At 47.3% G+C, this 139,740-nt stretch overlaps 7 protein-coding genes across 16 annotated transcripts; 3 read left to right on the forward strand and 4 right to left on the reverse strand.

Annotated features, from left to right (window-relative positions):
- Positions 1–9,768: 9,768 nt before the first annotated feature.
- GJC1 (gap junction protein gamma 1) lies at positions 9,769–39,894 on the reverse strand. Of its 5 annotated transcripts, none has more exons than XM_070393534.1 (3): positions 39,873–39,894; positions 16,729–16,804; positions 9,769–15,484 (listed from the first exon to the last, which is right to left on the reverse strand). In XM_070393534.1, exon 3 carries the CDS (start codon positions 15,462–15,464, stop codon positions 14,274–14,276), a length of 1,191 nt encoding a protein of 396 aa, XP_070249635.1. In that variant the 5' UTR covers positions 15,465–15,484; positions 16,729–16,804; positions 39,873–39,894; the 3' UTR covers positions 9,769–14,273. The 5 variants fall into 5 exon arrangements, with proteins under 5 accessions (XP_070249635.1, XP_070249631.1, XP_070249629.1 ...); XM_070393530.1 differs by lacking the exon at positions 39,873–39,894 and adding an exon at positions 37,346–37,382; XM_070393528.1 differs by lacking the exon at positions 39,873–39,894 and adding an exon at positions 36,867–37,021.
- A 7,975-nt stretch (positions 39,895–47,869) lies between these two features.
- On the forward strand, positions 47,870–50,343 carry HIGD1B (HIG1 hypoxia inducible domain family member 1B). Of its 2 annotated transcripts, none has more exons than XM_070395487.1 (4): positions 47,870–47,956; positions 48,786–48,935; positions 49,455–49,589; positions 50,202–50,343. In XM_070395487.1, the coding sequence occupies exons 2-4, from the start codon at positions 48,836–48,838 to the stop codon at positions 50,264–50,266; spliced, it is 300 nt and encodes a 99-aa protein (XP_070251588.1). In that variant the 5' UTR covers positions 47,870–47,956; positions 48,786–48,835; the 3' UTR covers positions 50,267–50,343. The 2 variants fall into 2 exon arrangements, with proteins under 2 accessions (XP_070251588.1, XP_070251587.1); XM_070395486.1 differs by lacking the exon at positions 47,870–47,956 and adding an exon at positions 48,536–48,699.
- A 686-nt stretch (positions 50,344–51,029) lies between these two features.
- Positions 51,030–89,972, reverse strand: EFTUD2 (elongation factor Tu GTP binding domain containing 2). Its single transcript, XM_070395485.1, has 28 exons — positions 89,907–89,972; positions 85,613–85,721; positions 80,786–80,951; positions 79,845–79,923; positions 78,232–78,307; positions 77,682–77,747; positions 76,472–76,507; positions 75,255–75,345; positions 74,387–74,469; positions 72,242–72,408; positions 67,274–67,398; positions 63,208–63,271; positions 62,762–62,852; positions 61,094–61,229; positions 59,680–59,807; positions 58,762–58,955; positions 57,719–57,830; positions 57,205–57,345; positions 56,216–56,317; positions 55,163–55,245; positions 54,435–54,521; positions 54,115–54,241; positions 53,827–53,914; positions 53,115–53,233; positions 52,936–53,030; positions 52,112–52,265; positions 51,832–51,939; positions 51,030–51,487 (listed from the first exon to the last, which is right to left on the reverse strand). The coding sequence occupies exons 2-28, from the start codon at positions 85,715–85,717 to the stop codon at positions 51,392–51,394; spliced, it is 2,919 nt and encodes a 972-aa protein (XP_070251586.1). The 5' UTR covers positions 85,718–85,721; positions 89,907–89,972; the 3' UTR covers positions 51,030–51,391.
- Positions 89,973–90,272: 300 nt separating this feature from the next.
- Positions 90,273–93,043, forward strand: DNAAF19 (dynein axonemal assembly factor 19). Of its 2 annotated transcripts, none has more exons than XM_070393143.1 (4): positions 90,273–90,605; positions 91,255–91,406; positions 91,814–91,946; positions 92,582–93,043. In XM_070393143.1, the coding sequence occupies exons 2-4, from the start codon at positions 91,264–91,266 to the stop codon at positions 93,032–93,034; spliced, it is 729 nt and encodes a 242-aa protein (XP_070249244.1). In that variant the 5' UTR covers positions 90,273–90,605; positions 91,255–91,263; the 3' UTR covers positions 93,035–93,043. The 2 variants fall into 2 exon arrangements, with proteins under 2 accessions (XP_070249244.1, XP_070249245.1); XM_070393144.1 differs by having other exon boundaries at positions 90,273–90,371.
- A 950-nt stretch (positions 93,044–93,993) lies between these two features.
- Positions 93,994–95,568, forward strand: FAM187A (family with sequence similarity 187 member A). Its single transcript, XM_070393142.1, has one exon. It carries the CDS (start codon positions 94,012–94,014, stop codon positions 95,254–95,256), a length of 1,245 nt encoding a protein of 414 aa, XP_070249243.1. The 5' UTR covers positions 93,994–94,011; the 3' UTR covers positions 95,257–95,568.
- Positions 95,569–96,068: 500 nt separating this feature from the next.
- Positions 96,069–105,343, reverse strand: GFAP (glial fibrillary acidic protein). Of its 3 annotated transcripts, XM_070394086.1 has the most exons (10): positions 104,873–105,343; positions 103,914–103,974; positions 103,602–103,697; positions 102,747–102,908; positions 101,460–101,585; positions 101,028–101,248; positions 100,559–100,602; positions 100,068–100,187; positions 98,745–98,830; positions 96,069–97,855 (listed from the first exon to the last, which is right to left on the reverse strand). In XM_070394086.1, the coding sequence occupies exons 1-10, from the start codon at positions 105,331–105,333 to the stop codon at positions 97,814–97,816; spliced, it is 1,419 nt and encodes a 472-aa protein (XP_070250187.1). In that variant the 5' UTR covers positions 105,334–105,343; the 3' UTR covers positions 96,069–97,813. The 3 variants fall into 3 exon arrangements, with proteins under 3 accessions (XP_070250187.1, XP_070250188.1, XP_070250189.1); XM_070394087.1 differs by lacking the exon at positions 100,068–100,187; XM_070394088.1 differs by lacking the exons at positions 96,069–97,855; positions 98,745–98,830 and having other exon boundaries at positions 100,063–100,187.
- A 7,978-nt stretch (positions 105,344–113,321) lies between these two features.
- On the reverse strand, positions 113,322–132,578 carry KIF18B (kinesin family member 18B). 2 transcript variants are annotated; one of them, XM_070393106.1, is made up of 15 exons: positions 132,483–132,578; positions 124,112–124,438; positions 123,317–123,474; positions 122,914–123,018; positions 122,617–122,727; positions 122,340–122,537; positions 122,008–122,184; positions 121,301–121,375; positions 121,026–121,126; positions 120,435–120,621; positions 119,958–120,085; positions 116,747–116,952; positions 116,014–116,536; positions 114,962–115,051; positions 113,322–114,492 (listed from the first exon to the last, which is right to left on the reverse strand). In XM_070393106.1, exons 2-15 carry the CDS (start codon positions 124,428–124,430, stop codon positions 114,402–114,404), a joined length of 2,469 nt encoding a protein of 822 aa, XP_070249207.1. In that variant the 5' UTR covers positions 124,431–124,438; positions 132,483–132,578; the 3' UTR covers positions 113,322–114,401. The 2 variants fall into 2 exon arrangements, with proteins under 2 accessions (XP_070249207.1, XP_070249208.1); XM_070393107.1 differs by lacking the exon at positions 122,914–123,018.
- Positions 132,579–139,740: the final 7,162 nt, after the last annotated feature.

Raw genomic sequence — 139,740 nt, forward strand, 5'->3', positions numbered from 1 at the left:
GCTGCACCCGGGGCAGGAAGGAACTGGGCAAGGCGGGCGCTCCTCCCCGCTGGGGACCCAGTTTGAGCCAGGAGGGTATTATTCTCCTCTTTCCCTCCAGACCACGTTGGGCCTGGGGGACTGTGGCTCTGGGAGTCCCGCTGGTTCAGGGGAAAGATAAGTGAGAGAGGTGGGGATAGGGAATGGGACCGGGAGGACAGAGGAGATACTGGGAGCAAGAAAAAGTAGCAGCCGGCAAGGGCCTGGGGAGAATGAGCAGCTGGGAGCTCCCGATCATAGCCCCACGCCCCAGGGCCAGGACCCCATGTCAAGTGCTCGATAGCCACATGCAGCCGGTGGCTACCATGTTGGATAGCGACAGGTTCTAAGTCTAGAGTCTAGACAATAACGGATGCTATTCAGTAGCAATAGCTAAGCCCAGGAAACTGAAGAGAGGACACAAACTGTAGCGAGAAAGACTTGGATCAGCTGCCACGGACAAGACCTCATTAAAGGCAGAGGGGATCTGTGTGTGCTTTCTAGAAGGCAAGCGGGGAGCCAGGGTGACTTGGGCAGGATGGGGAGATTGTAACTTGACTTAGTAAGAGACTTAGATGTGCCCGACCCTGAATGAGGCTCTGCCCCCCTCCCGCCGCTCCCCTCCCCCAGGAACTTGCTGTAGATGAAAGATTTCCATTAACCTTTTCGAAAGGAAAACGAGAGAGGAAGCCCTGGCCCCACAGCTCGGTGCTGAGCAAGCCTCTTCCCGCCTAAAGGACTTGGTGGGTGAGTCAGTGACGGCTTCAACGTTCGGTCTTTGAAGGTGGAGCTTCAGTCTCATTTCTTGAGAAACCACAGGTACATTTAAGAGAGTGAGACCTGCACACCGCCTCCCACAGGCCCCGGAGGACCGCCCACCACACCCAGAACCCCTCACGGGGGCCCGATAGGCCGTCTGAGCTGAAGGCGAAGGCAGGACAGCAAGTTGGTTAGCGTCATGACTCAAGCTGTTGCTATCGTGTCCTTTAAGAGTCCTAAGATATGACGACCTGGAGATCATCCTCGGTGACGCTCCAGAAACGTCCTGGCAGCCCTAGCACAGGGCAAAGCGCTCAGGAGGGCCTGGCTCTGGACCTTGGGGGAGACAGGTCTCCCTGCCTCAGGGGGTGGCGGGCCCAGGAGGCCGTGGAGAATCTCCTCCACGCAGAGCGCTGGCGAGAGCCTTCCACCCTGTCACACGCCGCATTCCAGCACGGCTATTTATAAGGGGACAAGGTGCCACTCAGCCCCCCTCAGCATGCTGACCTGACACCCCTCACGCTTGACTGCCCTTTGCTCTTCCACAAAGCTCTTCACAGGGTCCATCTGACCATGAATGGAGACCGAGCCGGGGTGGAGGGATAAGGACGGCAGCGTCCAGCACACTCTGGCCCTGTGCTGTCTCGGGCAGCCCTGGCCGCTGGGCTCCGCCGGGGGCCCCCACTGCCTTCTTAGGCAACGCTTCGGTTGGGCTCTGAAGTCCTAACTGCCCCACCCCCCACTCCGACCCCTCGTGCACAGCCCTGGCCTTCTGCCACCTGAACCCCTGCCCACTTGGCAGCCTACAGGCTTCCTGACAAGTGTCTGACCAGCTGCCAATCTCTATTCTCCTCAAGAACCGTCTGCTTCTCCCTGGCAGCTGTAGTGCCCACTTGGGTTTAAAAATAAACTCCCTGTCTGCCCCTCTCCAGCCTGACCCCAGGAACTTCCTCCAGGTTGAGCCTGAGCCTGGCTGCCTCCGAAAGAAGGAGCCACCTTCACCCCAGAGGCCACGGCAAGGCCTCTGTCCCAGGTCTCCCCTGAGGACTGTAGGAAGCTCATCCCAGGAAACTGCATCTGGTCATGAGGCACCTGTCCCTCTGTCATCTGGGGTCATTTCTGGTTGAGGATCTCAGCACAGGAGTGGGGTGGTGGGAGGCAGGGCTGCCATTAGAGGAGAGACTCTCAGGGTTGCCCAGGCTGGCGTCATTACCAAGCTGTGGTCTCCAACCTTTACTGGGCGCTCACAGCAAGGATGCAGGGGCGCCTGCCTCTCCGGCCATTGAAGTGCGCCCTCCTCACTCCACCCCACCTCTCCTCTCCCAAGTAACCTCTCCCTCCCACTTCACTCTCAGTCTGAAAACCCACCCTTAAGGCCATGCGGAGCCCCACTTGCATTCTGACCAGTGCTCTTGGGTCCTCCCCCCAAAGGTCAACCCCTCCCCTTTACATTGAACCCCAGTGCCTCCTACCTCCTGAGGACATCACCCTGCCACCTACCAACCCTCTCCCCTGCTATCTCCTTCTTCCCATGGCCCAGACCTTTCCGGCCTTAAAAATAAAAACAAAACCCACCCTCTGGCCACCAGCCCCACATCTTTACAGCCACATTTCTTTTCTTTTTCTTCTTTCTTTTTAAAATCCTCACCCCAGGATATTTCCCCATTAATTTTTAGAGAGAGTGGAAGAGAGGGGGAAAGACAGAGAGAAACATAAGTGTGAAAGAAACACATCGATTGGTTGCCTCCTGCAGGTGCCCCGACCAGGGCTGAGGAGGAACCTGCAACTGAGGCATGTGCCCTTGACCGGAACTGAACCCAGGACCCTTCAGTCCGCAGGCTGACACTCTATCCACTGAGCCAAACCGGCTAGGGCACAGCCACATTTCTTGATAGATATGCCTGCGGCCATCACATTTCCTCATCACTCATCTGTGCTGAGCCAGCACAGCCAGGTTCGGTGAGCCTGAGGGGGCGGTGAAGGATTAAGAAAGACCAGAGAAGAGAGCTGGGTCTGGGCGGCACGCTGCCTGCTGTGATGGAGAGAGAGCGCCACGGCCTGCAAGCTGAGTCTTTATTTTATTATTTTATAGCCAGTTTCCAAGGGCGTGGTCAAGATGTTTACAAGGTTCTCGTGGGTTTCAAATCTACTCAATTACATGCACCTGGTCAAGCTTTGTTTACTTGCTGCACCTCCCGCAGCCCGTATCACTCAGCCACGTGGGACCACAGGTTCGGACCATAAGGTCAAGCTTACTAGGGTACAACCATAGCCTTTGGCTATAAGTGCGCTGGGACTTGCACGTGGCTTTGTCACGAGAGGATCGTGCCCTCTCACTAGTCCCAGGCCTGAACCTGTCCAAACGCTGCAGCCGCTCTCCACTCTCATCCAGTCCTTGGGGCAAACTCTCAAGGTTGCCACCTCCAAACGCATCTCCTTGTCCATCCCATCATCTGGATCCTAGCAACGGTCACTCCACTCCTCCGGCTGTCCTTCTCCAGTCCCTCCTCACCCCTGGAGCTTTGGCTCAACCGTCTGTCCCCTACTTGCTTCTCCAGCGCATTTTGGGCCCATCTTCCCCTATCGGTTCCAACCTTAGGGATGTCTTTCGGTTCCTTGATGGTTCTCGCCCTTGGACCTTGTCCTCATTTATAACTTCACCCCCACTGTGTCTGCTAACATCCTCTAGGGCTCCAGAAAGCCAGCCTCGGCGGGGGTGGGGGGTGGGGGTGGGGGGTCCCTCACAGGGCACTCAGCACTCAGCTGGTGAGAGCCGCTCTGCCCCCCACAGGCAGCGTCAGGGCCATGAAGAGGGGCTAGGGCTGCCCTTCACAGTGTCACCTTCCCAGCGAGTAAGCTGGTGCCTACAACATTCATGGTGTTTAATGTTTGTTGAGTGAGAAATAGCAGTGCCGCCTAAGACTAAAGCAGGCTAGATGGTTGTTGTTGGGCTAGGAGGGGGAAAAAGTAAACATAGCATTGGCTGGCCCACAGCTGTTCTGTGTAACTGGCGTTGAATCTGGAATTTGACTGATTTTTGGGGTTTGGAAACCAGCTGCAGTTGAGACATGCCCCATGGCATGTGGTCCCTGTGGAAATTTCTTTCTAGCTGCACAACGGGAAGAATAATCCAAAGAAAGAATGTGGACTATATTCCCAATCCAACTAGATTCCTTCCTAGCCTTTCTAGATGTATCAGTGGAAATATCACTCTTCCAGCACCAGGCACCCCCTCTATGATGCCTTAGAACTCACACCCCTATAGTTATGGGGCTGCCTGGGGGCTGGGCACTGACACAGCATCACAGGTGACCCTCACACCCCCTATGGCTAGTCCCACTTCACAGGTGAGGAAACGCAGTCTTAGAAGGTGTGTCCCCTTGAACTATTTGCTTGGAACACTCATCTGACCACATGTAAGGGCCTTGTTTTCTGCAACTGCATCACAACACCCAGTCTTGCTTTCTATCCCTGCATCCTCCGCAGAGCCTTCACATAGAACCTGCATGCGGGACCCCTGACACATCCTCATGGATGCAGGGGGCGCTGATGCAGGCCGTTCTGCGGCCCAGGATGGGGACAGCAGCGCTGAGGGAGAACAGGCCAGCTGCTCCAACACAAGGGCCAACCACCCCTTTGCAGCACTTTTATGGGTTCTTCCTGTTCTGAGTATTTCATAAATGTCAGACTTACAGTGTTTACTTACTAAAATACTTGCCCAGACTCTCCAGAGACTTAGGAGGAAAGAATGAGATAAAGAAAAAGCCCTAATAATCAGTGTTGTTGAAAAGGGGATGGAGCCCAGAATCCTGTTCTTCCAGACAGAACTGGGGAATCTGAAGAGCAGATCCTAAGAAAGAATCAACATCTCACTTGATTCCTCCTGCAAACTGCCCCCCCCCCGACCTTTGTGTGAATTTCTACAATGATGGGAAACACACCTCAAAAAAGCAACAGATTGTTTACCAGAAAATTTAAAATTGGTCCTGGCTGGTGTGGATCAATGGTTAGAGCATGTCCCCACCCCCACCGAAGGGTCTCAGGTTCGATTCCTAGTCAAGGGCACATACCTGGGTTGCAGGTTCGATCCCCGGTCCAGGTCAGGGCACATGCAGGAAGCAACCAATGTGTCGATGCATTTCTCTCTTTCCTTCCCTCCCTCTCTCCCTTCCACTCCCTTTGCAAGAGAAACATCGAACAGCTGCCTCCTGCATGCTCCCTACCAGGGACTGAGCCCAATCCAGGCATGTGCCCCAGCCGGGGGAATCTAAATGGTGCACAGGGACGATGCTCAACCAACTGAGCCACACTGGCCAGGGCTATTTTTATTTTTATTTTTTTTAAATATATTTTACTGATTTTTTACAGAGAGGAAGGGAGAGGGATAGAGAGTTAGAAGCATCGATGAGAGAGAAACATCGATCAGCTGCCTCCTGCACACTCCCCACGAGGTACGTGCCCGCAACCAAGGTACATGCCCTCGGCCGGAATTGAACCTGGGACCCTTCAGTCCGCAGGCCAACGCTGTATCCACTGAGCCAAACCGGTCAGGGCCCAGGGCTATTTTTAAAATCCAACAAGGATTGTCTAGATGAGCATGGAAATTGTGGGCCATTTTTATTTTCTACATACTTTTGTGTTTCTAGATGAATAAATGCATATGCGCTTTTAAAAAGAGACAATGGTAATAATGGCTTTCTAGGGACTGGGCAATTACTGATGTATTTTGCTTTCTCTTTATTTTCTGAATTATCCAAGTTGTTTTCTTTTATAAGGAGCATGTAATACCTTCATAACCAGAAATAGTCATTGAAATAGAATAACCAGAAAAGCAGCAGGCAATGATAATCGTGTTTAAAAAAGACACCAAAGTCATTGAATGACACCCTGACAAAGGGCACATTGTCTGTAAATTATTCCCCGTAATCTTAAGAACTTAGAAAAAGCTGTAGAGCGCTTACATTTCATTTTACGTGGTCTGTGTTATGGTGCATAAGCTGTTTATGGACAGTTACTTCATGAATACTAGCAGTAGACGTTCCTGTCCAATTTCTGTGTTCCCACTAAAGAAAGTTAAATGTAAGTAAGTTCCCTACTTTTGGTGCCTCTAATTTTGGATCTGGGGTCTGGTAGCCTGCTATTACTAAAGGTAATTTAATTGTCGAATATATATTTGCTAAGCAAAGAACAGACACATGTATATGCTTGTATGTGCATAAATGCTTCTGGAAAGAAATGTTAAACCGTGATTACCTCTGAGGAGTGGGAATAGAAAGGAATATGAGGAGGACTTTCACGTTTTTATATCCTTTAATATTGATCAAAATTCTTTTATTATTTTATTTTACTAAGTTTATTATTTTTTAATTGTGATTAAAAAAAAAATACAGCACTGGCCAGGTAGCTCAATTGGTTGGAGCATCATCCCAACATGTCAACGTTGTGGATTCAATCCCTGGTCAGGGCACTTGCAGGAGTCAACTGATGGGTACATGAATAGGTAGAACAGGTCAATGTTTCTCTTTATCTCCCTTTAAAATCATTAAATAAAAAATTTTTAAAAAGAGAACAAAAACTTTCCCTTAAAAAGATAACATTTACCCAGAGTGGGAGAGAGAGAAACATCAATGATGAGAAAGAAACATTGGTCAGCTGCCTCCAGCACACCCCCCACCAGGGATCGAGCCCCAAACACAGGCATGTGCCCTGACCAGGAATCAAACCTGCGACCTCTTGGTGCCTGGGACGACGCTCAACCAACTGAGCCACACGGTCCAGGCCAGGGTTGCCAGTTTTAGCAAATAAAAATACAGGACACTCAGTTAAATGTGAATTTTGGATAAACAACAGTTTTTTAAAAAAATATTAGTATGTTCCACACAATATACAAAAATTATTCACTGTTGATCTGAGATTCAAATGTAACCAGGCAGCCTGTATCTTATCTGGCGACCCCAAGTCAAGGTAATGGGCTCCTGCCCAGGACACCTATTCCAGGCCAACCTTTGCTGACCTATTCACAACCTTCTCCAGCAGTGCCTCGCTGTGCTATGGCATTCCACATTCCCACTTACCGCACAGAAACACCACCCCCCCACCACCACCACCACCACCCAAACCCTCCCCCACATGCCCTTACCTTGTATCTATCCTTCCTCCTAGCAATTTCCCAGAATCTTAGCCCACTACTCCGAAGAGCTGGCTCGAATGGCCACACCCCCCACATTGTCTCTTTTAAGTCAACAAGCCCCTAGAAGCAAACCACTGGAACTAAACAGCCACATCGCAAGCAGGTCTATAATCACGACTGGTTCCAACGCTGCAGATCCTCATCCATGACCATGTCCCTCTCTGAATGTGAAGCAAGCAATCCGTCGACAATTTGCACTTACCTTGTTCCCAGGGCTTTGCCACTGAAGTTGTCTTAAGGAGGCCTGTCACTGCTCTCAAAAGCACTGGGGTACAGGGTCTACAGCGGTTCTCAACCTGTGGGTCGCGACCCCTTTGGTGGTCGAACGACCCTTTCACAGGGGTCGCCTAAGACCATCCTGCATATCAGATATTTACATGACGATTCATAACAGTAGCAACATTACAGTTATGAAGTAGCAACGGATATAATTTTATGGTTGGGTCACAACATGAGGAACTGTATTTAAAGGGCCAGAAGGTTGAGAACCACTGGCATGCCTCTGCCTGCTGGGCAGAAGCCACAGCTGCAACATGCTTTCCAAGAAAATAAGGGCCATGCCCCGGCTGGTGTTTCTGTGGTGAGAGCATCAGTCTGCACACCCAAGGTCCTCAGGTTTGATTCCTGGTCAAGGGCATCTTCCTGGGTTATAGGTTCAATCCCCGCCCTGGTCCAGGCTCATGGAGGCAACTAATTGATGTGTCTCACTCACATCAATCTCTCTCTCTCCCTTCCACTTGCTCTAAAAATCAATGGGGAAAAAAAATGTCCTTGAATGAGGGTTAAAAAAAAAAAAAAAGCCAGGCCAAGAAGCTCCCTTTCAGTCTTTCCCAGTGTTCCCAGAGTGAAGGTAAAATTTCGCTTCCACAGGACTACAGAAACTAAAAATAAAATGTAAAAAGCGATCCGGTTCTGTGCCATTTCCCCACGGTCAGGTCCCATTCAGGTCACTGGTTATGTACGCACGGAAACCGGTTATGAACAGTTGCTTGGTTCTGCTCTGCCTGGAGTGTAAGGCTGTCAGCCAGCCGTGCCCTCTGTGCTGGCCCTGGGAGCAGAGCAGACAAGGATGCTGGCGGGAGGTTCAGCCGAGGGTGAAGAGGGAACCTGGTCAGCTTTCCTCGAGGCACCAGTGGGCTTCCTTAGGTTCTCTTTCACATCCCGCCCGAGTCTAGTTTAAAGCAGGCACGGCACGTCAAGGACAGGGCACGGAAACGCACCATTTCCTCAGGATCGAGCGGGCCAGGAGAGAAAACCAACTGGTGACAAATGCTTGTTGCCATGTCATCGTCCCTTAATACCTCTCCCCTCTTTTAAAAAATACTTTTATTGATTTCAGAGAGGAAGGGAGAGGGAGAGAAAGATAGAAACATCAATGATGAGAGAGAATAATTGATTGGCTGCCTCATGCACACCCATACTGGGGATCGAGTCCACAACCCGGGCATGTGCCCTGACTAGGAATCCAACCCATGACTTCCTGGTTCTTAGGTGGACACTCAAGCACTGAGCCACGGCGGTCGGGCCCTATCCCCCTTTTATTCGCAAACCTTAATGGAAGAATTACCAAGATAATTTTTGGGTAATGCAATTACTATCTTCCAGTGATGGTTACTCAACTATACACTAAAAAGGGTTTTTAATCATCTAGAGAACTTATTAATCTTGATTATGTAAGTCTGAGATGGGTCCAAGGAACCTACATTTTAATCAGCATTCCTGTTACTTCTTACACAGGTGGTCCAACAGTCACATTCGGGAAAAAACGCTGTAGCCCAGCAAGGTCCACCCAGCAGAGAACCACCCTCCCTCCGTGAGGAAGCCCCAGACAGCTGCTCTGCACACGCACTAGGAAAAGAGCAAAGCATGCTGGACTGAGCCCCGGGCGACCACTGTGCAGACCTGGACTCTGCTCTTGGCTCCCCCTCCCTGTCCCTATTCCTCATGCCCCTGTGTAACACGCTTCCAATCTGAGATAACTAAAGGAGGCAAACCCTAAAAGTATTGTGTATTAACATAAGCCCTTGAAACTCAGAAATAGTGTTTTAAATCCTATGTAGCAAACACGTTTTACCTTTGATGCCAACACCTTTTCCAGGTATGAGTCTCTGTTCTGATGGTAAATCTGACCCAAAAATGCACTTTCAAAACTAGCAGTGACTAACTGCTCCAAGTTTCCAAGCAGCTCGGAAGTGTACGTATTACCAAATATGGCGGGCTAACCAGTTTACAGTCTGTGCTGCTGAGGGTGGGCTCCATGCGTAAACGACCAGCCGTTCTGTATCGGGGGAACAGAGGACGTTATTGCAATAAATCCGACCTCTCCCACATTCTCTCCTCAGGAGGTACGTTAGGTTTACCAAGACTGGTCTATGTCTGCGGGGAGCATCCCAACCCGAAGGCACTCCTCTCAGAGAAAAGGCCTTGAGAAACCAAAGGAGCCAGAGACAGGGCGTGTTTCTGTGCCTGGACCTCCTTGTACACAAGGCCACCTACCCTCATCATGATGCCACAAATACATAGACCCCTTTGGCCACAGCAATCCCAGCGGGGTGCTAACCAGCTGTGAAAAAGGGCATCTCTTGAGCTCAAACCTCTACTGGGAATGCTTCCTGCTCATGCATTCCCACTGAGATCGACTTACAGGTGGATGTAGGAGAACAGACTTTTGTATCATGTTTTCTGTGTAAACCATTAAGCTCTCGAGTACTATTGTATACAAAGAATGGGGCAACATCCTCAATATGGCACTTCCTGGCAGCTGAGTTTTCAGGTTTGGGAAAAGATGCACAGACCACAAGTGAATCTTCTAAACTGTATTTGGAATGGACAAAACATTTGGGACTGAAAGAAATCTTTCTAGAGACAAGGCCCTGAGCACAGAGTCTGTCCCGAACCATAAAGTTTTACATCAACTGTACAAAACAGAATTAGCAACAAGTGATCTTTGGCACTAGAATGGGTAATCCTTAGCTGTTCATACAATATCCAAACTGCATGCCACATGATATGAGATTGCTGGTTAACAGTTGTTTACATTTAAGTTATCTTAAAAAGTTGGAAGTCCTAGCTAAGTTTTTCAGTATCAATACCCTAACCATAGCTGACACTTAGTGCCTGAGGTAGAGACTTCTGTAAGAGATTTATTAAAGAAAACACAATTGAGAGTACAATAAAGAAAAAGATTTCCAATCTTGGAAGCATAGATAGCCAAATGTTTTTGCTGATTCAACAAGCCAACCCCAAAATGCACAACTCTTACTTCCTTTATTTCTGTAGAGATTTTGCTTGGGAAGAGGACTTCCAATTGTTTGAACTCCTGGATTTTGGAATACTATAGATTGCTTCTTTAGAAAGTATGGTTATTAATATGAAATGTGCAAAACGCAAACTGACTTAACATTATTCAAAACACAATTGCATTCGCGACAACATGTAAAATCTTTTAAACTCTCCATGATGTGTGGCCAGAATGAGTGAAAAGTATGCAATTCAACCTAATGATTCTAATACTTGATGGTGACTGTGAATTATCACAGATGTATGATATATAGGTGAGTTGCAATTTGTTTCCAAACTCTGTACTGTATAGGTGCGGGGCGTTATTATTTTCAGGTGGAAAGACTCTTCATGAGATTACATGATTCTATAAAGATCACCTAGTTCTGGGAACCTTCCTATTAAAATGACCAGCAACTGGATATCTTTGACTTCAGGTACTTTTCTTCAGTCAGGAAAGACCTTTCCTTTATAGAAAGGTGTTACTTAAAGTAGGTTCAAGTAAAACGTATTTGCCTTTTACTGAAAGCTGGCTGGCTAAAATTCATCATAAACTATAGGTATTATTTTTAGAAGTATACTGTCCCCTACATGAGACAGGAAGCATAAAGTCATAAGCTTAAGGGTAAAGCATAGGTATAACTAACGGGAATAACATTTACTTCCATTCTTGGTATAAACTGCCTCGAGCAAATATTTTAAGCCCTCACCGATTCCTGTGATAAAGAGCACTGAAGGACATCTTACTACCATCATAGTTCTTTTCAACTTTTTTTTTTAAGCTTTAAGTTCAGATAACTAACCAATAACAATAGTTGGTCTTCTGATACCTTTACCACAGGCTTGGTCCAACTACTTCATAACGCTTTTGAAAGGAAAGTGGTTCCTGAAACTTGGAAATGTAAAATGAACTGCCTCATTTCATACCAAGAAGAAATGACATAATTAAGGTACCTGATGATGATTTTTTTTTTCTCTTTAAAGATATAGGTGTCCTTTTAAAAGACTATTAGTAGTCCTAACCTCCAGAAACATTTTAGATGACAAAGTTCATTTTTATCAAAGTAATTCTACAGACATTACACATTAGTCAAGGAAAATCCCCAGAAAAGCTAATTTTGAATGAGAACACACTTGTGGTTTTAAATGAAATATCGAAACAGGCAAAACTAAGTCATCAAGCAAACTCGAAACCACAAAATGAACATGAACATTTCTTTAGGAGAAAATGTTACCGAATTATCCCCTCAAATTTAAACTAAGAAAAAAGCCTGTTCCTTTTACAAATCTCTCTGGATAACAGATTTTAAGGAAGCAGCAAAGGACACACCCCATCTAAATAAACCCAACAGTATGCTAAGGTATATAAACATGATCGTATCCTGATTCTCAGATGTGAAGAACTAAACACTCAACTTCTATGTAGAGAAGCAAATACCCTATGACAGAGCGTGTCTTCCACGGCAATTCAAAGGAATATGATTCTGACAAGAAAAAATGCTGACACACTCTTCATACAAAATACCTGCAAGTTCTAGGACAATAGCTGGAATGATATTTTTATAGATTCACTGTAGACCAAATCAATGGATTAACTTAGACACTGACAGGGCCATTTTCTTAATGTGGGTTCACAGATGTCATTAGGGGGAAATGGCTTTGGCAAACTCTTACGTTCAAAGGCTGAAAGAAATATACTAAGAAAGAAGGGAGAGTTGAGAAGCCCATGTCCCAATTAAAACTTTAGAGACAGAATAAATATGGGTTTTTAAATGTGTATGCAGGTGTGAATACTTCTCTACATACTTTAAGAAGGTGAAGAATTATCCAGACACAAAAGGTAACATTCTCACCAGAACAAGCCAAGAGAAACGCCAGGGGCACCAATTGTAGGAACAATGGATACTTCTGGCGCCAAATGTCGGCCTGGCATTTCCGCCTGACTCCCTCCCTCTCCTCACTTTCAAACCTTTCTGCTGGCAACGCCATGCTGTTTGTTCTTCAGGCTCTGAAGAGACAGATGTGAGTGTGTGTGCATTTTCCGTCCTTCAATTACGACATCTGCATGAAGCTCTAGTAACGTGAGAGTTCACTGATAGTTCCTTACCTTAGCTAGGCTTAGGTATTTACCATCTTGCCTGCTTTTGTAGTTATTTTAACTTCCTTATTACACATTTAGTTTGAAGGAAATTGCACGTCTATTAATTATCCAGGATACATACATGTATAATTTTCCGAACTTTCCCCTTCAGTCTCACCTGAACTTACTTTGTGCTTAAGATGTTTAGAGATCCCGAGGAACTTCTCTAGGTCAAAATCATTAATACGGGTGTGTGTGTGTGTGTGTGTGTGTGTGTGTGTGTGTATCAGCAAAATAAAGGTAAATGCATGGCTAGAAAATAAGCTTAAATTTTCTACTGAGTTTCTTTTGTTTGGGGGTAGGAGTGGGAGAAATGCAATGGAGACCAACAAAGAAAAAAGAAAAGAACAGCACCAAGATGCTGTTTTAGGATTCTCATTTCAAAATTGACATAAAAAAATACTTTTAGAATTTCAAAGTCAGAGGTGGCTTATGACAGCTTCCTGTTGGAAAGAGTGAGATATCCAAAATGAAATTTCCATAGTGAAGCAAAAGTCCCTCCCTTTAAATCTTTAACAAGCTCTTACTCAGAAGCTCAGCAACTATGACAAACGATGTGAACCTGACAGGAGAGCAAAGCTCTCCAATACAATACAAGGTTGAAAATGGCAATAAAATACTGCAAAATATGAGTGTTACATGACATTAATGTTGGTCACTGACAAATTAATATGCCTACAAATATATCTGCAGGGAATAAATACTGGAATTCTCTTTAGATCTATTTACAGATAAAATCCTCGGTCTGACTGGTCTTCCAGGCAGAAAACGACATTGGCCGAAGTATGCAAATTATAAAAGTTCCATGGTAAATTATAAAAAATAAGGAATTTGGATTTAGGCCTTCCACCATATGCAGCACAAGGAGCTTTGAGTATTCTTAGCTTACAAGGGAATTTTTGTATTTCTAATGTTAACATATAAAGAAAATATCCACCACTGGTTTCTTAAACTAGAGAGAGGCAGGTTTCTGGATAGAGATTTAAGGCAAATCAAACAGGTCCACAACTAAACATCCTGTTAGGGCTCATTTTCCAGGCGTGGGTTTGCGTTGTGGTAGAGGAATCTCAGTAACTCTTGACAGTCTCCACACTGCTCCAGAACTGGGAGTACCAGCCTTTTGGAAGAACTTAAATGATATATACATCAAAGCATATGCTGGCAATGCTTGATATTTAAAGGAATCCTGCAGTGAATCATTTATCTCCTTTGAGAATACAAATAGGTTTTCAAAGACAGATACAACTCTGGGCACATGAATGAGATTCAAAGATTTCTCAAGTTAAGATCTCAACCTCCTCCTACTGTGGACGTTCTTTCTAAGACTGAAAACTGATTCCTCCTCCTCCTCCTCATATATTTGAAATTATCCCTGCATCACGAGAGGCACTTTTATTGGGTGTAGCATCTATTAAAAAACATTAAACCCAGGGTAGAATATGCTGAACAAAGTAATAACACTAGCCTAAAAGGCATTACCTTAGGATTTTCCCCCTTTAATATAAAAGTATAACTACAGTGGTCCAATGTACAAGTACAAAAAAAAAGTTCGCATACTAAAAAAAAAGAAAAAGTTCCATAATACTGTACATACAAAAATTGTTCAACAAGAATGATTTAAATATGTCTGTTCTTTTCCAGATCTGGAAGACACAAATGTAAAGTCTACAACTGTATTACTGCTGGAACATGCGCCCAGGAACACTATGTTTCCCTTCCTTTTCCTCTGTCCCAGCCCCGCCTTCAGAGTCCCCTGAGCTTGGATCACAAGCCAACAGCATCCCTGAAGATAACCAGAGCCAAATGTTTACTCAATGGAAGTCATTATTCAGTGAGCCGCTGCTTACCATAAACTATGAAGAGCACAAGCTTTAAGCCCAGCCAAGATTAAATCCAGACGGAGGTCTTCCCATTCCCTGATTTGCTACTCGTACTGCTGTTGTTGGACCCAGCTTTAGACCCCACTTTGGCTTTTTTCTCCCGGGGAGCAGGGGGGTTGTTTTGGTGATTGTAGGCCTGGATTGCTAGATCCAAGCGCTCCTGAGCCATCCTGATCTCCCGCTGCAGCGTCTCCAGGTCAGCGGGGAGGTGCTCCTCGTGGCTGCCGTACTGCTGTTCCTGGGCGATGTTGGCCTTGTTCTGTTTGTAGGCGATCTTAGCATTAGACAGCTCGGTGTACTGAATTTGATCTGGTTTGACGGCAATGTTATAGCCAGGGGGAGCAGATGGTGTATTCCAAGTGAAAGGATAATTATAAACACCCGGGTCTTCCAGTTCTCTCCTTTTACTGTTTAGTGAGTCTCGAATTGTCCCAAAGCCTAAATGAAGCATCTCCCAAATGTTAAGCAACAGGCAGAGGCCTGTAACACCGTACATTATCAGAAGGAAGATGGTCTTTTCAGTGGGTCTAGAAATAAAGCAGTCTATCTTATGAGGGCAAGGAATTCTACTACACACATAAGATGGGTGGACTTGGAAGCCATACAGAAAATATTGCCCTATCAGAAAACCCACCTCAAACACGGTCCTTGCCAGCAACTGCAGCACATAGATTTTCATGAGACCGTCCTCCCGGATCCGCCGTCGGCCATCATGCTTGGGTTTAGGCTGGTTTTGCTCTTTATTTTCTTTTTCACTTTCTAATTCGACTTCTGGATACATCATGGGATCCTCTTCATGGTCCTCTTCTGTTTCTTCCAGAGCCCGATGCTGTTTCCAGCGCATGGCATAGGGTTTGCTCCGAGCAGCCTTCTTGTCCGCTTCGCCATGCTCCATTTTGGCAATCTTATGAATGGCGTAGCCCAGGTACATCACTGAGGGAGTTGCCACCAAAATGATCTGGAATACCCAGAAGCGCACGTGGGAGAGCGGTGCAAAGGCATCATAGCAGACATTCTCGCAGCCTGGCTGCTCTGTGTTGCACACAAACTTGCTCTGCTCGTCGTAATAGATGGACTCTCCTCCTACAGCTGTAAGGACAATCCGGAAGACGATCAAGACCGTGAGCCAGATCTTCCCCACAAACGTGGAATGGTTGTGGATCTCCTCTAGCAGGCGAGTCAGGAAGCTCCAACTCATGGTGATTGAACTGGTTTGCCCTGATAAAAACGGAAAAATACCAAAGGAAAAATCAGCAAATATTAAAATCTTAATTTAAATTTTTACTGAAATTTCTAGGAACTACTTTTCTACATACTTGAAATCTAACTTCAAGGCTCACACTAGAATGATGGTTAAAATAAATAGCATCTCATTCTACTACCCTCAGGTAGGGCAATTCACCTCAGACTATGAGCACTTGTTTGTGCCACCAAACTAAAAGTCTGGTTTGCTTTCATCTTCCCTAGTTTAAAAGGTAAAATTATAGCTATAATTTCAGATGTATTTCTCAGACAGAGGCCTTCAGAACTTTATGAAATATAGGCAAGAAATAAACTATTTGGTCCAGGTATGATAAGACCTGGTGACAAAGCATTAAAAATAATTTAAAAGGCCGAACCGGTTTGGCTCAGTGGATAGAGCGTCGGCCTGCGGACTCAAGGGTCCCAGGTTCGATTCCGGGCAAGGGCATGTACCTTGGTTGCAGGCACATCCCCACTGGGGGGCGTGCAGGAGGCAGCTGATCAATGTTCCTCTCTCATCGATGTTTCTAACTCTCTATCCCTCTCCCTTCCTCTCTGTAAAAAATCAATAAAATATATTAAAAAAAATAATTTAAAAGATGGTATGGCTGCAAATAACTGGCAATGATCAAGAACCAATATAAGACAGAAAGAAATTAGGAACACACTCCCTAGCTAGGATCCTGTATTATGTTTATGGTGAAAATGTGTGCAGAGTGAATTGTGAGGACATTACATCCAACCAATAAGCAAATCCATTTAAAACAGCATTTTGACCGAAACCGGTTTGGCTCAGTGGATAGAGCGTCGGCCTGCAGACTGAAGGGTCCCGGGTTCGATTCCAGTCAAGGGCATGTACCTGGGTTGCGGGCACATCCCCAGTGGGGGATGTGCAGGAGGCAGCTGATCGATGTTTCTCTCTCATCGATGTTACTAACTCTCTCTCCCTTCCTCTCTGTAAAAAATCAATAAAATATATTTTAAAAGTAAATAAATAAATAAAACAGCATTTTGAAGGATAGTTTTATTTTGAGATTCTTAGAACTATGTCTAGAATCTCGGTAAAAACCATCTAAAAAGGATAATGCATATAAAATTCCTAATGCTACCCCTGACACTAAGTACACCTAGCTTTTCTCCTTCTCTTCTTCCCTCTCCGTTTACTTCTGCAGATTATAGGTGATTATCAACATCATCAAAGAAGTTTAAATACACTTTACCTTTTATCCAGAACTTCTGTTATCCAAAATTTTCTTACAGAAATGATGTCTTGTTTACAACTTGTCCAGACTCCCTCTGGAACGGGAAAAGAAAAAAGAAAAAAAAAAAAAAGGTTAAAAGCTTCCTCCCACAGAAAACAATCACTAAAATGTCATTTTCAGGAAGAAATAATCACTCAGGAATCAATCAGCATGAGTTGGAAACAAGCTTGAGTTTGAATATTACTGCTTCCTCCTCCCAATAGATGTAGTAGGATGAACTTCATAGCATTGACCCCAAGAGTCTTAAGTCATTGCAGTCTAAGAAAATATGACAGGAAGATGAGTCATTCATGAAAACCTGAAGTAGAACTTGGGCACCTATAGGAAAAAACCAAGGCAGAAAAATCTCCACCAATTTAAACTGGTCGCTAAAGGCCTTGCGAAAATCCTCCCTGCATGCTCTATTCCTGCTCTAGCCTGGAGCAGTCAATACTTCTCACTGGGACTTGAGCTGCCCACTAGGAGCCAGCTGTTTAGTTAAAACACCCAACAGCTGGCTCTCAGTCACTGGGACACACTTGTCCCACAGAAGGTGATTTACAGATTCAACTGCTAGAAAACAGCTGCATCTGTATTGTGGTAAAAAACAACAAAAACCCCAAGCCCTGACCCACATGGCTCAGTGGTTAGAGCATCACACACAGAATGGTCTTGGGTTTGATTCTCAGTCAAGGGCACATACCTGGGTTGCATGTTTGATCCTTGGCCCCAATTGGGGCCACAGGCAGAAGGCAACCCATCAATGTCTCTCCCCCACATCCATGTTTTTCTCTCTGTCCCCTCCTTCCTCCCTTCCTCTCTAAAAATCAACAGAAAAAAATATCCCCTGGTAAAGATTAACAAAAAATGAAACAAACAAAAATCCAAGACAAATTTTTGCTAATTATCAAGTTCTGCCAAGTTTGAATAACTATGGCCAAGATTCATCCATTAGGTGCCAACTTTGTTCATTTATTAATTTAATAAATGAAATTTAAACAATTCCTGGGTGTCATGTTCATAGATTAAAAAATTTTTTTTTGGGGGGGGGGGGTGTTAAATACAGGAAAAAAATTCCTCAGAACAATTTTCAAGAGACCAGTGAAAAAGAGAAAAAGAAGTGTAGGCACCTAACATGTAAGTATCAAGATTTAATACAAAATCTGACCACATGGGATTGTTAGGTCTGATCAAATAATTGAATAGATACCCGCCTCCCCTGGGAACTGACCTTTAGACCACTTCACAACCAACATTCCCTTTTGCTTAGACCACATTCCACTTGCTAAAACGATGATCTTTCCCCTCTGGACTTTCCCAGGATTTGGGCCCATCCACAGAGTTCCCCGAAAAAGCCTGCCCACAGTCCTTTAAAACCTCTGACTCCCCATCCCTGGGTGCTGGTGTCATGGGGGCTCAGCCCATTTGGTTTCAAAACATGACCTAATAAATCTTTACCTCTCGGTCTTGTGCATACTTCCTTTGGCGACCCTAGCAAGGATTTCAAGTACCACTCCCATTTTCAGCCCTGATATCTGCGTTCACCACTTCTCCTCTTACTGAATACATAAACTATAAAACCACAAAGCAGAAAGTAAATAATATGCAACCATCAAATGGTGACGTAAATTAGGTTTCTCCATAATTATTCACACTCACAAGTTCAGACTCAGATTTCCCCCAAACACCACATCTAAAGCATTTCCTGAGCCTAAAAAAATCAATAATCAACAAATTCTATTTGTTCCAATATGCCAAGATCATGAAAGAGCAATTGTTACTTGCTTAGAAAACTTCTCCTCTATACTTCCATCCATACAAAGTATCTTTTAAAATAATTATTGCTATGAAAGAATTTCAAGGGTTCAGCATTGGCCTTAGCCAGTTTGCTCAGTGGATAGAGCACTGGCCTGTAGACCAAAGGGTCCCAAGTTCAATTCTGGTGAAGGGCATGTACCTTGGTTGCAGGCTCCTACCTGGCCCGGGCCCTGGCTGGGGTGCATGCAGGAGGCAACCAATTGTGTTTCTCTCACATCAATATTTCTCTCTGTCTTTACCTCTGTCTTCTACTCTCTCTAAAAATCAATGGAAACATATCCTTGGGTGAGGATTAAAAAAAAAAAAAAAGAGTTCAGCATCTCATACAATAATCTAACATTGGGGAGGGAAGGAGAAATTGGTGATAAGCTCTTCAAGGTTTATGTAAGTTATAAAGCAGCTATTTAAACACACCCCACAGTACACACTGAATACGTTATGCTGTAGGCCTAGAAAATGCTGAAACCTCAGACCCTGGTTTTCCATGGCATTCATTAGTGCCACAGCACCTATTATCCAGATCTTGAGCATAAATGATGTACTTAGTAATTTAGCTCCAGCATGAAATGGGAGTGGACAACTTTCTAAAATAACCATGCGTTTCCTAAACTCAACGGCAGCATCACCACTGTTTCTATCTACTGCGGAGTTAGTGGGTTTTTCTTTGATACTCTTCCCTTTCCTCTCCTTGCAAGCATTAAGAAAATGGTTTAAGTATCACAGAGTATATGTTCCAATAGGATGGGAGGAGATGAGAGGAGGAGGGTAGGAGAGATGGGGGGAAATGGAATGAGAACGGTGGGTTCTGGAATTAACATTTCTAAGCAGAACTGTGTGGTCTCCTTGTGTTCTTGCTCCACTAATACCAAATCTTTCCTTTTTTGCTCTGCTATCAGAGGCCTAAGATTCAGGACAGAGTCTTCTCTGGCTTCCAAACAGACTTGTTATAGAGCAGGGAGAGAAGAGCAAGCAATTACCCTGCAAATTGCTCTCATGAAAAATAAAAACCACTTCCATACTCCATCTATGAATGGAAAACGATGCGGGAACATGTGACAGGTGCTGGTGAGAGATGGGGGAATGAGTGCCAAACACTCAAATGTTTAGGAAAGCCCCAGCTGATTTGTATGTGCTTTTACACTTAGTATCTTCTTGAATGTATCCTTTAAGCTTTGGTTGGATTTATCTACAAATTCTAGGAAGTGGTATTATTAGGCCCAAGAAATGTAAACCTGCATGGTTCTTGCTTTGTACTGTTATTTGACGTCCTAGCAATTTATGATGCCTGGCAACAAACGATGACGACTTCACCTCAACCTCATCAGCAGTCTGATATGCTACTGTACTGGGTGCAAAATTACAGAAATGTGTATGTTTTCAATACAGCAGGATACACATCCTCCATATTGCCCCCTTTGAGGACTAGTTCTATCCTTTTGCCCATTTATCTGCAAAATGTAGTCTTAATATAGTAGAGACATTAACCATTTGACATTTAACATAAACACCTCATTTTATTGTCTTCCGTCAAATTTTATTATTTTTATATAGTCATATCAATTTCTTTCTTAAACATTTTTTTAATGTTTTTATTGATTTTTTAGAGAGAGGAAGGGAGAGGGAGAGAGAGAAACTTCAATGATGAGAGAGAATCATGGATTGGCTGCCTCCTGCATGCCCCCTGCTGGGGATGGAGCTTACAACCCAGGCATGTGCCCTTGACCGGAATTGAACCTGGGACCCTTCAGTCCGCAGGCCGAGGCTCTATCCACTGAGCCAGAACGGCTAGGATGAACTAGTGACTTCTTGGTTCATGAGTCAATGCTCAACTGCTGAGCTACATAGCCGGGCTTGAATAAATGAAAAGATGGAGAAGTTATTTTTTCAAAGAAGGCTTTAAATTTTTTTAAAATATATTTTATTGATTTCAGAGAGGAAGGGAAAGGGAGAGATAGAAACATCAATGATGAGAGAGAATCATTGTCAGCTATCTCCTGCACACCCCCCCTACTGGGGATCAAGCCCGCAACCCGGGCACGTGCCCTTGACCAGAATCGAACCCAAGAGACCCTAGTCTGCAAGCCAATGCGCTATCCACTGAGCAAAACCAGCTAGGGCTAAAAATTTTTTTATTGATTTTAGAGAGAGAAAGAAGGAGAAAGTGGGTAGGAGGAAGAGGGAGAGAGAAACATCTATCAGCTGTCTCCTGCACGCTCCCTACTGGGGATCAAATTTGCAACCGGGGCAGCCAATCCATGATTCTCTCTCATCAAAGGATAGGACTAGTTCTATCCTTTTGCCCACTTATCTGCAAAATGTAGTCTTAATATAGTAGAGACATTAACCATTTGACATTTAACATAAACACCTCATTTTATTGTCTTCCGTCAAATTTTATTATTTTTATATAGTCATATCAAGTTCTGACCTGGAATCGAACCGGCAACCTTTTGGTGCATGGGACAACGCTCAACCAAGACACACCGGCCAGGGCAGTAGGATGGTTTTTAAAATAAAGAACACTGCAATTCATTGTAGCCCATCATTCAAAAGGATTCACACACACACACAACACATACTGAAGAAAATCATGTTTGCTTATATAACATTAATTGGGCAGAAACCAAATGTGCTATTTTTAGTCTATTTTCCAAATAACTAAAATTACTATCTGCCTTGTCTTGCACTAGAAAATAGAATTTAAAAATTAGCCCTTGCCGAAACCGGTTTGGCTCAGTGGATAGAGCGTCGGCCTGCGGACTGGGGGGTCCCGGGTTCGATTCCGGTCAAGGGCATGTGCCTGGGTTGCGGGCACATCCCCAGTGGGGGATGTGCAGGAGGCAGCTGATCGATGTTTCTCTCTCATCGATGTTTCTAGCTCTCTATCTCTCTCCCTTCCTCTCTGTAAAAAATCAATAAAATATATTTAAAAAAAAAAAAAAATTAGCCCTAACCGGTTTGGCTCAGTGGATAGAGCATCAGCCTGCGGACTGAAGGGACCCAGGTTCGATTCCGGTCAAGGGCATGTACCTTGGTTGCGGGCACATCCCCAGTAGGGGTGTGCAGGAGGCAGCTGATCAATGTTTCTCTCTCATCGATGTTTCTAACTCTCTATCCCTCTTCCTTCCTCTCTGTAAAAAAAATCAATAAACTATATTTTAAAAAAATTAGTTGGCATCAACATGGTAATAAATTACTTAATTCCCTCCAAAATTCTTTATATTTGAAGAGTTTTTCTATCAGTTACACCTCAACAGAACCAAGTCAAAGTTACTGCATTTTTTGGTAAAACAGAACTCATCGGACTTTTGAAGATTAAATGTAAAGCACATTATTTGGATTACCTAATGAGATTGATTATGTAATTAGACCCATTTTACCTATTCTTATTTTTTGTTTTTTTTTAGAGGGAGAGAGGAAGGAAAGAAGGGGGAAGGGGGGGGAGAGAGAGAGAGAGGAAGGGAGGGAGGGAGGCAGAGGGAGAGAGAGAGATTGAGAGAGAAACCTCGATGTGTTGTTCTACTTATTTATGCATTCACTGGTTGACTCGTGTGTGTGTCCTGACTGGGGATCAAACTCGTAACACCCTGGCATATCAGGATGATGTTCTAACCAACTGAGTTACTGGGTGACAGCAAATTAGATCCCTTATAAAATTGAATAAGTGAGGTCCAGAAAGCTTATAAAATTTGCCTAAGATCATACAATTTTTCCTGCTTTTTGCTAATCCTCAATGTTTTTTCCATTGATTTTTAGAGAATGGGAGGAGGAGAGAGAGCAAGAGAAACAGTGATGTGAGAGAGACACATTGATTGGTTGTCTCCTGCATTGATCTAGATCAGGGCTGGGGATTGAGCCTGCAATAAGGTAGGTGCCCTTGACCTGAACTGAACCAGAGACCTTCCAGTCTTCCGGCCGACTTAGCATAATGTCTTCAAGATTCATCCAGGCTGTAGCAGCATGTGTCAGAATTTGCTTCCTTATAAGGCTGGATAATAATCCATTGTATGTAATCTCTCATCAAAGTTTCTATCTCTCTTCCTCTTTCTTTAAAAAAAAACTCAATAAAAAATATATATTTTAAAAAGCAATCTGGTAATTTATAGGAAGTTTATACTTTCTAAAAACAACAGTTGTGTTCAAGAGGTATTTAATGTACAATTATATATGCTATGCAACAGACGACTAGAGGAAGGTAACTGAAGTCATCTGTTGAAGTTGAAACATATTTTTATAGCATAGTAACTCTCAGGGAAATGTTTTACTTTCCAGTTTATCTGATTCATTTTTTCCAATCCCAAAATATCACTTTCATATATGTGTTTGGAAAAGTCCCTCTAATAGACTCATGTAAAAAAAAAAAACCTCTCAAGAGTTTCAGATCAGCTAAAAAGACTCCCGTAACTTGTCCCATGTCATTTTTTAAGGCTCACTAACCTATAATCAGGAAATTAAAATTTTCAAAATTAGCGTTATTCTAAATATTTTGCAAATACAACAACCAAGTCCAAATGGGTCAGAGCCAAATTTTAATTTTCTTCTAATTAAAAAAACACACAACACAAAACAAACCTAAAACCTACAATAGGTAGACCATATTTTAAAATCTTAATTTCTTTTCTAAATAACAAAATCAAGGATGAACTAAAATTAATATTTTAAAAAGGGATTCTTAACCTTGAATTTTGTGTAACAAACAGAGCAAGCACTGAACTAGGAGTCAAAAGATTCTAAACATGTGCTTCAGGAATAAATATTTCCATTTTTTCATTTGTGAAATAAGTGGGGAATATCAGATTAGATGATTTCTAAGGTCCCTTCTATTAACGTTTAATGAAAATCACTCCAGAAGAATAAAATTCATAAAACAACCAACAGATTATGTATATGGAAATAAGCGAAGTAATGGCAGTGAAATCAAACAACAGTAAAATGTCAAATTTTCAAGAAGGCATTTCCTAAATGTCATCCTAGAAAATCTATGGTTGGACTAAAGAGTCTCAATATTGACTCACCATGATTTTAAAGTATTATCTGGGCCTCCCAGATCATGAGCTGAGCAATCCTCTAAGAATGGTGCTAGTGACTCACACTCCTGAATGAGGCTGCTTTGTATGCAGAGACAAGGAATCAATTAAAGGGTTTACAATGAAGTTTTGTTTCAGTGGAACATTTTAAGTGGAAATTAATTCTGCATGAGTGATAATAGATGTTTAATAACTAGCTAGTGACAATTTCTAAGCAAAAGCATTATGGCAGCTAACTAGCAAACAGTAATTTATGTATTACAAACATGAAAACGACTTGTTTTTCAAAAGAGCTCTTAGCTATGGACAGTATTTGAGAAACATAAAATATACTTTATTGTGAATCAAATTATAAAACCTAATGGGAAAAAGTAGTTTAAAATCTTGGCTCTATGAACCAATAAGGAAACAGAATACACTATTGTGGGTTGAAGTGTCAATTTGTGCTGGCAAAAGGTTACTCTATTTGAACTTAAGTACCATCAGGAACCAGTTGGAGAAGTATGGAGAATCTGGGATAATGCATTCATTCACAATACATCGTAAGTGGTACTGTCTTCATGTAAAAAAACACACACACACAAAAACAGTATTGGCACACTTGTCCCAAACTAAGCTTAGGTCAAACCAACTGTCTGAACAATGATCTAGGTCTAGGAAAACAAATATATCTAAGACAAAATAAAAATAAATGTATAATAATTCCAATATGACTAGGCTCACAACAACAAATTTGCAACAAAAATAAAGCAGTGTCATACAATGATGGCAAGGGTGGTCTGGTAGAATCTTTCTAGAAGATTGTGGTGATAGTTATCAGGAACTTTAGAATGTTCATGTCCTTTGATTAGTAATTCCATGTCTAGTAACTTATCTTAAATAAATGCCCAATAAAAGAATTTTACGTAATTTATGATATAACCTGTATGGTGAAATATTACACAACCATTAGAATCTTGTTTTAGAAGAAAGATCACAAAATTCAAATATCTGTAACTATATAGAGATCAAAGGTATATCAGTGGTTACTAGGGATGGGGAGTAGTAGGGAATGGCTGCTAATAGGTATTAAGTCTCTTTTGGGGGGAACAAAAATATAAAATTAGATTGTGGTGAGGGCTACACAACTTGTGGAATACTGCATTATAAATTTTAAATAGGCGAAATGTATGGTATGAATTAAATCTCAATAAAGCTGTTGAAGACATTTTTTAAATGTCTCGATACCAGTGAGGTGATACAATGTAACTGAACAGGAAAATGGAGCCTGGAGAACACAAGCACCAACTAAAGGGGGTTATTGGCTAGAGCTGTGGGAGTTAACAAACTGTCATATCTTCCCCAAGAGGTCTTCAACCTGGATTTTTATGTGAAGTCTGATTTTTTGGTAAATTTTTAATCAAAGTCTAAAATACCTACGGAAATGCCCACAAATATAAGTGTACAGCTCAATGAATTTTCTCAATCAGAACACGCCCATGTAACCAGCACTGAAATCAACAACAAAATATTACTAACCTCTCAGAACCACAATCATGCCCCTTCATACCCAAGAGAAACCACCATCCTCACCTCTGACAGCATAGTTTATCCCAGGGCCAACTCTGGCACTGTTGGCATTTTGTACAATTCTTCCTGTGGGAGACTGTCCTATATACTGTAGGATGTTTCGCAGCATCCCTAGCCTTTTCCAGTTGTAACCACCAAAGGTGTTTGTAAACATTGCCCTATGTCCCTTGGGGAACAGTATCACACCACACTAAGACCCACTGGTGTAACCTGCTCTTGAACGTTATATAAATGGAATCATACAGAATAGACTCTTATACTGGAATCATAAAAAATACACTCTTTTATCCTAGCCGGTTTGGCTCAGTGGACAGAGCGTCGTTGGCCTGCGGACCGAAGAGTCCCAAGTTCAATTCCGGTCAAGGGCACATACCTTGGTTGCTGGCTCCTCCCCGGCCTGGGCCCTGGTTTCTAGTCTATTCATTTGCTTTACTGTATTACCATTCTGTGAAAACATAACAATTTATCTATTCACTGCTGGTTGATAGTATTTGAGCAGTTTCCAGTTTGGGGCAAGTATGAATAATGCTACTATGAACATTCCACATATGTCTTCTGGTGAACTTACGTATGCATTTCTGTAGCATACCTAGAAGCAGAATAGCTAGCCATAGGATATGTATATGTCAGCTTTAGTAAATTAGTCCTTTTCCAAAGAGGGTTATATCAACTTACACTCCTACCTGTAGTCTTCTTTATTTTTTAAGTTGACAACTAATAATAATAATAAAAAAAAACCACATTTAAATAATATTGAGAATGCCCGGCTGGAGTGGCTAAGTGGTTGAGCATCGACCTTTGAACCAGGAAGTCATGGTTCGATTCCCAGTGAGGGCACATGCCCAGGTTACAGGCTCAATCCCCAGTGTGGGGCATGCAGGAGGCAGCTGACCAATGATTCTCTCTCATCATTGGTGTTTCTCTCTCTCCCTCCCTTTCCTTTCCTCTCTGAAATCAATAAAAATATATTTTAAAATAATCTATATATATGAGGCTAATATGCTAATTGTCTGACCGTCCGACCGGATGCTATGACACATACTGACCACTAGGGGGCAGATGCTCAACACAGGAACTGCTGTGACACACACTGGCCATTTATAGAGAAAATAGCACCACAGACCTGGCGACGACAAAGCAACACTCAGTTTCCCCCAAGTGGGACACAGGCCTGAGCGACAGCCCACCAAATTGCAGCCGATGCTGCCGAGACCCCATGGCACAAAATGCGGCCCACAGCTCAGCCCAGAAACAGTGGCTGTGGGCTCCAGGTAATGATGTCACATAGCAACACCCGGCTTCCTCTCCTTACCAACTAGCCTTGGAGTTTCTTCATCCCAGGAACATGACTTGCTTTATAGCCAGGTGGAAACATTTACACTTTAACCAAATGTCTGTGAAGCATTTTCCCATGCCTCATCTCATTTGATCCTCACAGAAGTCCTGGAGTAGATAGACAGGAAAAGCGGTGGAATTCTATTTTATTTTCATTAGCTGGAAATGGAGATTTAGAAAGCTTAGAAACTTGACCCAACTGAAAAAAAGAAATGGTGGGCCTTGAAAAATGACTCCAGGTTTTCTCACTGTGCAGAACATAGTCAAACACTGCTGCAGTGAAATATTTTACCCTTTGTTCTCCCTGTGTGATCTACAATAATCTGCTTCGTGTTGATATTTACTGCTGTGTTGCTGACAATGACTTGAAAGAGAAGTTGGGGTGCTTCACTGGGCTGGAAAAAGTTTAGCTAAATCAGAAAGCAGTCTAATTAAGCAAGTTTATTCTGTATCTATAAAAGGCTAAATTGACGCACACATGCACAATACATATAAAGCTCTCACTGGCGCCAATAGCATGCGTGTGTTTTTATCTGTCATTGTCGATCGTGAATTTGGTTCACGATCTATTATAAAGGGCGAATAGCGATATTAAAATATTTCTTCTAATTAATTGCCTTTCAATGTGCATGAATTCATGCACTGGGCCACTAGTAATAATAATAATATTGAGCTAGAGATCTTACCAGCTGAATAAAGCCTGCCAATTTGTGACTTATTTTAAAAACAATAGTTCATTATTGTGGGAAAATGCTTTTATATAGTAAAAAGACAAAAACAAACAAAAAAACCAATAAAATAATATGCCTGAGTAGAAATACTCAACATTAACAATGGCTTATGGATAATTTTTCTTTTATTTGCTTTTTAGTATATTCTACAAAAAACATGTAATAATGGAGTTGGCAAAGCTTTACTATGCAGGAAAAGCCCCGAGAGAAATTTAAAAGTAGGCCAGGGAAAAATTTCATAATATTTGCATATATTCATAAAGACCAAGTAAGTAATGGATACAACACAGAAAAGTGTTAACTATCTCACAGAACCTTTGGTACAATTACACCGACTTGCATAAGGGGATCCAAGACAGAACTTAAAATTCTACTCCAGATTAAAATGTAAAGGGTGAGCCTAGAGGGTAATTCTTAATCTGTAAGGATATATCAAAAGATAGTAGTACCCTGATATGATGTCTTATATAGCAACTTACTATCATAATGCTGCTCTTCTAATTTCTTTAGAGACTCACTCTCGAATGGTCCACAAGCAACATAGAAAATTAGTATATCAATATTTATTTGAAATATATCATTGTTGCCACTGCTACCTGCTGGTTATTGAGTGTCTGATATTCAATATTTTGGAAGGAGTTACCTTTATTTGATAAATAGATTATTAAAACAGCCACCAAAAACCTACCATTCTCCATTACAAGTGAGTTCTATTAAATGTTTACTTGCACCCGGCCGGTGTGGCTTTATTGGTTGAGCGTCAACCCATGAATCAGGAGGTCATGGTTCAATTCCCAGTTAGGGCACATGCCAGGGTTGCAGGCTCAATCCCCAATAAGAGGCATGCAGGAGGCATCTGATCCATGCTTCTCTCTCATCATTGATGTTTCTGTCTGTCTATCTTTCTCCCTTCCTCTCTCTGTAAAAAAATCAATAACCCGGGGGTTATTGAGATATATATATATATATATATATATCTCAATAACCAAGATATATGCCCTTGACTGGAATTGAACCTGGGACCCTTCAGTCCTCGGCCTGATGCTGTATCCACTGAACCCAAACGGTTAGGGCAATAAACGTATTTTTAAAAAATAGTAAAATAAATGTTTACTTGACATATGAGAATGTTACAAAACTCATACTTCCTGTCCTAATCATTCCCCTTCATTTTCTCTTGTTCATATCAAGGGTTCTTCTGTTGGGATAAGAATATGCGTCTGCTTAAAATTTCTCATTGAACTAGTAACTATAATTAACTGGTAATCAAAATAAATCTATTCAGTAGAATGCTTTGTAACTATGTATATAAATTTTCCTCCCATGTTCAAATCATAAACATATTTTTCTATCTTCTTTTCTTTCCCAAGTTCAAGTATAATACAGTGCACAATTCAATAAGAGAACTGAGACAGTCCAGGAGTTTTGGCTCAGTTGGTTGAACTGCAGAAACATTAGCGATTGCCTAGGCTAGTAATCCCCAACTTCTAGAGTCTGAGGACCTTTAGGTAAATTGTAAGATTTCTCTAGAGCCCTATATAATGGTAGTTTTATGTTTATTATCTGTATTTGGAGAAAACACAGAAAGATAAAACTCTATCATAATAAATCTGCAGCCCTAACTGGTTTGGCTCAGTGGATAGAGCGCTGGCCTGGGGACTGAAGGGTCCCAGGTTCGATTCCGGTCAAGGGCATGTACCTTGGTTGTGGGCACATCCCCAGTAGGGGTTGTGCAGGAGGCAGCTGATCGATGTTCCTCTCTCATCGATGTTTCTAACTCTCTATCCCTCTCCCTTCCTCTCTGTAAAAAATCAATAAAATACATTTTAAAAAATAAATAAATAAAATAAAATAAATCTGCAGTTTATTTTTTTTTAAATTTTTCTTTGTTAATCCTCACCTGAGGATATATTTCCATTGATTTTTTTTTTTTTTTTTTTTTTTTGAGAGAGAGTGGAAGGGAGGGGGAGACACACACAGAGAGAGAGAAGCATCGATGTGAAAGAGACACACCAATTGGTTGCCTCCTGCACACGCCCCGACCAGGGCAGCAATTGAGCCTGCAAGTACATGCCCTTGGTCAGAATCGAACCTGGGACACGTCAGTCCTCAGGCAGATGCTCAATTCACTGAGCCAAACCGGCTAGGGCTGAGTTTATTTACTATAAATAAACTGCATATACATTTGGAAAGGTCACACATGCCATTAGTATTAGTTACAGTTCACAGATAAAACTAGGTTATCTTTCAACTACTCTGCCTGCAGTGGCTCATTGTTTGACACCACAATATGAGACTAACATCCTTATTTTACTGAAGAGGATATCACAGATCAAGATGACTTGCATACAAATTAGCTGTAAAGTCTAGAATACAACTCAGGGGACCTAATGATCTTTTTGCTATACTATGTGGGTTCAGTGTTTTATTTTAAGACTACATAGGCCCTGTCAGGGTAGTTCAGTTGGTTAGAGTGTTGTCCCAATATGCAAAGGTTTCGGGTTCGGTCTCTGAGAATTTCAGCTCTCAATATTTATCTAACAGATATATAAATAACACACAGGAATATTCTCTCCAGCACTGTTTATAATGAGCTGGAAACAATATAATGACTATCAGTAAGGAACTGGGTAACAAATTACAGCCCATCTGTTGTCAGAAAGAACGAGACAGCTCGCCCCGGCTGGTTTGGCTCAGCGGATAGAGCATCAGCCTGCAGACTGAAGGGTCCCGGGTTCGATTCTGGTCAAGGACACATGCCCGGGTTGCAGGCTCAATCCCCAGTAGAGGGCTTGCAGGAGGCAGCCGATCAATGATTCTCTTCTCATCATTGATGTTTCTATCTCTCTCTTCCTCTCCCTTATTCTCTGAAATCAGTAAAAATATATTTTTTAAAAAAATACATTTTATTGATTTTTTTTACAGAGAGGAAGGGAGAGGAGGGATAGAGAGTTAGACGCATCAATGAGAGAGAAACCGACCAGCTGCCTCCTGCACATCCCCTACTGGGAATGTGCCTGCAACCAAGGTACATGCCCTTGACCAGAATCGAACCTGGGACCCTTCAGTCCGCAGGCTGGCACTCTATCCACTGAGCCAAACCGGTTAGGGCCAATACAAATAAATTATAAAAAAAAAAAAAAAAAAGAATGAGATAGCTCTATCTGTAATGATATGAAACTAAGGTGTATTAGTGAAAAATGCAGGCTATAGAACAGTAGGTATAGTGTGCTAACAGTTATATGTGCGGGGGAATAGTAAATATATGGTTGGTTATCTCTAGAATTCACAAATAAGGTAAACAGTAATTGCTTCAGCGGAAAAATAATGTATGACTGAACGAAAAGAGAAAATTGGAAGGCTTACTTTTCACTGTATATCCATTTATACCTTTAGGATTGTGTACTACATAATACATTACCTACTCCAAAACACAATTTTTTTTTCAAGTCAATTAAATGGTCAAGTACAAAACTGTCAATGTCAGCTTTAATGTATAACTAGAATATGTCTGGTTTCTTGGGACATATTATACTAACCGTTGGCCCAGCAAATGGGAAGAAATTAAAATTAGAACTAGGTGCAGTCTGTCAAGAAAAAAAAAACACACCTAATCTTCAATTTCTTTATGTCATCTGATAGCCTACTTAAGCCTAGCTGTGATTATGATTATCTTCCTGTGAGGCAAGAGTCCCATTGTATACACCATACCACAGGTGATCACTGTATTTTCTGGTCTGTTAAAACTGCTAAAAACTGCCCTGACAGGTATGACTCAGTTGTTAGAGCGTCGGCCTGCGGACTGAAGGGTCCCAGGTTCGATTCCAGTCAAGGGCATATGCCTGGGGTGTGGGCTCGATCCCCAATGAGGGGCATGCAGGAGGCAGCCAATCAATGATTCTCTCTCATCATTGATGTTTCTATCTCTCTCTCCCTCTTCCTTCCTCTCTGAAATCAATAAAAATATTTTTAAAAATAAAATAAAAATTTTAATAAGCACTCATATAATTGTTGAATATATAATGAACTATGAGTTAGGTGTTGGGGATACTGGCCTACCCAAGATAAACATTAATACTGACTTTTCAGAATATACAGTACAGTCTAATGGTGAAATAAGCATTATACAAATAAAGATTGTGATAAAGCCTACAAAACAGAAGTGCTCGGTGCTATGAGAGTGTATTTATAGGGCCCCCTAACCTAACTGAGGAGATGCAGAGGTTTCTCTGCAGGTGTGCTTACGTAAGCACATTCTGAAGAATAGAGCTGCCTTCCAGACAGGAATTAGCTACAGCATGTACAAAGGCCCTTGGGTGAGCTCTGAACCTTCAAGGAAGAGGAAAAAAATCAGTATGGCTAGACCAGCCGTGGGCAAACTACGGCCCGTGGGCCGGATCTGGCCCATTTGAAATGAATAAAACTAAAAAAAAAAAAAAAAAAAAAAAAAAGACCGTACCCTTTTATGTAATGATGTTTACTTTGAATTTATATTAGTTCACACAAACACTCCATCCATGCTTTTGTTCCGGCCCTCCGGTCCAGTTTAAGAACCCATTGTGGCCCTCGAGTCAAAAAGTTTGCCCACCCCTGGGCTAGACCATACATAACAAGAAAGTACAAAGAAACGATGCTGGAGCCCGGCCAGGGTGGCTCAGTGGTTGAGCGTAGGCCCATGAACAAGGAGGTCACAGTTCAATTCCTGGTCAGGGCACATGCCAGGGTTTCTGACTCAATCCCCATTAGGGGGCATGCAAGAGGCAGCCGATGCATTGATGTTTCTATCTCTCTATCCCTCTCCCTCTCTCTAAAATCAATTTAAAAGAATTTTTTTAAAGAAAGAAATGATGCTGGAGAAGTAGGCAAGGCCAGCTCACACCTTGTTAAATGAAGGTAAAAGAAACAACAGAAGTTTTCAGATAAGTGACTTGATTAAATCTGTTTTATAAAGACAATTCTCTCGGCTGTGAAGAGTAGATGAGGGTATAGCAGGTCCTTAAATAACATGGTTTTGTCAGGGGCCACTGTCTGTGGCATTTGCAGCTCCTCCCCATGTCTGCCTGGATTTTACTCCAGGTACTCTGGTTTCTTCTCACATCCTAAAGATGTGCACATAAGGCAAATAGTGTGTCTAAACTGTCCCAGTCTGAGTGTGGGGTGTGTGGGGGTGTGTGGGGGTGCACCCTGTGATGGAAGGTCATCCTGGTCCAGGGTGATGCGTGCCCTGAGCTTAGGGTATAGGATCAGGCACCCTTGACACTGAACTGGAATAAGCAGGCTGAAAGATGAAAAGAATTTGTTGTTATTAATCTTTCTTAAATGTATGTATAGCTCACAGTTTAATGTTTAATATTAGAAGTGTTTTGAGTATTTAAAAATTTGGTGATGTTTCTGTGACCAGAAATATGTAGGAACTGAACTCTTGTTTATATCAATTCGCCTATGGTAACATTGGTTTCATTACACATTGTTTTGCTTAAAGTTGCAGTTTCCAAGAACCTATTGCGGTTAAGTGAGGACTTGTTGTATATGGCTTGAGGTATATACATGATAGTAAAAGATAAAGAAATGCAAGAGAATAATAAATTCAAGTTGGCAATGACCTCTGATTTTAAAAAGCCTACAATGGAGGTGGCGGGGAGCATGCTATCAGGTGGAAAACACAGAAGACTTCCACTGTACTGGTAATGTTTTCTTTCTTAAGCTGCAAGGTCGGTACGCAAGTATTTATTGTAGTATTATTACTTTTTCTGTCTTAAATATTTCATATTACTTTTTCTCTTTTTACAAATGTGAACAAGGAAAACATTTAGAATGGACTATAATAGACTTAGGAAAAGGTGGCCTACACTAAGATGGAGAGACAGCGGTGGAGAGAAATGGCAAGAGTCTGGGCTCAGTAAGTTGTTGACAGAGCCACTTAATAAAACAGGGTACAGTGAAGGTCTAGGTTTGCAGCCAAGATCAAGAGCTCAGTCTGGGGCAACTCAATTCAAAGTACTGAATATCTAAGTGGACATGTTGAACAGACAGCTGGGATCAAAAAAAGGATCTGAACTACAGATAAAAATTGAGGCATATTCAAAATATATGCAGTAACTGAAGCCACATAGATAAGACCAGAGTGGGAAGAGAGGAAGACCAAGAACCAAGACTTGAGAAAGAACAATTAAACATCTGATAAAAGAATGTCCCCCGCCCCCCAGCCTGAAGGAACACCCAGAGAGCAAGGAGGGAAAATTAGAACCCAAGAGGACAAAGTTATTTCAGGAGGGAAATTTTTGAATCTAAATAAACACCCATTCTGGATGGGCAAGTAGGAAACTAACGTCCAAGAATGAGTCAAACAGAATTCCCTAAAAACAGAGTCCAGATCTACTTTACTCTGAACATTCCCAAAGGAAATGTTAACTCAAAGTAACAACAAATTCAGTTAAAACTGATAACTCCTACAAAGATGTAGATAAAAATAACCTTTTTTAACTATCTGAGACTTGAATACAGTCTTAGAGATTGGAGGGTCAAAACAGAGGTATGAGAACTTGATTCTATTTTATAGATATAAAGCATCAAAACTTACTCTTTTATACATTTCTTTTATTTCAAAGATTTTAGATAATTTCTCAACTGCTAACCCTTTTTAGCATGTTAAGCTATAAGCATTTTCAGAACAAAAATCACATAGTATTTATCTTTGAATCTTCAGCATCTAATTTAGTGCCTAACATAAGTACTTGATGGAAAAAGAAAAAGAAAGGTTCACTGAATGAATGTGTGGGCACCAGAACACTTTTGTCGAAATTGTGCTGGTGCTACAGCAATATAGTCTCAAAAAACAAGCTTTACTTGAGGGCTCTACTCATTCCACAGAACACTTCATTTCTTTAGAAATAGAGTGTTATGTGCAAAGAGATCTCATCCTTGTCTTGGGGACACACACACACACACACACCTTTGGGCAACACATTCCACAGGTCTGACTGATAAACCCAAGTGCTGTCAGTCAGTGCAATCTCTGCAACTCAAGGATGTATGCCAGTGCCGTCTGGTCATTCATTCCTGAGAGCTGTAGAAAATAGCAATGCTCTGACCTAAGAGAATATTCCACACAGACTAAACTCTGAAAAACAATTGTTGGCATTTAGCTGATATTAACAATTCCAAACTGTTTCTATTGTCTAAGTTTCAGGTTAATGATATCAGCTAAAATCTATCTTTTCATATGCATTCTCAAAAGAATGGTCTACAAAAGCACCAAAAAAAAAGTAATCCCATCCTTTCTCTGACTTTTTACGGGATATTCTGGATAGGAGCCATGTAATGTTTCTATGCTACAAGAAAAGCATGAGTTGCCTTGGCTGGTGCACCAGGAGTTGTGGGTCCATTCCTGGTCAGAGGCAGTGCCTGGACTGCAGGTCTGATCCCAGATCCAGGTGGGTCGGGGCACATGCGGGAGGCAAGTTAACTTTGTGTCTCTCCCATCGGTGTTACACTGATGTTTCTCTCTCTCCTGCTCCCTCCCTTCCACTCTGAGGATCAATGAAGAAAATATCCTCGGGTGAGGATTGAAAAGGGGGGGAGGGGGAAGAAAGCAAGAGTTCAGAAACAAGAATTAGACCCTCCCCATTGCATTTAACTATCCAGATTAATAATAATAATAAAAAGGACATATCTCATTTTAAAATGTGAACAAACTTCAAGTAAAAAAAAAACATGTTGGAACTTATCACTTTACACTTATTTAGGCATGGAACAAACTAGATATTAAGAGAATGAGGTTCTGTATTAATTATGTATTTTGTATTCTAGGATCTCAATTACTGAGTTATCCCTTCCTTTGGCTACTTTATAGAATGTGAAATAAGAAAAAATAATTATTAAGGGGTAACCGAGTTTGTAAGTAAGATTGTTATGTTCAAGAAATGTTAACTTTCTAAATCCTTTGGATTAGACTAATACTAAAGTCTACCTTCATGAACTGAATAGAAAGTTACTTTGCTTCTTTTTAAGAAAACTGGTAACTACCTAGCGTTAAGTAGAAAGCCAATTCGAAAGTCACACAACCTAAAAAGAAGTTAAAAGCACTGACTTTCAGAAAGGATACTCGAAAGGCTTTGGGAAAAGGCACGACAGTTTAAGACAAGTAGTAAATATTAAACCATTACAAATCAGGACAAATAACAGAGCTTTCATATAATTTGTATATATTCTCTTCAAAATGTCCTTCGCCTACAACACTGTTCACAAAGACCTGGCCAATACTAAGACACAGATTTGCTTACCAGACGGAGCTTTTTATCTTTTACCCAGAAAAGTGATTTCATGTTTTTTAAACTCCGCCATGACATTGCACTTAAGAAATCCAAAGCAACTCTAATATACAACTCTATGCTAAATTCCAAAAAATGAAACCAGCACACGTAACCACAATTCAAACCATTTTTAGTCAGGAGCCCTGAAAATACGTTTATCTTTCTACGTTCTTATTCTGAATATTCATACCGAAACCCCCCTCGGGGGGGGGGGGGGGGAAGGATTTGACCCCTAAATTACATTACGAACTCCCTTTTCTACAGAAGTTAATGGGCTCCAGATATGCTATCCTCCTGTATCAGGGAATTGAAATCCCTCTCATCTGTCGCTTGATTGTTGCAGCGCTTTCTCACGTACTCACTTCAATGTATACACAACGCACAATTGTAGTTAACCCGGCAGGCAGGGTCCCGCCCACAAGGACTTACTCCAACTTCTCGATTCCAAAGTGGCGATCCTGATGCTCACAAGGTCCAGCACGAGCACAAAGAAACCTGTAACCATGCCCCTTCCCCGCCAACAAAAACTCTGACGGACGACAAAGCCAAACTCACCCATTTCGCAAAGAAAAAGTAACACCAATCTCAGGAACAATCGCAAAAAAAAAAGGGGGAAAAAGAACCGAAATGCTCAACCACACAATTACGCAAAATCTTTTCAATTCAAGGCTCCACACGCTGCGGCCAACCACACAACTGCCCACAATCACAGCGCGAGCGCCTTGCCTTCCCTGAGATTTGGAATCTGGAGATGGAAGTGGGGGGAAAAAAAAACACAAAAACACACACAAAGCCAATACAGTCGCCCAAAGTTTCCACAAGTGGGGAGAAATCATCTGAAGTTTAAAAAAACGTGTTCATCAAGCGGCAAGCCTCCCCTGTCCCTGTCCCCGCCCCCGCCCCGTCCCCCCGAAACACCCGCGGGAGGACCGCGGCCAACGAACCCGAGCCGCCGGGGACACGTCGGGGCCGCGGCCGGAGACAAAGAGCAGCCGGCGCGGCCCTGCGCCCCTAACCGCCCGCCGATGGGGAGCACGGCCGAGCGCCGCCCAAGTGCGCGCCCCGGTCGCCCGGCTCCCCTCCCGCCGCCGCGGCCGGGACCCACCCCCGAGTCGTTTCCCTCCCAATTTGGAAACCGCGCGCCCGGGACAAAGCGGGAGGGCGCGCCTGCGACGGCGGGGGGGCTGCCGCCCCTCGGGCTTGGCGGGAACCCCTCGGCGGAGCCCCTCCTCTTCCCCAGCGCCCGGCCTCCCGGGACAAGTTCTCCCGTCCCCATCCCGTCCCCATCCCGCCCCTTCTCAGCCGGCCCAGCGGTCGCCCCTCACCGGGCGGCGGGGTCCCCCGGAGCCGCCTCCTCCGCCGGGCCTCGGCCCGTCCCGCCGGCCGCCGCCTCATGTGCCCCGCGTCGCCATCGCCTTCGCCGCCACCCGCGCTTCTCCTCCTCCTCCTCCTCCTCCTCCTCTTTGGCCGCCGCCGCCACCTCAGGCTCCAGCCGAGGCCAAAGCCGCTCCCGCCGCCGCCCGGACCCGCGGGGAGGCGCCTGCGCACTACGCGCCGCGAGGGGGGCGGGGGCGTCCCGCCGGCCGGGGAGAGGGGCGCGGCACGTGGCACGCGGGCGGGCGGGGGCGGCCCGGAGCGCGCGGGCGGGGCGCGAGCGCCCAACTTTGTGCGGCGGGACGGGGCGGCACGCTCCCGGGCGGGACCCACCGCGCGGAGTCTGCACCTGGGACGGAGCAGCCCTCGCAGGGTCCGCACGACCCTCCCCTGGAGCGGGCGACTAGCGGCGGTGAGGACGCGCCCTCACCTGGGTGTCCGAGGGGGTCCCGCCGTCCCGAGTGTCCCCGAGCTGGCGAGGCCGTGGTCCTTGTGCGCAGGATGCTCTGCCAACGGGAGGATCAGGCCCCTGCGGAGCTAACCATCCCAGCCCGCTGAGTACTGGCTTTCTAGATACATTGAAGTCCTGGACTCCTCGAGTTAGCGGAACCCTAATGGGCCATTTCCTCTTAACCCTTTGCATCCCAGCAGCCTAGACTTCCTAAAAGTCTAGGAATCTCCATTCTTTTTTAAATAGATAGATAGATAGATATAGATATCAGAGAGAAAGGGAGAGGGAGAGAGACAGAAACATCAATGATGAGAGAGAATCATTGATTGGCTGCCTTCTGCACGCTCCTTACTGGGGAATCCGCAACCCGGGCATGTGCCCTTGACGGGGATGGAAACCGGGACCTTTCAGTCCTCAGGCCAGCTCTCTATCCACGGAGCCAAACCAGCTTGGGCAGGAATCTCCAGCCTTAAACTGCCTGGTAGGAATCTGAAAATGTCTCAAATGCTTTAAGTAGGGTGAGTTAGTGTGAAGCAGGAGAGTAGGAAGGAGATGGGGAAGTACTCTGTATAGTGTTTGACAACTCCCAACACCCACACTCCTAAATCTTCTCCTTTGGCCATCACTATGCAAAAGGATAGGCGTTTACTTTTCCCTTTAGACCAGAGAGGAAATTAAGCTCTAACAAGTGAGGCAACCTGCTACAAGTCAGCTGCCCACCTCCACCCTGAAAGCCGTGTGGAGCCCTAACAGCTCGTCTAGAGGTTGAAAACCCGAGGGCTAGGCATCTGGCCTACTGACAAAGTTTTGTTTGGCCAGTACGATGTTTTCCCAAAATATGAATGAATCGCCAAATTTTTAAAAACCTGTATTTCTGGCTTCTCCCTAAAAATGTCAAAAAAAAGTTGCTCACTTTGAGCCTCTATTTCCAAGTGGCAGCTACTTCTGAGTAACATCTGTTTATCCAGGGCAGGCACTGTCCCCACTCAGCTGCTTGAACTCTGTAAGTTCTCTTCCCTCTTGTTCTTGCCATGCCCCAGTCTCCCCCAACCCCTCATTAACACATTACCTCTACAAACGTATTTAAAATGACAAGTGTGAACACCGTACATTTATGAAAATTTGAATAAAGAACATGTTAGCGGAAGTAACAGGTAAAACACATCACTGTATATGCTGATTGAAATATTAAACCTCTCACGTATTACTCAACCAAGTATAAATTGGTACAAATCACTCTGGAAAACTGGCAATATCTACTCAAGCTGAACCTGTGGCTACACTACGACTGCAATTCCGTGGGAATTCCACAGAAATGTGTATACGTGTTCACCAAATACTTGTACTAGAGTATTAATAGCAACACTATCTGTAAGAGCCAGAAAACTGGAAACTACCTAAAATACCCATCAATGGTAGAAGGGGTAGATAAATCGTATTATATTCACACAAGGGTACATTATGCAGCGATGAGAATGAACAATCTACAAGTGTACACGGTAAGACAGATAAATCTCACAAAACCATTTATATAAAGTTCAAAAACAGGCAAAACCAACCCGTGCCGTTAGAAGTAAGGGTAGTAGTTAAACTTGAGGGAAGAATAGTTACTGGAAGGGAACATGAGGGGGCTTCTCGGGGGCTAGTCCTATTCTGTTCTTAATCTGGATGCTTGAATACACAGATGTGCTCAGCTGCCACGTCTGAGCTGTACACTTTTGTGTGGCATATTAGGAGTTCAATAAAGACCTTTGACACAGTGTTAAAACATCTGATTATATATGTACGAGTATATGTAGCATATACAGAGGTGGCAAAAGTAGGTTTACAGTTGTTCATATGGAAAAATATACAAGAATATACTCTGCCCAATGTGACCCCGATAAAAAAAGAAAAATAATGAAACATCACATCCATGATTAAGTTATTTTTTTTTAAAGAATAAACTCTTGTGTTTCATGTACTCACAACTGTAAACCTTTTTTTGCCCATCCCTGTATATAAAGAAGATATACAAACAAATATGTACAGGGTGGAGTAAAAAGTAGGTGTACAGTTGTATGTGAAATACAGTTTATTCTTTTTTTTTTTTGTTAATTTCTTGATTTGAGAGCAAGGGAGGGAGAGAAATATCGCTCCATTGTTCCACTTATCTATGCTTTCATTGGATGATGCTTGTATGTGTCCTCCTGACCAAGGATCAAACCTACAACCTTTGGTCTATCATGAGGACACTCTAAGCAACTGAGCTACTCAGCCAGGGCCAGAATTTATTCTTGAATTATTATTTAGTAATTATTGTATTCATTTCCATATTAATGACTGTAAACCTACTCTTGCCCCACCCTGTATTATATATTATATGTATCAATAATCTATTATCAAATATTTATTAACTACTTTTCTTATCAGTTCATCGATGAATCTGCCGGGGGAGGCTTCCCATCTCATAGCTTTGCCCATTCTTCATGGAGATTAGGAATGATACACTTTCTATATCTATTACCTTGTTACAGGAAAGGGGACCTGAGCAGTCTGCCTAGGGCTGGCCGGCAGTGTGTGGGTTCTTGGCTTCCTTTGTGCAGGAAAAATTTTGCAACACGAATCCAGGTGACTCGGAGGGAACTTTTATTAAAGCTGGGGACAGAAAACAAGAAAGGACTTAGCCTAGATAGAAGAAGCAATGGAGAGCCTAGGCTGGACTGCCTTAGCTCCCTGGGGAGTCAGGGCACAGGGGACACTTCGGACAGGTTCAAGGGAGTAGCCAGGGATGAGCTGCTGCCGCCCATTTCTCCCCTGGCTGCAAGTCTCTTGGGGTCCTTAGAGCTTAGGAGCTGCATGCCCGTGGGGGAAGGAGGGACAGGGAATGGCCAGGGCTGCTCCCCACGGGGAGAGCAAGCATTGGACCTTAGTTTTAAGGGGTTTTAAAGGCTGGGCATTTAAAAAGATAAAATAAAATAATAAAGGCTAGACATTTAGGGAAGGTCTTAGGGGAGGATCTTAATAGAATATTCATCAGCTTTATGCTGAGGTACCAAAATTAGGTTTTTTTCTCTCTTTTAAAAAAAATATTTTTATTGATTTCAGAGAGGGAGAGGAAGAGAGATAGAAACATCAATGATGAGAGAGAGTCATTGATTGGCTGCCTCCTGCACGCCCCCCACTGGGGATCAAGCCGGCAACCCAGGCATGTGCCCTGACTGGGAATCGAACTGTGACCTTCTGGTTCACAGGTCGATGCTCAAAAACTGAGCCACACCAGCCGGGCCAGGTTTATTCTCTTAATTGCATCTGTCCTCAGGTGTGGTTGGCAAGTGGCATTAATTGGATTTCTGCTGTCTGTCTCCCTAAGTTGGATGATTTAAGCTATTTACCCTCTGGTTGAGGAGAAGTGCAAACCATTTACTCTTAAGTGTCCTGTTTAGGGAAGATAGATTTTCTAGATGACTGCAAACTGCTGTTTAACTGTCAGTTTTTCTCTCCCACTTGTCCTGGATTATTAGCCTATCTCACCCTTACTGCTGAAGAGATTCAGAACTAGCCTCCCCAAGATGGGCCACTTTCATATGTGAATTAGTTTGAGCTGAAGGCAGTCAAAATCCTGGGGTTCAAGAAACTTCTACCTCTCCCTTAAATTTAAATTAGGGGCATTACCCATAATAATAATAATCACCAGAAATAAATTTTTATGACCTAACCATAGGGCAGGGCAAACTTTTAATTACTGAATATCTGCTTTGCTTATTGTCCTGCAAATGACCTTCCCCCTGCGTTACTTCACCTTTAGCTCAGCATGCCATATAGACCTAACTTTCCCTTCTCTCTCTCTGAACCTCTCCTGTTTAATTATGTGTGGGATTCCCATATGTACGTACATAATTAAATTTGGCTGCTTTGTTAACCTGTCTCACGTCTATTTGATTATTAGACCGGCTGAAAGAATCTAAAAGGGTCAAGGAAAGTTTCTTCCCTCCCCACACCACCACGCTTGCAGTCCTGTCTCTCTTCTGGTAGAGCAACCCTTTAAAGATGGGAATAATGAGACGCAAGGAGCTAAGTTGTTGTACCTGCAGAGAGTTCACCAGAAGTATAACTGAAGGCTCTTGTCTCCTGCTCTGGACTCTTCTTTTGCTCCTCTGTCACCCTGCCAGCTGGTGACATCCTTAATCCAGTTACAGGTGGGACACTGCGGCCAGAAACCTAAGCCAGAGGATTTTCAGACCAGGGTCCCGAGCAAACCCAGGTGTCTGCTAGAATGAGAGCTCCTGGCAGGCAGGGCCACCACATCCAACCCCGCTTCTAGCAGGTGCTTAGAAAGTACACGCAGAGTGAAAGAGTGAAGGAAGGCTCGCCATTCCTAGCACAGAAAGGCTACTAGAGGGAAGAAAGAGAAAAGCGGGTTTCATACCGGGAAATGGGTCTAGTTCCCAGCCTCTGGCAGGGATTAGCGGAGCCCAGTGCTGTGAGAACATCGCTTTTTATTCACATGGGGCCCAGGCAGGAAAAGATCAAAACCCATTTGAGAACTTTGAGACTCACCCTGGGGCTTTGTGGTTTGGGAACTGTAGGGTCAACTTGAAGACTGCAGTGTGTCACTATTTCCATTACACGTTTTCCAGGGTCTCCACTTGGCTGGTAGACTCAGAGCAGATTCTTCTGTGCTGGGGGATGGGAGCAGAGGCCCGGGGAGGTAGGATTTGAGAAAGTTCCCTATTGGCCACCGGAAGCCCCGCCTGCCCCGCCCATAAAGAGAATTGTTAAAGAAGCGCTTGATCACTCTACTAATGGGGGGAGAGGGGGCGGAGTATTAGTAACGCAACTCCTCCCCCATAATCCCCAGCAGTTCCAGTTAACCTGTGAGACACATCACACTGCTGAAGCAGATTTTTTTTGGTCAATGTTTTAAAATATATTTTTATTGATTTCAGAGAGGAAGGAAGAGGGAGATAGAAACATCAATGATGAGAGAGAATCATTGATCAGCTGCCTCCTGCAAGCCCCCCACTGGGGATCCAGCCCACAACCCTGGCATGTGCCCTTGACCTGAATCAAACCTGGGACCTTTCAGTTCGCAGGCCCATACTCTATCCACTGAGCCAAACCGGCCAGGGCTCAATTTTCTTTTTTTAGCTTGATTTTTTTTTCTCTATTGATTAAGGTATTATATGTGTCCTTATCCCCCCATTGCCAATTTTCTTTTTTTTTCTTTAAATATATTTTATTGATTTCTTACAGAGAGGAATAGAGAGTTAGAAACATCGATGAGAGAGAAAAATCAATCAGTTGCCTCCTGCACACTCCTTACTGGGTATGTGCCTGCAACCAAGGTACATGCCCTTGACCAGAATCGAACCTGGGACCCTTGAGTCCGCAGGCCGATGCTCTGTCCATTGAGCCAAACCGGTTAGGTCCTAACCATTAGGGCAATTTTAAGTAGCATAGAAGGAACAATCAAATGAGCCCCTACCAGTGTTTCCCAGAGCCTGGTGAGCATTTTCTTGTGCATTAATGCTGACTTTTAAATTAAGATTAGTTTACTTGCAAATGAGCAGAGGAAGTCGGTGCCGGAGTTGGGGTGGGAAGAAGGGTAGGGAGGCCCTGGGTTCAGCCCCCTCTGTCCAGCTGATTGTACTCGTTTACTCATATTTCTAAGATGGTGTGAGAATGAGTTGATGAGATGTACGTGAAATTACATTATTAGTTGTTATTGTTCATTTTCTATTGTCAGGTGGTTTATAGTGGTTATCACTATTGGTTAAATAGCTCAGCCATTTACTTGTGTGACCTGGCTGAGCTACTTAACCTCTCTGAGCTTTGCTTTCCTCATTTGTAAATGGGGATAATGAGATCGACCTGTTGGGACTATTGTAAGGATGAAATGAGTATGTAAAGCAGCGATTCTCAACCTTGGCTGCACATTAGAATCACCTGGGAATCTTTTTAAAATCCTGATTTCTGGGCCTCATCCTCCGGAAATTCTGTTTCTTTGTTATGGGGTGGGGCCACAACATTAGTAACAAAGAAACAGAATTTCCGGAGGATGAGGCCCAGAAATCAGGATTTTAAAAAGATTCCCAGGTGATTCTAATGTGCAGCCAAGGTTGAGAACCACTGTTGTAGGCTGTCAAGACAGTAGTGTTAGGGTCGTGGAAAGAGGTACTCATGAGGCCAAAAGGGGTAGAGAATTATAAATTTATTAGGTCATCTGGAAAACCTAAAATGGTGCCAGCACCCAGCGACAGGGAGTCAGAGATTTTAAAGGACTCTGGGCGAGCCCTGGCCGGTTTGGCTCAGTGGATAGAGTGTCAGCTAAGGGCATGTACCTCGGTTGGAGGCTCCTTCCTGGGCCTGGGCCCTTGTCAGAGCTCCTGCAGGAAGCAATCAATCAATGTGTTTCTCTCCCATCAATGTTTCTCTCTGTCTTTCCCTCTCTCTCCCACACTCTCTAAATCAATGGAATAATATCCTCGGGTGAGGATTAAAAAGAATAATAATTAAAAAAAAATAAAGGTCTCTAGGCGGGCTTTTTAGGCGGGGAATTCTCTGGGTGGTCCAGATCCTGGGCAAGTCCCAAAGGGGAAGTTACCGGTCTTGCCCTGGCCGGTTTGGCTCAGTGGTTAAAGTGTCGACCTACAGACCGAAGGGTCATGGGTTTGATTCCCAGCCAAGGACACATACTTCAGTTGCAGGTTCCGTCTGGTCCAGGTGTGAGCAGGAGGCAACCAATCAATGTGTCTCTCTCACGTGGACTTCTCTCTCTCTTTCTCTTTCCCCTTCTCTTCTCACCCCCTCCACGCTTTCTAAAAAAATCAAGGGAAAAGATATGCTTGGGTGAGGACTAAAAAAAATAATAATAAATGATTTTTTTTAAAAAAAGAAAGTTACTGGTTTTAGCAAATGGAATGTGGTCTGAGTGAAAGGGAATGTCAGCTGCGAAATGATCTAAAGGTCAGTTCCCCAGGGGAGGGGCATCGATTCAGTTACTCGATCAGACCTAACAAGTAGATCCTTCCCATAGTGTGCTTGAGAGGAAGCTGGGTCTGTGGGTATTCAAAAGCATCCAACACAAGGACCTTCGCCAAACATTTCAAATCTCTGCACCATCCATTCGTCATCTGAGAGTGGTCTCTACTGGTGTCTTTTGCAGCTCAGAACTGTTCCTTCACAAGACATGATTCTGTAACATCAGCATCACCTCAGTCTGATTCAGCCTTCTAATCACCATTATCCACACCCTCTTAGAATTTCTTCAAATATGTGAGCGGTCTCCCCGGAGAGGTAGGATTTGAGAAAGCTCCCTGTTGGCCACCGGAAGCCCGGCCTGCCCCGAGATAGTGGGCACCAAAATATGTTCCTGGCCCCAGGCCTGTGGCTCTTGGGACTGTCCTTGGACAATTGCTGCAAGGTCCTTGGAACTCAGTGCCTGTGTTTAGAAGGAGGTGCTACCCTCCCCACCTCAGGCACTTTTAGAGGCTGCCTCAGCCTCGCCGCATATCTGGAAGCTTCCACCGCCCTGCTTGTTCCCACTCTCTGCCGTTCTAGTCCTCGAGACACTCGTATATAGCCTAATGTTTTCTCCCCTGCCATTCCCCCCTTCGGCCTGGGTTCTTTCCATTCCAACCCCAACTTGGAGCACCCTCTGTTCCTTGTCCAATTCATTCGTTGTCATCCCCCACTCACAGCGCTCTGTAGCTCAAGAGCTCAAGGCAAAAGCTGCACGTCCTCCCTTCCCCTGTCTAGTCACTCAACTCCCGTGAGCTATATATAGCACAGCTGTGCCTTAGATTGTGTGGAGCTTCAAGTCCTAGTCTCCCCTTTTCCTCCCCCAACAGAATGGGGAGCCTGAAGCTTACAGGCAGGGTGGGGAAGCCCGGCAGGAGGAGGCAGGGAGGAGTTGGAGAGGGACAGGAAAGGGTGTGCTGCATTGTGGACCATCCAGAACATGTGCCCTTCCCATCTGCTATCAGGGACTTGCCACTTCTCTCCCAGCCTGCTAGCCATTCCCTGCCAGGCAGTGTGCTGGGGAATTCTAACAATCATCTTATTTAACCCTTACGATGATCCTATGGGTACCTACTATGTCCATTTACAGATGATACAGACTCACAGAAATTGAGTGGCAGAAGACCAAGGATTTAGATCAGGGGTCCTCAAACTTTTTAAACAGGGGGCCAGTTCACTGTCCCTCAGACCGTTGGAGGGCCGGACTATAGTTTAAAAAAAACTATGAACAAATTCCTATGCACACAGCGGCGGCAAAAACACCCGGCGGGCAGGATAAATGTTTTCGGCGGGCCGCATGTGGCCCGCGGGCCGTAGTTTGAGGACCCCTGATTTAGAGGTTGGTTGGTCAAGCAGCTAACTGACCCCACATCTAACTCCGGCCTACACTCTGGATCCCCTAAGTCTGTCAGCATCATTCATTTAAAGCCTTGTAAAATAGAATTTCTGTCGGTGTAACCTGATCTGGAAGGAAGAAGTTTACTAAGCAAATTACTAATGTAGAAATGCTGAAACCAAAATAATTATTAAAGACTTGGCATATTAACAAAAATGTTATCATAATTTTATCTTATCTGTGTACTAAAGCAGGATGCTCCAGAAATTTGTTCCTTAAAGATTTCTGTGTGTTCTCAGAAACTTTTGAAAATAAATTTTTTCTTCTATTTCAGGACTTCCCCTCCACTTTACAGTCATTCTCCTGTTAGTCCAGAGTAGTGAGATTTGATTTTAGGAATGGTGAGAAGTCTGGATCTTTTTCTCACTGTGATCTTGGGCAAGACATTTAACCCAAGCCTCAGTTTGTTCATCTGTGAAATGGGGAGAATAATAGTAATAGTACTTTCTTCATAGTTATTGTAAGGATTAAGTAAAACAATCTACTTAATGCCATTAGCACACTTTTTGGTTCCTAGGTGCTCAGTAAATCATAGCAACTATTATTTTCTCAGTTCTGGGCTGGGATGCTATGGAGCATCAAATATGATCTCAACAGGGAGAAGTTGGACTTCACTCTCTAGAGCAGCGGTTTTCAACCTGTGGGTCGCGACCCCTTTGGGGGTCGAACGACCCTTTCACAGGGGTCACCTAAGACCATCGGAAAACACATATATAATTACATATTGTTTTTGTGATTAATCACTATGCTTTAATTATGTTCAATTTGTAACAATGAAATTGGGGGTCACCACATGAGGAACTGTATTAAAGGGTCGCGGCATTAGGAAGGTTGAGAACCACTGCTCTAGAGCTTAGTCCCTGTTCTCTAAAGGGGTAGGAGCTGATCTTGACTCTTGCCGTCTCATCCAGACATTTCCGCCCACCCTCCCCACCTCTGGGCAGGATCCTCCTCCTCTTGAGAATTCAGGCCATTGTTGGGATCAGGAAAGGCAGCATGGAAGAGTGTGTGAATGACTGGGAGGAGAGTTCCCATGGACGCTGGGGACACGGGAAGGCCCAGGGGAGTTGCTGTGACCCTGGGTCTCTCCCTAGAGCAGTGAGTGCTGGGGAGAGAGAGACATCAGCTGCTGGACAGATTTCCAGTGCAGAAAAGCCCCATCAGGACAGACACATTGGGGCTGAGAGTAATCTAGGGAAGGAACAAAGGGATGAAGGGGGACTCTCCAGAGTGTATCCCACATTCCCACATTTTCTCCATCTGCGTAGCCATAAGGTACTTTCCTTTTCCTAATCAAGGGTGGATGATCAATGAGCATTCCTAAGCTTCAGTATCAACTTGGTGAGGTTTTCAGCTTGGCCAGCCACTGGAAAGCAGAGTGACTGTCCAGGGAGGCCCACTGGACAACAATAGTACACATTTTGGAGCCAGCCAGACCTGGGTTCAGATCTCAGCACTGCCATTTCCTAGCTGTGTTCCTTGGACAAACCATTTAGCCTTGGGGAAGCTCAGTTCCCTGGCCTGTAAACAAACTGCTACTTACCATATAGTAGAGAGGTTTGAAACGTAAATACCTAGAACAGAGTAGGCACCAATGCTGGTAACTGTCATTTCTGTAACCCCCCAGGCAGTATAAAGAGCTCTGGAGATGTGAAGGAAATCCCAGTTGCTTCAAACTCCTGAACAAATCTCCTTGGTCCAGAGAGCATCCTTGAAGGTCTTGAAACCAAGACCCGAGAGCCTGCCTCCCACAATTGGAGCATTAAATTTACATCTCACATTGTTCCTAAGAATATTTGAGGCCGTATAACTCAAGGAAGAACCCAGGAGCTCTCCCCATCTTGCCTCTCTATTTCCATCTCTGTTCTCCATATCAAGTCCATCTCTGATCCGGCCACTTCTGTCCATGAGAACTAAAATATTTAACCTGGCTAAGGGCCCTTTTCCATTTGGTCTTTCATTACTCTCCAGTGCCTGGAGTCCATCCTGAAACTCAGCAGATGGGGGGTTAAGACCGATGCCCTGTCCTATCTCCTCCCCTCTCCATTCCTGACTTCAAAGTCTCCATAAAGCCCGCTGTTGCTTCCCTGACCCCGTAGTGGCAGCTTCATCATCGGCTCTTGGCCAGTTCAAAACAGACGCTGAGCCCTGGCCCCGGCTGCTCCCAGTCCACGTCCGGGCCACCTCCTGCGGTAAGCACCAGCATGCTGAGGACCTGTAGGGCCCAAGGTTGTTGCTCCTCGGGGAGAGGAGGGACAACTAGGTATAGAAGTTGCCTCAAGCAGGGAGTTGGTTTCATGATTAGACTTAGGAAGCAGCCCACAGGCAGAACCCCTGGTGTAAGGACCAGGACTCTGGGACTCCATCGAAGTTGTGATCAGAGCAGACATTTACAGGGGTTAGCAAGTAGAACAAGGTCACCGCCCAGGGACGGAGGCAGGGGGTTGGTATTTGCAATTGAACATGGCAAGGGATGGACCTGGAACAGGAGCAGCTCAGGGACGAGCACTTGTTCCGTTAGTATTGTCTGGAACGTATGCTCAAGTACACACAAATCCAGGTCCAATGTTTTAATCTCTGGCTCTGGTGGCTGGGTAACCATGGTGTAACTGTCTGGGATGGCTCTAGTTCCCTGGGGCTGGATCCTGCTCTGTGGATCCCTCAGGAGTAACTGTCACAAACTCAAGACCAGGGGAGGGGCGGGGGTCCCAAGGCTCAAGGCCTTTTCGTCCCACCCTCATCTGTGGATTTTTCCAGTTGCTTTTCTTGGCCCAAGGATGATACCCACAGGGACGCAGATGGGGGAAGGGGAAGCAGAGAAAACAGTGCAGTCAGAGCGAGCTAGGGAAGAGAGAAATTAAGCTGGAGAAATGGCGCTAGTGGTCCAGCCCTCTGAAACAGGACATCTTTTTAAGTAGTGGCTGTGTAGGGAATGGTGAGGAGGTCTCAGCAGGCAACTTTCTCCTTCCTACCCCAAACTGAGGAGCATTGGAGCCCTGATTGTGGGGTGCTTCCTTCTAGGACTGGGCTGAAGCCTAGGAACCCTGCTGCCAACATCTGGGGGCAGGATCATGTCCGCTAACAAAGGCTGGTGGGTGCCACCCGAAGGTGAAGACAGCGTGTCTGAGAAGTTCCTGAGGAAGACCAGGGAGTCTCCACTGGTGCCTATAGGTGAGTGGGGAAAGGAAGGGATGGGGGGGCCTTCTCTTAGAGAACATCTCTCCCAGTCCTTTCAAAGAATGAAGCAGAGAACTCCAGTGGTCCTACCCACTGAACAATCAACTGCTAGAAGGGTGAATCAGTAGCAGAGGAGCCAGAAGATAAAGGGACACCACCTTACAATGAAATGAGGGGAAGGAGCGGTTTGGGGTCCCCTAGGGCTTCCTTCCTCTAGGCGCTGGGAAAGTAGGAAAACAGCTGTAACAGATGTGGGAGCCAAGGTGGTTGGAGAAGGGCCTAATGGGGGTAGGGGAGTCCTGGTGATGGGCTATTTGTATGTGGGGGAAGGGAGTCATTGGAGGGGGGCAGCTAGTTTGGAAATGCCATCCAGAGGAAAACTCAGCCATCTAATAACCCTCCCACCCCCCACCAGAGCAGCTGCTCATCCAGATGCCCAGTCTTCCTAGTGTCTCTCATCAAGAGTGATGTGCTTGGTAGATGAGGTCCAGGGGTCATGTTCTCTGACTACAGGCTTAGGAGGCTGCCTAGTGGTGGCGGCATACAGGATTTACCGGCTGAAGGCTCGTGGTTCCACCAAGATGTCAATACACCTGATTCATACCCGAGTGGCAGCGCAGGCCTGTGCTGTGGGTGCAATCATGCTAGGTGAGTGGCCTCACAGAACGAGAGCTGGGAGTTCTGACAGTTAAGGGACCATGATCTCAGGCCCTATTCCCAATACAAGGCTCCATATCAAGTCCTTGGTGAAGCCCCCATACCGAGACGCTGTCAGGGTTCCGCTTCATCTCCTGTCCCAGGCCTGTGGGGATGATGTGGTCTGCTTCATGACAGTTTGTCCAGAGGTGAGAAAAACCATGCACCCAAACAGAGGCTGAATTTCTCTTCCTCTTTGGGTCAAAAGGCAGACAGCTACTTCCTGGCTGTATGACAGTGGACAAATCCTTCTCTGATCCTTGGTTTCCCCATGTGTAACTCGATAACCACCTCTGGCCTGAATCACAGGTTGCCGTGAGGTTTCTTAGATAGAAATGCACTTGCAATGCTTTGCAAATTGTCAAAAGGGTTGTTTCCCAGGCTGTGTGGTCAGGTGCTTGTAGCAGCTGCTGAGCCCTAGAGCAGAAAGCTGGACTCTCAAGGGATGGGCTGGAGCCAGACCCCGGGGGCTCTGCAGTTGCTACTTCTCTCTGGGACACCTGGGGATCAGAGGCTGGGTGAAGCTTTTGATGCTAAGGGGTATTTTCTTTCTCCCTCACACAGGTGCTGTGTACACAATGTACAGAGACTATATCAAGAGAGCAACGCAGGATGTGGGGGAGAAGTAGGTTTCTACAGCCAAGGGCAGTCAGACCCTCTCACAGCAATCCCTGGTGTGTTCCTAATAAAGGAATTTTGCAGAAAACTGACAGTCTCTTCTTCACCTGGGATAGAAGATGAAGGGACTGGCAGTGGCTGGTTGGGGAGCTTAGAGCAAAGGGTTGGAGATCAGAGTTGTGGCTCTGAACTTCAGGGCAACAGAAACTCTCAGTGGGGCAGAAAGAGAGGTGCAGTGGACCTCCGATCCCAGAAACCCAACAATTCCCAAGCCAGCCCAGACCCACCTGGAAAAGCATGGTGGACAGGACACCAGGAGTGGAGTGGGGGCATTAGTAGCCTCCATGCTCATGGGACACTGGGTTAAAAGGCTGCTTCCCTGCCTTGACCGGTTTGGCTCAATGGATAGAGCATTGGGCCGTGGACTGAAAGGTCCCGGGTTCGATTCCGGTGGAGGGCATGTACCTTGGTTTCAGGCTCAATCCCCAGGGGGGTGTGCAGGAGGCAGCTGATCGATGTTTCTCTCTCATCGATGTTTCTAACTCTCTATCCCTCTCCCTTCTTTTCTGTAAAAAAAAGTCAATAAAAACATATTTTAAAAAAATAAATAAAAGGCTGCTTCCCTGGAGACCCAGGCAGGAAGAAGGTTGCAGCTGGAAGCAGAGGCAGTGAAGCCTCATGGGAGACGACATAGATTTAGAACCCAAGGGCCAGGACTGGACTGTGCTGGAGGAGAGGGGGTGGAGGGTTGAATGAAAGCAACAGAGAAAGGCAGAGGTTAGAATATTCTGTTCACTTATAAACCATGTCTAAGGTCAGACTTGTAAAAAAAAATTCCATGTAAATTCTGAGGACAGGGCCTCCTGGGGTTAAACACTTTCATCCCCTCCTCCTTCCCTGAGCCAGACTCCTCTCTGTTCCCTGGGAATAGAGCCAGGCACAGGCCACAGAAGGAACCAGGAGGCAGAATGGGCCTCCCTCACTGGGCTCTGGGTTGGAGGCTCTTGGGTTGTTCAAGACGCCACAGCAGCTCCCAGACACTCTGACAACATGGAGTCCAAGTCACATGAGGTCCCAGCTTCCAGTCCAGGGTGCAGCCCACTGCAGGGAGCCGGAGCTGCTAGGAGTCCTGGCATTCACATGGGGTAATTGAGTACCACATCCTGCTTGGCGAGCTCCAGCAACATAGGGTCATCGAAGAACTTGCTGATGCTCACGTCTTCACTCAGGCCCTGCAGAGGTTGGGGGCAAATGAGAGAATGAGTCCTGTGTGGTGTCTGAATGAGGTGGGGGCCATCGGAGACCTGTGGTTGAGTAGGAAGCTGGTGGTTGTGGTGGTGGTGATGGTAGGGGACGGACTGTTGGCCAGGCTGTTTCAGGAGCCCTGCCTTTAGGGTTTTGTCATTGGGGAGCAGGTCTGGCTGCCTGAGGCCTGTACACATTGCATCTCTATGTTGTACAGTAAATCGCTTAGTGTTTGGGAGATAGGTCCAAGAGTAAGAAATGAAGAGAGATAAAACTCCTGCTGAAACCCCTGGGGGTTGCGGGGTGGTGATAGGTCTGAGGGCACACACACCTTTCTACGACGGGTTTTGATCATGAATTCCCGGGCCAGGTGAGGAGCTGGCTGTGGCTCCAAGGGGCGGATGACAATGCTCTTATCCAGAGGATCCCCAGGAACAATCTGAAAGGCAAAGGGGTTTCAGGGGGTCCAGGCAGCCCTCTATCTGGGTCTGGAAGCAGGACTCTGAGGAGGCTGGAAAATCTCAGTCAGGACTTGGAAGGGAAACGGGTCATAAGGGATTGGCCTTGTCCAGGTGGGAGGCCAAGTCGGCCAGCCTGCACCGTTTTCTCACCTGCCAATGGTGAAAGACAGACAAGGAAAAGGCCTGCCCCTGGGTGTGAGTCCGCAGATCAGTCTCAAAGCCAAAGGAGTCGATAGCCGGGATGAAAGCTTTGATGGTGTAGAGGGGGGAGCCTGGAATGGGAGCATCCTGAGTCACATGCCCCCTGAGACAGAACAACAAAGGCTGAGTCAAAAGCAGAGAAGCCATCTGCCCTCAAATACACCCCAAACCGGAACTACCACGAAAGAATGACTGCGAACGCACTGCAGGAGACAGAGGGGCTGGGGTCTCAGTCTGACACTGTGGCGGCCCAAGCGGAGCAACCTCGGGGCCAGAGTGGGAACGCTGCTGCATAAGGTTTTACAGAACTTTCCCCAGGAGCTGAGGAGGGCTGCCCAGTAAGGAATCTCAAATCTTTTTTTTTTTTTTTTATATATACATTCCATTGATTCCCCACAGAGAGGAAGGGAGAGGGACAGAGAGCCAGAAACATCGATGAGAGAGAAACATCGACCAGCTGCCTCCTGCACACCCCCCACTGGGGATGTGCCCGCAACCAAGGCACATGCCCTTGACCGGAACCGAACCCGGGACCCCCCAGTCCGAAGGCCGACGCTCTATCCACTGAGCCAAACCGGTTAGGGCAGGAATCTCAAATCTTAATCTGCAGGAAAGCTAGGGATTTCCTCATTCCTACTCCTACTTCCTTCTGAAAGAAATCAGCTCATTAGGTTTCAGGAGTGGAGAGCGTGGGAGGCTGGTCCCTCCATGGTGGCCAAGTGACTTCCTGCTCTGCCGGTCCTCTGTGTCTCCCTAACGTGCGGGGCTCTCACCTGCGCCTGGCCAGGACAGTATAAACAGCGGAGACACAATCTGCAGGGGCCTGGACCTCTACAAAGTAGTAAGGCTCCATCAGGCGAGGAGTGGCCTGCAGCAGAGCAACAAGAAGGGGTTCCTCAGCTTGGGGAAGGCTGAGGACTTAATGCCCTGGGGTAGCAGAGCCCTCACTTACCATGAGGAAGGCAGAATAGACGACTCTCCTGGCCGTGGGGATGATTTGGCCCCCGCCCCGGTGCAGGGGCTCCTGGGCAACCACTGCATCTAGGATCTTAAACTTGACATTTCGAATCACTGAAAAAGAAAAGGAGATGACAGCTGATTAAGGAGTGCTCACGGCCAGAGCAGCGAGGAGCCTCCTGTAGCTCTACAGCTATCTGCGGCCACAAAAGAAAAGGTACAAAACTGCCCTGCAGATGGGTATTCTGGTAGGATACGCAGGCCTGTAGCAAAGAGGTCAGCAGTCAAGCACACATTTATAGTGTTTGTTTCAGACATCATAAAGGTTCCCTAGAAGTTTACGTGCTTCTTCTGCAGACATTTAATTATTTTTGGATAGAGAAGAAATTCTAGGAATTGTTCCCATTAAGTCCAATCCTGGTCTATAAGCCACTCCAATCCCATCCTCCCTCTGATACACCTCCTCAAACTTATTTCTTCTCAGGAATGAGGAACGAATGTCAACTAGCAATGACTTCATTTCTAGGAGGTACTAAGTGGTAGCAAAGGAGAGGGAGGGAGAGAGACAGGAAACAGGCTCAGGACATGGGATGGCCCTGCTGCGTGTCCTGCCAGGTCCCGAGGATAAGCCCACCCCACCGCCTACGCCCAGGAGCAAGGGCCCTAGAGGACTCAGGTGGGGGAGGCGGAGAAACTGGTAGACTTACACTCATCACAGAGGGGTCCCTCCCTGGTTCCCCACTGGAAACCTTGAACAATGCTGTCCTTCACTGAGCCAAGAAGAGCTTTGTCCACCTGCACAGAACATAAGGGTTCTTTAGTGGTGACCCTGGCAATAGCCAGAGTTTAGAGGGAGGAGAAGGCAGGTAGGCTGGTAAGAGGATATTCTCCTGCACCAGAAGACACAAAATACTTCCAGGAGAAAAAGAACACTTTGTAGTTTCTTCCACTTGAGCTAACAGACCATCACAAGGCTCCCATCAGTTCTCCTGTACCTCAGAGGGCAGGGTATCATCCACCAGGATGTTGGGGCCGGTGGCATCAGGGCCAAAAGCCCAGATGGAACGGGCAGCCAGCAGATCCCAATCGTACTTGGTTTGGAAGAACTCTCCCAGCTTCTTCCTGGGGAAGGAGGAGACAACGGAGGGCTCAGCCAGCTCCTGTAAAATCCTGCCTCTCTGGAGACAGTCACCTCACCCCACCCACACTGCGCCCAGGACTTCCCAGAAGAGTGTGGGGTATTAGAGGTCCAGCAGTAAGTTATGGTGCCCTGCCCTGTCTCCCTTTAGCCCTGGAATGAGAGCTGTGTTCTCGCCTGTTCCACGTGATCTGGACCACCTCATTCTCGATGTCTTCAGCAAGGCCCTTTTCAAGAGGCTCAGCAATCATGGTGATCTTGTTCCTAGTTAGAGAGGAAATGAGTAACGAGGTGGGTGAGCAGGACTAGCAGAAGGGTCACTTCTAAGAAAAGGGTGACAAAGTAACAGCTAAGGCAATGACATCAGTGAAAACCACAGGAGCAGAGTAGAGCCAAAAGAGCTTATCTTTTTTTTTTCTCCTTAGAATCTACTCTCTCAAAATATATTTTTATTTATTTCAGAGAGGAAGGGAGAGGGAGAGATGATAATCATTGATTGGCTGCCTCCTGCATGCCCCACACTACGGGTTGAGCCCACAACCCAGGCATGTGCCCTTGACCGGAATCGAACCCAGGACCCTTCAGTCCGCAGGCCGATGCTCTATCCACTGAGCCAAACCAGCCGGGGTGAATCTACCACTCTTTATGAAAGTAGGTTTGGGGCAACATTTACATAGAAAGGAGAAGAGACAATTGCAAGTCATCCTGGCATAGAAAGTCTTATGGCAAAGGACTTCATGGGATCATGTCCAAAGGCAAATGGATCAGAGGCCTGGGCTAAACTCAAGTATTCTAAGCACCTCCATCCCCAGACTGCGGGGTCTCTATGTCCACAGAGTTGTGATTGTGGTGGGGCTGGTGGGAGGGGGGAGTGTCAGTCCAAGGACACTATGACCCCAGCTTACTTCTTATTGGGTGTTTCAGCAAAGCACTTGAGAGAGGATGTTTCTACCACAGTCTCACAAAAGGTAACAACAGGGTCAGCCACCTGTTGGGAAACAAGATAAATTATTGGGCAAGGTCTCATTTTGTTGGAAGGATGACCTCCTGCCAAAGGGAATTCCGAGGGCCCCTGACATTACCCCTGTGAGAACCCCGCCTCCTAATCAGCATCAGGGACAAATACAACAGCAGGCTAAAAGTCGCCATCACTAACAAGCCTGCGGAAACTTAGTGTAGTGCAATATCTATGTTCTGGAGTCAAAAGTACATGGGATCAAATCCAGATCTGAATTATAGTCCCCCAAGGTATCCTTCACCATCCATTTAGCCGTCCCTCCACCATTCATTGAATCACCCCTGCAGGTCTGTCAGAGCTGGTACTAGAGACCTCCTGGGGACACCCCTTCTGTTCTCAGCCTGGGACTTCTCCCTGAAGCTCCCACTGGCCCTGGCCTGTACCTGGGAAACCCAGCATCTTATAGAGCACCAGTCCTGGGCACATCAGAAGAATCTAAGAGGGGTACTTGAGGGTACTCATTCCCACCACCCGAGGGCCTTGGAGAAAATGTGTCTCTCAACTGGGACACTGAGGCCATGAAAGGGCAGTTTAACTGAGGGGCTGTGTCAGGCTTGACGATGAATCCAGGAGAGCCAGGCCCCACTCTCACCTTGAAACCATACACTCTGAGCCTTAATCACCACAGACATATTAATTGTCCAACTATTTTTTTAAAACAAATGACCAAGAATAATTTTGGCTTGGGAGCACTGACTTTAAACGCATGACACTGAGAATAACCCTGCAAAAGGGGGCAAACCAGATCTCAAATACCTTCCCATTTAGGGAGCAACAGATCACGCTTTTCTGAAACCGATCTCCTCTATTAGGGCACCCCTCTTCCCGTGGGCCTTCCAGGGGAATCTAGGGTTGAGTTGCTTGTAAAATCAGCCTGGAGCTGTGAGCTAAGCGTCCTGGCCAGGCAGGCACCCAAGAAAGAAAGGGGCTGCTGCTTTACCTTGATGTCTATCTCGGAGTACATCTTCCGCAAATCATGCATCACACAGTCCAGGTAGAGCTCCCCAGTCCCCAGAATCACGTGCTCGCCAGACTCTTCCACCTGAAACGCAACAGCCCTGCTGCTCACAGCCTGGACTCTATTGTGCCAGCAACAGCAGACAGACACAGAATCGAGGCGGGAACCCAGGAGGTGGTGCCTGAATCCACGATCACACACAGCCACTGCTCACTGTCGGTTCCAGCCTCTTCAAGAAGGATCCGTGACCTATGAGTAAGTCCTCAAGATCCCGGATCATTCAGGACAGTGCTACTGGATGTGATGAGCTCACCAATTTTACTACCATCTTATAAATTTAGAGAAAACCATGCCCTATGTCTGGACATAAGCTGACCTTTTTTTTTTCTTTAGCCCTGGCCAACTACTCAGAAAGGTATGCTGGCAGGCTCAAGAGTGTAGAAGGGCCGAAACCGGTTTGGCTCAGTGTATAGAGCGTCAGCCTGCGGACTGAAAGGTCCCAGGTTCGATTCCGGTCAAGGGCATGTACCTTGGTTGCGGGCACATCCCCAGTAGGAGATGTGCAGGAGGCAGCTGATCGATGTTTCTCTCTCATCGATGTTTCTCTCTATCCCTCTCCCTTCCTCTCTGTAAAAAAAATCAATAAAATATATTAAAAAAAAAAAGTGTAGAAGGGTCAGAGTGACTCGCTTTTTCCTCTCTATTGGCTAGACAAATTAATTCAAAGTGTCTCTACAAGAAACATCTCTTTCCTATCTATACACTTGTGAACGCTGCACACACACGTGTCACCCTTCCTCCCCGCAATATGGATCTCATCCTGCCTTTAAATGACAGCAACAGGGATTAAGTCCTGATACAGGCCGTTGGAAGCAGCAAATCAGAGGCACCCGATGGGCACGAAGCAGTAGGCAGCACAGACCACTCAGCTGGGGCAAGTAGGGCGTGGCGGCTGCAGGCCTCGGGCCTACCTTGGTGGTGAGGGACGGATAGCTCTTGTTGACCTTGCGCAGACCGTCCAGCATCTTGGGCAGCTCTGAGGGGTTGACTGGCTCCACGGCAATCTTGATAACAGATGTGGTGTTGAACTTCAAGGGCCGGAAAATCTGAGCCTGAGATCCAAAATGCAGAGGAGTGAGGACACCCGGCCTGAGTAGGCGCAGAAAGTGTGGACATAAGAGAAGCTGAGGACCTACTTAGGGACAGACTCTTCTCCAACCAAGAGCCTCGGGGCTGCTTGAAGGCAACCTGAAGGGCCATTTATTGCTGTGTATTTTGGCAGAACAGAGAAGGGAAAGAATAAAAGCCCTTCCTCCTAATCCTAGCACCTGAGCAGAGACTCCAGCGAGACTCCAGCAGGGTCAGATCTAGAAGGCTGAGCCTGGGCTGAGGCCTGGAACCAGGAAATGGCAGTGACTCTGGGTTAGTCCCTGCCCGTTCTGCTGCTTATAGCTCACGTGTGCCGTGGCCTCCTGAGAACTTTACCTCCTCATTGCCTCGGGGTTCAGTTATGGTTGCCGTCTTCACAATTGGTTGATCGACACCTTCAATCAGAACCCAGTTGCCAGCAGGAACGCGGTTCACCTCAATGTGGTACCTGGAGCAACATCCAATAAGCAGCAATGACACTTGGGCAGAATATTCATAAGAATGTACTCAGTGCCCGCTGTGTGCCAGGCCCTGAGCCAGGAGCAGTGGTCAGCCGAACAGATACATTCTAGCAGGGAGGGGAGCAATAAACAGTCACATAACCACACATATATGTCCTTACAAACTGGAAGTGCCATGAAAAGAAGTATAAGGGACTAAATGAGGAATAGACAGGAAAACCTAATCCCAGTTGGATGTTGGTGGTAAGCAAGCTGCTCTCAAAGGCATGGATGTAAGGAGACACCAAAAGCACCACAGAACATATTGCAGCTGTCCTAGCTCTTGGATTTTCTCCTGCCTTCTGGTGAACGGGGTGGATTTGGAGGAGGGAAAGGGGCCTTGGTGAGGCGCAGCAGCCACATGAGGAACAGGACTGCCCAGTTCTGCCTCCTAGCTGGGATGCTACATTTAGGAGCCGACAAGCTACCCAGAAGCCCAAGCTAAATTTTATTCTGCAGATGAGGACGCTACAAGGAATCCGGCAAAGTCTTCTCTCTGGGTTAAAGAATAATCAGTGGAGGCTGGGAAACAATTTCTCTTGGGAAGAAACATTACAGTTGTGACTTAAGGAACACAGAAGAGGAAGAGGGGATTAAGATGAGTAAAAACAGAAATGCTGCTATAAAAATTAATGTAAGCCATCCAAACACAAAGGCAAGGCTCTGGGCATTATCCCAACAATAGCTGCCTTTTGGCCTTAGCCACGTCGGGTAGTAAGAACTAGAAGTCAATAGATCTGCTGAGGGAGGGTCAACTTAGCCCCTGTTGGAGGGAGCCAGGCAGCAACTGTGTCTCCAGGGAGGACCACCCCTTGCGGCTGCCTGGGCAGTTCCAGTATGGCGGACAGGCAGGCCCCGAGAGGCTCCTGCTAGCAGTACCTGGCCACAGAGATCCAAAGGCGGCCCACGGTGCATATCTGGGAGTCCTCCTCATCCTCCAGAGTGTAGTTCTCCCCCAGCACCTTCACAGGCTGCCCAGCATGGATGGTACCACTTAGCACCCGGCCAAAGGCATGAAACTGAACTCCATCATCTGTGCTGTACATCTTGGTGGTGTGGCACATCAAGGGACCCTGGAGGAGGGGACAGAGTGCAGCCTCACCCACACATACTCTCTAGGTGAGTGCCTCCCCTCATAGCAATGACATGAGCTCTATGAGGTAGTCCAGACCTAGAAGATGTGGCGACCTCCCAGGAAAACTCCAACCACGCTTTCCCCCTGCTTATTAATAGATGTCCAAGGCACAGGAGAACAAAGCTATTGTCCTTTTCTCTGGGGAGACGAGGGAAATGGGGGGGAAAGGCAGGTTTAGGATGGCAGATGGCACTGTTAACTTGCAAGATTATAAAACGGATTTGCCCCAAATTTCCTCCAAAGATTTAACTCACAATTCTCAAGTGGCTGTATGTTTATGCTAAGAAACTAGACTGCTGAAGGAATGGCTGGGAAAGAGTTTTAGAAAAGCCAGGGCTGATCAGATTAGCAATCATTTGTTGAATCTTTAATAACTGGTAGGCACCATAACACTTGCTTAATCTTACTTACTTCTCATAATGACCACACATATTATTATCCTCCTTTCACATACCAACACCCTCAGGCTGAGAAAGACTGAATAATGTTGCCAAGATCATACCATTAGCAGCAGTAACATCAGGCTTTGAATTCAGGCCTGCCTGTGCTCAGGCGGAGGGCAAGCAAAAAAGGGGGAAGAAGGCATTACTCCTGTAACCAGAAAACACTGTCCCTGCACAGGGGGAAGAATCAGAGAGCTGCCGGGAGCCCCATTCCCTTACATCAGGGTCACAGTCGCTCATGGCCTCGCCGAGGTCGGAGTCCACGCCCCCGGTGTAAGTGTGCTCGATCTTGGGCTTGGCGCCCACCTTTGGAGAAGGGATATGCTGCACACACATGTCCACAAAGCCTGTGGAGGAGAGAAGGCCATTACTCTACACCAGTGATTCCCAAAGTGGGCACTACCGCCCCCTGGTGGGCGCTGCAGCGATCCAGGGGGGCGGTGATGGCCACAGGTGCATTTAGGGGCATATATCTTTCTGTTTAATTGCTATTAAAATTTTTAAAAAATTAATTTCCAGGGGGCGCTGAGTAATATTTTTTCTGGAAAGGGGGCGGTAGGCCAAATAAGTTTGGGAACCACTGCTCTACACCTTCACGGGGAGAGGGGGGAGGAGTGGTGACGTACTCATCCACTCAGATTTTAGGGGGAAGTGATACCCCATTTCCTGGGCGTATGATGCTAAAAGGCTGGAGTCACACTGATGCCAGGAAGCACAAGCAGCAGGTCTCAGTGATTCCTTGGAACTCGGCTGACAAAGATTTTCAAGTATCTCTATCAATCCATGACCTTTTATTGAATGTAAGCACTTACTGCACACTTACACGGAACAGTAAGCACCCCATCTCTCCCCCTTTGGCAAACATTGCATATGTTTCTGTTCAGTAAGTTATCCTGGTTTTCTAACAGTCAATAAGTCATGCACAAAAGAAGCTCCATTAGCACCTTGGGGGAGGCATGTCTGCTTTCAGTGGTGTCTCCATGTTGACGGAGGGCCAGCCCAGAGTGACTCTTAAAAGGATGCACTCTGCAGACTCAGACACCTATATCCCACTAGACTCAGACTCTGAAATGGCTGAGGGGCCTCTTTGCCATCACCTTTTCCTCTCCTTTATTTTACAGATGAGAAATCAGTCACAGAATGACTGGCCCAGGGACATCCTACGGAAGAGCAGGATCAAGACTCAGGTCTTTCATTAACCAGTCCAGGGCTCATTCTCCTATATCACCTGCCTTTTGTGTAACTAAATTACAGAAGAGATAAGCTCAGGGGAAAGAGAAATCTGCGTCTACAAACTGTCTCCCAAGTCCTCGCCTGGTGCTTTTCCCACTATTGCACATCAACCGATGAGTCCACTTTCCTGGCAAAAATACCAGAACCTCAGTATCTGCTTCCACATTTCTTTACTTGCATGTTCCTCCTGGTAGGGAAATGTAATTGCTTTTGTTTCCCAAGACAGAATTCTTGGTACCACCCACTAAGGAAAGCAGCTAGGAAAAATCCAGGTGCTCTGTATCCTGACCTTATTTAAGGGCCTCAGATCTCTGACCCACTGTGGGTTAGGGAAAAGTTCCCCCGACACATGTGGCAGGACATGACAGTGACGTTAAGGGGGCCACGAGCTCTTTATTACCTGTGAATTCGCCAAAGAACTTTTTGCAGACCAGCCTGAGCAGGGGGCGGATGTTCAGCTTTAGCTCCTCCTTGGTCAGGTGGATGCCAAGCTCGTCCAGGGTCCTCGGGAGGCTGGTGTCCACATCCCCCACAACCTGTGACAAGACCAGACACATCAGCTGTAGTGGTAGCCCCACTGTGGTGCTATGGAGGAGGAGAAGGGAAGGCCAATGGGCAACCTGAAGGGTAACTGCACTAGGTCCTTGTCTAAACGGAGAGCTTTTGGCAAGAATGATTTAGTTTCAAGAAAACCTTTGGTGCCAACCCTGGGTGAAGCAGGCTTGGTTAAATGCCCACACCAGCCAATAAACCTGGAGCTCTCAGGCGGATTATCAGTGCTGCCCCCTGGTGTCTGAAAAGCAGCACCTCATTCCACTCAGGCAGTCCCCTAACCTCCCCTATTTAGAGGCTTCTCAGATTGAGAGGATCACTGCACTGGAAGGAACCAAAAAAGGTCACCTAGCATTCCATCGGCTGTCAGGGCAGGGCCAAGCTAAAACATCCTCAGCAGACTCAAGGTCTCTACCAAGACAGACTTTATAAATTTTTTTTATTAATCCATTCCAGCCTGACACAAGATACTAAGTATTTTTTTTTAGCACTAATAAATTTGAATCATGTTATTTTTGTCTTGTTGCTATGTTTTACTATTTTAAAGTTGGAATGACCACACACATTTTGTGTATATGCGTGTGTTCACTGTGCACAGTACTTATTCAACACTTGCATATTTTAGAACTGTATGAAAATTCTTGTACAAAATTATTACTTTTAGTTCTGCCTTTTAGGGAGCAAATTCATACCAATATAACATTATACTCTTTTTGTTGGAGCATCCCGTATGTTTAACTGTCTGGTGCCTCCTGTTCAGTCTGACAAACATCACATACATATGTGCCCAGAAGAGTCATTCAGTACAAGCCCATGCTGCCAGTCTTCGAATGCAGTGGTTCTCAACCTTCTGGCCCTTTAACTACAGTTCCTCATGTTGTGACCCAACCATAAAATTATTTTCGTGGCTACTTTGTAACTGTAATGTTGCTACTGTTATGAATCGTCATGTAAATATCTGATATGCAGGATGGTCTTAGGCGACCCCTGTGAAAGGGTCGTTCGACCACCAAAGGGGTCGCGACCCACAGGTTGAGAACCGCTGTTCTAATGGCTGCAAAATACTTCCTTTCATGGGCTGTACCAGAATTCATTTAATCAGATTATCACTGAAGAACACTTAACTGATTTCCAGGTTTTAAATTTTTTTCTTACTGTTATAAATAATGCCATAACAAATAAATATATATAAAAACTGGAGGACTTTCACAATTATATCTGTAAGTTAAACCTCCGTAACTGAAATTATAAGTTCTCAAGCGTGATGTTCTTTTAAATAGTCAAAATCTTTGCACAAATCTGTTTAAGTTGTGCCTTTTCTTTCTTTCGTACATTCCCCTTCACTCTAAATTCAACAGCACTTAGAGGACTATAGTGTTCCAGATCCAGAAGACTGGTGACCAACCATCTTCAGACTTAGTAATACAAAACTGAGCAGGTCGAGGGGCAGGAAGGAGTCCAAGTTCACCCTGTGCTTAGAGGGGCAGACCTAACCCAGGTGGCCCGACACCCTTACCTGAGCGAGGATCTTATACAGGGGCTCCAAGATAAACTCCACGAAGCTCCTTTGTGAGCTGCTGGTTGGGGCCTTTTTGGTGAACTTTCGTCTAAAGATAAAACAAGAATTATGGGTGATCCAGGAAGAAGACGACAGTGTCACTGACCTCCAGGGTGTATTTCCCAAGTTCTGAGCAGGGCCAAGGGGAAGAAATGTGTGTGTGAGAGCAGAACATTTCCAGGCTCCTGACAGGGCATATGGCTATGACTCTCATGAGTGCCTGCACTGAGCGGAAACAACCCCTCACCTTGTCAGAGCTCATGAAACCAGCTCTCTTAGAGGAGGAAACATGGTAGCTCACGTCTAAGAAAAAAGTAGGTTTTAATCTTCAGAACTCTTCCTGTCTGTCCTCACTCCTGGGAAAATGGATAACCCTCTAGTGTCACTTCCCACAGCCTACTTACGTCTTAGGGTTGAAGTAGATGTCACCCCAAAGTCTTTTAGCAAATTCCTGGTAGTTAATGTCACCTGTAAGAGAGCCATACAATTACAATCTACTTAGCAAAGCAAACTATGATTCAGAATTTTCTTTCCGGTGCCACAGGCGGTTTGTAGCTGAGGAATTCTAGCACCTTTCTTTCCAAGGCCCAGACATTTCCTTCTACCCAGGCGGGCAGACAAGGACACAGAGACACAAAGGACAAGGCTGGCCCCACGTTGACAAGACAAGGCTATGCTGGAGCCAAAACGAGCACCCAGGTGGCATCCGTCTCCAGCAGGCATAGGACTCGGCTGCAGACAAGGGTAGTTTTTATTCCTCCTTTGATGGAACAGGCTCAACTGCCTCTATGTTATCCTCTGTCTGCACCTACACACCCTCGCTTCCACAAGTGGAGCCCAGCGGGCCCCGCACTCTTTCCCGATCCACTGGAGCTCTCTTCTGCTGCCAGTGTGGGCAACCTCCCCGCTGCAGTGTCACACTATGGCTCTGACCAGCCCCAAGCCTCCGGAAGGCAGGTACCTAGCCCTCTGGAAAGAAAACAACAAAGCCAACCTTTGTCTCATCTTTTTTTTTTTTTTTTTTTTAATATATTTTTATTGATTTCAGAGAGGAAGGGAGAGGGAGAGAAAGATAGAAACATCAATGATGAGAGAGAATCATTACTCGAGCCCACAACCCGGGCATGTGCCCTGACTGGGAATTGAACTGTGACCTCCTGGTTCATAGGTTAACGCTCAACCACGGAGCCACATCTTTGTCTCATTTTTTTTTTTTTTTTTTAAATATATTTTATTTATTTTTTACAGAGAGGAAGGGAGAGGGATAGAGAGTCAGAAACATCGATGAGAGAGAAACATCGATCAGCTGCCTCCTGCACATCTCCCACTGGGGAAGTGCCCGCAACCCAGGTACATGCCCTTGACCGGAATCGAACCTGGGACCCTTCAGTCCGCAGGCCGATGCTCTACCCACTGAGCCAAACCGGTTTCGGCTTCTCATCTTTTAACAATACTTTTAGTTTGACTGCAACTGCTAATCCTGGTCTGACTGAACCAAGCAACTGTGGCCTTGAAAATTCAAGATTTTCTGAGTCAAGAACTCCTATAACATTCAAATAGGTCACTGATATCACCAACTACCTCGTGGATATTTCTACCCAGACACTGTTCTCTCTCACTTGAGATGGCATAAAAGGGATTCATCACCTTTTTCCCAAAGTCCCATTCCCCTTCAGACTTTCCTGTCTTTCAGCTACCACTGGCACTTCATCCAGGCTCAAACCGCTTTGTTAATTACCACATTATTAGTTACTGAAACTCTCCCTCCTCTGTGAACCACCCTGTCTTTTACACACTTCCATAACTGCACTCAACATATGTTGTATTATAATCACTGGACTGAGCTGCTTGAGTACTCACAGGAACTAGGCCTAGTGCCTAACGGAAGTTGAATAAAAGTTGAAATAATGAGCAAACATCTCTCTAATTAATATCCTCCCTCTCAGTCTCACAGATAACAGTAACCCAATACTTACAATCCTGTGCCTGAATATTGACCAGAGATGTTTAAACAGGTGTCCCTTCTTGCATCCTTTCCTGTGTCTGGCCTATCTTCCATCAACTTTGCACACATTACCCCACCCCAATCTTTGATACTGAATAGCTCCTAACTGCCTACAGGTAAAGTCTAAATTCCTTAACTTTACATTCCAAACCCTCTTCAATGTGGTCCCAGCCTACCTGCCAGCAGTTTTACTCAAACTCTTCTCCTGGGTGAAAGTGTCCAGTTACTCAATGGCCCAGGCCTTGGGCTACCACCACCTGCCTTTGCACTCCTTTCCCAACCCTGTAAGTCTGGAATTCCTGGCTTCCTACTGTCCACTTGTTTAAGCCCCATGTCCTTGAAGCCTTCCTGACCCCTAGGTCATTGGAGCTGATTCCCGCTTCTGAATTCCCTACCGCAGCTACCTGGAACTCAGCCCACACCACCTTACAACTGCCATCCAGTACCCACAGGATGAAGTTCCTAGAAGCCAAAGATTATTCATCATGCTTTGTTGTATTCCTAGCAGGAGGACGTGGTATCAACTTTGGCAGGATGGGGCGATAGACAGAAAAAGTACCAAAGTAAAGTCTAGTTCTAACTCCATCAATAACTTCCGGGCATAGTTTTCCCACATGTAAATGAAGGGGAAAAACTCAATGATCTCTGATATTCCTGCCAGGGCTGACTTTCTAAAAGTCTACACATGGCTTTTCATGATAACAATGTGGAGCACAGAGATGGCTCCTTCATAATAGTGGCCTCTAAGGATGAGTAATCAGTTCTCCTGAGGCTCTCCATTTTCAATCAGAAATTGAATCACTTATACATTATAATTATAGAAAAGGTCTTGGATTTTGCTTTACATGCTGATACAAAAACATCCAGAAACATAAACTGGAATCCTGTTCACTTATTGTCCATTTATCCTTTTTTGTTTTTAAAGAATCATCTGGAAACAACAAAAATGTATGTCTAAGGATGTGAAAATTGTTAAGTTATAGTACATCCATACAGTGGGCCAATGAGCAGTTACATAAAATAATTTTTAGAAATAAACTTTAATAAATTGTTATGATCTAATGCTGTGTGAATATTTATCCTGTGTTAGTGTATGTAAAATATGACCTCATTTACCTAAGACACTAAACAGAGAAAAAAGGAACTTTAACAAAATGTTTATAATGATTATGAAAATGAGGCTATTGGTGAATTTTGCTTTCTTGACTAGATTTTACTGTATTTTCCACTTTTCTGCAATGAAAATGTGGTAAATATGTATGCATATATTCAAAAGAAAGAAAGACCAAGTTTTATTTACCCATTTTTTTTCACATGAGCAAGTGTATGCACGCTGAGTGTGATGCAGGACAGCTGACTGGTGGGAACAGAAACCCTGGCGCTCCAGCGCCTGCCAGCTGTGAGACCTCTAACAGAGCCTGTCTCCTCAGCTCTAAGAACAGGATGACAGCCTGGCCGCGGGGCCCAGTTGGTTGGAGTGTCGTCCCACGCACCAAAAGATCGCGGGTTTGATTGCCAGTCAAGGTACATACCTAGGTGGTAGGTTCTACCCACAGTTGGAGCGCGTATGGGAGGCAACCGATTGATGTTTCTCTCTCACATCGATGTTTCTCTACTTTCCTCTCTCTCTAAAAAAATCAATGGATACATATTCTCAGGTGAGGATTAAAAATAAAATAAAAACATGCCGAAACCGGTTTGGCTCAGTGGATAGAGCGTCGGCCTGCGGACTCAAGGGTCCCAGGTTCGATTCCGGTCAAGGGCATGTACCTGGGTTGCGGGCACATCCCCAGTAGGAGACGTGCAGGAGGCAGCTGATCGATGTTTCTAACTCTCTATCTCTCTCCTTTCCTCTCTGTAAAAAATCAATAAAACATATTAAAAAAAAAACAAAAAAACAACAAAAAAAAACAGGGTGATATGACCCTTCTAATGAAGCACAGAATTTGACACACGACACAGGACATGGTGTCTACTGGAATCTGAAGGAGGCACAGAGGAGTGCAGGAGCCTTGAGATGGGAAGCTGGTCGAGGCTCCACGAACCTATAAAATCATTCAACTGGGCATCGCAGCAGAGAATCACCTGCACTGACTACATATCATGAGTTCTTAAGTGGGTCTACAAATTTTCTACCTGCCTAGACATGGCTGGAAAGCCAGCTAGAACACTACTAATGAGGGAGGCTTCATCTTTGAGGAAGAGATCTGAAGGGGCTTTGTGAGCGTAGATAATTCCTCTAGGAGAGAATCTTATTCCTAAACGAGCTCTTTCTTCATTCTTCCTAGTTACCTTTCTTGTTCTAGTGTTTGGAAACCACTGAGCCTAAAGGAAGAGTCTAGGGGCCAAAAAAAGCCCGAAATGTGAGACTAACAGTTGATTGAAGCCAATTTCTAAACCATTCAGCAGGAAAGACACACAGGACTCTGGGGAAACAGGCGAGACAGACTGCCAGCCAGACTTACCGAACGTGTCAGCATAGATCTTGGCAAAGGAGCCCAGAGTGAAGCAGATGCTGTACTGGGAGCTGGAGAAGCAGACGTTGCCCAGGAGTGGGGACAGGATCAGGTTCTCGTCAGTGGAATACATGCTGAAACAGAGACGGTCATGAGTGCAGAGCCAGGCTGACACACACCAAGGGCAGAGGGCAGAGGCTCAGTATCACAGCCTCTCCAGCCCTTGCCCTCCAATGGGCTTACATAATACAGTCAGCTTTGCCAACTGCCGGGTCCAAGAAAGTGACATGATGAAGTTGTCCGCTAACTCACAGTAACAAGCGGACTTCCCAGAGCTGGGAACACTCTGCGTGATCTTGGAGAAGTTAACTGCACCCACAGACAGGGAAAACTTGGAGGATAGAGACAAAGGTCTTAGAACACAGGAAATGAGTCTAATGCGATCGGAGAGAAGTACATTCTGGAGAAATCTCAATCTTACAAACACAAATAGACATACACCAGTATAAATGAATGAATGCACGAGTAAAAGAAAAAGTAACTTTGCTCCCCATTCCCACCACCTAAAGATCTTTCTTCTGTTTTGTTTGGCTTGTTTTATTTTCATTTTATTTTTTTAAAATATATTTTTATTGATTTCAGAGAGGAAAGGAGAGGGAGAGAGAAAAACATCAATGATGAGAGAGAATCATTGATTGGCTGCCTCCTACACACCCCTTTCTGGAGATCAAGCCCACAACCCGGGCATGTACCCTTGACGGAATTGAACCCGGGACCCTTCAGTCTGCAGGCTGATGCTCTATCCACTGCAGGCTTGTTTGGCTTGTTTTAAAATTTGTGTTAAAACTTTGTGCCGGGCATGTACCTGGGTTGCGGGCACATCCCCGGTGGGAGATGTGCAGGAGGCAGCTGATCGATGTTTCTCTCTCATCGATGTTTCTAACTCTCTATCTCTCTCCCTTCCTCTCTGTAAAAAACCAATAAAATATATTTAAAAACAAAACAAAAAAAACTTTGTGTCTTATATGCATAACTCATTGACACAAACAATAGAGTGCTTAAGTCCTGGGGGGGGGGGGGGGCGGGGGGGAATGACAAGTGGGGGTCAATGGGGGAAAAAGGGAACATATGTAATAATTTCAACAATAAATTATTTTAAAAAACTGTGTCTTAAAAGTCATACAGAAGCAACAGCATCACAAGTCCACTAATATTTATAACAAAATTAGTTTTACAGGGATTAAATCCACAACCCTAGCCTTACTACACAATGTTTTATGGAGTTTCTTAATTTAGAAATAAAAGTATTGGATTATAAAGAGCAGTCCCCTACTTCACTCCCAAGTTATGCTCCCCAGAGGCAACTGCTTTCAATTCTTTCAAAGCTGCTTTTAGAGCATTTATCCCCATATTCCTAAATAATATGTTTACCATGGCTATTTCTTGTTTAGAGGCTGAAACATGATTTCGTGACTTCCTATTTTGGCTGATCGGGATTTAGTCCTTTCCCACCCCATCTCCCTTTCTGAAGAGGTTTATCATTCCATATTTGGGATTCCTGGTATTATTTTATTTTTATTTTTTTTAAATATATTTTTATTGATTTTTTACAGAGAGGAAGGGAGAGAAATAGAGAGTTAGAAACATCGATGAGAGAGAAACATCGATCAGCTGCCTCCTGCACAGCTCCCACTGGGGATGTGCCCGCAACCCAAGTACATGCCCTTGACCGGAATCGAACCCGGGACCCTTCAGTCCGCAGGCCGACGCTCTATCCACTGAGCCAAACCGGTTTTGGCTCCTGGTATTATTTTAGGCTCTAGTCCAGGGGTCCTCAAACTACGGCCCACGCGCCACATGCAAATACAAATATTGTATTTGTTCCCGTTTTGCTTTTTTACTTCAAAATAAGATATGTGCAGTGTGCACAGGAATTTGTTCATAGTCTTTTTTTAAAAACTATAGTCCGGCCCTCCAACGGTCTGAGGGACAGTGAACTGGCCCCCTGTTAAAAAGTTTGAGGACCCCTGCTCTAGTCATTCTCAGCCCTTCCAGAGACAGGGAGGAGGTATCCCTGGTAGTAATCAGTGCTGCAACCAGAGAAGCTCCTGCACGTCAATCTGTCTCTGGCCATGTAGGTAGTGCCCGCAATCCTCAGCTGGAGAGGTGTCCTCTCAGTAGGACAGTCTGTTCCTGGGCCCTTTGAGGGGCCTCAAGAAGTCATCCAGTACATTCTGCAGCCTACAGATAACTGTCTTTAATTCACCTTTAACCTATTCTTCAAAGCCACCTTGATACTGTGTTCTAAGTCTTCCAACCATCAGTCATACTTATTAATGTAAGCCCTTGTACACCTATCTCATAAAGCAGCTATATCCAGAAACAACAGCCAACAGTCCCCTCATTTACTGAGTGCTAATAAGGTAAGAGCAGCTAGCATTATTCACTGATCAGTTACTGCTAAGCACTGTGCCCAGCGTGTTACATCAGATGCCAACTTAATTTCTTATAACAAATCATAAGGCAAATATTATTATTATCCCCTTTTACAGAAGCAGAAACTGAGGCTCTAAAAGCTTAAGTAATTTGCCCAACTTTACATGCCTGGTATGAGGTGAAGATGAGACTGTTTCTAGAGCTCAAGGAACTGACCACAATACTAAACTGAAGATGTGTGAAGATGCGTGCACAAGTGGTTAAGGCAGAAAGTGAAGGAAGCCAGGCTGTGGAGTCAGTTCCTGTAGAGCAGCGTTCTCAACCTGTGGGTCGTGACCCCTTTGGGGGTCGAACGACCCTTTCACAGGGGTCACCTAAGGCCATCAGAAAACACATATATTATTACATATTGTTTTTGTGATTAATCACTATGCTTTAATTATGTTCAATCTGTAACAATGAAATTGGGGGTCACCACAACATGAGGAACTGTATTAAAGGGTCGCGGCATTAGGAAGGTTGAGAACCACTGCTGTAGAGCCATGCAGTGAGCTTCTAGCCCCATCCAATAAGCTCATCAACACACACCAAGAAATCCAAGTTGCTTCCAGAGTTCAAGGTTAAAATTCAGAAAAACCAGAGTCCCTGAAAATGACTGGAAGATGGCGGCGTAGGTAAACACCTGAGACCGCTGCCGCAAACAACCATTTCAAAAATACAACTAAAAGACGGAACGGACATCACCCAGAACCACAGGAAAGCTGGCTGAAGAGAGACTCTACAACTAGAAGGAAAGAGAACAGCAAACCGAGGCTCAGAGGCGGCGCAGTGTGGAAAATACAAAGGTACCGAGGTGCGCGCGCAAAGCGGGCTGGTGGCTGAGGGCGCAGTTGTCGTTTTCGGTCGGGAGCGAGTCTCAGACTCTGGGCTCCAGATCCGGGCGAGTCTCTAGGGACCCAGACTCAAACGGGAGAAGCGGGATTATCCGGCATCAGTTGGAACCTGAGGGCAGCTTTCTCTCCGAGGTTTGCAGCGGCTGCCGGGGTTCTGAGAAGCAGAGCCTCTGGGAACGGGACTGAGAGTGGCCATGACTGCTCCCTCCGCCCGCCCTGTGGATCCCGCCCCGCCCAAAGCCTGCGCACAGCCATTTGCCGATCGCCTCAGGCAAAGGCTGGATTAGCGCCTCCCCAGAGGGCAGACGTTTTCCACACAGCTGTTTCCTGCAGCCAGTCGGCCTGGTGGTCAAATCCCTCTAGTGTTAACTACAACAATTAAGGCTTGGCTAGAACAAGACTGCGCACAAAGACCACAAGGGGGTGCACCAAGAAAGCATAAAAGATGTGGAGACAAAAAAACATGACAGAAATGGAGGATATGGAGCTAAGAATCGCAATTTTGAGGGCTTGCCATAAATTTGTGCAGAGCCTCACGAAAACTAATGAGACCCTCGATGCTACGATAAAGAAATTAGAAAGTAAGCATACACGGACTGAAATAAAGAATATTATACCCAATAGCAGACCAGAGGAGCACAAGAATCAAACCAAAGATTTGACAAAAAACACCCAACTGGAAAAGCAAAATGAAAAAAGAATCCGAAAGTGTGAAGATAGTATAAGGAGCCTCTGGGACAGTTTCAAGCGTACCAACATCAGAATAATAGGGGTGCCAGAAGATGAAAGACAGCAAGATATTGAAAACCTATTTCAAGAAATAATGGCAGAAAACTTCCCCCACCTGGAGGGAGAAATGGACTTACAGGTCCAAGAAGCGCAGAGAACCCCAAACAAAAGGAATCCAAAGAGGACCACACCAAGACACATCATCATTAAAATGCCAAGAGCAAAAGACAAAGAGAGAATCTTAAAAGCAGCAAGAGAAAGAGGCTCAATTGCCTACAAGGGAATACCCATGCGACTGTCAGCTGATTTCTCAACAGAAACTTTGCAGGCCAGAAGGGAATGGCAAGAAATATTCAAAGTGCTGAATACCAAGAACCTACAACCAAGATTACTTTATCCAGCAAAGCTATCATTCAGAACTGAAGGTCAGATGAGGAGCTTCACAGACAGGGAAAAGCTGAGGGAGTTCATCACCACTAAACCAGTATTATACGAAATACTGAAAGGTATCCTTTAAGAGGAGGAAGGGGAAAAGGGTAAAGATGCAAATTGTGAACAACAAACATGCATCTATCAACAAGTGAATCTAAGAATCAAGTGAATAAATAATCTGATGTACAGAATGAACTGGTGATTATAATGAATCAGGGACATAGAAAGGGAATGGACTGACTATTTTTGGGGGGGGTAAGGGGAATGGGAGATTCGGGAAGAGACTGGACAAAAATCGTGCACCTATGGATGAGGACAGTGGGTGGGGAGTGAGGGCGGAGGGTGGGGCGGGAACTGGAAGGAGGGGAGTTGTGGGGGGGGGGAAGAGGAACAAATGTAATCTGAACAATAAAAATTTAATTAAAAAAAAAAAAAAAAAAAAAAAAAAAAACCAGAGTCCCTGAGGACACTGCCAAGGTCCCTATACCTTATCAATCCATTGACCTCATCCACAATGTGGCGCAGCTTGTAATACGCGTCCGTGGGCGGCAGCTTCAGCTCCAGGATGAGCCGGTCGATCTTGTTGATGCACACGGTGACCGCCAGCCTCTCCTGCACCGCATGCTTGATCAGCCGCTCTGTGTTCAGCATCACCTGGGAGACACAGGCGGTCAGAGCCAAGAGGGCAGGAAAGTCCAGAGCAAAGTCAAAGAGGGCACTATTTTACAACAGGAAGCACGAGGAAAAGAGGGGGCCTAGACTGCTGGGTGCAATCAGATGGCATCTTGCCCGAAGGCAGATTCACGAATAAATACACTGGTGATGTTGGGAGCCAGGTTTCTCAGTGCTGGAGAAGGAACAGGAGAATTAGAAAGAACCCATGGTGCTAAAATGGAAGTGCAGGCATTAAGATAAACTAATACTTTCTTTCATTTTTGCTGTGTCAATGATTTTCTAATATATGAGTAAAAATAGTTACAGATATGTATGATGTATATTATTTGTGTTCAGTGAAAGGACCAAGAAGCAATGTACCCCAGTAGCGAGGAACATGTCCTGATGTTTCTAAATACCAATCCCCACTATAAAGAGTCAGAGTTCCTTAGAGAAATGGCTGACTCAAGGACTGGGGCAGGGAAAGTACAAGATGATTCTAGAACATCTTTTTGTGCCTAAAAGGAAGGAAGTACTTTTTTAAAAAAAGGATGGGACAGGTCAAAAGGATAAAGAAGTCTGCCTGAAGGAGCTCTCACTAGCCAAATCTGGAATAACTAGAGTATCAAAACATATAAGGATAGCAATGGATTATAACCCACAGAGTAAAATAAAAATCCATGTATCCACACTGATAATAAATGAGCAAATCGGAGAGAAGAGAAAGCTCTTCCTTCAGCAGAATTCCAACCAATAAATACAGAAGGAATAATACGAGTTAGACAATCACCACCTGCAACTATTATAAAAACAAGTTAAGAATGATGAATAAATGATAAAAACTGTAGCAAAAGAATGTATACCAGACTCAAGGTATCCCTCCACAAATTATGTATTACAAAGGGGAAAATTGTAATTTTACACTGAGGAAAGCTGATAGATCTGCCTTAATCAAGTGATCAAAGTTAACATCACCAATTCGATAAGGTGTCATCATGGGCCTCCTGATGGGATGGACTAAAAGAACACGACTATACGTAGGTAGTATTCCTGCCAAAAGTCACCTGAACATCATCACGAGGAAACTGCAGACACACCCAAACAGACATTCTCCAAAATAAATGGTGTGCGCTCTTCATGTCAATTCATAAAAGACCAAGAAAGGTAACAGAAGAGTTCTAACCAATTAAAAGAAACTAAAGAGACATGAAGACTAAATGCTATGCAGCATGATAGGAAAAAAATTCTATAAAAGACATTATGAGACAATTAGTAAGACTAAGTTTTGTACAAAAAGATCTGTACAACAATTATGTATCAAGGTTAAAGTTCCTGATTTTGGTAGCTGTACTATGGTTATGTAAATGAATGTCTTTGTTCTTATGAAATACATTCTGAAATATTTTACTTTCAAATGGTTCAAGAGAAGAATACACACACGTGTGAGTATGTGTATACATGTACAGAAAGAATTACAAAGCAAATGAAGCTGAGTTCTTTGTACTTGCAACTTTTCAATAAATCTGAAAATTTTCCAAAACAAAATCAATTTAATAAAAGCAATTCTGGCTCCCTCTGCTGGCTATATCACTAATGACAACATGAATGAGGTTAGCCAATTTACCTATCTTTCAATTTAGAAATATAAAAGACACCCTGGGTCCTTTAACTCCAATTTCTCTTATGATTAAAAACATTCATTAATATTTAAAATTCATTTATATGAATATACTCACCTCCCTTCCTTTTATTTACATTTGTCATTGTATCTTTTTTCTGAATAGCAATGGGTCCTTATCATTCATTTTAAACTTCTCTGGACTGAGAACTAATTTTGAACTTCATTTATTTCCTTAGTTTTAGAGCAAATAAGAGCCTCAATTCCACAGACTCTCATGTTCTCTGGTTCCCAGCTTGCTCAGTGCTCTGGGCATTGTGGGTGGGGCAGACCTAACAGGGAGTAGGGGTCCAGACTCACGCCCTCGGCAGCATCGATGAAAAGCACCACTCCATCCGAGATGCGCAGGCCAGCCGTGACCTCATCAGAAAAATTCACATGTCCTGTAAAGCAAATACAACTAAGTCACTAAGTTGCCACTTGTGTGGTGGCAGGATGAGGCACAATAACTGGTAGGTAGTCTGAGGGGTACTGCAAACTCCCAGTTTCCCTTTCCCTTCTCCCCACAGCAATCTGTGGTGAATAAAATTCCACCATTAGAGTCACATCCTTGGATTAAACTTCTATACAGAGGTCCCCAAACAAAAAGAAGAAAGTGTCTTAGCTAGGAGGGCATTACATATTCACATTCACATTAGTCTACTCAGCAGTAAGCAGAGTTCTGTGGAACAGAAGACAATTTGGCGGCAGGAGAAAGGCAAAGGAGGGCCAGGAGCAAGGGAGATAGTACCTGGCCAGATGCTGGTGGGGGGCAGGGCTGACAGGTATGAGGGCATTGGGCAAGGAAGACCAACCTGTTAAAATTCAAATTTTCCTGTTTAAAATTCTGCCCCACTTGGTCTTCTCCAAAAGAGGAAGAACCAGACACGGGGCAAGGCACCCTGCTCCCACGGTAACCTGCGTGCCCACCAGCAAGCAGTTGGTGTGCTGCTGCCATAATCTCCTTCAAAAGACTGAGCCTGCCCGAGGAGGAAACCATGTCTGACTCACCTTTGTTACCATAGCGTCTAGCATGGGGCCTGAGCAGGCTCCAGCGAATAAATGAATAAAATGTCCTAAAATTTAAATATTCTAGAGGAGAGTAAAGAGAGGAGCAAACGGAAAGTCTGGAGCACAGCACTTGCTAATTAACTCGTCAGAAGCAAAGAAGGGTCAAGGAATGTCCTACCTGGAGTGTCCATGATATTGAAGAGGTAAGATTTCCCTTTAGTATCTGGCAAAACCACTGTCACAGGAGTGCTTTTGATGCCAACACCTCTCTGAAAGCCACAAAAAGAGAGTGTTCAAGTCTTCTTCCTATACAAGAGGGGTTCACTCTGCTCCTGGGGTTTGCCGGTTGCTAGTAAATTACACAGGTTTATCTCTTTGTGGTAGGTATGATTTGTATCTAGCCATCCAACCAGAATGACCCTAAAGATGAAATATCTTAATGCTAAACAGCATTTGGGGAGGGGGGGTTGGTTCAAATACCAAAAAAGTAAAACAAGTTTTATCCTCCTCATACACTGGAAACAAAAATAACCAAGCATTAGGTAAGTAAAAAAACAAAAACCAAAAACAATCTGGGGGCATTTTAGGCTAAAAACATTTTTAAAAACTTTAACAGGGGCCCTAGCTGGTTTGGGTAAGTGGATAGAGCATTACCCTGCGGACTGATGGGTCCCAGGTTCAATTCCGGGCAAGGGAACATGCCTGGGTTGTGGCTTGATCCCCAATGCGGGGTGTGCAGGAGGCAGCCAATCAATGATTCTCTCTCATCATTGATGTTTCTCTCCCTCCCTCCCTCTCTGAGATCAACAAAAAATATATTAAAAACCTATAATAGGGAATAATTATTAAACTCTAGTCAAATAAACATATTAAGAAACAACAGTAGCGTCCTGCTGGTGTGGCTCAGTGGTTCAGCATCGACCCATGGACCAAAAGATTGCTGGTTTGATTCCTGGTTAGGGAATATGCCTGGGTACCAGGCTTGATCTCCGGTAAGGTTTAAAAAAAAAGAGAGAAGCTACTCCTAGAAAGGCATTGTCATATGGATGAAGTCATCTTACAGATTTTAAGCATAATTTTAAAAATCACGTCGGCTTCTGCATAACTTACAAACGTACACATCATCTCTTAGTATTTGCCCTATTAGACCACATTAAATCCAGTCAAGGACAGGAGGGTTCCTCCCTTTTATCCTACAGCTTGCCTAGCCAGCTCTCTTTCAAGTTAGAAATCCTGGGATGACTGGTAGGTAGAAGCTAGGAGATAAAGAGCTGGGAGTGAAAGAGGGGTTTGTGGTATGGACTACAGTGTTATCATAAAGACTCCCTATTCTCCCTACAAAACTATTGCTGGGTCTGGCGTGGGCAACAGTCGGAGTTCCCAAAGCAAGCTTACCTCTTGCTCTGTGAAGAGGATGTCAGTGTAGCAGAGCTGAAAAAAACAAACTGTTGTTACCAACTGAATTCAGACTCCTCTCCCACACAAACAATCAAACTTTCCCCCACCACTTCCCAACTCAAGGTTTCTGCCTCAGGAAGAAAATACATGAAAAGAGCAGGGTCTCTCTACAGAAACTCCAGACAATGAGGCCAGTGCCTTCACAGATGGAAAATGCCCCTGCATGTGTGTTTCTGGGATGTGTGTTTGAAGACCAGGTATAGCTGGAAAACTAAATTATACCAAATGCACCCAATTCTTAGCGTGGTAAAGGGAGACACATCCGCCCATGTCAAACAGTCAATCTGGCAGAGACTGAACAATTATTACACTGAGACTTGCAGCCACACTTGGCCTCACTCGTAGGCATGTAAATTTATCATGAAAACAACACAGTCCAATTGTATTATATTTATAGAGGAAGCTTTTAATATTATGACAGGAAAAAATAGGCTATAGCCAGCCAGTGTAGCTCAGTGGTTGAGCATTGACCCATGAACTGAAAGGTTGCTAGTTCAATTCCCCATCAGGGCATATGCCCAGGAGGCAGTTGATTGATGATGTTTTTCTCTTATTGATGTTTCTATTTAGCCCTCTGCCTTTCCCTCTCTCTAAAAATCAATAAAAAATAAAAACAAAAGAAAAAAGAATTGGCCATAAAAGCCCTAGCTGGTTTCGCTCAGTGGATAGAGCGTCGGCCTGTGGAATGAAAGGTCGTGGCCAAAGGCATGTACCTCGGTTGCAGGATCGATCCCCAGCCCTGGTCAGGGTGCGAGCAGGAGGCAACCAATCGATGTATCTCTCTCATATCAATGTTTCCCTCTCTCTGTCTCTCCCCCTCCCTTCTACTCTCTAAAAAATCAATGGAAAAATATCCTCAAGTAAGGATTAACAACAATAAAAAAAAGTCAGAATATATCAGAAGAGAGGAGGGATCCCAAGTGCAGAACAGGTCATCTCAAAATACTGCAGATTAATATTCTTTATGCTCCTGATAAAGTTGTAATTATTTTCTTAAAGGCAATTAATAGAGATTACAATCATAAAGCAGCACTTTGAAGGCGTCATTATTTATAGTGAGTGAGAAGGCTGAGGGGAGGGGGAGAGAGAGACCCCCCTGTATATTTTGAATGGCTTATCCTAAACCCTCAACAGAATTTCTACTTACATCCTGGTCATAGCGCTTTCTGATTTCCGGGTGAGTCTGCTCTATTAAACAATCTACAAAACACGTCTGAAAGGAAAGAGAAGGTTAAAACCTGCCAACCACAGAGGAAAATCTATTCTACTCTTCCCCCAGCTCCCAACACAACACATCATTTAGGGATAAGGAGAGGAGGAAGAGAACAAGGAGGATTATGGGACAGCAAAGGATCAACACTGAAAACCACAGGATTATTTTCAAATGAAAGATGCAATCTTTCTTGGACAAGCATCCCCAGGGAAATAAAGTCATATGAAATCAGAGTAAGGCTCATTTTTCCCTTTTCTGTCCAGCTGTCGACACAAGGCTTGGGCATGCAAGTGGCTTACTAACAGGCTCCGCACGCTGATTAGGGAAAGCTAGAATTTCACATCGAGGTTTCACAATAAGCAGAGGCCCCAGCGTCAGGAGGTCCAGCCTTCTGGGCTCAAATCCCACCCTATGACGCTGAGGGCTGAAGAAATGAGCAGGAACGAAGAGAAATCCCGTCCCAAGTAGCTAAAAGTTCTCTCACCTTGCCATGATGGAGATGGCCACAAAGGGTCACATTTCTGATGAGTTCTGAGTTATCCATCAGATCTGCCAAGAAACTGAAAGGAGGAAGGAAATGTGAAAAGTTTTTAAGAGGGGAGGGGTGCAAAAGTGTTTTAGGAATTTTTAGTTGTTCAGGAACAACTTCCAGACCAACAATGCTCGGAGGCAGATGCGAATTTCTATACCTATATAGTTCTGGCTTTGGGGATGGAATAGACTTATCTATGAAAGTGACACAATCTGCAAAGTCTCATGAGGATTTCAACAGCAAAATAATAAGAGTTAGAAAGCAAGGAAAAAAATAATCAAAACCAATACCAGAACTAACACACACACACAAGTACTATCCCTTTCGAAATCCATTTATTCCACTGATGCTAAAGGGACTTAGAATAACTTTGGGAGTTTCCCTTTTAAAACTGTCATCAGAGCTAGTTAACAAAACAAATGGCATCTAACAATGCTGAGCAGAGAACTTCCATCTTTACCAAAACCAGCATTGTCTTTCTTGCTTATCACCCACATTATTTATGGCAAGTAGCCTTCAGATGACTTTGGCTCTTTAAAAAGATCAAGTCTACTTTCAAAGATTGGAGATTTAAAATAATCACCATTGAGAATAGAAAGGAATATGAAGCAAGTTCTGAAGATAACTGAAAAGTTGCTTCAAAAATGTCTAAATGATGGTAGGTGAGCTGAACATTTGATGAGGGACTCCACTCTTTTGAACATACGAGATGACAATGTGGCTAAAAAAAGCTTCATTATCTAATATTGAGCCACAAACACTTCAATATACGAGGGCCATGCAAGTGAATTAATCAGTTTAAATATTTGCAAAAACAGTTTGAAGAGTCTAAATTATTCCACACATACAAGGTTAGGCAAAGTAGGTTTACAGTATTTGTATGGAAAATAATATAATAATCAATAAATAATAATTCAAGAATAAACTGTTTCTGGGTGAGTGGGAGGTAATGAACCATAGACCTTGTATGCATATATGCATAACCCATGGACACAGACAATAGGGTACTGAAGGCCTGGGGCGAGGATGGGGGGATGGGCTGGAGGGGGTTAATGGGGGAAAAACGGGGATATATGTAATACTTTCAATAATAAAGAATTATATATATATAAAAAAGAGGGAATAAACTGTTTCACATACTCACAACTGTAAACCTAGTTTTGCCCACCCTGTATACCTACCTACTTTTGCCCTCCTTTTCAAAATAGAATCGTTATGCTTCCAAAACACTTAGCAATTTTGCTGAGTCAAAATAGGCTCTGGTGGCCCAACACTGACAATTATAATACTTAGTACTCTCTGAGTACTAAGGCTGGCTTTCAATACCAAACTAGAGATTTGGAAGAAGAGAAAACAGCTGAGATATGGATGAGAGCCAAGAGAAAAGTTAAGAATGAAACTAAATATCCCAGAAACCATATAAACTGAAAGGAAATCTTGGAAAATTGTAGGGAGAGATTTTGCTTTTGAAATTCACTGGCTACTTCAACCACAAACCACTTCCTATACCCCCATGAAATAATGAACCTACTCATGAAGAGAGGCTGAGAGACCTTATTACTTACTCCATTTCATACACCGTGACCGGTAACGTCTGCTCCATCAGAGTGAATTTCTTGGTTTTCACTGGCTTAATAATAGGTTCTAGGGGGGAAAAAAGTAATGAATGATGTGCAGGTAGGCAGAAAACAAAAATACAGAGCTCTATTCCATTAGGCTTAGCTTTCGGAATGCATGATATGTGATATCAACTTGTTATTTTCAAGGATCACTCAGATGTTGAGGAAGTTCTGGGAATGCTGTTTTGCACAAGACAGTAAAGGAGAATTGTGGACTGAGTTTGAACTTCATTTTGTGGGACACAGGGAGAGGGACTGGATATAGGCTGAGGTCAATGTCAGTTCAAAACCTCTCCTTGCACTTACAGAATGCAACTCCTTAGAAAATAAGCATCACGAGGATTGGTTCAGGAGTTGGGATTATTTGGTGGGAGAACTTAAATACAGTCTTCAAGCACCTAAATAGATATTAGATAAATGAAGAAATAACTTATTTCCCTAGAAAAAAACTATGAGTTTTATTGAATATTAAAACAGGATTGCCCTAGCCAGTTTGGCTCCGTGGATAGAGTGTTGGCCCATGGACTGAAGAGTCCCAGGTTTTATACCAGTCAAGGGCATGTACCTCGGTTGCAGGCTAGATCTCTGGCCCTGGTTGGGGATCGTGTGGGAGGCAACCAATTAACGTGTGTCTCTCACATAGATGTTTCTCTCTCCCCCTCCCTTCCACTCTCTTTAAAAATCAATGGAAAAATATCCCCGGATGAGGATTAATGCAAATAAACAAAAAACCAGGGTTAAGTGACTCTCAATCCAGAAATGGTACCTGAAGGTGGTAAAGAAAAATTAATCAATTCATTCACTGAATTCTCAAGTTTGCTGATGGCTATGAAATGAAGTGTTCTAGTTTCACTGTTGCTCTCACAACTCAGAGCCTCCTGACGTACCTGTGAGGGGCTGGGTGTCTTCCTCCTGAACGATGGTCTCCACCTCAGGACCGTACACCTCTTCAGCTGTGGGGTAGTACTTCTTGTCTTCATGCAGCACCACCTCCATCCCAGGGTGGTCTTCATCGTGGTCGCCTACGTCATCGTCATCATCATCGTCATCCATCTAAAAGCAAGAGCGGCTGTAAGAGGCACACACTTTTCCTGCTCAATAACTGACCTTACACGAGTTTAGAGCAATGACTTCACATGTGTGACAGCCTGGTTTTGAGTTCTGTGCTCGAGTCAGTGGGGCAGGTTCTACTCTTGCAAGATCCTTCACAAAGAGAAGACTATAAAGTCAAGGCTTCAGATGGCTCAGCTCTTCTCATTCGAACGAGCTCCTTCCTAAGCGTGAGCCACTGGTCACAAGTGGATCAAGATTGGAGAAAAGGTGCATTCTAATGGTGGGGGGCGGGGATAGGGAGGTGGGGAGGCTTTTCACAACACACCCTTTTAAGGGGAAAATAATTCCTTCCAAGGGCAGAAGCCAGGAAGCAGAGATAGAAACTGGGAATAAGTCCCTACCTTTAAAATGTTCACTTAGATTCACTGAACTGTTTTAGAAAAAGACTTTCTTACAGAAAACAACAGGTGTCGGTGAGGATGCGGAGAAATTGGAACTCTCATATGCTGGTGCTAGCAATGTAAAATGGTGCAGTCACTTTGTGAAACTATTTGGCAGCTCCTTAAAATGTTAAACACAGAATCACCACATGACCCAACAATTTCATTCTTAGGTACAAATGAAAACGTATGTTCACACAAAAACATATAAACAAATGCTCAGAGCAGCAATGTTCATAACAGTCGAAAAGTGAAAATAACCCAAATGTCAATTAAATGTGGTCTATCCACACAGTGGAATAGTATTTGGCAGTAAAAATAAATACTTATACACGCCACAACATTGATAAATCTTGAAAACATTATACCAAGTTAAAGAAACCAAATACAAGGACAATGGTTTTCAACCAGGGGCAATTTAGTAACATCTGAAGATGTATTTGGCTCTTATACTGGGTGTGTGGGATCTAGTGGGCAGAGACCAGGGATACTGCTACATATCCTACAAAGCTGGCTCCAGTGGTTCTAAGCAGAGGAATAATATGATCAGACTTTCGTTTTAAAAAGAATCACTCTGGTTTCCATTCTGAGAATATACTGGAAGGAGGGAGATTAAAAGGTAGGGAGGGGAGGTTGAATCTGCATATGTTCTGAAGGTAGAGTCAAAAGTGTATTCTAATCACTTCTTGGCCTTTTGGGTAAGTTCAAGCACAATGTGTGTTCCTGTCAGTTTAATATCTGCCTCTTACAGCCTCTCTACCCGAGGACAATGAATATATTACATGGGATGTTGGAGCAGGGAGGTGGAATAGGAGATTAAAAAAAAAAAAAAGTGCATCTAATTGGGGTGGGTTGTGGGGATAGGGAGGTGGGGAGGCTCAGTATTTAGGTCTTAGATCTGCGAAGTTTGAGATGCCCTATTACAGTGGTCGCCAATCTTTCGGACTCACGGACCACCAGTGGTCCACGGACAACCGGTTGGCGACCGCTGCCCTATTAGACATCAAGTAGAGAAGCCAAGAAGGCAGTTGTACGTACAAAGCTGAGGTTCAAGAGAAAGGTCCAGGTTGGAGATATAAATTTGAGAGTCCTCAGTGAATAGAAAGTATTTGACAGACTGGATGAGATCACCAGGGGACTGAGTATAGACCGAGAAAAGGTATCAGGAATGGAGCGCTGGGACTTGTTGACGGTTATATGTCAGGGAGATGAGGAGAAACCAGCGGCGAAGACTGAGAAGGGCCAGCCAGTGAAGAGAAGGAAAACCTGGGGATACCCTGGAAGCCAAGGGAAAAGGAAGTGATCAGCTGGGCTAGTCAGATGCTACAGAAAGGCCTAGTAAGATGAGGACTGGATCCAGAACAGAGGTCACTGGTGACCTTGACCAGAACATTCACACACAGCCTAACTATATGGTTTTGTTGCTCTTAACAGCTTTAGTGGGAGAAAATTCACATTTCTCTCAACTCACCAATTTTAAGTGCACAATTTTAATGGTTTTTTAGTATACTCAGAGTTGTGCAATCATCACTGCAATCAATTTTAGATCATTCAGCCATCACTTCCCAATTCCATGCCCCAACCTAGACAATCATTAATCATTCTAGTTCCTGTCTCTAGAGATGCCAACCCTTTATTTGGCTTCACTTTGAATGTGATTTCCTCAGATATTTTTCTTGGTCATCCCACCAGGAGTAATCTCTCCTTTTATCCTATTACCATGGATATAAGTTAATATGTCTTAAATGGCCCCGTCTCATATTAAAAACACTTTTGTATGTACTTCATCTCCCCTGGCAAGCAGTATGTTCCTGGAGGGCAGAGATAATGCCTTGGCTCTCCCTGCCTCATGATTCCTTGCAAATAATAAGTGCTCTATAAATTCTTAATGAATGATTTCTTGGGCTTTATTTAGCGTGCAATTCAAGTTTGTTGGGATCATTTTGAATTTAGATTCTGTTATCCAATATATTAGCTTTATGTGATGTCCAAATTTTATAAACTACTTTATCTTTACCTAAGTCATTGAGAAAAAGGTTGAAAAGGATGGGACCGAGCACAGATGCCTGGGGCATGTCGTAAGAGCTCTGGCAGTGACTCATAATCAAAACTCTTTCCATCCCATTATTCAGTGGCTGTGACCTTGTCTCCTGTTATGACCCAGCCCCTAGACCAGCGATGGCGAACCTTTTGAGCTCGGCGTGTCAACATTTTGAAAAACCCTAACTTAACTCTGGTGCCATGTCACATATAGAAATTTTTTGATATTTGCAACCATAGTAAAACAAAGACTTATATTTTTGATATTTATTTTATATATTTAAATGCCATTTAACAAAGAAAAATCAACCAAAAAAATGAGTTCGCGTGTCACCTCTGACACACGTGTCATAGGTTCGCCATCACTGCCCTATAGTTTCCACAAGGATGTCATGAGTTACAGTGGTTACTTTGGGAAGGGGAGTGAAATGGAATAAGAATCAAAATATACTTTCTATTTTGTTCGAATGAGAATGTGTTCATTAATTACGTATATAATATCGTTTTAAAACAGCGGTTCTCAACCTGTGGGTCGCGACCCCTTTGGCAGTCAAACGACCCTTTCACAGGGGTCGCCTAAGATCATCTTGCATATCAGATATTTACATTACGATTCATAACAGTAGCAACATTACAGTTATGAAATAGCAATGAAAATAATTTTATGGTTGGGTCACAACATGAGGAACTATATATATATATATATATACATATATATATATTTTTAATATATTTTATTGGTTTTTTTTTTGTTTGTTTTGTTTTTTTACAGAGAGGGAGGGAGAGGAATAGAGAGTTAGAAACATCGATGAGAGAGAAACATCAATCAGCTGCCTCCTGCACACCTCCTACTGGGGATGTGCCTGCAACCAAGATACATGCCCTTGACCAGAATCGAACCTGGGACCCTTCAGTCCACAGGCTGATGCTCTATCCACTGAGCCAAACCGGTTTGGCGAGGAACTATATTTAAAGGGCCAGAAGGTACAGAACCATTGCTTTAAAATAATATTCTTAAATATATCTTTAGAAAATCATTGACTGGCTGCCTCCTGCACACCCCCTACTGGGGATCAAACGCGCAACCTGGGCATGTGCCCTGACCCCGGGAATCAAACCAGCAACCTTTTCATTCATGGGTCCACACTCAACCACTGAGCCACTCTGGCCAGGCTAAAGTAATATTTTTAAGAAGAAAATAACTGATTTATAAGAAAAATAATATATCAGGTGCCTTGCTCAAATCAAGATATATAGTATCCACAGCATATACCTGACCTATATCTCAATCTAGTAATTGTATCAAGAGGAAATTTTTATAAAACTCACACAAGCTTTCTAAGTGTTTAAAGTCATCTGTTTTAAAACTCCTTCCATAATTTTTACCATGCATGCATAGCACACTTCTAGCCTGTAGTTTCTGAAATGCAGTGCCTTATCTCCATCTCTGAAAAGCAGGACGAGTTGCCTGATTCACTTTCTAGCACCACAGCCAGTCCTGTTTCTTACAGATGACCACAGTGGCTCTCAGCTTACCTCCTCAAGGTCTCCCCCATCCAGGACCTAATGCATCTGGACTTGGAGACTTGAACACATTTAAGGCCCCAAGATGCTCTCTTTTCACCTCATATATATGGCTTCAATTTTCTTTTCCCAGTGTTTTTCCTATTGTTTCTAATTTGAAGGACATTTTTCCTGACGGAGAATACAGGTAGCAGCCAGGACTGTGATTCTGCTTTTCTGTTTTATTAATGTCACACCTCCACTGATGAGCAGTGGGCCTACCTACTTCTTGTTTTGAACATTGCTGAAACATAAAAGCATCGTCAGTGTCTTTGCAGGTCTCAGACCACTCTGGACTTCATCCTCCATAGCTCTCCTGAAGGGGAGTCATAGGAATCTGCACCTTCTCGTTCTACTGCTTTTATTTGTCTTTCAAAACTTGAGCTTCTGAGGGAGTTCCCAGTGCAGCCGCACTTGGAAAAGCTGACTAGCTTATATTTTCTTTTGGAGCTTTAGTAGCTAAGTTTTCTTAGGGCACTATGAGACCCCAGTAGGTCATATTATAATGTACTAAGGTATATTATGGGAGTGCAGAGGATTCAGTACTTTATTGTTTTGTGTGCTTTAAAAAAAAAAAAGAGAGAGAGAGAGAAGAAAAAAGCAATATCTTTGTCTTACCTCATCAAGATCTTTGGTCTCTCTGCCCAATTCATCATCATCTTCATCAGAATCTAGCTCTGGTCCAATATAATTCCCAAACTCATCATACAAGTCAGTATCCATGATGCTAAAATTCAAGAAGAGGAGTTAGATTCAGACAAGGTAATCAAGGCCTCCACAACATGGCGCCACATGCAAATTTATAAACTTTATATGTCTAAGCTTATAGTTGACCATATCCCTTCACACATTTCCTTTCCAATTACACCAACTCATTGTCTGTTTACATACTCTTCTTCTTTTAATACTAATTTTAAAAAAATAACTTAATACCAGAAGGCTTCAAAACTAGTATAAATAACTTACTTTTTCCTGAATTATTTGAGAACTAGAGGCCTGGTGCATGGGATTCATGCACTGGTGGGGGCGTGGCCTGTGGGGATCCTCTTGCTATGGGAGTGCCGCTCATCCCGGTCAGCTGAGGTCTGTGGACCTACCCTCTGAGCGGCTGCTCCTGCAGTAAGAGCGCCACTCATCCCGGTCAGCCCAGTGGCGCTCCCATTGTGGGAGCGCACTGATTACAAGGGGGCAGCTCCTGTGTTGAGCGTCTGTCCCCTGGTGGTCAGTGCATGTCGTAGCGACTGGTTGACCAGTCGTTCTGTGGTTAAGTCGCTGAGCTTTTATTATATACGATAGGATAGGATAGGATAGGATAGGATAGGATAGGATAAGTTGCTGACACAATGCCTCATCACCACTTAAAAGTTTACTGTAGGAGTTAACACATTATGGCCTGTGGCCAAATCTGGCCTGTTGCCTGATTTTATAAAGCCTCAAACTAAGAATTTTACATTTAAAAAAATATATATATATTTCTTTATTGATTTCAGAGAGGAAGGGAGAAGGAGAGAGAGATAGAAACATCAATGATGAGAGAGAATCATTGATCGGCTGCCTCCTGCACACCCGCCACTGGGGACTGAGCCCGCAACCCAGGCATGTGCCCTTGGCTGGAATCGAACCTGGGACCCTTCAGTCCACAGGCTGACGCTCTATCCACTGAGCCAAGCCAGCTAGGGCAAGAATTTTACATTTTTAAATAGTTGAAAAATCAAAAGAATAATATTTCATGATATGCGAAAATTAATGAAATTCAAATTTCAATGCCTATAAAAACAGCTTTATTGGAACACAGCCATGTGCAATCATTTATATTGTCTATAGCCACTTTCACACTGTAACAGCAGAGCTAAGTAGCTGTAACTGAGCCCATATGGCCCAGAAAGCCTAAAATATTTACTATAAAAAAGGTTTGCCAACTACTGCTGTCGTGTATGCGATTCCTACAAACAAGAACATTCCCTATCGGTTTGAGTGTTAGCCCTTGCACTGAAGGGTCTCAGGTTCGATTCCAGGTCAAGGGCATGTACCTTGGTTGCAGGTTCAATCCCTGTGCGGGAAGCAACCAATCAAGTATCTCTCTCACATCAATGTTTCTCTCTCTCTCTTTTCCCCCTTCCCTCTCTTCCTTCCACTGCTCTAAAGATCAATGGAAAAAATATCCCCAAGTGAGAATTAACAAAACAAATACAACCATCAAAATCAGACACATTATTATCACCTAATTCACAGACCCTCAAACGTTCACAAACTATTCTAACAATGTCCTGCACAGCAAAGGATCCAAACTAGGATTGCATGTTTGCATTTAGCAGTCATGTCTTTAGTCTCGCTCTGGAACAGTTCCTGTCTTTCTTTGACTTTTATGACTTAACACTTTTGAAGATTACAGGCTAGTAAGTTTGTAGAATGTCCCTTAACTTGGGTTTGCCTGATGTTTCCTAATGATTAGATTAAGGTTATGCATTTCTAGCAGGAACATCACAGATGTAATGCTGTGTTGTTTTTTTTTAAGATATGTTTTTATTGATTTCAGAAAGGAAGGGAGAGGGAGATAGAAACATCTATGAGAGAGATTCATTGACTGACTGCCTCCTGCACACCCCCTACTGGGGACTTAGCCCACAACCCAGGCATGTGCCCTTGACCGGAATCAAACCGGGACCTTTCAGTCTGCAGGCCGATGCTCTATCCACTGAGCCAAACCGGCTAGGGCGATGCTGTGTTCTTTTTAGTGCATCTCCTATCAGGTGGTACCTGATTTTAATTTGTCCCATTAGTGGTGATGTTACTGTAATCACTTGATTACAGTGGTGTCTGACAGGCTTTTCTATTGTAAAGTTACTTGTTTTCTCTTTTGAATTAATACGTAGCTTGTGGTTTTCTCTACTTCAATTACTGAAATTCTATTCAGAGTACAGTTCAAATGCCACCCCTTTCAAGCTTTTCTGGATCCTCAATTTCTCACTCCTCTATGCTGCTTTCATCTTCTGCAGCTTTACCAGCATTTAATTGTTTTGAATGGCAGTTAACTGTACTGATTACCCTCACCAACAACTCTACAGCTTGCAAGTAATAAATAGATCAGAACATGGGTTAAGGGCTTGGGCTCTGGAATTGGAAGACTTGGATGTGAGTCCTAACTTTGTCACTTAATAACTATGTAACTTCAGGTAAGCTACTTCAACTCTCTAAACCTGTTTCCTAAACTGGAAAATGGAGTGCATAATTTCCATTGCATGAAAGGTTAAGAGAATTAAACAAAATAGCGTGTAAAGAATTTACTAGAGTCCCAGACTCAATAAATGTTAGCCAGCATTATTTTTTGGCTATTTTAAAAAATATATTTTTATTGATTTCAGAGAGGAAGGGAGAGGGAAAGAGAGATAGAAACATCAATGATAATAGGGGATCACTGACTGGCTGCTTCCTGCACGCCCCCCAATGGGGACCAGGCATATGCCCTGACTGGGAATCAAATCATGACCTCCTGGTTCATAGGTTGACACACTCAACCACTGAGCCACGCCAGCTGGGCTGCTATTCTTTTTAAAAAAGTTATCTTTATTGTTAAAAGTATTACAGATGGCCCCCTTTTCCCCCATTGGCCCCCTAACCCCCTCAATTTTTTTGTTTTAAAAATATATTTTTTAATTGATTTCAGAAAGGAAGGGAGAGGGAGAGATAGAAACATCAATGATGTGAGAGAAGCATTGATCAGCTGCCTCCTGCACACCCCTTACTGGGGATCGAGCCCACAACCCGGGCATGTGCCCTGATTAGGAATTGAACCGTGACCTCCTGGTTCATAGGTTGATACTCAACCATTGAGCCATGTTGGCCGGGCATTTTTGGCTATTCTTAAATCCAGGAACCCTGTGTTCTTTGTGCCTACCTGACAATGCCTAAGTAGGCACTGTTAAATATTAAGCAAATGGAATGTTTAATTTTGAGATACTGTTATTTCTTGCACTAGGTTACCTAATGCAACCTGTTGAGAGTGTTGATTGTAGACAAAATAGAGAAGAGCTCCAAGGACCAGTAACTAATATAAACTATTACAATAACTTTAAATATGCATAGAGATTCTTTACACTTCCAAAGAGCTATCACATCTATGCCAATTTTATTCTCCCAAATCCATGAAGTTACAGCAGAAATTTTTATAAGGACGTTCACGGGACAAACCAAGCTAATTTCTACTTCAAGGCCATGGTACTTGCTATTCTCCTCTGAAATGCTCTTCCTTTGGATATTTATACCTTGTTCCTTCATTTCACTCAGGTCTCTATGAAAATGTCACGTTTTCTGCGAAACCTTCAATTGCCACTCTATAAAAGTCCTCCATACACACTGTTTTATTCTTATTAACACTTACCACTAGCTGAAATCTATCTATCTATACATGCGTTTACTGTCATCTCCCCAACCACAATTTAAGCAAGGACTCCATTTCACTTAGTGCCTGGCACAATACAGGGCCTCAATAAGAATTTGCTGAATGAATGAACGAATGAATGAATGACTCCAAAAAGGCACAGACAAGATAGCTGACTTGCCCACAGTTGCACGAAACTGGTAACTTCAGGCATCAAGCCTCACTGCAGCTTCCCGCTATAACGCAGGCTCGCAAAGGAACACAGAATAAGCACGGAGCGAGTTTGGCACAGGAGTGAAGATGGCACAGATGGAGCCGGAGAGGGGGCTGAACGGTGAGAGAATGACTGCTGCCTAGGGAAGCGGGGGGGGGGGGGGGGGGGGGGGGGCGCTTTCATTCCTTTCCCGTTCCACACCCCAATTTACCCATTTGTAAAGTAAAAGAGGCGATAGCATATAAACTCCCTCCCAGATCTGACAACAGTCCCCCTTCCCACCCGGAGCAACTCTCCCACCCCGTGGCGCGTCAACTCACCTCCCTCCGGCTCAGCCAAAACCTCCGAGCAGCCCGACGGAGCCCGCGCTTCCGGCCCACGCCGCGCCGCTGCCTGCGCCTGCTGCCCCGAAGGACCCCGCAGACGCGGCGGTCGCGTTTCCGCCGCGGACAGCCCTCTGCCTGAGCACTAGCTCGGAGGAATGGCGTCCGCGGACACAGGAACGGGAGAGCTGGAGCTGTATGCCCCCAAACTGAGGCGTGGGCTACTCCAAACAGAGTGGGGCCTGAAGGGGCCTGAATCTGATCAGGCGCCTCGGGACCACACTGAAAGGGGGGCCTTCGAGCCGATCACGTGGGCAGGCTGTGGGAGCAGTTGCTAGGCAACCACCGCGGCTGTGCCGGGTCTGCACTGAGCTGTTCTGTTCCGGAGTATCTGAGCGTCCCCAGAGAAAGCAAGGGAACCAAGGCCAGGGCTGCTGGGGTGACAGTCAGGAGGGCAGGAGGGTTAGTTCTATTTATTCAACGACCGGGTAGGGCTCAGAACTGGACAGGAGCCAGAACATCTGAGTTCAATTCCTGGCCAGCCCAGCCCCCTTCTTGGTTGGGGTGGAGAGGGAGGGCTCTAGGCTTGGTTGCAGACATTCCGCTACCCTGCCCTAGGGCTGTTGATGATGACTCAGTCATAACATCTTGCTCAATGCACCAGGAATCTGAGGCTCAAAGAGGTCTCACAACAAGGTAAAGCAAGAGCCAAAACTAGACCCCATATAGGTGATCTCCCTTAGAACAGGTCAACCGGCCTCCTGCGCGGAGGCTACAGAAGTACAGTGGCAGAATTAAAGAGGTCTCCCCAGTACCTAGTCCTCCAGCCCTGGACTGGACCGAGGAATTTGGGACAGGGACCATTTAAGCCCCTTCTACTTGATTTCCTGCTCAGTCATTGCATTTGGTTTGGGTGAAAAGTATTCTTTCTCATTAAAGACATTTAATGATGGATGAACTTTTATCCCTGGGCTCAAGAGTAGCTAACCATAGTTCTGCTTTTGTGTGAGGTTCTCCTCAATCACAGCAACTCGCTATGTGGGAGAGTGAAGGTACTGAATTCTGAGATCCATACGCTTCCTCACCGAAAGTGCCAATTCTTAGAGGCAGAAAACGAAATTAAGATACGGCTCCACACTGAAAGTCATTCTCTTTTCAGTGACAAAAAAATCTTAAGCACGTCCTCACTGTGTAACTCTATAGAGAACTAGATTTTTGTAAACCCCCAATATAAGTGACAAGATATCTGGAGTGCTTTTGGGTCATTTTGTGGGCCAGCAAAGAATCCGCTTTCCTTCCCCTGTTATTGACCTTCCAATGATGTCCATTCTCTTTTCCTTCCCAGCCACAGGCCATGGAAAGGAATGACATCATTGACTTCAAGGCTTTGGAGAAAGAGTTGCAGGCTGCCATTACTGCTGATGAGAAGTACCAGAGGGAGAATGCTGCCAAGTTTCGGGCCGTAGAGCAGAGGGTGGCTTCCTATGAGGAGTTCAGGTTGGCTCAGTGTCATTTTTCTCAGGTCCCCCTGGTATGGTGGACTGTAGTGGATAAGAGCACGTGCTTTGGAGTCAGACAATTCCGGGCTTAGTCCTGGTCCTGTCCTCTGCTACCTGTGTCCTCTTATGCAAGTTATTTAACCTCTGTGAGCCTCTATTCCTCATCTGTAAGAGAGAATAACCATTACTATGATCAAACGAGTTATTACCTGTAAGATTTTTGAGCAGAATGTCTGGGACATGGGAAGTACCTAAAAGCTGTCAGCTATTGTTGCTGCTGCTGTTATTGTTATTGTTGTCAGATTGACCTGCCAACAGGTTCAGCCTCTATCATGCAAAGTCCAGCCCCCTCACGCCCACAGACATCATCAGGTCTATCCCTTAATCTCTGTCCTTTGCCTGCAGGGGTATTGTCCTTGCATCGCATCTCAAGCCACTGGAGAGGAAGGACAAGATAGGAGGAAAGAGGACTGTGCCCTGGAACTGTCACACTACTCCAAGAAGGACCTCTCCGGACGAAACCACTGAAATCTCCCAGGTAGGTGAGGCAGCAGGCTTCTCTGCCGTAAAGCTCCAGTCCTGTCTTCTTACAACACATACCTTTTCCTTGTTTCTCCTGTTAAGCCAACAGAGGCAGGTTTCTGCCTCTGATCCCAGAAAGAACAACCATCGGATGGTGAGGGGAGTTAAATTGGGCAGAACAAATCAGAAAGTTGAGCTAGGCAGGTCTCTGTCCTTTAACTTGCATTCACAGGTCAGGTTGGGGTTGCTCTGGGTTATATGGTGTTTAGTATAACAATCCTATGGCAGTGTTAGGAGGTAGACCTAGCCTGACAGATCCTTAACACTCCACCCCCACCTTGAGTTCTTTCTCTCTTCCTGAGGTTTTCAGTCGTCCCCTCTGCTCTGCTCTGCTCTGCTCTGCTCAGAGTAAAAGCCCTTACTCTCACATTCCTAAGTAGGAATATCCTGGTACAACTGAGAATCTCAAACCAGGCCTGGGTTCTTTGAGACCCTCTCTCATCTAAAAAGGCGGCCGCCATGGACCACAGGCTTTCCAGTGCTGAGAGAGCAGCAGCAGAGTTCAGCTGAGAACCCATAGGCTTCCCTCACTCTCACTGTCATAGAGCAGCTGGAAAAGCTCTGGGTTCCCTTTCTTCTTTTGCCATCCAGGAGAAAACACTCCTGCAGCCCGAGACCTCAGCGGAGTTCTACCGTGATTGGCGGCGATACTTGCGGAGCGGGCCAGAGCGCTACCAGGCCCTGCTGCAGCTTGGAGGTCCGAAGCTGGGCCACCTCTTCCAGACGGACGTGGGGTTCGGACTTCTGGGGGAGCTGCTGATGGCACTGGCTGAGCATGTGAGGCCGGCTGACCGGCTGGTGGTGCTGGGGATCTTGCACGGCCTGGCCAGTACCGGGCGCTTTGCCCTGAACCTGAGCCTGATGAGCCACGCAGAGAGAGCGAGCTGCAGAAGCTTGTTTCAGAAGCTGCAGGCCATGGGCACCCCTAGACCCATGACGGAGGGGCTCAGCCAGGAGGAGCAGGGTCTGGAGGAGCAGCCTGGTGGGCTCCAGGAGGAGGAAAGTCTCCTACAAGAACTGCTAGGGTTGTACCAAGTGGATTGATGGGGCCAGTTATCTTCCGAGGCCCCCAGTGGTCACTGGCAGCATGTTTTGGTTACCTCGGGGGCTCCGCAGAATTGTAATAAGAAGCCCATACCGACTTCCCTTCTCAACTTGATCTTCAGAGCAAAAGCTAGCATCTAATCTTCCCCTCTCCAGCTCCTCTGTGGCCTGATATTCTGAACTGTAGATCCACAGGATGGTCAAGGGTCCAGAAAGTTAAAAGAGCTTTGCTTCCCACCCTCAGAGTCTGTCACGGCTGTGGCCCACAGCCCCCCAAATGCTGGCTACACTGGTAAGGCCTCTACCCAAAAAAGGGAAGAAGGGAAATCATTAATCTTCCGTAATAAACCAATACTGATCTCCATAGCTTTTAACAAGAATATTCATAACGTAAAACCACTGAATGGACATTTGATCAGCAAATGGTCAAATGCTACCTCATTTGAGATGTATTTTTCCCCAGGGGCTGAGGTCCTGTGCAGGGTTGGTTCTGGGAAAGCCCCAAGCCATCAGTTTAGGTCTGGCCAACCTCCCGGGCTTCTTCAGATGGCCAGATGTGAAGGTGGTGGGTTTCCTTCAACTCCTGGATTAACCAGAGGGAAGACCTTTCCACCAGTCACCAGGGCAAGGCCTGGAGCAGGAAGGCAAAGATTTCCCTGTCTGGCTCCTAGCCTTGCTTCTCATTCCAGTTTCTCCTGACCCGTTCTTGGGTGAGTGCCAGTGTTCTAGAAAGGGGAGAGAGGGCCAGGTTCTAGAATGGTTCTTCCTCGAGATCACATTGGAAGGGCATCTGGTCACATGAGAAGGGCCTCCTGTACACCAGCTGGGAATAAATTGCCTTGCCTTTGGCTACTTCCCCTGCAGATGGTTGCTGCTTTTCTTGGCTGCTTCATCCTTTCCTCCAGCAGTGAATTCTAGCAGCCTCATAGGCCTTTGGTGCCCTGGTTTCCCCCCTCTGACCGCCCCCTCCTTCAGGCATGAACCTGCCCCACATCACTGTGCTCCTGTGGGCATGGGGGAGTCTCCGGGCCTTTGAAATCGTGGAGAAGGAGAACATTTTTCAGAGGACCCCCTGCCCTGCTTTCCTGATGTTTGATAATGCAGCCTACCTGGCCGACATGAGCTTCGAGCTGCCCTGCCACTGTAAGCCCGAGGAGGTGTCTGCTGTGGTCTGGTACTATCAGGAGCACCTTGGTAGCAGCCACACCAAAGTGCTGACGGACTTCGATGGGCAGATGCTGACGGCGGCATCCCAGGTACGGGTGGGCAGTGACCTGCTGGTCCGCTTCAGCATCCGCATGTTCAGCCTGTTGGTCTTCCGGGCCCAGCCTGAGGACTCGGGCTTGTATTTCTGTGGCACCCGCAAGGGGGACTACTTCTATGCCTATGATGTGGACATCCAGAGCAGCGAGGGAATGGTGGCCACCTTCAAGGACCTGGGCCAGGAGCCCTTTGCAGACGACTACCGTGGGAGCCTCCACGTCTTCACCACCTTCTGGGAGTGGACCCCCTGTGACCGCTGCGGGGTCCGCGGGGAGCAGTGGCGCATTGGCCTCTGCTATCTGCAGAGTCCAGACCTCTCCCCACGCTACCGCAGGACAATGCCGGACGTGCTGTCCTGTGGCTCACGGGCCGTGCCCAGGAAGCTTCAGGCCAAGGTCAGGGACCACACGCCCGAGCTGCTGGTCCAGAGCTGCCTGGTGCCCTGCAAGAACACAACGAAGATCCGGGGGAGGCTGATGGCCATTTTAAACTATGTGTCCAAAGTGGGCAGACGACCCTGGCTGCCCCAGGTGCCCATCCAGTACCACCAGCAGAGGCTGAGTCATGGGCTCATCATCTCCTGTCCCGGGGCCCGGCCAGAGCACGCTGTGGCCTGGGACAAGGACCGCCAGCACTTCTACCGCACGCAGTACTTGAAGGGCACCAATAGGTCCATGAGGGTCTTCATCGACCATGGCAACCATCTCCACATCCGCTTCACTCAGCTGGACGACAGGGGCATCTACTATTGCTGGCGGCAGGGCGAGCGGGTCGCTGGGTTCCGACTGGGCGTGGCGTCTCAGGGGCGCTACAAGGTCTCACTCTCGGACCCCGAGGTCCGCTCCGCCTTGGAACTCACCCTGATAGGCTACCTGCTCCTCACCGCAGTCTTCGTCACCATCCACCTTTGTCGCTGCTGCTGTTACGTGTTTCGCTGTTATCCCAGCTTCTCTCGCTAGGTTCTCTCTCCACCCCCTCTGAAGACCAGCTGTGCTCCAACGTGTTTGTTAAATGATTCCAGGTGCTTCTGGGTGGGCATCCTGGGCTGGGACGTGTGGCAGGGGAGTGCGAACAAGTTTGTGAGTGACATCCTGCTCCCCGTTTTCATGGGCACATCTGGGCCTGATCTGGGAGGTGGAGAAGCCTGAGGCAGGTGGGACATGGGACGGAGGCTATGATGCAAGTAGCCAAGGTGCACATGTCTTCCGACTTCATCAGGTCAGAGGAGGAGGAAGGGAACCTCATATTTATTAAATGGCCTCTTCAGTATCGAGCAGTGTTTGAGGTGCTTTCTTTTCTTGCCTTTGAGGACTGCCAAGTGGGTGCTGGTTAAATTGGGGGTATCATGGAGAGGAAGGAAGAAAAGAGTGGGGGAGCCACATATATGTCCTCTCTGCCTTCCTCCCAGCCTTGTCCTGGGACCGGCTGGTAGAAATGGCAGGTTTGGGAATAAAGGTAAAGACTAGGACAGGGGAAATGGGTGAGGAAAATGGAGGTCCAATTCAGGGCTTTCCTGAGAGACTGCACCCATGCTGGAGACTGGGGGTGAGAAGAGGAGCTGAGAGCAAGGAGGGGGGGGTATGGGGGGCACCAGGACTGCTCTGGCAGAGCAGGGTTGGAGGTGGGATTTGTCATGTGGCTGCTGCTACGGGGGGTGTTGAGCTCTGGAGATGATCAGTGACAAGAAGCACGCTGGGTCTTGTGCAAGGTCACTTGCTGCTCCCTTCCCCCGGCCCAGCTTCTCCTGAACAGATGAGAGTCCACTCGGAGGGCGGCCACAGCAGTTGGCTTTATTTACCTCAGTGACTAAAGGCATCGGTGGGTGGCAGGAGGGAGTCAGAGAAAGGGCACCAAGTCTTGGGAAGAGATTCCCATCTCTCCCTCCCATTAGTCTTAGCAGTGGTTCTCAACCGTCTGGCCCTTTAAATACAGTTCCTCACGTTGTGACCCCCAACCATAAAATTATTTCGTTGCTACTTCATAACTGTAATGTTGCTACTGTTATGAATCGTAATGTAAATATCTGATATGCAGGATGGTCTTAGGCGACCCCTGTGAAAGGGTCGTTTGACCGCCAAAGGGGTCGCGACCCACAGGTTGAGAACCGCTGCCTTAGAGGGAAGAGGGGGCCCCTGGAGTGGGTCCCCTCAGCCCCATTTCTGGGCACAGATAATCCCACGCTTCCCACAATCCTCCTGCGGAAAGCAGAGTAGATGCTCTGGGTGGAAGTGTGTGCTCCCTCTCCAGGCCGTAGGGACCCAATCCAGGGTCTTCACTCTGCTGGTGCCTCCATTTCCTGAATTATAAAATAGAGTGCTACCTAGGATATTGGTACAGCTTGCATTTGAGTAAGAGGGGACCACAGGGCCCTTAGTTTAAGGAAAAGCATCAGGTCACTATGGGGTGCAGACAGGCGGATGGATGGCGTTGGCTTCACCCAGCGGTATTTGCTGGGTTGGGAGGCAGCAGCTGCAGGGGCTCAGAGGCTTTGGGTGGACAGGGATTATGCAGCAAGGAAGGGGCCTTTAGACCTGAACAAAGTGTGCCCTGCCCCTGTGGACGGCAGCCCCTTTTTCTCTTATTTCAGTATCTTCAAGAGGATGCATCACTTCCTTGATTCCCACGACCCAGAGGCCAAGTATAGCTGGTCATCCACACCCCAACTCTGATGTCTAGCATCCTCCTCCTCCCTCCTCCACCTCTACCTGCCTCTCTCCCCCAGCCTATATGGGGGAAGTCCTCCTGGGCTTGACCTCCATGAACTGACACCTAGGGGCCGAGCAGCCCCCGCTACTCCTTCCCAGCACCATTGCCCTCTCTACGTCGACTAAGATTCCCTCAGTGCTGAGAATCAAGCTCCCACTGCCCACATGGCAGCTCAGTGAGGCTGAGACACTTGAATCAACATTGAATCATCATTCCCTCTGGGCAGGCCAGGCGTCCTGTCTGCTGGGGACGCCAGGCGGTAGGATACCCCCGCCTACTATCAGACTGGCCAGGCTCGGTCTAGGTTAAGAATGAGCCGCTGGCCAGGGCTACCTTGCCTGTGGGAACTTCCCCTTCCTGTCTCAGAGTCTCGGTTTTCCTCCAGCAGCCCGAGGAAACTCCAAGGCCCACTTCCCAGATAGCCCAGAGACCGCCAGCTCTGACAACGGTTGCCATGACAACAGGGATTAGGCTATGGAGAGTGATTTATTAGGTCTCTAGGCCCTCCCCAACTTCTCTCTTCCCTCCCAATTCTAACCCAAGCTTCTGGCCATGCCCCTCCAGGCTGCCCCTTTGGGGTGAGTGCCCTTTTAGATGGAGTTGCTGGGAGTGGGGTGGGTGCTGTCTGGTGGGCCTACTGCTGACGGAGCCTAGGGCAAAAGCTGGCATAGAGACGTCGTGGGGAGCAGCTGCAATGGGGTGGTGGGAACTCAGGTCTGGGGAAATGAGTATCAGAGGAGGGGCAACTATCCTGTTTACTGCTGCCGGCCCCTCCCAATAGGGGACAGGGGCCTCCAGGTGGTTCCCGCCTCACATCACGTCCTTGTGCTCCTGCTTGGACTCCTTAATGACCTGCCAGGGACAGAGAAGGTGCACAGTGCCACAGTCAGGAGCTCACACCGATCCTGGGCCCACCACTGCCAGGCTATGTGACCGTGGGCAAGTCCCCAGACTCCCTGGGTCTTTGCTTTCTATGATGGCAACCAGAACTCCCTCTCGCAGCAGTCGGAGGGGGGATGAGGTCACACCTGTAAATCATTTAGCACCAGGCCAGGCACATGGTGAGCTGATGGTGTGAAATTAGCTAGAACAGTGGTTCTCAACCTTGGCTGCACATTAGAATCACCTGGGAATCTTTTTAAAATCCTGATTTCTGGGCCTCATCTCCGGAAATTCTGTTTCTTTGTTACTAATGTTGTGGCCCCACCCCATAACAAAGAAGCAGAATTTCCGGAGGATGAGGCCCAGGAATCAGGATTTTAAAAAGATTCCCAGGTGATTCTAATGTGCAGCCAAGGTTGAGAACCACTGAACCATTGCTGGTGGGATGGGGAGTGGGTTATGCCAAATCCCCTTTTCCCATTCCTCTGGAAGGTTCCTTTAACCAACCTGGAAATGGAAAATCGGTAGTGAAAACTGCTAACGTCTTTAATTTTCTTTCCCTCTCCCCCAGGCCTGGCGCTGGGGGTACCTGAGTTAGGGTGAGGAAGGGAGAAAGCCCACATCAGGACCCATGCCGTGGCCTAGGCACCCAGGCTCCCCTTAGAACTGCCGGCGGAGGGGGTGGGGAATCTAATCACATTCAGGCTCCTTCCCCTCTCCCAGAGCCTCCCTGGAGAGCCCTGTGAGTTATCAAGACCCTTCCATGTGCCAGTTCGGGCTTCATTCCAGAGCCTGGCCTCAAGAGTTCCTGGGGCAGCCAGAGCTGACGGGGCCAGAATCCCAGGGCTGCTGTCCTCACCTCTCCATCCCGCATCTCCACAGTCTTCACCACGATGTTTCTCTTGAGGTGGCCTTCTGACACGGACTTGGTGTCCAGGCTGGTTTCTGTGGATGTGAGGAGAGGAGGCCTCCTGTGGGCTCTCGGGGCGCCAGACATCCTCTGCCACCCCGGCTCCCTGTCACACCCAGAGCATGAGTACGGAGGCCTATCCAACCGGGCAGGGAGGGCCTCGGCTCTTCCACAGGGGCTGGCGACCCCCCAGTCCCCGCTGTGTTGGGCAAGTCCTGGCTGCTCTGTCCACTGCCGTCTGGCTCTCCTGGCCTGGCTGCGTTTAGTCCCTCTGTGAGCCCTTGCCCGGGACTCGGCTTTCTGACAACACAACCCTGTGTCGAGCAAGGAGCGTGTGGGCTTTGAAACCAGGCGGGCCAGAGCTGGAGTCCCAGCTCAGCCACTAACCAGCCACACGACTGTGGGCAAGTTATTTTACCTCTCCCAGCCCCAGTTTCCTCATCTGTAAAATGGGGACATGGTGCCTACTTCTCTAGGTGGGAGTGAGGAGTCAGTCAACTGAAATCATGTATGTGAAGTGATTGGCTCAGTACGTGTGGGTCCCTTTCCTGTCCCTCCTCCCCTCTCCTACTTCTCTCTGCCACTTCTATGGGCCCTAATGGTCCTTTACTGTCTGGGACTTAGCAGTATTACCTCTAGCTGGTCCCCTTCCTGGTTATCTTTTCTGATGCTGAACTAAGTCCTAGGACACACATATCTACTTCCTAAATGTCTAGCCCAGAAGAAGAAGACCTTTCCCCCCCGTAGCTGAGGCCCACATACAAGTAAGAAGTAATTTAGCTTTTCCCCTTGGAGAGAAAAATATAACACTCACTAATATTTAAAATTAAGAGCAGGGAGTGTAAAACTTTATTCACTACAAGAGCAGCAGTCCAGGGGGAAATAATCCTCGGGGCTGGATCGGCATCGAGCTGAGCAACGGAGCCTCGGGGACCGACGACTCAAGCAGAGAGCTTGCCACTGGGCACAGAGAGGCCCTAGGGGCCCTCTCAGATGGGGAAGGAGTGAGGAGGAGGCTGGCATTTGCTCAGAGGCCCCAGAGCATCTCCTCTGAGCACCTGAGGACATATCACCCCGAACACCAGCCGGTCTGCTAGTTTCACCTACATTTACCCTGTGCCAGGCACTGAGGTTGCTGGGAAGATGGCACAGGCTGGCCCTTTAGGGAAACCTGGGAGGAGAGAGCCCAGGAGGATGGGGAACATGGACTTGGTGAGGCTCCCTCCCTGCCGAGTGGGGAAAAGCACCGTGTCTGAGAGGCGGGCAGCTAACCGAGAGCCGGCGGGGCTCCGTTTACAATCTGGTGAGCCTGAATTGGTATAACTTGTACTGTGAGGCTTTTGAGATGTCTTGTGACCTTGTGACCTTCCCCTTCTTTGGTGCTTTTGCCCCCTGTAGTGACAAGCAGTTGAAAAAACAAAAACATAAAACACTCAGACGGGCAGAGGATCTGCAAGTGTTCAGGGATCTGCAGACAGGACAGAGGTTGAGGTTGAGACCCTCACCCAATTCTGTAGGGAATGGGGTGCAGGGATGAAAGGGGGACACAGGGCAGAGCAGGACAGGAGTGGCTGCAAGCCCCACCTAAGATGCCCTGGGATGGTGTGATCTGGCCAGAAACTCCACGGTGAATCATGAAGGCCCCCAAGGAGCGCCTTGGACCCTTTTACCCAGGTTCTCAGCGCCAGGCCAGAGCAGCAGCCCACAGGCCTGGGGGAGGGGCATTAACCCAATACCCTGGCCACTCGGCCTGCTCTACTGACCTCGGATCTGCAGGTTGGAGAAGGTCTGCACAGGAATGGTGATGCTGAAAGACAGCAGAGGGAGAGTAGTGACCAGGCCATCCCAGGCCAGGTCCTGACTCAGGGTCATCATGACAGCCTCCAGGAGCGCATTTCCTAATTTTCCTCAGCAGCCAACATGCTCCATGGAGCTCCAAGAGTCTGCAAGGGGCTCGGATGTTATGGAAGATGGGGACTTGGAGGATGGCAGAGGGGAGGGCAAAGACAGTTCTGAGGAGGCACAAGAGATAGGTCGGGCGAAAAGAAATCCAATTATTGTTGGGAGGGTGGCGGGATGAGCCTTTTAGTTTAGTCCTTTCCCTGGGACCTAATCAACATCGGTTGAGTTGAACCCATTCACTCATTCATCAAACATTTGTTGAATGCCTACTGTGTGTTATGGGAGCACTGTGCTGGGCACTGGGTTAGGAGGGGGCTGGACAGGGCTCACCGGTTCTCCTCGCCCTCCAGCAGCTTCCTGTAGGTGGCGATCTCCATGTCCAGGGCCAGCTTGATGTTGAGCAGGTCCTGGTACTCCTGCAGGTGCCGGGCCATCTCGTCCTTGAGGGTCTGCCCCTCCTCCTCCAGCCGGGCCAGGGTCTCCTGGTAACTCGCTACCTCCCGCGCGTGACGCTCCTCCTGCTCCCGCATCTGCCTCTCCAGGGACTGGTTCTGAAGGGTGGAAGCCCCTTGGATGGGACCAGCTGGGGAGGCCTTTGAGGCCCCGCCCCGCCCCGCCTTCGCTCTGGCCCCGCCCCCAGTCCTGGTCCCACCCTTGGCCCCTCTCCTCTAGCATCCCTGGGGGTGGCAGGTCCTCTCCTCCCGCTCGCCAGCCTCAGTTCTCTGCCCCCGTCCACCCGCCTCCGGCCCTGCTCCCTCTTACCGTGCCGCGCAAGGACTCCAGGTCGCAGGTCAACACCTGCAGCTGGTGCCGGTAGTCGTTGGCCTCATGCTTGGCCCGGCGGAGCAGCTCCGCGTTGCGGGCAGCGGCGTCCGTCAGGTCCGCAAACTAGATGGGGAAGAAGGCCCTAAGCTGAAGGGCGGGTGGCAGCCGCAGATGAGGAGCTGTGTGGGCCCTGGGAAGGCACGGTCTCTGGGAAATCAGGGAGCTGGGCAGGACCCCAGGGCTGTGGTCTCGGTCGCCCCAGGACTCTGGCCCTGGGTGGGATTATTCCCAGAGGCTGTGACCCATGGGTAGTAGACACAGAAGCCACTGCTGCGTCTTCAGCACCTAGCACGATGCCTGGTCGCGGAATGAATGAATGAATGAGCAGGATTGCCACAGAACCCAGAATCTCCTGCACTGGCACCTCCATCTACAGGCCTGAATCCTGTTTCCCCCACCTGGACAGTAATGGGTTCTAATAGCCCGCCCTCCCCCAGCTGGCTGCGAAGCCCTCGGGGCTCCTTCAGGCCGCAGTCTGCTCAGAACCATCATTGGCTTCTGCCACTCACACTCCTCAGCTCTGTGCCCTGGGCCAGCATCTCCGGGCCCCCCCTCTCTGTGCCCTCTGCCTCCAGGCCTCTACACATGCTCTGTCCTGCACTAGGAATGCCCCTTCCCTCTTCTCTTCATGGCCTGCCGGTCCTGCTTAGGCCAACTGTCCTCCCTTCTATGATGCCTTCCCTGGTCCCCACATTGTGTATAGACTCTACCCTGCAGTGTTGTCCATAAGACACCATACTTGGGTGCACATCACATCTTCCTGGCCAGACATGTCTCTGTAGCCTGGGCAGTGCCTGGCATACAGCAAATGCTCAATAATCCAAGACACAGATGGCAGAGGCATCAAGAATGCAGGTTCCCAAGTGAGCTGGCTAGGGTTGGAAACCTAGCTCTACTGCTTTGAAGCTGTGGACTTTGGGCAAATTCGTTAACCTCTCTGGACTTCAGTTTTCTCATCTATCAAAGAACAGTACCTACTTCATAGTAAGATGATCTGTGCAAAGCACAAGGCCTGTCACACACAGGGTTGTCAAATAATAATAGTAATAGTAGCAATAAGTTCTTATTAGAAGTAATATTGCCTGTGTGTCTCTGGGCAAGTCACCCCACTTGTCTGGTGAATGTCAGTCACCCAGAGAGGATCCTCTCCCAGCTTCTTGAGTGTCTTGTATGGAGCCAGGAGGGCTGCCTGGAGGAGGCAGGCTGGCCCACAATCAGGGTTACCTTGGACCGGTACCACTCCTCTGCTTCGTGCATGTTGCTGGATGCCACTGCCTCATACTGGGTGCGGATCTCTCTCAGGGCTGCTGTGAGGTCTGGCTTGGCCACATCCAGCTCCACATGGACCTGCTGCCGGGCCAGCTGCCCCTGGAGCTCCCGCACCTCCTGACCAGGTGAGAGAAGGGATAGCAGGGCTCAGAGCCCAGGCCGCAGTTGGGGTTTTCTGATTGCCCTCTTCTGCCTGCCTGTCGGACATCGATGATGGCTAAGGGAAATGGAACAGCCCTAGTCGGAGGAAGAGCATGGCCCAGGCGAGAGGAGGCAGGGGGGTGTGGGGGCCTCATGGTGTCCTCTCCCCAGGCCTGGACAGGCAGGAGACGGAAAGTGTACCCGTGTCATTATGAGAGAGTGTTTGAGTTCCTGTGCATGTGTGCCCGCGGGCTCCCAGGTTCCATGGGGTCATGGATGCTGAATCCATGATCTGAGGTCAGAGCTAATTGGGATCCTTTTCGTTATGAATGGTTCTCGGTTAAATGGAGACAGATGGCAGAATGAATGGAGGCAGAGAGACTGTGTGAGTTTAGCAAGTGCTCTAACCTCTGTGGGCTTCAATGTCCCCTGTGGAAAGGAGATTATACTGAAAGGTCCCTCCTACAGGGCTATAGTGGAGAAAAAGAGGTCCCAAAACTTTTGTAATTCTCAATAAGTGGAGTGTATCTGTGTGCATTTTACCTGGAGCTGTTGATGTTCTCTTGTCTGTCTCTATTTCTGTCTTCCTCAATTTCTCTCTTTGTTTTTAATCTCTCTCTCACTCTCCCCCCCCCCCCCCCCCCTTCTAATCTCTGTGTTGGGCTTTACCTCCTCATGGATCTTCCTCAAGAACTGGATTTCCTCCTCCAGAGACTCAATCTTCCTCTCCAGATCCAGACGGGCCAGGGTGGCTTCATCTGCCTCCTAGAGTAGGGAGGAGTCAAAGGGCCACTCTGACCCCAGACTCTTCCTCCCCATTCCCTGGCCTTGTCTGTCTCTCCCCCCCCCCCCCGCCCCCGACTCCCTTTGGGGGCTGGAAGAGCAGCACATTGCTCAGGAGGGCTGGTGGGGGCCCGTGTTTGGATGTGCTGCCATCAACCCTTTCCCCCCTCCTGTGCCCCACCCCTCTACCCCCCTGACCTGTCGATAGGCAGCCAGGTTGTTCTCGGCCTCCAGCCTCAGGTTGGTTTCATCCTGGAGCCTGGGGTAGGGGGACACATTCCTGGGTCCATGCTCTTCTGAGGACTCTTGGACCCCTGCCCCAATCTCTCAGGAGGTGGCTGCCAGAGAGCACCCCCTAACCCAGGACTAGTGGAGGAGCCAAAGGAGAGCCTTGCCAGGAAAGTGAACAGTTGAGGGCCTTGGCTGTAACTCATTACTAAGGTGCCTTATCAGGGTTGCTGCACCTGCTCCTGCTCACACAGGCGCTTCCACCATCACACACTCACCGCTACTGGCACACACACACGTCCTCCTGCACTTGAGGGCACACACGCATGCCCAGCTGGCTCAGCAAAGCACCAAGCCCCTGGAGTTCCCCCTGGCCTTTGGAAATGGGTGTTATTAAGATCTCTGCTTCACAGCTGTGCAAGTTGAAGCCTTGCCTAGGATCACAAGCTGGTGACAGACCAAGTCACCTGTGTTCTGAAGCCAGGCTTTCCTGCTCTTCCCCCTCCTCCCTTTCCCCCCAGGTCCAGTCCTCCTGGGGCACACCAACCTTCCCTTCTCCTCTCTGTGCACCCGGGCTCAGAATAGGTGCGCTCCCCGCCCACAGTCACAGGGCCCCAGAGTGAATGAAACACACAACTGCTGGGGCCCCTGACTGCTCTAGCACAGACTTCCCCGGGGGGCAGGTGCTGAGCGTGCCCTTTTTCCTGGCAGAAGGTCTTGGGGAACCAAATTCCTGAGGCCCTGAGGCTTCTCCCAGTCCCTGCCATCATTTGGGGGAGCAAGGACGGCCCTCCCTTCCCAGAGATGTGGAAACCAGTGAGCAGGGAGGCAGAGTCCCCGGCTTGAGTCTCCGCAGGCCTGCGGGCACTGCCTCCTGGGGGCTCAGTCCTTCCTGCTCATGAGGCCCCTCTCCCAGCCCCCCTCCTCACTTCTGCCTCAGGGTGCCCAGGTCCTGCGCCAGATTGTCCCTCTCGACCTCGAGCCGGGCGCAGTTGGCGGTGAGGTGATCGAGCCGCAGGCGCAGCTCGCGCAGCTCAGCCTGGTAGACGTCAGCCAGCTTGGTGGGCTCCTTGGCCCGCAGCTGGTTCAGCTCCGCAGCCAGTGCCTTGTTCTGCTGTTCCAGGAAGCGCACCTTCTCGATGTAACTGGCGAAGCGGTCATTGAGCTCCATCATCTCTGCCCGCTCACTGGACCGGGTCTCCTTGAAGCCGGTGTTGAGTGCCCCGGCCAAGGAGAAGTCCACCCGGGCCGGGAGTGGGGGTGGCATTCGAGCCAGGGAGAAGCGGGTGCCTGGAACCAAGCGGTGGCTGGGAGTCAGGCCCCCCACCACCATCTCCGAGGAGGAAACATAGGAGCGGCGGGCAGCTGAGGTGACCCGTCTCCTCTCCATCCTGGCCTGGCTCTGTGGGCTCCTAGGACGCGAGGGCTTTATGAAGGAAGGGGCTGTCTTGACACAGCCCAGATTGTCCCTGGCAACACCCCCTGGCATAGCCTGAGGAGGTGGGGCTGGGTTGCAGCCCAGCCATGGGGAGAGTTCTCACCCCACTGAGGTCATTGTGCCCAGAGGCAGGGCCTCCTGGGCATGCCAGCCCCAGCCTGGCCACAGTCAGAGGTACTGGTGGGCACTGCCTGAGGCCAGATGGTAGGTCTTAGGCCCAATCACTGGGCAAGGAGACCCTCTCTCTAGGAAGGTGGGTTAAGAAAAGGCTGGACCGCCCTAACCGGTTTGGCTCAGTGGATAGAGCGTCGGCCTGCAGACTGAAGGGTCCCAGGTTTGATTCCGGTCAAGGGCATGTACCTTGGTTGCAGGCATATCCCCAGTGGGAGGTGTGTAGGAGGCAGCTGATTGATGTTTCTCTCTTGTTGATGTTTCTAACTCTCTATTCCTCTCCCTTCCTCTCTGTAAAAAATCAATAGAATATATTTTTAAAAAGCAGAAATTTAATTAAAAAAGAAAAAAAAAGAAAAGGCTGGACCAGGTGACCTTTGACCTGCCTTCTAACTCTTAGATCCCATAACCCAGGCCTTCCCTCACTCAGCACTGCTCCTTCGAGTGCCTGATAGGTGCTGAGAATTTGACAACGAGCAAACCTGTCCCATATGCTTAAGGAACAGCCTGTGTTACAGTTTCTTGCCAAGCCAATTCCCAAGAGATTGCTGGAGTCCATTCCTCTGAATACAGGCATCCTGCATTCCTGCTTTCTTCCCACTCCCTGGAGTTCTGGGGCTGTGGACTGAAATTGATCACCGGCCTTTTGTCTGGAGCAGCGATCGCCAACCGGTAGTCTGCGGACCACTAGGGGTGCGTGAGGTCCAAAAGGTTGGTGACCGCTGGTCTGGAGGGTCCATTGAGGCCTCTCTCTAGCAGTGGGGGATGATGAAAGGAACTTGGGGGTCCTGATAGGGCAAGAGGGGGCAGGCACTTCACTCTCTGGCCCTTTCCCTGCCTCAGTCTCACAGGGCTCACCCTTCCGTGCCCAGCTTCCCTGCACCCCCTCCCAGAGCCCAGGCCTTGACAGCTCCACAAAGCAGTTATGAATGAGCTGGCTGTCCCTACTCCCATCTTTGTTCCTGTAATACCCTGTTTCCCTGGCCACCCCTCACCTCACTCTCACACTGGAGATTTATCTCCTTCGAGTTCCCACACATCAGGTTGAGAAGACGGGGAAAGGCCTCTAGGGGTAGGTGAGTTTGGGAACCCATGTGCCACTGCTTCCCATGAACTGGGAACCTGGGCCTGGGCCCTGTTGCCCCTTGAGACTTCAAATCCATCTACCCCTTTTACTCTGGTCCTGCAGGGTCAGCACCCCACCCAGGACCCCCACCCATCCGTGTCCTTGGACTTCTGGGAAGTGGACAGCCTTCTTCCCACCCCCACTCTGCCTGCTGCCCATGCCTGGGCCTCTGATCCCTTTTGCTGGGCACTTGCTGAATGGAGCCTTGTTCTCTGCCGCCGGTGAGGGCGCCGCGCAGCGAGGGCAGCCCGCGGGGGGCTGTGCTGCTTTTATCCCAGGATGCCAGGCTGTTAGGCAGGGTGCAGCCCAAGCCCCCTGCTCAAAGAGCTTCTCGGAAAGCATCTGACGGGGCTGGAGTGGAGCGGGAAGCAGGCTCTGTGCCCACCCCTGACCATTGTGTCTGTGCCAAGGTGAGTCATTCAGTGGGCACGAGGGGAAGGCCCGGGGGTGGCCAACCCAGCACGGCCAGGTCTCCAGCTCTGCAGACAAGGCCTGGCTGCTCACCCCCTCCCCAGCTCTTAGAGGCCCCAAAGCTGGGACTCACTGGGGGAAACCCAGCATGCAGCCCATAACGGGCCCACATGAAAAGCATCTTCCCCAGCATCCTCTGTGTGAGTCCCAGCACAGAGAGAGGAGGTAAGGGTCCCTAAGTCTTAGCCACATCTGACCCCAGGGCTTGAGCAGCTTCATGGCAAGGGAATCCCGAAGGGGGTGCTAGTGACTTTTGACCTTGTCGTGGGTGGAGGAGCTGGGGAAGGACAGGGCTCCTTAAAGGAAGAGCAAGACTGGGAACAAAACCTTGTCCCCACTCTCCTCTCTGTAGCTAGGGGCGGCTGCGTTTCCAGCTTGCTGGGCAAGGCAGTGTGCAGCCTCCTCTTCTTGTGCAAGTGAAATCTAGTTGAAATGAGCACGGAGCAGTCCTAAAGGGAAAAGGCCTAACAAGAGCAGGAAGTGCTCATCAGTGTCGCCCAGTGAATCCTACCTGTGTGTGGAGAGCGGCTACAGTGTTTGGACAGGTTCAAGCCTTGGACTAGTGGTTCTCAACCTTCTGGCCCTTTAAACACAGTTCCTCATGTTGTGACCCAACCATAAAATTATTTTCGTTGCTACTTCATAATGTAATGTTGCTACTGTTATGAATCGTCATGTAAATATCTGATATGCAGGATGGTCTTAGGCGACCCCTGTGAAAGGGTCGTTCGACCGCCCAAGGGGTCGCGACCCACAGGTTGAGAACCGCTGGAAGGCACGGTCCTCTCATGGCCACGTGCAAGTCCCTGCTTGGAGGGACCTACGGTTCGAACCTGTGGTCCCACGTGGCTGAGTAATATGGGCTGCAGGAGGTGCAGCAAGGAAACAAAGCTTGATCAGGTGCATGTAATTGAGTAGATTCGAATCCCTCGAGAACATTGTAAACATCTCAACCATGCCCTTACTTTGCCTCATGGAATCTGGCTATAAAATAAAGACTCGGCTTGCAGGCTGTGGTGCTGTCTCCTCATTAGAGAGGGCAGCGTACCTCTAGCCCAGGGGTGGGCAAACTTTTTGACTCGGGGGCCACAATGGGTTCTTAAACTGGACCGGAGGGCCGGAACAAAAGCATGGATGGAGTGTTTGTGTGAACTAATATAAATTCAAAGTAAACATCATTACATAAAAGGGTACGGTCTTTTTTTTTTTTTTAGTTTTATTCATTTCAAACGGGCCGGATCCGGCCCGTGGGCCGTAGTTTGCCCACGGCTGCTCTAGCCCCAGCTTTATTCTCTTGTCTGTCTTCTCCATCCTTCACCACCACCTCTCAGGTTCACCCATGGCTGTGCCGGCTCGGCACATACATCATCATTTTAAGAGCTGTATGGTTTTCTTCCATATGCATTAATTTAACCAAGTCCTATTGTTAGACAGTTGTGTTGTCTCTCTTCCCCCCTCCCGCCTCTCTCCACTATGATGCACATCTGCCCCAGGCAGAAACAGCTCTCAGCCTCCACTGCTATTTGCATCCTCCTGGACTGGCTCAGGTCCCATCTACATGGTGTTTCCACTCCTGCTTCACCAACCTGAGGGCCTCAACATCTAAAGCCTCAGGCCAATCGCTAGACCAACTTCTTCACTAGGCAGCAGGAAGCTGTGGGCCATGGGGAGAGGGTGCCCGATTACCCCTCCACAGGGCCTTCAGCCAGGCCATGCCCCACTTCAGGTTGAAGTAGATATAAGATGACTTTCTACCCCTGCACCCCCACCCGTGTCATCAATCTGTCAAGATGCCCACCTGCCTACAGGGCCCACATATCTCGCAGGACAGGCCAACACTACACCTGGCCTCAACCCACACACAGGCGCCCAGTGTTTTCCAGATTTGCCAACCTCTAATTCAAGTGGCTGCTTTGCCACTAGACTGCCGCCCACTGGCTCCGCTGGAGCCCCTGCCGCTCTCTCAGTACCCGCACAGCATGGTGGGCAGCAAGTGTAGGTGGGATGAAGAGAACGTGGATCTCTCTGGCTGACTCCTTGTGCACCACTCAGTGTGTCCATTCCCTGACCCATCTCTGAGGAAGGGAACCGGGCCCTGGTGGCCACTAGATGGCAGTGCTCAGCTTACCAGGTCTGAAGGCAGAGAAAGCTGGGCCCACCCAGAGGCATCACCCCCTTCTTTCCGAGTTGCCTCTGACTGCTGCGGCAACGCCCTCTAGGGAAAGAGCAGGCCTGTGGCTACTCAATAGCTGTGTGATCTTGACTTAAGGTCCCGTCTCTGAGCCTCCACTTCCACATCTGCAACATGGGACTAGCCATACTCACTGCCAAGGGAGTTGTGAGGATACAATCAGTGAAAGCCGGAGGATGCAGCAGGTGCTTGATAAATCACAGCTCCCATTTAATAACACCTACTAGGTCAGTGGTCGGCAAACTGCGGCTCGCGAGCCACATGCGGCTCTTTGGCCCCTGGAGTGTGGCTCTTCCACAAAATACCAGGGGCGGGCGTGCACCTACAGTGCGATCGAAACTTCGTGGCCCATGCGCAGAAGTCGATATTTGGTGGAAGAGCCACACTCAAGGGGCCAAAGAGCCGCATGTGGCTCACGAGCCGCAGTTTGCCGACCACTGTGGTGATTTATATATCTACATGTTAGCACATGTGCGACGGGGTGGGCCCAGATTGGAAGCTGGGTCCACCGGGGGGAGGGGCTGCCATGTCCTGTTCACCTCATGTTGGTGGAGCAGGGACAGTGTGTCCCCACCCCCAACACAGGCAGTTAGTAGGCGGTGTGGACAGGACGCAGGTGGCAGCAGCCAGGGAGGACAGGGTGGGAGTCAGCACCGTTCACCCCTGGCTTTGGGTTTGCCGGGGGACACGTGTCAGCTATCTCCAACTGCCCAGGAGGAACTCAGAGTAGAGGCTGTCTCCCAGTCTTTCTGGCCTCCCTGGCTCCTCCATCCTTGCCCTTCCCCAGCCCAGCTCCATCCTGGCGTAGGGCTCCTCTGTACCTCAGCCTGCTTCCTCAGGAGAAGGGCCACGTCTTCCCCCATGGATGGGGGCTTCCGAATGCTAGGACTTGGGATCACCCCAAGGATAGGTCTACTCTGCCCTGCAGACTAAGGTACCCACAGGACAGGAGCCACCCTTCCCCTTGGGTGGGAGCTCCCTGATAGAAGAACCCATGGTTCACTGTCAGCTGGATGCCCCTTGAGGGTAGAGGTTATCTCTTTCCAGTTGGAGGATGGCTGCCCCAGGCCAGGGTAGCTTCCTCTGCCATCCCAGCCTATGCCCAGCTTCTAACCTCTGTGGGTTAGAAGCACCCAACTCCTGTGGCTGCAGAAGGAGTCCTGGCTGCACCCCCCAGTCTCCTTCCCTTTCCTCTTCCCTGCCTCCTCTCAGCATGTCGTCATCTGAAGCATCATCAATTCACTCACCTGCACAGACCCAGGGGCCAGGCTGCTTCATTGGGGTTAATAAGCTCGGGCTCTTTCTTTCCCCTTTCTCCCCCTCCCAGCCAGGGCTCACTCCGGCCTCCCCCATCTCTCACCTCTAACCCCGAGACCCACTTTTTAATTGCTTCCTCCCCCCTCCCCCATCTGCTCTGCTCCTCGCTCCCCTCCATCTCCCTGCCTGACTGCATCCCTCTGGGAGGGTGAAATGCGGGGACCAGATGTGTCCCCGGCTGGAGAGGGCTGGCGGGCAGTCTGTTATTTCCAATCCAGTGGTCCTCCAAATGGACAGGATGAACCAGGGACCAGTGGCGGGAGGGCTGCGGTGAGCCGAGGGGAGCCCTTGTGGTGAGCTGGAAAGCAGTTTACAGGGCCCTTGGGGTGACTCTGGTCCCTTCTACTCCCAAAACCTCCATTCCAAACTCTCCTGGGTCCCCCTCCACAAAAGAACCAGGGAAGACGGCCATGAACTAGGAAGGCCCTGGGAACCAAACTTAGCCAAGGGTCAGGACATTCCTGGGGGAACCTGGGGACAGACAAGCAGAAGTCTGGGAGGCAGGACTTCTGTGGGGGGGCCAAGCAGATGGATGCAGGTGGCCAGGCTTAGAGGAGAAAGCCCAGTCCTCTCCCTTGGACAGGTCTCAACACTGATGCAGGGTTGGCTTACACTCAGGGACAGAAAGCAGTGCTGTTCTGAGGTCCTGCATGAAGGGACCATGTCTTGGTCTCTGTGTCTGAAGCGCCTGGCACTGAGCGGGGTTCTCTGAACTGGGTAGGAGTTTGTGCCCCAGGGTGGGGTCCAGACCTGAGCTGCGGGGCCTGAGGTGGGTGAAGGGCCTGGGAGGAGAGTATTTCCAAACTCCCAGAAGTGGAATCAGGGGCTCTGCCCAGATCACCGAGGTGGAAGAGGCAGGGGGAGGGACCTTAGCGCAGGCTGGGCCGGCAGTGGACCGGGAGCCATCGATTGCCGTGTCTCGCGGATGACACTCTTTATGTAAGAACAATCCAATCTCAGACTCTAGTCCCCGCCCACGGAGGTCAGCTGTGAGCTGGCTGTGAGCTCACTGCTGCCCTCGGCACCTGCCAGCTCCCAGTAACCTGGGACCAGCCAGGCTGCCTTCTGGGGAGCGGGCACTCTCAGCCCGACCTCCTGTGATTGAGGGCAGGAGCCACACATGCTTAACTCCATCGGCAGAGTCTTTGTACATTTAATGGGTCACCTGAGAGCACATTTTGCACCGCGGAGCCACAAATGTTTGCTGAGCGAATGGCCATCTGCAGAACATCCTTGTCTAGAGTGACCTCTTCCACTTCCTTGAGCTGCCCCCAGCCCAAGTGAATTCTGCCTCGTACAGTGGACTCTCCTGGCCCCGGTTGCCAGCCGCCTACCTTGCCCTGTGCCTGCTGCCTCTGCACTTGCAGGGGTGGTGGTGGTGATCAAATGAGATAATGTATGTGAGGGCCCCAGGAAAAGGGAAGTTATTCAATTTGAATCCAACCAGCACTCAGCAAGGCCTCCTAAGGTCACGGCACCATGCCAGCCTGCTGGGGGCTATAGATGTGAAGCTGTGACGGCTTCTGTGGGAATCATGGAACACAGGGGGGGGAAACTCATTAAGACTAATTGGAGAGGAGAAACCCCAGGCGTGCAGGAAAAAATGGTGCCTGTTCACTTCTAAAGGGAAGCAGCTTGGTGCCATGCAAAGGACCAGACCTCAGTCTGAATCCTGACATGCCACTTGGTGCCTAATTCTGGGCATGCTTCTTTTTTTCCTTTTAAAAATATATCTTTATTGATTTCAGAGAGAAAGGAACAGGGAGAGACCTTTACAAACATCAATGATGAGAATCACTGATCAGCTGCCTCCTGCATGCCCTCTACTGGGGACCGAGCCCGCATCCTGGGCACATGCCTTGACTGGGAATCTAACCATGACCTCCCGGTTCATAGGTTGACGCTCAACCACGGAGCCACGACGGTCAGGCTGGGCGTGTTTTTTGAGTCTGTTTCATTAGGACTCATAGGATCTCAAAGTTGTGTGAAGACGCCTGCAGCTGGTAGGAACTCAGAGTTCGGCTTTGTGTCCTCACCACTCCTCGAAAAAGGAGTCAAAACCAAGCAGGGAGAAGCTCACCAGAGTGGAGGCTGCTCTCCCCAAACAGCAAGGACTCATTTGAAGTTAGCGGCGTTATTTACACACCACTCACAATGTGCTAAATACCTTTAACATGCTTGTTTTCAGAAGTGAGTTAAACACGGACTCCTGTAATTTTGTTTACACTATTCATTCATTCAGACAGCCATGTCTTCCCTGGAGACAGAGGAAAACTTGTGTTGAACTGTCACAATCCAAGTGAGTAAAGAGGAAAGCCCCCATGAGGGTGGGGAGTGGGGCTTTGGGGAGCAAGTGGGAGGAAGGTTGCCCTGGGTTCCAGCCTGTTGGGACTTAGCCTGGGGCCTCACCTGAGACCTGGGGACCACTAAGATGCTCTCCCTGACTGTCCACAGGAGGACAGGCCAGGCTCCAGGTGTACCTGTGTCCTCACCCACCCGGGAGCAGACCTGAGGCTGCAGGAGGAGGCAGAGGGAAACCTTTTCCATACTCAAAGTTTCTTGAGGTCTTACAGAGTGAAGGTGAGAAAGGGACGGTGTATCGCCATCCTACCTGAGTGTACAGAGAGAAACATACATCAAGGATAGAGATGGTTTATTAGTCATTGTAACAAAAATATATCTATATATACATGTATATACGCAGAAATAATGGATCAGAGGATATAAACACAAGTATTCACAACTTTTATAGGCGGCAGTATTAAGGCTGAATTTCCCTTTCTTCTTCTTTTTTTAAATTTAAATTCTTTATTGTTAAAAGTATTACATGAGTCTCCTTTTTCCCCCATTGACCTCTCCCTGGCCGCTCCCAACCCCCCACCCTTTCTTCTTTTTTTAAATAATGGTGTTTTGTTGTTGTTAATCTTCACCCAAGGATTATGGGTGTTTTTTAAATTCATTTTTAAAATGAATTTAGAGAGAGAGTAAGGAAGAGTGAAACATCGATTGGCTGCCTCTTGTATGCCCCAACTGGGATCAAACCCACAATCTAGGTATGTGCCCTGACGGGGAATCAAACCCGCCACCTTTTGGTGTATAGGTCGAAACTCCAACAAACTGAGCCATTGGGCCAGGGCTCCCTTTCTTCTTTACACTTCTGTTTACACTGAGTGTGTAGCCTGTTTACAATAAGGATAAAAACCATGAAGCTGTCTTTATTTGGAAATCAAGGCACCACTGATCTTCTGCATCGTCACCAGGACTGTGGCTTTTGCTCCAGGCTGGGGGGATGGGGCTGAAGCTGTCCCTCCCTCAAAACCAGGAAGAGCCAAGCTGGGGCTGCGCACCAGGCCCCCTCCTCCTCGTCATCCCTCCTCCTCTGCCATCATTAGACAGAGCCCTGTGTTAGACTGGGGACGGGGAACAAAGACCTCCAGCCACCTGCCTGCGGGGAGGGTGTTATAAACTGGGGGGGAGGGAGGGCGGGGAGACGACGATGGTAGCACCTTTAAAATAGCAACACATTAACACTCACAAATGTATATATACATGCTGAGAATTGAATATAACAAGAGATTAATAAGAGCGTGAGTAGCAGAATGAATGACTAGGAGAGGAGGGTGAGTAAAGGAAGAGGGTGTTGGTGTTAATTGCTCCCAGGTCCTCGGGTCTCTGCCCACCTTGTCACTTCCTACTTCCTGTTTTCATCGGTCACAGTGGCTGAGACCATCCCTGTTCCCAGTGCTAGTCACCTGGGGCGGTGAGGGACTCCGCTAGCCTCTTCAAGGTGCTGCTGGGGAGGCGGGCGATGCGGCTGTGGCGGGCGATGGAGGAACTGAGGGCAGGAAGGAAGGAGGGAAGGCAGGAAGGTCACAGCTGTGCCCCTGGACTACAGGTGGGGATGGGTGGGTGGACCTGGACCCCAAGCCTTGAGCACCAACAAGTACTTCCAAGGCCAGATCTGAGGGAGTGAGAGGGGTGGGGCGGGGAGCTTTGTGGGGTTTGGGAGGGAAGCAGAGGTGAGGGGCTGAGGAGTCCATTCCCTGGATTAACCAGTGAACACTAACGCCTCTCTCATGAAGAGGGGCCTGTGGCCTTTAACCAAAGAAGGTGGCTACCCTTCGCCTCTAGTATAACCCTGTAACAGCAAGGCCAAGGGAACCTGTCAGATCCAGACGCTGGCCCTGCTCGCGGGATTCCCGCTACTGGCTCCAAGCTGTCCAGACACGTGGGGGCCTGCAGTTGGCCCGGGCACCCACCGCCCTGGTGAAAGCTTCTCCCCCCCAGCACCTCCCCAGCCTCACCTCACAAGGCGCCTCTTCTTGCGGGCTGAGGTCGCAGGGAAGGAAGAGGCTGGCTTGCGGCCCTTCGTGGTGAACAGGGGCACGGGTCCACTGAGGGAGGGGAAAGATGAAGGGAGGCAGGTCAGGAGGGAAACAGGAAAGGCTGCAGCGCCTCCTTCCTCCAGCCCCCGCTTGGGGGGTGGGGAGGTGGACAACATGACCTCCGAGGTTTCTTCCTACTAAGAGGTGTGTTCTTGTCCCCGCCTCTCTCGGCCTGGGCTGACAGCTGAGTGACAGGCCTGTTCTGGGAGAACATCCAGGTGTCAGTTTCTGGTGCGTCCAGGGAACCGGAGTTCAAACGATTTCACCCTTCCACCTGCCCGCTTGGAGCTTGTCACTGAGAGGTGGTTTGGGCTGCGGGAGGGGGGGGGTGCGGTGGCAGCCTGCCGCCCTTGGCCTCATACATCCAGGGTGTCTGCCGCTTGTTCTTGCCCTTGGACTGTCCTGAGCTGGTTGCTGTCCCCCTACCCTGACATGTGGTGGAAGGTGCGGGTAAGAGCTTCATCTTCTCTGAAAAGCGCTGAATAACGTTTTCTGAGGATCCCCCTCCTGGTTCCACATGCCAGGCTAGAGGGTAAAATCTGGGGGTGGCAGCGGCAGATAGAAGTATTTCTCAGGGGTACACAGAACTCCAATCGGGGCAAAGGGCCCAAGTGATGCAGAGGAACAGAGAGGGCAGGACTGCCCTTGTGAATTCCTGCTCCCTGCTCACCCTCCCCAGGTGGGGGTCCCATTTGTAGCTACTCATGGGGTGCCACAAACCAGCACAGAGCTGGCATCTTTGAAATAAACAGACAAGGCAGGGCCCTGAGAGTAGCAATGCCTCCCTGAAACTGTATGCTCTGCCCTGCTGGGCCCAGGGAGTGACCCGGTCAGACCAAAGGGAAAGAGACAGCAAACGTCTAGGCTCCAAGAGCTGGGCTGTGTTTCACTCCTCCAGGCAGCACCACTGTTCCTCACTGACCCCTGGCTCCCTGCTGGGAGGGATGGGAGGACCAGGAGGGGAGACTCACCTGGGGATGAAGGGCTGATCCAGCCTGTTCTGGGGCACATTTTCCCAGCCAGCGCATTCCTGGAAACCCAGCTTTGAGGGGGACTCCTCGGAGAGATCAAAGGTGATGTTGAGGTTCTGAGCGGGCAGGGCCACCGGGGTAGAGCAGTTCTGCAGGGCAGAAGGGCCCAGAGGCACCCGGCTTTTGATGACTGTGGCTGGGCAGAAGCGAGGGGAATGGCAGGGGGAGGCGACCCTTCCCTTTTTGGGGGTGGTGGGTCCGAGTGAAGGCTGAGTCTCAGGCAGGGACCCCCTTCGCAGGCAGGGCAGGAAGGACTGGTGCTGGCGCTTGATCCCCGGCCTTGGGGCCTGGTGACTGTCTTGCTCTGAGGGGCTCAGTTTCCTTCTTCTCTTCTTCTCCACGGACTGCAGAGCTGCCTGGGCAGAGGTGCTGTCAGGCCCAGGTGGGGCCTCCGGACCGTGTATGAGGCCACTCAGTTGCCTTGCCATGGTCCGGGTCACAGGGCCAGAGTATCCTGGAGGCTCTGGGTATAGAGAAGGAAGGTGTTGAGAGGTCAGAGACTGAGCAGAAGAAAGTAAAGTTTCTAGAATTTGGGGCGAGAGACATGGGAGATATGCAGGACTCCTGGGGCCTCTCTGCACACCCTGTGATCCCAGAGGTCCTATCCCAGCACCTGAAGCCCCAGCTACCCCTCGGCACCAATAGGCAGAGGCAGAGCAGGGGCGAGACTCACTTGGCTCTGAACACAGCTTCTGAGACAGAGGTGCCTCCCTGGCTGGGCCAGGAGTCCTGGAGGCCTCTGTTCCAGGCCCAGGTTTTTCCTCTCGCACCAGCTGCTGCAGGGTCTCAAACTCTGCCATCATGTCAGGGGTCAGGAGGTTGGCTGCTTGGAGCAGGGCGTACTGCCGCTGGGCCAGGCACAGCACCTTCAGCGCCAACCTGGAACAGAGAGAAGGGGATGCCCATCCTACTCCGACCCGGCTGGCCAGGGTCCTCGCCCCATTGCTCCGGGTGTGGGGAGGAGCACAGGTGGGCTGGCAGCCCCACCATCCCAGCTATGGCTCCTGCTATGCCACATCCTTGCTGAAGACCAAGGTTGGCAGAGATGGTCACAGGTAATGGTGAGCGGCTTTACCCACCTAAACATGCCTCCCGACAAAGACAGTGACCTGGGAAGTAGGGAAAGGGTGCTCAGTGGCCTTGGACTCAGAAGGTGCAGTGATCTTGAATAAGTGCATTTGCCGGAAGAAAGGTAGCGGTGAAGAGCCAGGCTCAAGTCAGACTGCCAGCTGGGCAGCTCAAATCCCTGTTCCACGCCTCCCACCTGCTGAGTTTGGATCCTGCTCACTCTCAGTCTCCACTTCTTTTAAACGGGATAACCCACCTCATCAGATTGTTGGGAAGATGAAATGAATTATTTTATACAGAGTGTTTCAACGATACTTGGTGCCCAGCCGGCGTGGCTCAGTGGTTGAGCGTCGACCTAGGAACCAGGAAGTCACAGTTTGATTCCCGGTCCCGGCACATGCCCGGGTTGTGGGCTTGATTCCCAGTGTGGAACGAGCAGGTGGCAGCCAATCAATGATTCTCTCTCATCATTGATGTTTCTATCTCTCTCTCCCTCTCTTCCTCTCTGAAATCAATTTTTAAAAAAAAGAAAAAAAAAAAGAATACCTGGCATATGTACTCAAGAGTGAGCACTATAAAGTTAGCTATTGTTTCCTGTAAAGTAGAAATAATGCCATCTCCCTTGTTAGGATACGAGGAGATTAAATAAGATAGGCTGTGTGATCTGGGTTCTGAGAGCACCCCTAAAATACCTGCAGTCTGCGCTTTCTATTGCATGGCTGGGATGCTGGAAGAGTATGCGTGAATCAGTGCATACTTCACATGCACTGAGGGGCTACTTAAGGGAAATTATGAGCGTAATGCGATTATTGATGTTGTAAATTTAGATTCTAATAAAGCAAATTTCCTTTCTGTCAGGCACACCTACGATAAAAGAGAAAACACAATTATCTCGGTGGGGATTATTCATGGCCAATGATTTATCCTCAGGTAGCATAATCTACTACCTGCCCGGACACCTCTGAGCCTCCTCCTCTGCCCTCAGTGTGTGCTCAGGGAAGCCAAACTCATTTTCTAAAGCAGCCTCCAGGCCTTTGTGAAAGAAGGCAGGATGTAAATTAAAAAGGACACAGTGGAAACTCATTCCATATCCGCCTGAGCCACACATATAAAGACTGGACGACTAAGGAAAGTGGGTGTTTGGGAGAAATGTACTGGCTAGATGTCAGACGAGCAGGTCTGGCCCCATCCCTCTCGCTGTAGTTGTGTGGCCCCGGGCAAGCGCCCCAGTACCCCATCTGACGAATGGACACTTGGTCTATGTCAGGCGTTTTCCAATTAGATTGGAAGAAGCCCATCTGAGGACATTTTAAATGGAGCAACTCTGCCTTATCTGTTCTCCGTATTAGACTTCAGCGTAAGATTTCATTTGAAGGACTTGGCAGCAATAAAAATTCTGAAAACCACTGAACTGGAAAATCTAAGATTGACTCCGTACCCTGGTGGTCTCAGAGCCTCAAGTCTAAAGACAAAGAGAAATTATTTTCGACGATCTGATTGTGACGGTCTTTCCAAGTATGGATGCGATCAAGAATGTTCTGCAACCCCTAACACTTGGGGTCTTCTGTCACATTTTATTAGTACTTCAGCACAAAGAATAGGGAGAATAATCAGGACTGTGATCCCCAAATCACAGTCACGACCGAAGCAACCTGTCAGAAGCCACAAGACCAGAAGCACGGCAGGAGTGAGAACCCTGGTGTCCTGGCTCCTCGCAATGGGGGTCACCAGGCAGAGAGACCCTGAGTGATAAGTGGGAGCCGGTGGCTGTTCCCTGGGCTCCAGTGGACACCGCGCCAGTGCGTCCCTGCCACTGCTGGGCCCCAGGGAGTCAGCAGCAGGAGACAGATAATAAGCTGCTGATTATTCAGGCTGCAGCATTTTTGCTGAGTTGGAAACAGACACTCCCCAACAAGAAATAAAATTAAACAGGCCCTTCTGTCAGAGCTTTAAATACATTGCCTAGCATGAAGCATGCTGGGGAGGGCGGAGTGGGGTTGGCAGCAGCAGAGCTAAGTGGCAGGGGATTTATGTTCTGGGGGGCCAAGGGAAAAAAATATTAGCAGCACCTCTCTATTAAGCACAGAAATAATGGTCCGAAATCTATCTCCCTGGCTTTGGGTGGTGGTTTGTATTTACTTCTGAGGAGAAATGGCTACAGCCAGTCTGTGGATGAGGAGGCGTGGTAAACACCTGACTCAGGAAGGCTGCCCCTCCCTCAGCCTGCCACCTGACTTCTCTTGGCAGCTCCCTCCCTGCTGAGCACGGGCAGGCAGCTTGGCCCTCAGACTGGAAAGCAAAGCACTAGCCCAGGGGCCCTGCCCTAAGGGGGTGCTTGCCAGCCATCCCAATGGAATTTGGTGTTTTGCTTCCCTTTTGTTGGGCTGCCAGCTATGTGGAGGTGTAAGCAGAGAGAGGATAAATAAATAGAGTAGGTGATAATATCGAGTTGTTAAAAGCAGATAATGGCCAACCGGCGGCTTGGCTCAGTGGTTGAGCATCGACCTAGGAACCAGGAGGTCACGGTTCGATTCCCGGTCAAGGCACATGCCTGGGTTGCAGGCTCAGTCCCCAGTGTGGGGCGTGCAGGAGGCAGCCAATCAATGATTCTCTCTCATCATTGATGTCTCTGTCTCTTCCCCCCCCCCCTTCCTCTCTGAAATCAATAAAAATTTATTAAATTTTTTAAAATGCAGATAATGGACAATGCTGAAAAAATTTGACTCTTAACTAGAGCAGAACCAGAGCTTTTGTGACTTAGCACCAACTCCCACCCCAGGAGGCTGGAGCCCAGAGAAGAGTAAGAGGATACCTACTGCTTATAACGGTCCCTTTCCAGGCTCTGTGGTGAGAGGTGGCCCACGACTTGCTTGGCCTCCAGGGTCAGGCCAGGGGACTCCAGCCGGGACTGTCGGAGGCTCTGTTCTGACACCCGGATCGGAACCTGAAGAGGAAGGAAGTCATGGGTAGAGGGCCCGTGATGACCGCCCTCCCTATGGACGCAGCTTCTAAAACCTTTCCCCTCCAAGAGTGGGATGACAGCTCCTGGAATGTCCAGGTCCTTGTCTGGCTTTTCTTCCTCCCAATCTCCATCCTCCCTGCCTGCTCTCCTGATGGTAGCACACCCTCCTCACTTCCAGACACACAGGATCCGACAGAACAGCTCTCCTCAGACAGGACCTGAAAGCCTCCAATGACTAAGATGTGACCTCCAGGTAGAGAACCTGGGCCTGAAGGGACTCCGTGAGTCGGAGAGGGATTTCCTCGAATATTCCACCAGCTCTAAGTCCTACCTCTTTGGCCGGGTCTTTGTCTTTGTCCTCTGAGGGCTGCTCCTGCTCTGAAGAATTCCCTTCCCTGACCCTCTCCACCTGGACCTCTGTCCCCAGGCTTTCCTCTTGAAGGACTGCAGACCCTGGGTGGAGCTCTGAGGTGCGGGGCTGGCTGGGAAGATGAGATGGTGGGGAGGAGCTGGAAAGGCTAAGGGGGAAATGAGAGGTTTAGGGGCGGGAAGTAGGGGCAGGTGGGGAAAGCAGGGAGGGGGCAGGCGGTACAGAGCCCGGAAGGATGGATGCTTGGTTAACAAGTGAGCAGTAGCTGAGGGGGGCAGAAGGAGCCAGAAATTTTCTGGTTTAGGAAACAATGACACGAACCTCTTAGCTGTACCTTCTTTTGAATAGATGTTGCCTATACAGGGTGGGGTATCATTTACTCATTTGACACAGAGCATTCTAGGTGCCAATCAGTGTGCTGGGCACTGGGTGGGAACCCCTAGCTCCAGGTGCCAGAACAGAAGCAAGGCATCCTTGCCCTCCAGAAGCTGGAGAAGGGGATCTTTCCCCGCCGAACTGAAGGATGAGGCAGGGATGGGCCACAGAACTTACGGTGGTTGTGGAGTGCCCGATTTGGGGGGCTGTGGGAGGTCCTGTTGTGGGGCCTGGGCTCCCGCCTCATACATTCGAAGCTTCTCCCTCAGACTGGCCACCTGGAACCCAAACAGCCAGTTCCTCAGAATCCCAAGTGAGCAAAGGAAGCAGGGGCTGCCCCCTCCCCCTGGCATAGAGTCCTGGCCACACCCCGATGCTCCCGTCTCTCGTTCTCCTGCCCCCACCCCACTGCGCCCTGCCTCCCAGCCATGCTCCCCAGGCGGGCTCCTCACCTCAGCCTGCAGCTGCTGGCAGATAGTGGCGTACTGGCTGATGTGACAGTCCAGGCTGACCACATTGCTCTTCAGCTGAGACGGGGACACAGGGAGAGATGTTTGTTCATTCAAAGTAGCTTTCAGCCACCACTGCAAAAGGCCAGGCATTGTGCCAGGCACCTCACTCATATTCCCGTGACTCACTCACAACTAGGGAAACAGACTTGGGAAGGTCAGTGGCTTGCCTGACACCACAGCAGGGGGCAGAGGTTGCCCTTGAACCCAAGACGCCTGACCACCTGACCAACGCACTCACCAGGCAGCCCCGGGAGAGCTAGAGCTCCTGGAGGCGGCAGGGGAAACCAGCGCCGCTCTGCCCTTATCTGTGTTACGTGTTGGTGTTTATGTTGTTTTGCTGCTAAAAGCAAGTCTGGAAAAGATCACTGGCCAACACTCAGCCACACCCTGCAGTTGCCTCCCTCTGGAGACGATTCTGCCTCCGTCGTCCAATGCCGTATTTTACTCTCTTTTCAAGTCTTGGAGACCGTCCTGTCTCTCCCCCACCTGAGGTCTTCCCAAGGGCAGGGACTGGGTCACTTCTACCACAGTTTCCCTGAAGACAGAGGCTCGGGAAGGTCTTCCCTCTGCCTTGTTCCATGCACTGGAGGAAGCCTGCCCCTTCCTCCTCCCAGCCTGGGGACTCCCCCAGGTCAGGCTGCACGCACCGAAAGTTTGATCTCCTTGGCCCGGTCGGCATACTTGAGGGTGTTGTACGTGTCCTCATACGTCAGGCTAGAGGGGCTGATGGCAGCAATCATCACTGTGCGGCAGTTGCCCCCAATGGAGTCCTTGAGCAGGCGGGTCAGCTTGCTGTCCCGGTAGGGCACATGAGACTTGCGACCCTGGTGGGCAGCGAGTGGGCCTGGGGTGAGGTGGCTGGACTAGGCAGACCCAGGCTGGGACCTGGCAGCCTCTGGTCCAGGGCTGAAGGGAGGAACCCTCGGCTTTGGGCATCAGGGGCTGTCCTGTGGGGAACCCTGGGTCTGTGCAGCCTTACCTTTGCATCGGCCAGGGCATTGAGGACATTGATGAGGGCCAGCAGGGAGCGGTTGATGTTGGCACCTTCCCGCAGCCGCTCCCCCTTCGCGTGGGTGCTGGATGCCCGCTCCGAGCCAGCCAGGTCAATCAGGCTCATCTTGGCCACCTGAAGGGCTTGGGTCAGACCTGGAACACGGTCCTGCTGCTTCACGAAGATCTGGGGGCAAGGGGCAGGGGTGAGGGGGAGCTGGGCATCAGGAGCCCGTCTTCAGGCTCCGACCCATGACCCCTCTCACCTGGAAGATGGCATGGGAGCGGGAGGAAGTAGCGTTGGCGTCAGTGGGGTGCTGTGTGCGGTTACGGTTCCCCCTGGTCAGCATCTCCAGCAGCTGCTCAGCTGAGGTTGGCTACAGAGGAGATGACCAGGAAAGGAGCTGTGGTTTCCCCGACCAGGACTTCCCCCAGCAGGAGGGCTGATCTTCAGAACCCAAGTCACCAGCACCGCATGGGATACGGGGCAGAGCCAACTGCCTGGCGAGGGAACTTCGCAGGACCAACGGGACTGCTCATGCCACCCGAGCCCAATGTCACACCTGGTGGAAGGAAAGTCCTTGTACCACCACCCCCTTGTCGGGATCCTCACGGATGGCAAGGGGTCCCTTGGGCTCCAGAAGGTCGTGGATCTGCTCATTGTACACCTGAGGAGAAAGGGAGCAAGGCGGAGACCTGAGGGACAGGGCCCCTCGGAAACCTGTCCCCTAGGGGCTGGGAGGGCTGAGCTTGTTTTGCGGGATGGCGGGATGGCATTAAGTGACAGAGCAGGTTTAGTTCACACATAGTCTCTCTCTGAGCTGTTTCTGCCCTCTGGGCTCTCACTGGGGCCCCATCTGCCTATTTCCTACCACCCTCTCCCCCACTACGCCACTCCACTCCCTCTTGAGGTGGTTGTGAGAATGAGGGATGGGTCGCCCAGTCCCAGGGAGGCGACAGCCCTACCTCCTGGTAGCTGATGAGCACCTCGAATTGCTTCTCCTCCTGGCGGGCCTCCAGCCGCCTGTACAGGTCCATGGTGGTCAGGTACATGATGCCGGGGTCCCCCTCTCTTCCCAGCATGGTGTGTGTCTTCCCGGCCCCAGTGGCCCCATAGGCAAACACTGCAGGGGAGAGTGGGGAGTAGGGCCAGACCTACCTTTCTAGTGGCTCCCCCTGTGCATTTCTACCCAGCTCACCCTTGCCTCCCCACCCCCTTCCTTTGCCTTCCATCTGCTTCCAATCACTCACATCCGCCATGCTAGCAATGCAGCTTGAGATCCCCACATCTACGCCCTGGCTTCCCTATAGGTCTGCCAATTCTAGGGCAAAGGGGTCTCCATGGTGGGTGTGGCATCTCCCTTCCGCAGGGATGCCCTCTCCTCTGCTGAAGGCCCAGGGCTCTTTCCCTTCCATCACTTACCTCAGTTTATAACCACAACTTGTGAGTGTGATTTTGATTAGTGGCTTCTTCCCTTCCCCCCACCCCCGCCCCGCCCCGAGACTGTAAATATCAAGAGGACAGGAGCCATGTCTGTCTGATCTGCTACTGCATCCCAGTGCCCAGGAGAGTACCTCACACGCAGGAGAAGGACGAATGGGGGACCCACAGAGAATGCAAGGGCCAGAGCCCTTCTCAACAAGTGCCCAGCTGAGGGGGAGGGGACCCCTGTCAGAAGGCACATAAAACCCTGAGAGGGAAGCAGGGAGGCAAGGCAGCTACCAACCAGGACTCTCCCCGCTCCCTGCCCAGATTCTCACCGGAGCAGTTGTAGCCCTGGAGGAAGCTGTCCAGGATGCTGTGGGTGGTGTGCTGGAAGACATCCTGCTGCGTGGCCGCCTCGCCAAAGACCCGGTCAAAGACGAAGGTCAGGTCTTTGCCCTTCTTCTTGGGGCCGTCATGGACGCTGCCCCATTTCAGGCCGAGGAAGCCCCCATCGGGCTCCTCAGGGTCAAACACCAGCACCCGCTCATCCACCACCTGAATCACAGGCCTCCGCTGGCTCTCTAGCTCCCGTGGGGTGGGGGGTCGGACCCGAACCACAACCTGCACCGCGCTGTCCTCCACGGCCATCACCATGGCAACACCTGGGCAGAGACACAATGGATATGAGGACCAATCCGACCCCCGGCTCCAGAGGAGATGACCAGGAAGGGAGGCTTGCCCCCTCAGTCTAGCATTCAGGCCTCCTTCCACCCCCACCCCAACAGCTGATCTGTTTTATATCTCAAGAGAGTAAGAATATTGGTGCCAGCACCAATTACTAATAAATATCTCTTTCCCACTTGAAAACCATGTTTGTCATATCCAAATGGCTATCTTTTTCCCAGAGGCCTATTGCTGGGCTTTCTGTAATGTTCCACTGGTCTGTCTGTTCTTGTGCTCACACCACACTGTTTCCATTCTGTTCTTTTACAGTATGCTTTTCATCTAATAAGGCAAGACCACCCTCCCCCTCCACTAGTCTTTCTTTTTCATGATTTTCCTGGCTATATTCAGACATTTATTGTTCTATTTGACTTTAAGAAAATTTTATTAATTCCATCCCCAACCCAGAACACATCCTATTCCTCGCCCCACAACAACAACAAAAAAACCTGATTGGAATTAAAACTGGAATGGTATTAGATTTGCATATTTATTTTATATTAAACCTTTCCATGCAAACACATGGCTATTGCCTTTCTATTTGTTCAGATATTTTTTATGTCCCTCAATAAGATTTTATAGTTTTCTTTCTCTTCAGATAGCTATGTAATTGCCCTTTTAATGCAATTCCCAAGAACTTTATGGACTTAATCACTCTTATGAATGGAACAGCTTCCCCCATTTCTATTTCCAGGTGGTAATTGCTAGTATGGAGAAACACGTCTGATTTTTATACATTTGCCTTATAACTACCACCCTCAAACTCTCTTATTAATTCCAATTGTGTGTGTGTTTTTTAAAATTAGGGTTTATTGGGTTTTTCAGAGTATGCAATTATATATCAGAAAAGAAAATATATTTTTTTACCTTTATTCTCTCTATACCAAATATTTTATTTCCTGTCTATTGCAATCCCTAGAACTTCCAAACAATGTTGAATAATAATGATGACAATGAGCATCTCTGTCTTGTTTTTTATTTTAAAGGAAATGGCTTTAGTGCTTCACTACTTAGAAATTATTTTTGGATATATAGTCATTATACTAGTAATTTTTTCTTTTCTTATTTTACTTAGAGTGGTTATTAGAAAGGTCTAAAATTTTACCCAATGCTTTCAGCATCTCCTAATATGTTTCTTCTCCTTTATTTTGTTGAAGTAGTAAATTATTTGATAGTATTCCTGGTATCAAACCAACCATGCATTCTTAGAAAAAACCCTACCCTGACCATGCTGAAGCTTTAAATTTTTAAATCGTCTAACGTGTCAAATTTTCTTTTCTGATTTTGTCATATTTAAGAAGACATTCCTTCCCCAAGGTAATAACCACTTTTATTATATTTCTATCTAATACATTTTACTTTTTAAATTTAGGTATTTATAAAGTTGGATTTATTTTTTTGGGAATGGTGTGAGGTTTCTAGATTTCTTTTCAAATGGTAAGCAATCATCTCAAGATCATTTATTAAAAACTGTATTTTTTTAAATTTTAGAGCAAGAGGGGAAGGGGGAGGGAAGGGAGGAAGGGAGGGAAGGAGAGAGAGAGAGAGAGAGAGAGAGAAACATCGACCTGCCACTCCACTAATTTATACATTCATTGGTTGATTCTTGTATGCACCCTGACCAGAAATTGAACTCGCAACGTTGGTGTATCAGGACAATTCTCTAACCAACTGAGCTACCATGCCAGGGCTAAATAGTGCATTCTTTCTATACCAATTTCAACTGCTACATTTAACATAACTAAATTCTCCTGTAAACGTGAATCTGTTTGTGGACTCTCCATCCTGTTCTGCTGATGTGTCTATTCCTTTCCCAATAACTCACTGTTGTAATTATTGTGGTTCTATAATATCTCACCTCATTGTTCTTTTTCTTGGCTATTCTTAAGCATCTTGTCTGCCATATAATTTTAGAATCAGCTTATAGAATTCTAGGAAAAATCCTGCTAAGACTTTAATTGGAGTACTTCGAATTTATAGGTTAATATGAAGAGAATTGGCATCTTCATAATATTAAGTCTTCCCATCTAGGAACATAGTATCTCTTTTCATTATTCACAACTTTATAATCCTCAGTAAAATTTTATCGTTTTCTTCATTTGAGTTTTGTGTATTTCTTGACAGCCTTATTACCAGTTATTGTATAGTCTTTATTATATTGTGAATAGGCTCCTTTAAAAATTGCATTTTCTAATTCATTTTGCCAGAATATAGGAAAGCAACCAATTTCTGTATGCAGATCTTGTATCTGGCCACGTTACTGAACTCCCTTATTAGTTCTAATAGACTGTCATTGATTCTCTTAGGTTTTTCAATTAAATGATGGTATAGTTTGCAAATAATGACAGTGATTTTCTATTTTTAGCTCTTCTATCTTTAGTTCCCCACCCTTCACTGTCCATTAGGAATGGGTGTTAAATTTTATCAGATGCTTTTTTGGCACTAGCTGAGATGATCACAGTGTTTCTCCTTTAATTTGTTAATGTAGAGGGTGACATGAACAGATTTCCTAATGTTGACCTGGCAATAATTCCAAACACTTATTTGCTTATTCCCTCGCGTATTCCCCTCGGACCTCTCTCCTTGTTTTTTTCATTTCTCCTTCAAGCCAGCCTACCAAGGGTAGAGATGGAATTTTTGGAATGCAGGAGTCACAGATATCCTGGAAAAGTTCAACCCAGCTCTAGGGAATGTTAACAGGAGTAAGGGGCTGTTCCTGGGGATATGAACAGATGAGTGCTTTTCCAGGTTCCGCTGACAGGACCAAGGTCATTCAGGAAAGAAAACTGGAATTTCTACCTAATACTACAGGGAAGAACTCATGTTTGGGTTTTTTTGGGGGGGATCTTAGGGGGGGTAGAGAATGAGGCAGAATTGAGCTGATTTGAAACTCCTGTCCCCACCTCCAAACTTCTTAATTTCTCCCTATACAAAACAAAGATATCAACCAATAAAAATCTATATGTATATTTTTTCATATACATATATGAAGGGAGAAGATAGAAACATCAATGATGAGAATCATTGATGGCTGCCTCCTGCACACCCCCTACTGGGGATTGAGCCTGCAACCCCGGCATGTGCCCTGACCAGGAATTGGACCATGACCTCCTGGGTTTATGGGTCAGTGCTCAACCACTGATCCACACTGGCCTGGCCAATAATAATCTTTTTACATGTGCATAATTTTTTTTCTTGTTCCAGCAATTGGACTGCAACTGATGAGGGACTGTTTAAGCACCTTACGAGTAGAATCTCCTTTCATCTCCATCACAATCCCACAAACAGATACTATTCTTAAACTCATTTTTCAATGAGCAAATTGAGACTGAGAGGGTTAAGCAGCTTGCCCAGGATCCCAGTGCTAGTGATGAAGCCTGGTTCCAACCCAGGCAGTCTTGACTGCAGAGTCTGCATACAGCCTTATAATGAAGGCTATTATATATTATGCTTTCATGATCACATTGTTGGAATAGTCCCTTATGTTTTTTAATCATTATAATCGCTTTTATGTAACTAGCGTAACGTATTATGCAAACAGTTTCAGCTATATGGACTGTACCTAATTTTCAACACTCAGAGAGAATTCCTGTCTCCCATCCTCGCAATTCCCTCCCCACAATCACCCTTCGCCCAGGGAAGAGAAGGCAGAGGCTGCTTGGCCCCACAGCCTGGGTCTACACTGGCTGCCTTAATGGCAGTCCCAGCTCCCCACAGGGAGGGTTTCAGCTGAGGAGCAGCGACAGAGCAGCCTAACATTCTAAGCAGGAAATTAAAAAGGGCACTGGCAGCGGAGTGCGTGTAACCTTTACAGTTCTCTCCTCTCCGCTTCCTGAGGGCCAGCGAGGCAGACTGTTTGCCTAATGAGATGTTTTCCTCCTCTCTGAAACCGCGCTAGGGGCATGGGTTGGGGGTGGGGGGTGACACCTGGCATGGCTGCGGCTAGGACACCAGGGTCCTGGTCCGCTGCTCGGCATCGGACTGGTGGGAGGTCTGTCCACCAGCCACACCGCATCCGTGCTTCCCCCCTTTGAGAGGCAGAGAGAACAGCTACAGATCTACTCCCGCCCCGGGGGGATGGGGAGATTAATGAGAGAACGTTTGTCAAGTTTGCTTTGATCCTCAGTTGGAAAGAGCATTTCAGCCCAAAAGTACGAGGGAGATGATTCTTTAATAAGATCTTCAGGGTTCTGAGCCAGCCACAGTCACGTCCTGTTTCTAACCCAGGGCAGCTCATTAAAACCCAGAGGCTAGTTCACTGCCGAGCTGGGAATGGGAAGCCAAGATACAGTTGTTTTCAGGATAGCTTCCTCTGCTCCCCTCAAAGGGACAGGCGGAACAAGACCAAACTCCTCAGAAGCCGCGAGAGAAGAATTTCTGAGGACTGGAGGGGATCCGCCTGCAGACATCGAGAGCTGGGAAGGCAGGCGGTGCCTAGCCCTTGGATATTCTGTTTTTAAAGGGATTGCTGTAGTCCCCTTCGTTGCTCCTTCATAACTCGCACACACTGTGTTTCTTGTCCTTACGCTCCAAAAGAGCAGAACCCTCTTCTGATACAATCTGTGCACCCCAGATGCCTAGGCACCGGATCCAGCATGCAGTGAAGGCTCTATCATACTTATCCTATGGGTGAATAAAGGCCAGAGAAGGGCACAATCGGAATCCAAAAGTCTAAAAGTAATTACTATGATAGCTAACATTTATTGAGTGCCTACTATGTATCGGGCCCTGTGCTAAATGCCTTACAAAGGGCGCCATTTCACTCTCACAACATTCTCATTCTGTAGTTAGATCCGTAGGCTCAATAAGGAATTTGTCACATGGATGGTAAGTAGCAAGGTCAGAACTTGACCTTGTCCAGACTGTCAGCAGAGGCCATCAATACGCTTTGTACCAGACCATTCTGCCCCGTAGCTGTGCTTTTGTGGCTTCTGCCTCCCCTCACCCTAGTACCTACAGGGCAACATCCAAAGACCACTGGTTCTTTCTATGGTTGGTTGCGAAGAGAAGAGCTGTGTTCTCGTGTGTGTGTGTGTGTGTGTGTGTGTGTGTGTGTTTAATAAGCAATCATAAGATGTAGCTGATGACAATTTTGCTAGTTCCTAATTTTATTTTTATTTATTTCTCTTGTCTTATAGTTATAGCTAGGATCTCTGGTACACTATTGAATAGAGGCAGCAAGAGTGGACAATCTTGCCTTTTTGCTGATTTTATAAGGAATGCTCCTATTATTTCACTTGGTGTTGGTTTAAGAAAATTTACCTCTATTTCTAGTTTACCAAATTAGAAAAAAAAATCATGAATGGGTGTTGAATTTTATTGAATTCTATTTCTGTGCCTAATAGAATACGTTTTCTCCTTTAATCTATAGTTATGTAAATTGTATTGGTAGATTTTCTAATGTTAAACCGTTCTCATATTCCTGGAATAAACCCAGTTTGGTCATAATGTATTTTTTAATACACATTGCTGATTCCTGATTGTTAATATTTAATATTTTTTTACAACTACATTTATAAAAGAGATTGGCTTATCATTTTTGGGGGGCTTATTTTTAGTATCACAAAAGAGACTGGAAATGTTTTCTTGGTTTTTATTTGGGGGGGGTAGTTTATATAAGATTAGAATAATTTCTTCTAATTGCTTATAAATTTCTGGTTGAGTTTGGTAGGTTGCTTTTTTATTTGTTTGTTTTCTGTTAATTCTAACCCAAGGATACTTTTTTTCATTGATTTTTAGAGAGCGTGGAAGGGGGAGAAGGGGAGAGAGAAAGAAGAGAAACATAGATGTGAGAGAGACACATCATTTGGTTGCCTCCCACATGCACCCCGACTGGGGTAGGGAATTGAACCTACAACCCAGATACGTGCCCTTGACCGGAATCAAACCCAAGACCCTCCAGTGCATAGGCCAATGCTCTAACCACTGAGCAAACAGGCCAGGGTGGTAGGGTTTGTTGTTGTTGATTTCAGAGAGGAAGGGAGAGGGAGAAAGAGATAGAAACATCAATTATTAGAGAGAGTCATCGATCAGCTGCCTCTCGCACACAACATACTGGGGATCTAGCCCACAACCTGGGTATTTGCCCTGACCGGGAATCAAACTGTGATCTTTTTGTTCGTAGGTCGATGCTCAACCACTGAGCCATGTGGGCCTGGCTGTTGTCTTTGATGGATGTATCAGTACATTTTAAACTAATTTAATTTCCTCAATGGCCCTAAGTTTGTTCAACATTTTCAGAGCTGCTTAAATCAATTTTGGTAAATTGTGGTTTTTTTCCTAGAAAACTGTCCAAAAGCATTGTTAAAAAGGGTGTTCCATTAAACTTGTTCTCTCTCTTTTAATTTCTCAGTAACTGAAGTTATGTCTCTATTTTCATGCTTAAGAACATTTTTCTATGTTTCTTTATTGCTAGAGGTTTGGCTTTTTTTATTAGTCTTTTTAAAGATGCAGATTTTGGCTAAGTTAAACCTCTCTATTATGTAATAAAATTCTACTTCATTATTTTCTGCTCTTAACTCCTTTTTATTTCCTACACATTTATTCTATTGTTCTATCTTATTAAAGTTGTGTATTTGCCTCACTAACTTTCAGCTTTAAAAAAAAAGTTGAAATGTAAACACTTAAGACTATAAATTACCTTAGAAATATTGCTTTAACTGTATCCCACACGTTTTGTAAATAGTATTTTCACTGTTCCATACTAATTATCTTTTAATTACAATTATGATATCCCATTTAACTGAGTTAAGTGGGTTTTTTAAAAAGATCTAAAATATGGGTTTGTTTTAATTTCTCTTTCTTTTGTCTTTTTAACTAATTGCTTGTGGAAAGAGAATATGAGTTGAACTCTGATAATTGTTTAAACTTGTTTTGTGGCCAGATAGAGGCAATTTTTATGAATACCCTAAATATGCCACTTGTATACTCTTTTTGAAAAAAGTATAAATGGAGCTGGGTTGGATAATATAAAGACCAACAAACTGAGATACCTTAATTCAACAATGAAATAGGTAGAGAAGGACTGGATACATTGGTAGTTGAAGCATGGGATGTGGTGAGGCCGAGAAAATAGAATTGGAAAAGATTGGAGAAAACAGTGTAATACTGAGAAGAAGCTCATTCAGAAAAATGTAGACTTTCTCCCCTGAGCTAGGCTCAACTTCTCTGTTTCCCAGTCTGTAAAAAGTAAATAATATTAGCACCTATCCAATAGAGTTGTTGTGAGAATTAACTAAGTTCATTCAAACATGGTAAGTGCTAAAGAATGTTAGCCATTATTAATAGGATTATTATTAGGACTAACATGACAAACAACATTTTCCCAAGATGCCAAAAATACCGTCTTCAGTAAAAGCCCCTGTTTCCCGCGGCAGAGACCAGGCTTCATCTTTTCCAAGTTACTTTACCACCTTCAAGAGTCAACGCTAAGGGAAGGCATCCTAGCAGCAGTAGCAGAAAGCATGGCCTAACCATACAGATGTTCTTCCATCCATTCCTTCCTTCAAACTTTACCTCTATAGTAAGTAACTCATTAACTAAGTTCCGGCCGCTGGCAAAGCTCTGCCATCGGTTCTCCGGCAGAGATGTGTGCAGAGGGCTTTAGCTACCCCACACAGATGCGCAGGGGTCCCAGGTCTCCAGATCTAGTGTTCAGGAAGACCCAATTCTCTCTCACACACGGGCGGGAGGACCTCTCACAGAGCGGCTGTCCAGAGGGCCGGGCCCCGTGCAGATGGGCGGACACATCCAGTTCCCGCACAAATGAGCAGAGGAGTCTCGATCTCCTGCGCAGCTGTGTAAGGAAGCGCCATGCTTCCGGCACCGACCCTGTCCGGTTCCCTGGAGACCATACGGACCTTGCTTGGTCTCCACGTTGCCCCTGGGAATCTCGCTCTAAAGAGGGCGGGCTGGGGCTGCCGCCCTCGGCAGCTGGGGCTGAGCGTTCCAGACCTGCGCTCAGGAGGCCGCGGGAGCGCTTACCTTTCGTCGGTTCCCTGCCGCCGGTTGTTGCCGCTCGCTACCGGGTCCCTCGGCCGCAAACCGGAGCCCGGGGCCACCCGACAGTGCGCCCCACAAGCTCCCCTTCCCCCCCAAAAAACCACCGCCCGCGCCGCGCTTTCAAATCAGCCGGGTCGGTTCATCCGCGCTTCCCATTGGTCAACGCCCGCGTCGCTGATTGGCTGTTTCCTAAGTAACAAAGGACCGGCGCCGCCAGCAGTGCGCGTGCGCACTTCCCGTAACTGCCGGCAGGCAGGTTCGAGACAGGCTCCGCGGCTGGACGGATTACACCGACCGGCAGTAACCAGCGCGCGTTTGAGATCCGGGGGTGGAGGGTAGATGGGGGGACGTCTCTGTTGTCCCTGGGACGGGATTCATCACCAGTTGCAGCAACGAGACATCAAACCCGTTTTCAAATCTGCTTTTACTGTGGGCATCCGCTTATCCAAGCCACTGTCCAGGGTTTCTTCCCGCCCCCCGACGACCCCAAGAGTGAATTTCGAGAGGAGCCTTGATGTGGAAAAGTCGGCGGAGGCAGAGAATGACGATTCCACCCGCTTGGCTCTGACAGTGGTAGCAGTGTCGCGGACTGATTGTTGAATGAGGGTTGACCCCTTAGGGCATCGCTGGGGTAGCCCCGTCTCCATCCGCCACAGCCCCTTGCTGCTTGGATTCTGGTGGGCCAACCTCATGCTGATACCCATCACCCGAGGTTGTGGGGGTCAAGGAGAGTTTTGCCTGATTCCAATCACTAGTGGCCGAGAGTCAGTTTACTAGCCTGTAAAATGGGGCAAATAGCATGCCGTTCCTACTGACCTAGAAGGCCATGGATGAGACAGTGCTCCAAACCCCCCCCTCCCCCCCGCCTATGTAAAGGGTTAGCTTTCTATGACTCTGATTAGGCCCTAATCATTAGGGTGACATGGGTGATGGCCGCCAGCAGCCAGTTGCTCACCACTTTCATTAAATTGATCTGAGGCATGCAAGAAAGCAAGAGGCAAAATGCCCTCTGTGGACCTGCCATCAAGATAATAGAGTCACAGCCCTAGCCGGTTTGGCTCAGTGGATAGAACATCAGCCTCTTCACTGAAGGGTCCCGAGTTGGATTCCCATCAAGCGTGTGCCTCGGTTGCCGGCTTGATCCCTGGCCCTGATGCACGCGGGAGACAACCAATCAATGTGTCTCTCTCTCATCCATGTTTTTATCTTTGTCACTCCCCCTCCCCCAACTCTCTCTAAAAATCAATGGAAAAATATCCCTGGATGAGGATTAATAACAAAAAAATTTTTTTTTTTAAAGATAATAGAGTCACAGCCCTGGCCACAAAGCTCAGGTCGTCCAGTTATGTCAAGATTATGAGTTCCAGCATAGCTCAGATCGTCCAGATACAAGATTGTGAGTTCCATCCCTGATCTCCCTCCCCCCTTTCTCTAAAATCAAAATTTTTAAAAAGATACTAGAATCACTATTTATACTTGGTTGATTAGGCCCAAACTCTTCATGAACCTACCTAGACCTCAATTGCTCTCTCTGTATAATGGAATAGCACTGTAGGTTTGGTGAGAAGAAAATGAGAAAACCATGCAAAGATTATTGTAAAGCTACAAGGAAACCAAAGTGTTCTTGCCATCTCTACTACCCAAGAGAAATGAAACTGTTAAAGAATGGCTTCCGAGGTTTGGGACTGTGGTGGGGGGCTTGTGGGACTGTGGTTGGGGTCTTTAGGAGCCTCCTGGTCCAGTTCTGGTTTGAACAATTAGTTGGAAAAGGTGAGGTGAGTCAGGGTGAGGCCAGGAGCCGAGACTGATTCTGCTCTCAGAAGGACATGACATGCAAGTTGAGGTCTGAAGGAGGAGTGGAGCTGGTTTGGCAAAGGGAGCTGTTCCTTGGCTCTCAGAAGTCAAGGGAAAATAACTCTTCAGGTGAGTTAACTGAGCCCATGATGCTGAAAGGCCTTGGTAGGGCCTGGCCAAGCCTACTTTAGTAGACACAAATGGAACACCCTTGGGCTCTACACCACAGATGCTGATAAGAGGAGATTGATCTGGCACTGGCCCCAAAAGAAGTTCAAGACCTAAAACCCAGACGTGAAGACCAGGTGCAGAATTTTTGCCTTTTATGGTGGCCAAAGAGTTTCTGGGCTGATATGGGCTGTGAAAAGCAACAGGCTCTATGCTCTTGTGAGCTGTGTGGATATAATCACTATTTGTAACAGGCAAGACCACTAACCCTGCTAAGGAGACAGAGAGCAGGCATATCCTTTTACCCACACTCTTATCACTGCGCGCACTTTGCACGTAGGTATGGCATTAGCTGTTTCAGATACAGACTAATTTTAAAAGGTCCTTGAACCAAATCCAAGACATCATTCTTGCCATCCTCAACCGTGAGCCAGACTTTAAGATCTGGCCTCGCGCAGAAGCCAAGCACTGTGAAGATGAAAAAGTGTCCACTCAGTTTGTCAACAAGGAGGTCACAGATGTCCTCAGCAGAAGCAGTTTCAGAGGCATGGCCACAGCCAGATCCCAGTAGGAAGTGAGAAGATAGTAACAACTCTTTCAAGTCATCTAGCTGTCAAGGGAGCGGAGAAAGGAGGTAGTAGCTGGAAGGGGATGTGAGGTTAAGGGAGGATTCTCACCTGAGGATATTTTTCCATTGATTTTTTTTTTTTTTTTTTTTTTTTAGGGAGAGTGGAAGGGAGGGGGAGAGACAGAGAGAAACATCAGTGCAAGAGAGGCACATCCATTGATTGCACCTCGACCAGGGCCAGGGATCGAGCTTGCAACTGAGGTACGTGCCCTTGACTGGAATCGAACCCGGGACCCTTCAGTCTGCAGTCCAATGCTCTATCCACTGAGCAAAACCCTCTAGGGCTCACGGGAGGATTTTTAAGAATAGGAGAGGTTTAAATGATGGGAAGGAGCCGATACAGAGCAAGCAGTTGACGGTTAATAGAGAGGTGTGATTAACAATTAAATGAAGTCCCCCAAGAAGGTGAGAGAGTGGTCAACAATCTCACTTTGCCCAGTTGGGTTTACCAGAACGTGGGACTTTCAGTTTAAAAACCTGGACAGTCCAGAGCAAACAAGGATAGATTGGTCACACTGGTGAGAGAGCGTGGATGCAGAGCACAGTGGCAGGCTGGACCCTGGTAGGGGGCACAGCTCCTCCATGGAGGCAAAAAGGAGGAGGAAGGAGGGCCATAGGTGCAGGAAAGTTTGTGGATTTTATGGTGGAAGTTGATGGCATCTCCTTTTAGCTTCTGACTTCTCTGAGAGGTAGGCGATATGATCACCCATTGGACAGTTAACTTCACACTCCATCTGCTGCCTTTGTTGCTGGGCTGAAACATAATAGGTACTCAATAAAATTGGCTGAAGGAATCAATAAATGAGTGAGACTGGGCGTAGATGTTGCAGGTTGGGTACTCTGAGGAGCAGACTCTGAGATCAGTGTACAGGAAGTTTATTGGAGAATACTCTTAGAATTAACACCTGTGGAAGAGAAGGAAAGGAAGCAGGATTAGGCCTAGCAGGGAGCTGGGAGCTCTGAAGCTGGGAAGATTCTTCCGCCTTGTCCTGAGTTTAAACCCGCATGTTGATCAGTCATTGGAAACAAGCTGCCTGAGAAAGAAGTAGGACGTTGAGCAAGGCAGCTCACATCAGCAGAGACAATCCCTGGATGGGGCTGGTAGCCAAGAGCCATCTTCTGGCGGCAGTGCCAGCAGATGGGAGAATAGATCCTCTGTCCTGGAATAGACCTGGCTAGTGCCTCACAGCATCCATCACAGGAGGTGGAAGTTTATGGAGAGGGAGAGAAGTTTGCAGAAGCTGCTATTATGGTGGTAGAATGGTTCGTGTGGCAGGCACATGTTAGGTACTGAGTAAGCTGTTGTCCTACTTAGAGGAAGCTCTCATATGGCCTTGGAGACAGGTAGGTAGATGACTGCTGGGAAGTCCAGGAAGGCTCCTTGAAAGAGCAGGCAAGGAACCTGGGCTTGTATAATGAGCAGGTGTTCTGCAGGCTAGGCCTAGCAGAATCATCCCTGGCTCTGGGCAGGTGGGGAGAGGTTTGTAACTCTCCTGGCCTAGGCAGTTGTCCTAGTCCAGACTGGGGCTCTTCACTCAAGGAACAGAGGGGCCTGTGCTGTGGGGCCTGGGAAGAAACCCTTGAATTTGCTCTTCACCATCTGGGAAAAGCCAGGCGCCCTACCCCTGCACCAGCTGTCCAGGCAGCAGGCATTGTAGGAAGGGGTGCATCTGGTGATTGAGGGGAGCCTGACTGCTCAGGCTGGGAAGTAGTGAGATTCAACCCTTTCCCTACTCTATGCAATGGCCAGTCAAGAGGGCTGTTCTCAGAAAGAGTCAGCCATGTGATCTTGGGTAAGTTAATGCACCTCTCTGTATCTCAGTTTTCTCATCCAAAAACATGGGTGTGACAATAGTAACTACCTTGGGGGATCACTGTGAGGCTTAAGTGGAATCGTACACAGTACAAAAGCTACTGTTATAACTTAGCTGTTGATACAGAGATGAGCATACATGTGGTTCCTCCAGCTCCAGTATTCCCCAAGCCCTGGGACAAGAGAAGAGAAAACCCTCAGCTGCCAGGGTTCTACCACCCACCACATCCCCAAAGGGATCCTTTCAGCAACAGCATGGGGGGTGGGGCTTGAGGGGGCTCCTGTTTTGGATGGATATATGATTGTTATCAAACCTTGTCAAACTATAAGCCTCCACTTAGTCCAACTCCCTGAGAAATAACCCCTCTTAATGGTCTGGGCAGTCTCCCCTGCCCCTCTAAGAGAAGGTCCTGGGTGTATCTGTGTGATCCTTGTGAGCGTCTTGAAGCTTTGAGTGGTTTCTCATCCATCTCTGGATCCTCCATGCCAAGCTAGAGCCTGGTGTGTTGGCTGTGTTCAGTAACACGGAAATGAAAGAGCAAGTAGGAATAGGAACTGATGGGTAGGCCAGGGCCTCAGCGCAGAAGGGTGAGGGAGGCCACAGAGCAGAAGGGTGAGGGAATCCACATCGGAGACCGGACTTGGGGCACTCCATTCTCAATACTTAGCTCCACATCCTGGGTACCCCAAACCAACCCCTCTCCTAGTGCCCCACATTCACTTTGGAGTTACCGGGGTAGAACCACCAGATGTCTTCATCTTCTTTGATGATGATTATCATCATCCCAGGCATTGAAGTGCAGCCAAAGAATTTTAAGCCATGGGACTCAGGAGACATGGGTTGTAATAATAAAAATGCATTTGCATTTTGCTTCATAACTCACAAGCAGGTTCTCACCCAGGCATCACAACAGCCTTCACATAAATATTTTTTATTATCTAGCCCCATTTTATAGGTGGGGAAACTGAGGCGCAGAGAAGTGAAGTGTCTTTCCCTGAAACACTGAGCATGGCCAGGACCTGAGTCCAGTGCTCCCGCCTCTACTTGCTGCATGTCTAGTGGGCCTCAGTTTTTCCAGCTGTGTAGTGGGGGTTACCCATTCTGTGGCTTTGCTTCTCAATTTTGGTGGGCGGGGCCAATGGGTAGCATGTGGAAAGTATGGGGGCGGGGAGCCCTCTGGCCCTTTTTCCTCCGGCCCCTAGCTGCACCCCTCTGTAGCCCTGCCACCCCTCCCAGCTCCAAGCCTGTGTAGACTTCTCACTTCCACTTTATTATCACCTCATTTGTAGCATTTGAAGATTCGTTACCTGGAAGGGAGCGAAGAGTTCACACTTCCAGTTCCGCTTTTCAAATATGCCTTCATTGCTTGTGAAAATACCCTTATTAACAGCATCTAACCTGCTATAGCTTATGGGGGCAGCAGGTAAGTAAATGCAGGAGGAGCCAGGGCAAGAAACAGCACTGCCAGCTGGGGGAGTGCAGCCTCCGGACCCCTGGATTTTCTCTCAGCCCTTGGCGATCCTGGAACTGTTGTCAGGGTCAGTAGGACATGGGTGAGGCCCAGAGTAGTCTTGAGCAATTGGCCGCCTTCTCTGGGCCCTTGCCTTCTGCCTCCTCTTCTGATGCTCAGAGATCCTCCTAGAAACAGCTCCCGTGCCTCCGCAGCTCCCCTGCCTCCTGGACGCTTGTCCAGGATTGATTCTCTGGGCAGCTCCCCCTCTGAGCAGTAAATGAAATATTGGTTACCAGGAGTGAGGCAGGAGGCAATTAACCCCTAGACCTCACCATGGTAGATGTGTTTGTAGCAAGCTGAAGAGGGGAGAGCTGAGCGCACCTGCCCGGCTTTCCTGCAAAGTCATCCAATTAGGGCAGTCCCCAGCGGTGGGCCCCCACACCCCTCTGGTCTCCATGACCCCAGGAACCAGGGCAGCACCAGCCCCTAGGGCTGGCAACTGCCGGAGGGCAGGATGGCCTGACACTCTTTGTGTGGGTGAGCTCCAGGGGCACCTCTATCCCCACACACCCCTGGAAGGGACATTATCCATGAATTCATCACACATCTCCCTAAAATGGAGGCAATCTGGGGAGGCTTCTTCCTTCCTCCCTCCATTCTGCCTGACCAACCTCCTTTCTGCCATCCAGGTAGCCCTGTGCTCTAGAATGTTCCTGTGCCAGCAAAGCCCCCGACTGAGGAGCAGGGGAGACACATGCCCTGCTTTTAGGGAACTTCCAGTCTGAGAGGGAGACACAGCTCCTGCACTCAGAGAGCCCCCAGTTGGACTAGGAGACAGGCTCTGTCCTTTGAGGGCCCTCCAGGCCCAGAGTCTGGTCTCAGAAAGCCCTAGTTCAACAGAAAAAGTACAGTGTCTCCCCCAGAGCCACTGAGAGAGGAACCACAGTCTCTGCATCCAGGAAAGCCCCACCCCCCAGTCTCAGTGGAGCTATGCACCTTGCCCTCAACTCACTCAAAACACTGTCTCCGAGGATTCCCAGTCTGATGGAGGAGGCACAGAGCTTGCCTTCGGGAAGCCTCCCATTCTGATGGTGGAAACACGGTCCTTGACCTTGGGCATCCCAAGTCTGCGGAGTAAAAACAGACCTTGCCCTTGGAGAGCCCGTCTGATGGGGAAGACATCTCCCCAACAGGTTCCTTTGCAGCTGGGATGCTGCCCGAGTGACAGGTAGCTGACGGCTGGCCCTGCTGGACACTCCTGGTGCCCCACAAAGAAAGAGACAGTCCTTGGTTTCAGTCCGGCCCAGCTGTATCACAAACTTGCTGCATGACCATGGGCAAGTCACGATTTTCCTTCAGACTATCATTTCCTCATCTGCAAAA

Source organism: Myotis yumanensis, unplaced genomic scaffold (assembly GCF_028538775.1).
Source record: "Myotis yumanensis isolate MYYU_CA2020_CCGP unplaced genomic scaffold, mMyoYum1.0.hap1 SCAF_16, whole genome shotgun sequence".
Classification (NCBI taxonomy): Eukaryota; Metazoa; Chordata; class Mammalia; order Chiroptera; family Vespertilionidae; genus Myotis; species Myotis yumanensis.

What these genes read in the sequence shown, in the direction of transcription:
- DNAAF19 (XM_070393143.1), top strand. Translation starts at nt 91,264, where the DNA reads ATGGAAAGGAATGACATCATTGACTTCAAGGCTTTGGAGAAAGAGTTG. An exon ending in GCTTCCTATGAGGAGTTCAG is followed by an intron (nt 91,407 to 91,813) that starts GTTGGCTCAGTG and finishes CTTTGCCTGCAG; the next exon opens with GGGTATTGTCCTTGCATCGC. An exon ending in AAACCACTGAAATCTCCCAG is followed by an intron (nt 91,947 to 92,581) that starts GTAGGTGAGGCA and finishes TTTGCCATCCAG; the next exon opens with GAGAAAACACTCCTGCAGCC.
- KIF18B (XM_070393106.1), bottom strand. Translation starts at nt 124,430, where the DNA reads ATGGTGATGGCCGTGGAGGACAGCGCGGTGCAGGTTGTGGTTCGGGTC. An exon ending in GCCAGCAGCTGCAGGCTGAG is followed by an intron (nt 121,127 to 121,300) that starts GTGAGGAGCCCG and finishes TTTGGGTTCCAG; the next exon opens with GTGGCCAGTCTGAGGGAGAA. An exon ending in TCGGGCACTCCACAACCACC is followed by an intron (nt 120,622 to 121,025) that starts GTAAGTTCTGTG and finishes TTTCCCCCTTAG; the next exon opens with CCTTTCCAGCTCCTCCCCAC.
- EFTUD2 (XM_070395485.1), bottom strand. Translation starts at nt 85,717, where the DNA reads ATGGATACTGACTTGTATGATGAGTTTGGGAATTATATTGGACCAGAG. An exon ending in CAATATCATGGACACTCCAG is followed by an intron (nt 74,470 to 75,254) that starts GTAGGACATTCC and finishes TTTGCTTTACAG; the next exon opens with GACATGTGAATTTTTCTGAT. An exon ending in CTTTGGATCTCTGTGGCCAG is followed by an intron (nt 57,831 to 58,761) that starts GTACTGCTAGCA and finishes ATGTTGCTCCAG; the next exon opens with GTACCACATTGAGGTGAACC.
- GJC1 (XM_070393534.1), bottom strand. Translation starts at nt 15,464, where the DNA reads ATGAGTTGGAGCTTCCTGACTCGCCTGCTAGAGGAGATCCACAACCAT.
- GFAP (XM_070394086.1), bottom strand. Translation starts at nt 105,333, where the DNA reads ATGGAGAGGAGACGGGTCACCTCAGCTGCCCGCCGCTCCTATGTTTCC. An exon ending in AGGAGTGGTACCGGTCCAAG is followed by an intron (nt 101,586 to 102,746) that starts GTAACCCTGATT and finishes TTCCCCATCTAG; the next exon opens with TTTGCGGACCTGACGGACGC. An exon ending in TGGAGTCCTTGCGCGGCACG is followed by an intron (nt 101,249 to 101,459) that starts GTAAGAGGGAGC and finishes TCCACCCTTCAG; the next exon opens with AACCAGTCCCTGGAGAGGCA.
- HIGD1B (XM_070395487.1), top strand. Translation starts at nt 48,836, where the DNA reads ATGTCCGCTAACAAAGGCTGGTGGGTGCCACCCGAAGGTGAAGACAGC. An exon ending in GTCTCCACTGGTGCCTATAG is followed by an intron (nt 48,936 to 49,454) that starts GTGAGTGGGGAA and finishes CTCTGACTACAG; the next exon opens with GCTTAGGAGGCTGCCTAGTG. An exon ending in TGTGGGTGCAATCATGCTAG is followed by an intron (nt 49,590 to 50,201) that starts GTGAGTGGCCTC and finishes TCCCTCACACAG; the next exon opens with GTGCTGTGTACACAATGTAC.
- FAM187A (XM_070393142.1), top strand. Translation starts at nt 94,012, where the DNA reads ATGAACCTGCCCCACATCACTGTGCTCCTGTGGGCATGGGGGAGTCTC.